At 43.1% G+C, this 144,179-nt stretch overlaps 1 protein-coding gene across 1 annotated transcript; it reads left to right on the top strand.

Moving 5' to 3' along the window:
- Nucleotides 1–34,102: 34,102 nt before the first annotated feature.
- On the top strand, nt 34,103–90,876 carry lepr (leptin receptor). Its single transcript, XM_039002003.1, has 20 exons — nt 34,103–34,344; nt 44,548–44,607; nt 45,335–45,387; nt 46,590–46,835; nt 48,112–48,241; nt 48,890–49,062; nt 53,639–53,796; nt 54,112–54,256; nt 63,676–63,954; nt 64,105–64,204; nt 68,161–68,381; nt 68,563–68,714; nt 70,862–71,015; nt 71,572–71,654; nt 71,947–72,160; nt 82,831–83,037; nt 86,177–86,260; nt 87,942–88,044; nt 88,781–88,856; nt 89,069–90,876. Exons 2-20 carry the CDS (start codon nt 44,597–44,599, stop codon nt 89,915–89,917), a joined length of 3,438 nt encoding a protein of 1,145 aa, XP_038857931.1. The 5' UTR covers nt 34,103–34,344; nt 44,548–44,596; the 3' UTR covers nt 89,918–90,876.
- The last annotated feature ends 53,303 nt before the right edge of the window (nt 90,877–144,179 follow it).

The raw sequence follows: 144,179 nt of genomic DNA, 5'->3' as shown, positions 1-144,179 counted from the left end.
GCTCCGCAGAACTGGCCAATCACAAATTACAGGAAGACTCATGGTCATTTATTCTAATGGTCAATTAGTTGAATAGTGAATCATGCAATATCCTCTGTCTGTCTTTCCCCCTTCAATCCCCCTATCCCTCCATCCATCCATCCATGTCTGTCTGTCTGTCTGTCTGTCTGTCTGTCTGTCTGTCTGTCTGTCTGTCTGTCTGTCTGTCTGTCTGTCTGTCTGTCTGTCTGTCTGTCTGTCTGTCTGTTTGTCTGTTTGTCTGTTTGTCTGTCTGTCTGTCTGTCTGTCTGTCTCTCTCTGTCTCTCTCTCTGTCTCTCTCTCTCTCTCTCTCTCTCTCTCTCTCTCTCTCTCTCTCTCTCTCTCTCTCTCTCTCTCTCTCTCTCTCTCTCTCTCTCTCCCTCCATCACACCCCTACTCTGTGAGAGGGCTTCAGCTTCAGTGTTAAGTCAGTACAGCTCGGGTTGTTGAGAGGGTTTGGTAGTCATGACATGAGGTTGCATTAATGATGCTCTACAGGGGGTAATGGCCACATTACTAAGTACACCATAACCGTTTCAAATCAAATGTTATTTGTCACATGCTTCTAAAACAATAGGTGTAGACCAACAGTGAAATGCTTACTTACGGGCCTTTCCCAACAATGCATAGAGAAAGAAAAGAAAAATAGTAGAAATAATAGAAAAATAATAACACAAGGAATAAATACACATGAGTACCGATAACTTGGCTATATACAGGGAGTACCAGTACCGAGTCCATGTCACCAAAAACACTCACAAACTTTTACAGATGCACAATCGAGAGCATCCTGTTGTGCTTTATCCCCGCCTGGTACGGCAACTGCTCCGCCCATAACCGTAAGGCTCTCCAGAGGGTAGTGGCGGTCTGCCCAACGCGTCACTGGGGGCACACTGCTTGCCCTCCAGGACACCTACACCACCCGATGTCACAGGAAGGCCATAAAGATCATCGAGGACATCGATGATCTTTTTGGCCTTCCTGTGGCATCGGGTGGTGTAGGTGTCTTGGAGGGCAAGCAGTGTGCCCCCAGTGAAGCGTTGGGCAGACCGCCACTCCTTCTGGAGTACCCTGCGGTTGCGGGCAGTGCAGTTGCGGTACCAGGCAGTGATACAGACCGACAGGATGCTCTCAATGGTGCATCTGTAAAAGTTATTTTGTTTAAAGGGTCCTCATACTCAATCTATCACCATCAGAGGGAGAGTCGTGATGTGTCAAGCCATTTCTGCTGATTCTCTCACAGCTTTACTCTTGAGAGACAGATGGAGAGGGTCATAAAACAACAATCAGATTATCATCTCTCACAGATACAATCTCTATTGATGCTTACTCATACAATCTCTCTCTAGGCTGTCAATTTAATGTCATTTCAAGTTAAGGGCTTTATTGGCATGGGAAACATGTTTAATGCTAAGGCTCATTGGCACTTTACAGTGATAATAAAAGTACTCTGGCACATGCTGTGCCTGCAGACATCTCTTCTCAATGATCTGAATGTCCATTCAGTAAACAATGATTTTCAAAATGCAAACTATTCATTATAATTATGACATGAATGTTAGGCTAGTACCAACAAGGTAATAACATGTAAACATAATAATAAATGTCAATGTTCTTCTGTGGCCTGAGGTGTTTCATTCATAAACCGCCACAGTTTAAATCAGAATATTTTTACTATCACCATCATTGATTCAAGATGATTAAATGACTCAATCTCCTTCATTCACAAAATCCCTAGACACATGAAACGTTTTGGTCCTACCACTAGCAGTTAACCCACTGTTCCCCGGGCGCCAAAGACGTGGATATCGATTAAGGTAGCCCCCCGCATCTCTCTGATTCAGAAGGGTTGGGTTCAATGCGAAAGACACATTTCAGTTGAAGGCATTCAGTTGTACAATTGACTGGGTATCCCCCTTTCCCCTTCTTACCTCTGTGCCTTTTCTCTATATTTTCCTATATGCCCCCACCCCCCCTCTCTTTCCTTATCAACCCCCCCTCTCCTTATCACTCTCTCTTTCCTTATCACTTCCGCCAGCTTCTCTCTCTCAATTCAATTTCAATTTATGGGGCTTTATTGGCATGGGAAACATATGTTTACATTGCCAAATCAAGTGAAATAGATAATATGCAAAAGTGAAATAAACTATACCAATTCAGCAGTAACATTACACTCACAGAAGTTCCATTATGTCCTATTATGTCTATATAGTGTTGTAATGATGTGCAAATAGTTAAAGAACAAAAGGGAAAAATAAATACACATAAATATACGTTGTATTTACAATGGTATTTGTTCTTCACTGGTTGACCTTTTCTTGTGGCAACAGGTGACAAATATTGCTGCTGTGATGGCACACTGTCGTATTTTACCCAATAGATATGGGAGTTTATCAAAATTGGATTTGTTTTTAGAATTTGTGGGTCTGTGTAATTGGAGGGAAAAATGTGTCTCTAATATGGTCATACAGGAGGTTAGGAAGTGCAGCTCAATTTCCACCTCATTTTGTGGGCAGTGTGCCCATAGCCTGTCTTCTCTTGAGAGCCAGGTCTGCCTACGGCGGCCTTTCTGTACATAGTCTGTACATAGTCAAAGATTTCCTTAATTTTGGGTCAGTCACAGTGGTCAGGTATTCTGCCACTGTGTACTCTCTGTTTAGGGCCAAATAGCATTCTAGTTTACTCTGTTTTTTTGTAAATTCTTTCCAATGTGTCTAGTAATTATCTTTCTGTTTCTCATGATTTGGTTGGGTCTAATTGTGTTGCTGTCGTGGGGCTCTGTGGTGTCTGTTTGTGTTTGTGAACAGAGCCCCAGGACCAGTTTGCTTAGGGGACTCTTCTCCAGTCCAAGAGAAGATCATTTGCGGGTATTGTTCTAATTCTGCTCTGCATGCATTATTTGGTGTTCATTATTTAGTTATCTTTCTCTTTTCACTCTCTTTCCTAATCCCGCCCACCCCTCTCTCTCTCACCATCGAGAGCATCCTGACCGTTTGCATCGCCGCCTGCTATGGCAAATGCTTGGCATCTGATCATAAGGCGCTACAGAGGGTAGTGCTCACAGCCCAGTACATCACAGGGGCCAAGCTTCCTGCCATCCAGGACCTATATAATAGGCGGTGTCAGAGGAAAGCCCCAAAAATTGTCAGAGACTCCAGTCACCCTAGTCATAGACTGTTCTCTCTGCTACCGCATGGCAAGCGGTACCGGAGCGCCAAGTCTAGGACCAAAAGGCTCCTCAACAGCTTCTACCCCCAAGCCATAAGACTGCTGAACAATTAATCAAATGGCCACCTGGACTATTTACATTGACCCCCCCTCCATTTGTTTTGTACACTGCTGCTACTCACTGTTTATTATCTATGCATAGTCACTCCACCCCTACCTACATGTACAAATTACCTCAACTAACCTGTACCCCCGCACACTGACTCGGTACCGGTACCCCCTGAATATAGCCTCGTTATTGTTATTTTATTGTGTTACTTTTTATTATTTTTTACTTTCGTTTATTTGGTAAATATTTTCTTAACTCTTCTTGAACTGCACTGTTGGTTAAGGGCTTGTAAGTAAGCATTTCACGGTAAGGTCTACACTTGTTGTATTGTGGCGCATGTGACAAATAAAATTTGATTTGATTTGATCTATCGCTTTCCCACAATGGACATTACGGAACGTGTCAACAAACATACTATTACCACTGGACTTTACTGTAACTGTATGTGGTAGCTTCTGTTTGAGTATTTCAGCTCTGAAAATGGCCGAACACTCAGAGAGGGCATGTTAGCTTTCCTGCCCAGGAGTGTTATTTTCCCCTCTGGGATGAATGGAAGACATGATACAGACTGCAGCAGTCAGTGGTCCTTATAATTCTCTACAAACCAAGCTATAATCTTATCCCCTCCCCTGCCTCTGTGGGTTTCAATGCCTTTCCTTTGTCTTTCACCGAGAAAGACAAAACAATCCAATGTCAATGACAAAGAAACAGTATTAGAGATCGTATTACTGTTTCCAAATGAGAGCAGTGTCATGGACACCAGTGATATTTTCTAAGTCCCCCAGTCATTACCTAAATGTGGTTTCTGGATGGTTACTCACTTGAGACAATGCCACAGAGTGACGCACCAACTGGCTACTTCATCTCTCTTTCATTCAATTATTTCCTATTTTTCTCTGCTGGAGATGAGGGCCTTTAGGCCCATTCAGGCCCAGGCAGTTAAGTCAATCTTTTTTGAAAATCTGTTACAGTTTTCAAAAACAAAATAACATACAAAACAATGAACATGACAGAGAAAGAAAGTGGATAGAAAGGAAGAACAACAGACAATGAGAGCAAAACCGATTGCATTCACAGTAAAGATTGGCAACGGCTAGGCAAAAAACACCAAACACATTACTGGCAAATGAGCCCTGATGCCCTGATGCCGTGTCTTGCAGTGCCTGTGCCATTGCCAACTTTTTGTGGCTTTCCACGTGAGGTGTAGGGCACTGCAAGCCCCGTGTGTGAGAACAAACCACGTCTTTGTGTCGTGGGTTTGACTTTATTACCCTTCTGTGCCAACTGACTCAACACAGCACTAACGAGCTCCATTAAATCTATTGGTAATGGCTGTCTCTGCTAATATGACTGAGACTTAATACACATTGGGGTTGGTTTACTATGTGTGTTAGTGTGTGTGTGTGTGTGTGTGTGTGTGTGTGTGTGTGTGTGTGTGTGTGTGTGTGTGTGTGTGTGTGTGTGTGTGTGTGTGTGTGTGTGTGTGTGTGTGTGTGTGTGTGTGTGTGTGTGTGTGTACTGAGTGCACAAAACATTAGGAACACCTGCTCTTTCCATTGCATAGACTGACCAGGTGAAAGCTATGATCCCTTATTGATGTCACTTGTTAAATACACTTCAATCAGTGTAGATGAAGGGGAGGAGACAGAATAAAGAAGGATTTTTAAGCATTGAAACAATTGAGACATGGATTGTGCAGTGGTGTAAAGTACTTCAGTAAAAATACTTTAAACTACTACTTAAGTAGTTTTTGGGGCTATCTGTACTTTACTTGACTATTTATATTTTTTACTACTTTTACTTTTACTTCACTACATTCCTAAAGAAACTTATGTAATTTTTTCTGCATTAATTTTCCCTGACACTCAAAAGTACTCATTAAATTTTGAATGCTTATCAGGACAGACACTTATCAAGAGAACATCCCTGGTCATCTCTACTGCCTCTGATCTGGCAGACTAAACACACATGCTTCATTTGGAAATGATGTCTGAGGGTTGGAGTGTGGCCCTGGCTATCTGTAAATTAAATATTTGCAAGGTGTTCCTAATGTTTTGTACACTCTGTGTGTGTGTGTGTGTGTGTGTGTGTGTGTGTGTGTGTGTGTGTGTGTGTGTGTGTGTGTGTGTGTGTGTGTGTGTGTGTGTGTGTGTGTGTGTGTGTGTGTGTGTGTGTGTGTGTGTGTGTGTGTGTGTGTGTTTGTGTTGTCTGAGGCTGTCTTTCAGTGGATTTATGTAGGAGAATGGCATTGTGACTAAGTTCAGGGCATGGTATGGGGTGGAGGCCAGCTGGTGATGGTTATTTAACAGTCTGATGGCCTTGAGATAGAATCTGTTTTTCAGTCTCTCGATCCCAGCTTTGATGCACCTGTACTGACCTCGCCCTCTGGATGATAGCGGGGTGAACAGGGTGTGGCTCGGGTGGTTGATGTCCTCGATGATCTTTTTGGCCTTCCTGTGACATCGGGTGGTGTAGGTGTCCTGGAGGGCAAGCAGTGTGCCCCCAGTGAAGCGTTGGGCAGACCGCCACTCCTTCTGGAGTACCCTGCGGTTGCGGGCGGTGCAGTTGCGGTACCAGGCGGTGATACAGACCGACAGGATACTCTCAATGGTGCATCTGTAAAAGTTATTTTTGTATGTCATCGCCAAGGACTAGGGAGTTTTTTAGGATGAAAAAAAAACGGAATAGAGCTAAGCACAGGCAAAATCCTAGAGGATAACTTGGTTCAGTCTGCTTGCCAACAGACACTGGGAGACAAATGCCCCTTTCAGCAGGACAATAACCTGAGACACAAGGCCAAATATACACCGGAGTTGCTTACCAAGACAACAATGCATGTTCCTGAGTGGCCTGGTTACAGTTTTGACTTAAATCGTCTTGAAAATCTATGACAAGACTTGAAAATGGCTGTCCAGCCAGTTTGATCAACAATCAACTTGACAGAGCTTGAATAATTTTTATTATAATAATGTGCAAATACTGTACAATCCAGGTGTGCAAAGAGACTTACGCAGAAAGACTCACAGCTGTAATCACTGCCAAAGGTGATTCTAACATGTATTGACTCAGGAGTGTGAATTCTTATGTAAATGAGATATTTCTGTATTTAATTATTGATACATTGGCAAAAATGTCTCCAAACATGTTTTCACATTGTCATTATGGGGAATTAGTGTATGCAGATGGGTGAGAGAAAAGAAATGTAATCCATGTTGAATTCAGGCTGTAATACAACAAAATGTAGAATAACTCAAGGTGCATGAATACTTTCTGAAGGCACTGTACATCTTTTACTGTTTTATTTCACGGATAGAGACTTCCCAGCAAACATGTTCACCATGGCACGATGCGGGCTAAAATATTGGTGCACTTTTTCTATTTATTTATGACAATTTAATTCAATGCATACATTGCATAATTTTCAAGCCTTAAAGGTATTTAGGGAATGTGATATATTATATCAGAAAGACAACGAAGATGTTACTATCATTAAAAACTCCCACATTTTTTTAAGTGAGAGGTAGCCATTGGTCTGAAGCCGACAAAGAAAGGAAATTCACATGAGCACCACAATGCCTACTCCACCCATGCTATACTAAGATTTGCCAGCATACAGCTTTGAACTACTACAGTAGTTACAGTTGAAGTCGGAAGTTTACAAACCCTTAGGTTGGAGTCATTAAAACTCGTTTTTCAACCACTCCACAAATTTCTTGTTAACAAACTATAGTTTTGGCAAGTCGGTTAGGACATCTACTTTGTGCATGACACAAATAATTTTTCCAACAAGGCATGAAGTGGCAGAAACTGCTCAGTGTTCTGCGCCAGCATCGGGCCTGTGCTACTTCTCCCCCTGACATCCTAGTCATCCACCTTGGTGGAAATCACTTGGGATACACCAAGGGGACAGCACTGGTGCGCAGATGCGTGAATTTAGAGGTGGTCATCCGAATGTTTCTGGAACAACGGTTGTCTTCTCTGATATCGCCCAGCAGAGGAGCTGGATGTTCGAGTGGGACCAGAAGATAAACAAACGCAAAGAGAGGGCCTGGCACGCTGTCAATTGGGCTCCTGAGTGGCGCAGCGGTCTAAGGCACTGCATCTCAGTGCCAGGCTGTATTACAACCGGCCGTGATTGGGAGTCCCATAGGGCAGCACACAATTGGCCCATTGTCATCTGGGTTAGGGTTTGGCCGGGGTAGGCCGTCATTGTAAATAAGAATTTGTTCTTAACTGACTTGCCTAGTTAAATAAAAAATAAAAAAATTAGCTGGTGTATGCATTTCAGGGAACACAATCCACCACCCTAAGCAGTGTGTCCCTGGGATGTACCGTAGGGGTGGAGTGCATCTGACGGATGAGGGCAATTAGTTGAGAGTTCAGTCTCCACCATACTCTTCTCTGTAGTAGCAAAACAGAAAAGGGATATTGTGGTCTGCAATTCGGGGCATTCCTGCATCTGCAAGATCCCCTCTTTATACTTATATTGGTCCATTTTTAAGCTAGGTGTTCGTTTGGTATTAGTGAAGGACACTGGGTGCTAGCTACCTAGTTAGCTACACAGCAGGCGGGATAGGTCAAAGGTTTGGACACACCTACATTGTAGAATAATAGTGAAGACATCAAAACAATGAAATAACACATATGGAATCATATAGTAAACAAACGTGTTAAACAAATCAAAACATTTTATATTTGAGATTCTTCAAAGTAGCCACCCTTTACCTTGAGGACAGCTTCGAATCAAATCAAATTGTAATTGTCACATACACATGGTTAGCAGATGTTAATGCAAGCGTAGTGAAATGCTTGTGCTTCTGGTTCCGACAGCTTTGCACACTCTTGGCATTCTCTCAACCAGCTTCATGAGGAAGTCACCTGGAATGCATTTCAATTAACAGATGTGCCTTGTTAAAGGTTAATTTGTGGAATTTATTTCCTTCTTAATGCGTTTGAGCCAATCACTTGTGTTGTGACAAGGTAGGGGTTGTATACAGAAGATATCCCTATTTGTTAAAAGACAAAGTCCATATTATTGCAAGAATAGCTCAAATAAGCAAAGAGAAATGACAGTCCATCATTACATTAAGACATGAAGGTCCGTCAATGCGGAAAATTACAAGAACTTTGAAAGTGTCTTCAAGTGCAGTCACAAAAACCATCAAGCGCTATTATGAAACTGGCTCTCATGAGGACCGCCACAGGAAAGGAAGACCCAGAGTTACCTAGAGTTCATTAGAGTTAACTGCACCTCAGATTGCAGCCCAAATAAATGCTTCATAGAGTTCAAGTAACATACACATCTCAACATTGTCACGCCCTGACCGTAGAGATGCTTTTTATGTCTCTATTTTGGTTGGTCAGGGCGTGAGTTTGGGTGGGCATTCTATGTCTGGTGTTCTATGTTGTCTATTTCTTTGTGTTTGGCCGTGTGTGGTTCTCAATCAGAGGCAGCTGTCTATCGTTGTCTCTGATTGAGAACCATATTTAGGTAGCCTGTTTTCCCACTTTGAGTTGTGGGTGATTATTTTCTGTTTAGTGTTTGTCGTCACCTTTCAGAACTGTTCATTTGTCGTGTTGTTGTTTTGTTAGTGTTCATATTTATTAAAGAAACGTATTTATGAATACTTACCACGCTGCACCTTGATCCTCTTCTCCTTCTCCCGACGAAAATCGTTACAAACATCAACTGTTCAGAGGTGACTGCATGAATCAGGCCTTCATGGTCGAATTGCTGCAAAGAAACCACTACTAAGAAACCAATAATAAGAAGAGACTTGCAGGGCCAAGAAACACAATCAATGGACATTAGACCGGTGTAAATCTGTCCTTTGGTCTGATGAGTCCAAATTTGAGATTTTTGGTTCCAACCGCCATTTCTTTGTGAGACGCAGAGTAGGTGAACGGGTGATTTCGGCAAGTGTGGTTCCCACCGTGAAGCATGGAAGAGGAGGTGTGATTTGTGGGGGTACCTTCTTGGTGACACTATCTGTGATTTATTTAGAATTCAAGGCACACATAACCAGCATGGCTACCACAGCATTCTGCGTCGATACGCCATCCCATCTGGTTTGCGCTTAGTGGGACTATCGTTTGTTTTTCAACAGGAAAATAACCCAACACACCTCTAGGCTGTGTAAGAAATATTTGACCAAGAAGGAGAGTGATGGAGTGCTGCATCAGATGACCTTGCTTCAACAATCACCCAACCTCAACCCAATTGAGATGGTTTGGGATGAGTTTGACCGCAGAGTGAAGGAAAAGCAGCCATATGTGGGAACTCCTTCAAGACTGTTGGAAAAGCATTCCAGGTGAAGCTGGTTGAGAGAATGTCAAGAGTGTGCAAAGCTGTCATCAAGGCAAAGGGTGGCTACTTTGAAGTATCTATAATTTTTTTTGTTTGTTTTTGGTTACTACATGATTCCGTATGTGTTATTTCATAGTTTTGATGTTTTCACTATCATTCTACAATGTAGAAAATAGTACAAATAAAGAAAAACCCTTGAATGAGTAGGTGTGTCCAATCTTTTGACTGGTATTGTAGATAGCTAGCTCACGATAGCTAGGACACCGGTAGACAGTGTTCTTCACCCCCGCCTGTCGGGCACTGTTTTCCCGCAGTTCTGTTAACGACGCGAGGGCAGGTGTTTGGTAGGCATTAGGGAAGGACACTGTGCGTTAGCTAGTTAGGAGGACTCCCGTGCACAGCCGTTGGGAGGCGGGAACGACACCAGTAGCTTCAGTAGCTAAGATACCGGTAGACAGTGTCCTTCGCCCCCGAAAACTCAGATAATACTTTTATTTCAAATGTATTTTGACCCACATTTTAATCAGCGAAATCCAGAATATCAGAAGTGTCAAACACGCATGAAGATGCTTGAGCAAACAACAATCCCTGTCCATTGCCCCTCAAAAATACTCTTTAAAGAGCCACCTAATAACTGAAAATAACTACACTGTGCGTGCGCGGGCCGGTGTGTGTCGGGACTGGGGGGGGGGTCAATTTCTCTACTTAATGGCTGCAGCCCGGCGTTGGTACACTTATGACAACAGCCACTTCAAGTGCAGGGCGCGAAATTCAAAATATATATTTTTTAAATATTTAACTTTCACACATTAACAAGTCCAATACAGCAAATGAAAGGTACACATCTTGTGAATCCAGCCAACATGTCCGATTTTTAAAATGTTTTACAGCGAAAACAGCACGTATATTTATGTTAGCTCACCACCAAATACAAAAAAGGACAGACATTTTTCACAGCACAGGTAGCATGCACAAAGCCAACCTAACTAACCAAGAACCAACCAAACTAACCAACAAACAACTTCATCAGATGACAGTCTTATAACATGTTATACAATAAATCTATGTTTTGTTCGAAAAATGTGCATATTTCAGGTATAAATCATAGTTTACATTGCAGCTACAATCAGAAATTGCACCGAAAGCAGCCATAATAATTACAGACACCAACGTCAAATACCTAATTACTCATCATAAAACATTTCTGAAAAATACATAGTGTACAGCAAATGAAAGACAGGCATCTTGTGATTCCAGCCAATATTTCCGATTTATTAAGTGTTTTACAGCAAAAACACAATATAGCGTTATATTAGCCTACCACAATAGCCAAAAATACAAGCCATTTCCCAGCAGTAAAAGTTAGCGATTGTGACAAACCAGTAAAAGATATATAATTTTTGACTAACCTTGATATTCTTCATCAGATGACAGTCCTATAACATCAGGTTATACATACACTTATGTTTTGTTCGAAAATGTGCATATTTAGAGCTGAAATCAGTGGTTATACAATGTGCTAACGTAGCTACTATTTCCCACAACGTCCGGATATTTTTCTGACACTTTTTCTGACACACATATTCTGACCAAATAGCTATTCATAAACATAACTAAAAAATACATGTTGTATAGGAAATGATAGATCCATTAGTTCTTAATGAAATCGCCGTGTTAGAATTCTAAAAAATAACTTCATTACGACATCCAGCTTCGGTATAGCTAGAGTACCCAAAACTTGGGCGCCGACGACTAGTTCACATCTACGACAGATATATGAAATAGCATCATAAAATGTTTCTTACTTTTGCTGATCTTCCATCAGAATGTTGGACAAGGGGTCCTTTGTCCAGAACAATCGTTGTTTGGATTTAGAACGTCCATTTTCCCTCTTGAATTAGCAAGCACACTAGCCAAGTGGCACGAATCTCTCCATCGTCAACAAAGTCAGAGAACGGAACACGGCAAAACTCCCGAAAAAATTTCAATAATCTGATTAAACTATATTGAAAAAACATACTTTACGATGATATGGTCACATGTATCAAATAAAATCAAAGCCGGAGATAGTAGTCGCCTATAACGGCAGCTAAACAGAAGGCAAATCCAGGTACCACCTCGCGCTCTCCAGAAAACCGGAAATGGGGGACACGTCATACAAAGAGCTTGTATTCCACTTCAGACCAAGATAAACACTAAATTTCTTCTCTCACCGCCTCTTGACATCCAGGGGAAGGTCTATGAAGTGCATGTATACTCATACGTATCATGCCCATTTATAGGCAGGAAGTAGAACAGAGCCTCGATTTCAGACTTTCCACTTCCTGGTCAGGAAGTTTGTGCCAAATGAGTTCTGTTTGACTCACAGATATAATTCAAACGGTTTTAGAAACTAGAGAGTGTTTTCTATCCAATAGTAATAATAATATGCATATTGTACGAGCAAGAATTGAGTACGAGGCCGTTTGAAATGGGCACCTTTTATCTGGTTACTCAATACTGCCCCTGCAGCCCAAACAGGTTAAAATAGGATTGTGAACCTAACCCTAACCTCAACCCTAATCTTTACCACACTGCTAAATTTATGCCTAACCCTAACCTTAAGTGAAGACCAAAAAGCAAAAAAAATTGTTCATACATTTTTACGATACAGACTATTTTTTATTTGCGGCTGTGGTAACTAGTGGAAACCCTTCAGGTCCCATGACGATATGTTAACGCTTACGTTACGAACCCTGTCATCAACGCATTATCTTGACACTTTATTTAAATGGGCAGTCTGGTGATGACAGGAAGCTTTTGTTATCGTTCATTCACTCAGTACTGATAGAAACATTTATTTATCTTAAACATCTAAAACAGTTGAGTTGAAAACAGTCACACAGCTAATCAAGATAGCAAGCATGGCGTTTTCTTTTTACAGCGCAAAGGTTGCCCAAGCAAGCATTGCCAATGATGTTGGTGTTGTTTGCCTCCCTGACTACTTTTTACTTAATGGCGTCTTCAGGTTTTCGCGAATACAATGAAAAGTAACTTTATATTGTATTAATCAGTCAGCGCAAATGTGGATTATAATGCATTATAAAAATTGCATTGACAGAGGAAGGAGTGTACTGAATCTATGCATAATGTTAGCTACATTGCTAAGCAAGCCAGATTGACTAGTGTATGGAGTAACGTTAGTTAACGTTAGTTGAGCAATGCCCATTGCATTTATTGTACATTTGCAGCATGGCAGTTTCCCAAAGTTTGGTGTTGACTGTTAACTTTACTAGCTTTGCTTGTTGTGCCGTGCGCGATCCGTCCATACAGCTAACATTACAATCTTGTTGGCTTGTAGCTAGCTAACGTTACTGTCTAATGTTAGTTGGCTAGCTAACTGGCAATAGTAGCCAAGGACGTTTGCTATCTTATGTGCTTATTACACGCACGTGTGAAGGTCAACAGTTTAAACAGATGATGAATGAAAAACCTTCCATTGTAAAATATAGCTAACTTCCTTTGCTTGTAGCTTGCCTCTCATCCGACTGGTGTTAGCTAGATACTAGCACTGTTGCTGCTCAACCCAAGTGCTTAAATCCAGTTTTAAAACTCTGAGATTCGGCTGAAAGATGTTAGAATATTCAGAATGTGTTAGCATTGTCATTCATGGGCGGAAATGTGCACGTGAGGGCTATAAATTATAAATGTAATTTATTCTTGCATATACTGTACAAACATATTCAGTCCAAATGGATTCAGGTCTGATTTTCACCTTATGGATGCTGTGGCCTTGTTTTAATCTGACATCCAGAATTTGAGCTAGGTTTGGGCAAAAAATTGTCTGACAACCCTAATGCTAACGACCCTGTCATAAATGTAACATTGAGCCACAATAATACATATATTTTTTACAAGAGAAACTGTTAAGCTTCCTATATGTTAAGTATTTTTAAAGACTTCATCATTGGTAGTGTACAAGCCAGTGCTGGGTCGTCACTAGTTACTACCACAAAGTCAGAAGGCCCGCCTACTTGACCAATCAGATGAAGGAGTGTGATTGTAACGTTCGTCTTCGGAATGAGACCAAAGCGCAGCGTGGAAAGTGTTCATGATTTAATGTTCACAAAAAACACTCAAACAAAATGACAAACGGAGAAAACGAAAGCACACAGTTCTGTCAGGGAAACAACCTAAACAGAAAACAACACCCCACAAAACCCAAACGGAAAATGACAACTTATATATGATCCCCAATCAGAGACAACGATAGACAGCTGCCTCTGATTGGGAACCACACATGGCAAAACAACAAAGAAATAGAAAACATAGATTTTCCCACCCGAGTCACACCCTGACCTAACCAAACATAGAGAATAAATAAGAATCTCTAAGGTCAGGGCGTGACAGTGATAACTCGTATGCCGGCTCAGAAGGCCCACCTACCCGACTGATCAGAAATGGCATGTTCAAGTTTGAGGACCAAATAACAAAATAAATTAGGGAACAAGATTTGGCAACGTCACTAAAATTTGTTACATTAACCCGGATGCCTAACACAGACCTTCCAATAACCATAACATCTCCACAGTTTTTATGCGATACTGGGAAAAAAGAATCACGACAGCTGTGTTGGAAACAGGAAGTTTCAGTACAATTTTACAAATACTAACAGATGATTTGTTCGTTTGACATGTGATCTTTTTGTGTCTGTAAAATTAATTATGTGAGAAAAGGTGTTGAAAGTGTCCTCTATTCACAAATATTGATATAACAACCATCATATCGAAATAAACTTGGAGACATGCAATGACATGTTGTGTGGTCCTCCCACTATGACCCAGGAAACCATGCAGTTTAAAAGGCTACAGATTAATATATTATGATTAACTTCACAGGGTTTTGAAAGTGCACTGTGATCTTGATGTTCCATTCCAAGAAATATTGAGGGTCTTATTCTGGTGACATGATGATTGTTGCTTGACTGCCGTTTGACAAATAAAAATATTCTGGCTCTTATCCATAATAATCTCATAATGTAGACAGCCTACCCGCACTTTATATGCAAACTGTTGGCCAGAGCACATGTGACAAGACCAGAGTAGGCACATTTGCTATTTAACACATTAAATCGGTAGAGTTGAAGATGAGATAGAAACCTATTGAATTTTAGATTTTTATATTCGGTACATGAAAACTTAATAAGAAAAAAAGTACATTTTGTGTGCACTACGCCATCACACAGTGATTTTTTTTTCTTTAACAAGTCAAAACACACCACCGGATTTTTGAATATTCGCATTAAATCTGTCGCGATTTGGACGGAAACCTAGCTACAGAGAAAATACCAAAGTTTTGGGCATAAGGGTGAGTTGTATTTTTTTTTCCAGATAACTAGTAGCAAACTTTTGCTACTCTCAACTAAAATGAGCTAGCTAGCATAAGGGATTGTATTGTAAATATTATAAAGCAGCAGCCAAAGCAGCAGCTACTCATCCAAGGGTCCGGCAAAGTGTTCCATAAGGTGTTTTTTTATCTGTTTTTTAAGTCAAATTTTACTGCTTGCATCAGTTACTTGATGTGGAATAGAGTTCCATGTAGTCATGGCTCTATGTAGTACTGTGTGCCTCCCATAGTCTGTTCTGGACTTGGGGACTGTGAAGAGACCTCTTGTGGCATGTCTTGTGGGGTATGCATGGGTGTCCAAGCTGTGTGCCAGAAGTTTAGACAGACAGCTCGGTGCATTCAACATGTCAATACCTCTCATAAATAAAAGTAGTGAGGAAGTCAATCTCTCCTCCACTTTGAGCCAGGAGAGATTGATATGCATATTATTAATATTAGCTCTCTGTGTACATCCAAGAGCCAGCCGTGCTGCCCTGTTCTGAGCCAATTGCAATTTTCCTAAGTCCTTTTTTTGTGGCACCTGACCACAACTGAACAGTAGTCAAGGTGCAACAAAACTAGGGCCTGTAGGACCTGCCTTGTTGATAGTGTTGTTAAGAAGGCAGAGCATCGCTTTATTATAGATAGACTTCTCCCCATCTTAGCAACTAGTGCATCAATATGTTTTGACCATGACAGTTTACAATCTAGGGTTACTTCAAGTAGTTTAGTCATCTCAACTTGCTCAATTTCCACATTATTTATTACAAGATTTAGTTGAGGTTTAGGGTTTAGTGAGTGTTTTGTTCCAAATACAATGCTTTTAGTTTAAGAAATATTTAGGGATAACTTATTCCTTGCCACCCACTCTGAAACTAACTGCAGCTCTTTGTTGAGTGTTGCAGTCATTTCAGTCGCTGTAGTAGCTGATGTGTATAGTGTTGAGTCATCCGCATACATAGACACTCTGGCTTTACTCAAAGTCAGTGGCATGTCGTTACTAAAAATTGAAAAGAGCAAGGGGCCTAAACAGCTACCTTGGGAAATTCCTGATTCTAACTGGATTATGTTTGAGAGGCTTCCATTAAAGAACACCCTCTGTGTTCTGTTAGACAGGTAACTCTTTATCCACATTATAGCAGGGGGTGTAAAGCCATAACACATACGTTTTTCCAGCAGCAGACTATGATCGATAATGTCAAAAGCTGCGCTGAAGTCTAACAAGACAGCCCGCACAATCATTTTATCATCAATTTCTCTCAGCAAATCATCAGTCATTTGTGCTTGTTGAGTGCTGTGCTTGTTGAGTGTCCTTCCCTATAAGTGTGCTGAAATTCTGTTGTCAATTTGTTTACTGTGAAATAGCATTGGGGGGAGGAATGACTTCACTATTCTTGGGTAGTGGGATGACTTTAGCTTCCCTCCAGGCCTGAGGGCACATGCTCTCTAGTAGGTTTAAATTGAAGATGGTACAAATAAGAGTGGCAATATCGTCTGCTATTATCCACAGTAATTTTCCATCCAGATTGTCAGACCCCGGTAGCTTGTCATTATTGATAGACAACAATATTTTTTTCACCTCTTCCACACTGACTTTACGGAATTCAAAAGTACAATTCTTGTCTTTCATAATTTGGTCCGGTATACTTGGATGTGTAGTGTCAGCGTTTGTTGCTGGCATGTCATCCCTAAATTTGCTTATCTTGCCAATGAAAAAGTCATTAAAGTAGTTGGCAATATCAGTGGGCTTTGTGATGAATGATTCAATGAATGAAGGAGCCGAGTTGGCTTTTTTTCCCCTAAATGTCATTTAAGGTGTCCCAAAGCTTTTTACTGTCATTCGTTATATAATTTATCTTTGTTTCATAGTATAGTATAGTTTATTTTTATTTAGTTTAGTCACATGATTTCTTAATTTGCAGTACGTTTGCCAATCAGTTGGGCTGCCAGACTTAATTGTCATACCTTTTGCCTCATCCCTCTAAACCATACCATTTTTCAATTCCTCGTCAATCCAAGGGGATTTAACCGTTTTTACAGTAATTTTCTTAATATGTGCATGCTTATTAGTAACTGGAATAAGTAATTTCATAAATGCGTCAAGTGCAGCGTCTGGTTGCTCCTCATTACACACCACAGAACAGCAAATATTATTTACATCATCAACATATGAATCACTACCAAACTTCTTGTATGACCTCTTATACACTATATTAGGCCCAGCCTTTGTAACTTTGGTTTTCCTAGATATGTCTGTTATATTGTGATCAATACATCCTATGGATTTGGATACTGCTTTAAAGCAAATTTCTGCAGCATTAGTAAAGATGTGATCAATACATGTTGATGATTTAATTCCTGTGCTGTTCGTAACTACCCTGCGAGGTTGACTGACAACCTGATCCAGGTTGCAGGCACTGGTTACAGTTTGAAGTTTTTTCTTGAGTGGGCAGCTTGATGATAGCCAGTCAATATTTAAATCACCCAGAAAATATACTTCTCTGTTGATATCACATACATTATCAAGCATTTCACACATGTTATCCAGATACTGACTGTTAGCACTTGGTGGTCTATAGCAGCTTCCCACAAGAATGGCCTTTAGGTGAGGCAGATGAACAGTATTTAACATTAGATCGTCTCTAAGCTTTACAGGAATGTGGTTCTGAATATAGACCGCAACACCGCCTCTGTTGGCATTTCTGTCTCTTCAGTTGATGTTATAGCCATGTATTGCTACCACTGTATCATCAAATGTATTATCTAAGTGAGTTTCAGAGATAGTCAGAATATGAATGTCATCTGTTACAAGCAAGTTATTGACTTCATGGACCTTGTTTATTAGGCTACACAGGTCAAGATGGGCTATTTTTAGCACTTTTCTGGGTGGTTTGATTGTTTTTAATGCTTTACTGGGAAGCTTATCAGAGGTAGACTTACTCATGTTATTTACATTGGAGCTGATAGTGCAGGGTGAGCTGCATAAAGTGGTCTTCCTACTAGGGCACACCGCCTCAGTGCTAACAGTGTAACTCTAGTTTATAGGCTCATGATTACGGCTTACAATAGCTGTAGGATAAACAGATGTATTCGGTGCAATTAGGGGTACATAAATTAAATTACTTACATTGTGTTTGCCAATCATGTACATTTGATGCAGCATTATGAAGACTCATTGTCACAATGGTAGGGATTTAACTGAGCTGGTCTTGGATCATTTACCAGTCATTGTTTCAACGCAGCCTTGAAATGCGGAGTCCAGGAGCCAAAATGATTTGGATGGACTCCGTCATTCCTGTAGAGTATCTTCTGTTCCAGAAGGTGTCAAAGTTATCAATAACAGTGACTCCAGCAGAGCTACAGTAGTCTTTTAGCCAGATGTGTAATTCCAGCAGTCTGCTGAATCTTTCACACCCGCGGCCCAACGATGGCCCTAGATCTGAAATTATTGGCCGTTTTTTGGAGTCTTTTAATGCTAAAATCAGTTCTTTTAAAATCCATTTTCAAATATTCTGAGCTAGCCCTCCTGATGTCGTTTGACCCCACACGGACTATGACAGTGTCAGCTCCCGGCATCTGTGGTAGAACAGTCGGAAGCAGCCTTATGTCCTGTACTCGTGCTCCTGGATAGTACAGGATTTTTGCCTTGGGGTTCGAGATGTTTCTCACCATAGAGCTGCCTATGATGACAGCTGGTGATGTTGAATGGGCCGGTCTCTCAGGCAGCCTCATGGTCTGGTGAGGCTGGGAGCTCCGAGGATCTAAACCCGAAGTAGAATCCACAGGAGAGGGAGACAGAACTGAGGACGAAGATGCAGGTACCTCCGGATCCGATCTTGATTGGCCAGGGCGGCAAAGCTGTTTCTGGTCTGTGTCAGTTCCGGGCTCAACATCTCCATGGAGACCCCTGTTGCCAGAGGACAACTTCTTCGACTTCCATGGCGAGTGACATACCTCCATGGCTGGTTGTTTGGGTCGAGCTCCATTCTCCAGGGAAGGGGGAGACCCCTTTGGGGATGGAACCCTGCCGAGCACCGGCCAGTCGGCTGTGGAGAGCCGACATGGCGGCGAAACTTCCACCAGACCAGAGCGGCGCCCGGCTACTGGAATGGAAGAAAAAGAAAAAGTAGGTGGGTGTGGGTTCCCCAGTAGCTTATGTAGGTTTGCTACTCGCTTGCTAAGAGTAGCTACTTCGCTCCTGTAGTCCTCCACAAACAAACAGTTGCTACATTGAAAGTCAGCGCGGTCTTCATTGTCCCGGAACAAAGCAGAGTCAACACAGCTCCTGCAATGCTGGAAACATTCAATAGCGCTCTCCATTTGAGACCCGCCCAGCCAGCTAAGCAAGCTGGGCTTTCGCGTCTCTCCCCCTATATGGAATCTGGCAGGATCCCGGTACAGATAGCCTGTCATTATAATAGTAATATATTGTATTCTTGAGCTTCAATATATGCACATCCTTTGGCAGGGAAAAAAACTCAGTTGGGAGAGTAAAAGTCTCCCAGTCAATGGTGTTCCGTTTCAAATTGGATGGTACAAAGACGTATGAATGCCACCAGGGGGAAAGACAGACAAACAAGAGCCAAAGAGAAACATGCTTCTGAAATGAACAAGAAAGCAGTAAGTTCAAAGACAGATCACAACTTCAATTTCATTTATAAATGTTCAATTAATAACTAACAATGGAATGTTCCTCATATTGAAAACGGGTCTTTAAAGGGGTGTCCTAACTCTTTGGTCACTAAAGATCCCATGGCACTTATTGCAAGAGTATGTAATGATGAGTACCATTTTATGTGTATGCTATCAGTGGCGGTCGGTGCCGTTTAAGATGTGAATCGAAATATTACACGATTACCCTATTGCTAACAAAAAACACACAAATAAAACTAAATTGCACAAATCCTATATCACACAAATACACAAATAGAATATCACACTTATAAATAAGAGAACCTGATTATTACACTATTGCACTTCAAACAAGAAACACACAAACTAAATTGCACAAATAATTGCCTTACTAATTGCATTAGTACTGTACAAAGTTAGAGGTGCGCTATTTGATAGATTTCAGTGGGGAGACCTGAGGTCAACCTACCCCCGCCCCATCTTGTACTTCTGAGTGGGAGACCTTCCCAGGCAGTAGCCTGCCTAGCTCACAAACTAGAATCAGGGTGCCCACTCTGACAAGGTTAATTGACCCACAGTCCCACAAGCTGACATGATATTGATGTGACATGCAAATGAGTGATAGAAAACCAATCGCGCAAATGTCACCATTCAGAATATATATATTTTTGTGCGGGCACCCCATGCCGCCCCCGGTAATACGCCGCCCTGGGCGGCTGCCCATGTCGCCTAAGCCTAAATCCGCCATTGCATATTCCATTCACCCAGTTCATTGTAACATCGTTAGGTTTAGGCTACTACGGAATACTGGAATTTTCCCTATACCCATCATGCGGTTGCTACAACCTAGCCTATGAATCAAAGTTTACAATGTAGGTGCACAGGTTGCGAGAAATTGGAGTAATCAAGGTGACAGACAGTGACACATTCAATACTGCCTTGCACACTGTTGCCTGCATCTAGCTGATCCATGGAGTCATGATTAATCCAGCAGTTGCGAAAGAGAGTTTCTATTGGACAAATTCAGGTATGTTTATCCCCGTTTCGTTCCGTTTGCTTACGTTTAATAACCTGTTTGGGATAGGGGGCAGCATTTTCACTTTGGATGAATCGCGTGCCCATAGTGAACTGCCTCCTACTCTGTCCCAGATGTTAATATATGCATATTATTATTACTATTGGATAGAAAACACTCTGAAGTTTCTAAAACTGTTTGAATTATGTCTGTGAGCATAACAGAACTCATATAGCAGGCAAACTTCCAAACAGGAAGTGGAAATTCTGGGGCTGGTTGATGTTAAACTCATCGTGTATTCACATCCCAGTAAGATATGGATCTGTTCGCACTTCCTACACCTTCCACTAGATGTCAACAGTCAGTAGAACGTGGAATGAAGCCTCTAGTGTGATGTGGGGCCGGATGGCAGCTATTTGAGTCAGTGGTCTGGCAGAATGCTAGTTCCTGGTCACACGCGTTAGTCATGATATGGCCATGTGTTCCATTACTCTGTAGACAAAAACGAATGCCCCGGTTGGAACGTTATTGGATATATATGATAACAACATCCTGAAGATTGATTCTCTACTTAATTTGACCAGTTTATTCGACCTGGAATATAACTTTTTGAAGTTTTCGTCCGAGTTCGCCTGGACCGGCGCCAGTGTTTGACATGTGAACTAAAAGTGCTAGCAAAAGTAGCTAATTGGACACTAGTAATGGACATTATCGAACAAAACAACGATTTATTGTGGAACTAGGATTCCTGGCACTGCATTCTGATGAAAGATCATCAAAGGTAAGGGAATATTTATGATGTAATTTCGTATTTCTGTTGACTCCAACATGGCGGAGAAATGTTGTGTATTTCTGAGCGCCGTCTCAGATTATTGCATGGTATGCTTTTTCCTAACGTTTTTAAAAAATCTGACACAGCGGTTGCATTAAGAACACGTGTATCTTTAATTATATGTAAAACATGTATCTTTCATCAAAGTTTATGATGAGTATTTCTGTTATTTGACGTGGCTCTCTGTAATTACTCCGGATATTTTGGAGGCATTTCTGAACATTGCGCCAATGTAAACCGAGATTTGTGGATATAAATATGCACATTATCGAACAAAACATAAATGTATTGTGTAACACGATGTCCTATGAGTGTCATCTGAGGAAGATTATCAAAGGTTAGTGATTAATTTTATCTCTATTTCTGCTTTTGTGTGACTATCTTTGTCTGGGAAAAATGGCTGTGTGTTTTTTGGATTTGGTGGTGATCTAACATAAATATATGTTGTGTTTTCGCTGTAAAACATTTTAAAAATCAGACACGATGGGTAGATTAACAAGATGTTTATCTTTCATTTGCTGTATTGGACTTGTTCATGTGTGAAAGTTACATATTTCCCAAAAATATTTTTGAACATTCCGCCTTTTCAGCGGAATGTTGTGGGTGTTCCGCTAGCGGAACCCCTGGGCTAGAAAGGTTTTAAGAACGTTTTTCAACAGAATTGGCAGAATGAATACACTCCTGATCACACGCAAACAGAGTTAACTTTCATAGCAGCCACATACAAACAGCATGATCACTTTGTTTGTTGCATAATTTATTCTCGCATCTACGCGATCTCCTCCTGTCACCTTTTCCCTTGTGCACAATAAGTGAAGGGAAAAGGTGCCCAACACATCAGCTGTCTGTGACCAGGTGAAAAGCTTTACTAGCCAAACCTTCATATCATAACCGTTAACCTCTACACACAGCCTACATCATTGTCACTATATTAGCTAACGCCATAATCAAAATAACTACTAGAACCAACACGTTAGTAAACTCGCTACAATCATGCAGTGCAGTGTACAGTCAGCAAGCAATTTAGCAGTTACTCCGACGGGCCCCGGTGACAATAAATTAATAAAACCAAAAGCTTACTTTGACTTGGAAGAGTTCAAGTGTTGGATAGCCAGCTAGCTAACATAGCCTCCCTCTGTTTGAGCTGGGTGTTTGAGTAGGCTAAACTAGCTAGCTGCATTCACGAGCTAAGTGAAAAAAATACAATGAAATATAGATAGCTCTCTCTCTCTCTCTCTTGCTTCTCCGTAATTTTTGAAGAAATGATTTTGTTAAAAACGTTTAAACTATTGTCTTTCTCTCTGTAGGTCAACTACTCAGCACATTTTATGCACTGCATTGCTAGATAGCTGTAGGTTATGATTTCAGTACTAGATTCATTCTCTGATCCTTTGACTGGGTGGACAACATGTCAGTTCATTCTGCATGAGCTCTAATAGGCTGGAGGATGTCCTTCGAAAGCTGTCATAATTACTGTGTAAGTCTATGGGAGTGAGAACCATGAGCCTCCTAGATTTTGTATTGAAGTCAATGTACCCAGAGGAGGACGGAAACTCTCAGTCCTCCGGCTACACCATGGTGCTAATCTACAGAGTGCTGTTGAGGCTACTGTAGACCTTCGTTACAAAACAGCGTGTTTTAATAAATTATTTGGTGACGTGAATATATTTGGTATCGTTTTTTCTAAAAAGGATAACTTTTTTAATGTTTCACTATTTACATTCTTTTTAAATTCACTGAGGATGGTCTTCCCCTTTCTTCCTCTAAGGAGCCTCCACTGATTCCTATCATGTAATACTGTGTATTAAAGTAACAGTACTGTATGTAAAGTGTATGAATAAGGTATATGGAACAAAATATGTAAAAAAAAATAATTAAAAAAAGTTGGAGTATGTACTGTAAGTGGGGTGGTGAAATTCTGCAAGGCTATGTTAAGTTAAATAAATGACTATTGTAAGTGCCTATGTGCAAAATAAAGTATGTCATTTTCATCTTTAAATCACAAAAAAATAAGCCAATTTAAAAAAATGTAAACGTCTGTGAAACTGTATGTTTACTTGTGGATAAAAAATAGATACATCTAAAATCAAGATGCGTCCATGTGTTTGTCTACATGCCCTTTTAAAAACAATGCCGATATTGGAGTAAACCTATTTTGGCTAGACAAGTAACTATGATAAGCTTGCAAGCTGAGTTTGAATAAGACATCCGATTAATACTTCGCATTTATAACGGTTGGTTTTACTATATCTAATAAATAACCAAGTCACTAGATAAGAGCACTAGATAAAAGAAATACATGTCTTTCATCTGCCCCTGCAAGCCAGTCAGCATACGAGTCATCACGCTCCTTCATCTGATTGGTTGTTTTCCACAAACCGTAAACCGGCATACGCATCATCACACTCTCTCATCTGATTGGTTGAGTACCCCTCTGTCCTGCATGGATGGATGGATGGATGATGACATGGAAGCACACACACACACACACACACACACACTAGCTGTCACGTTGGTATGAATGATTCGGGAGACAGGCGCAGGAATGAGTAATAGTTTTTTTTATTATACCCAAATTACAGCGTGCCATGTAAAGGCACGGGGACGAAGACCTAACACGTATACAAAACACAGGGTTGAAACCCAAACAAAAGAGCGAGGAGTACCTCGGATAAATAACACAAGCGCACAATGATTATCACACGGGACGAGACCTGTAATCATCTGCACAATACACGTGGCACGAAAACCAAAACGACATAGCATAGGTACTCACATGACCAACAGACATTGGAACAATAATCGACAGCCCAATGGAGAAACAAAGGGCACATTTCTACAAATACAACCAGTGGGAATGGGGACCAGGTGTGCGCAATGACACAGTTCCGGAGGGATCCATGACACACACGCGTATAATTTGGGGGAGCACTTCTATCAGTAAGCAGCATTTTACATTTCTATGGAGGTGTTACTTTATGCAAATTAGTGAATAAGTCATAAATGAAAAGCTAGATCTTTACTGTATGTCCTAGACTGAACTGAAGGAACAAATATCATCTGATCCCAATCTGCAAGGCCAACTCAGCTGCATTCCAATTCTCTACCCTTTTTCCAGAAGTGTGCCCTCATTCACTCTCCCTCTTGCATTTAAAACCACTGCATTGGTGTATGGCTGGTGGAAGTTTCCACCAAATTCCTTACACTACTCCTTTTTTCTTCATTTGAATCCATGAAGGGGAGTGTACTGTACTGTATGTGTGCAAACGTCTGGAAGATGTCCTGAGTTGTCCTTGCGGATGGCATGTCCATTTAGCCTGGGAAATGAAACTCTTGCAGCTATGGGACACAGGGTTATTCATAGCAGGGGCCCTGGGCAAGGGTCCAGTGGAAACACTGTAGACTAAGGAGGATGCCTAACACAGACCTTCCACAAACATGTAAATATACAGACACTACTAATACCAACCCTGTTATTTACAGGAAAAATATGAACAAATTATATTTCCTTTCGTTATACAGTTTTAAAGGAAAATAAGTTACAAAGCGCTAAGGTATAACCTAGCCTTTTGTTAATAGAGGTGGGAGATACTTAGCTTGGCCTTTAGTCTTCATGCTCCACTGGGCCTGAATTGCACTCTTGTACAGTACCATGCTTCAGTGCTAATACTCTGCAAGCTTCTGCTATCCTACCTCTGTAAAATCAGTTTTATAGTGAGCACTGCTCTTAGGGGGCATCAAAGGTGAAAAGGCTACCCCAGTCAGCGGCTGCTGGCCTGTTTGACACCTGCCATAACACGGTCTATTCTATTGCAACAAGATCTCACAAACTCGTGTCGACTCTTGACGTTTGTCCAAGTGGTGCAAATGGCAAGTTGTGACATTATGCAGCATGGCTTTGTCAGACATCAGAATTTTCTTCTGTCTGATTTTGGCCTGTGTCAGCAGGGGTTAATTGGCTGAGTGTCTTGGCAAGGCCAAGAGCTGTCAGAACCTTCAGAAGAGGCTCACTTTATTTACAAAATAAAAAAAGCCAAATCTAGGATATGACCTTTCCTCTGTGGACTTCAAGCGGCATTGTCGAGAGGAGGCATCGCAGGTGGCCAGAAACGAATCTCACATTTGACGGTTGTATAGCACCTTTGACTACAGCTTTGCGGTTTGACGATTGTGTCTTTTGGACAAACATTGGTGAAATATAGCAGTGAGATGTGAGATCATGTTGTTGGCAGACAATGGTAAGCGAAGCCATACTGACTGCCAGGACAGAATTCATAGTCTAATGAAAGGATGCTCGGCCAGCTTTTGTTGGCCACCATCGATCTCATCAGTAGGACAATCAATTTAGCCGACCGGCGAGATAGATCCATCACCAGGGAAAGAGTTACAGCCCGGTTTGTGGATTTAATGGTGGACAAACTTCAGAATGCCAGCTAGGCTTGCCTGTGACGTAGATAGTAAATCCTCTGTTGTTCCTCGCACCTTGTAAACTAAACATTTTCTCCCTCAGGAAAATGCTACTTCACTCCGTTGCTATGGCTATTCACTACTCAAGATAAGAGATGACACAGTCACTGCTATCTAGATAAATTGATTTGACATGAGCATATTAATTTGCTAAACAATAGCCAACAGTCGATTAATTAGATGGCGTTTCAAAGCGCAATAGTCTTCGTAGCCAGAGTCATATGAATGCGGCTCGTATCACATGCAACAACGTCATTAAATATTTCTACTGGTAGCAAGGATACCCTACCACCTAGTTTTCATATTATTTCATATTCTTTTCATATTACCCCCCTTGCGATCCTATTATGCCACTCTAGACTACAGGTACCTATCCACAATGTATGTGTCTCTCCGTGTATGTTCCTGTATATAGGTGGTGGCTCGGCTACTGTTCTTTCTGCTCAGCACGTCAAATGATGGAATCGGTTTATTAATTATTCATCAGTGTGCAGTGCACCATGTGACCACTTTCCTGGGAGCATGACATCATCGGAGGATGTCATTCTTACAAGAAGTGGGTTGATGCCTGGTGAGAGGAGAATGATGTCACCCCCCTGAATGCATGTGTAAGTCTGGTGTCCTTTCTAGTGTACTGTAATGTAGCCTACTGTACTGTCTCACACATGTTCTTTGTCAAAGCCAACTGTGATTTTACCCATTGTGATTGTGTGAAGCCCACTGAGTGAACTATACTATGAATATAACGATTCATTGTAACATGGGCTAAAAAGGATCTTAATGCTTTCTGGAAGACAATCCCCACATCAGTTAATATCTCTGTGATCTCAGTGTGGAGTTGTGGTGTGAATATAGGGTAGTATAGGTGTCACGCCCTGACCTTAGAGAGCCTTTTTATGTCTCTATCTGGTTTGGTCAGGGTGTGATTTGGGTGGGCATTCTATGTTCTTTATTTCTAGGTTTTGTGTTTCTATGTTTTGGCCGGGTATGGTTCTCAATCAGGGACAGCTGTCTATCGTTGTCTCTGATTGGGAATCATACTTAGGCAGCCTGTTTTGCCACCTTAGGTTGTGGGATGTTGTTTTTTGTTAGCTCTGTGTAGCCTTCAGAACGTGACGTTATTTTGTTTGGTGTTTGGATTTAATAAAGAAGCATGAACACGTATCACGCTGCACCTTGGTCTCATCCTTCCGACGAGCGTTATAATAGGATTTGGAACCTTTGTCTGCCTTTGGTATCTTCCTGCCCTTGATGGCCTACTTACACCCACACACTGCAGGCTGTGGAGATAGCTGCAGAAATGTATCACAGCTGCAATCCAGCACACCATGTGGAGGATAGGACTAGACAGGGGTCTGACAGGGAAGACCAATTAATGCAACCCACAAAATATAGCCTACATAAAACGATAATAGGGTGCCCCTACATATGACGCATCCTATACTCACAGGGCTTTCCATCTCATCACACAAGCATGCCTGCACACACCCCCACCCTCAAAAGCAATAAAATGGCCTTCTTTAGACTAGTTGAGTATATGGAGCATCAGCATTTGTGGGTTCGATTACAGGCTCAAAATGGCCAGAAACAAAAAAAATTCTTCTGAAACTCGTCAGTCTATTCTTGTTCTGAGAAATGAAGGCTATTCCATGCGAGACATTGCCAAGAAACTGAAGATCTCGTACTACTCTCTGTGTACTACTCCCTTCACAGAACAGCGTAAAATGGCTCTAACCAGAATAGAAAGAGGAGTGGGAGGCCCCGGTGCACATCTGAGCAAGAGTACAAGTTCATTAGAGTGTCTAGTTTGAGAAACGGACGCCTCACAAGCCCTCAACTGGCAGCTTCATTAAATAGTACCCGCAAAACACCACTCTCAACATCAACAGTGAAGCGGCGACTCCGGGATGCTGGACGGAGTTGCAAAGGAAGAAAATATTAAGATGGGCAAAAGAACACAGACACTGGACAGAGGAACTCTGCCTAGAAGGTCAGCATCCCAGAGTCGCCTCTTCACTGTTGACGTTGAGACTGATGTTTTGTGGGTACTATTTAATGAAGCTGCCAGTTGAGGACTTGTGAGGCATCTGTTTGTTTATTACTTTATTTTTTTTAAACTGCATTGTTGGTTAGGGCTTGTAAATCAGCATTTCACTGTAAGGTCTACCTGTTGCATTTGGCGCATGTGACATACAATTTGATTTGATTTGAAATGATCTTCCAAAGTCAAACTTTACAATATTAACACATCTGCTTACTATAATAGAATGAAAAAAGGAAGAAGACGGTTTTGGTGAAAAGAGGTTTTGTTTCCTTTACATGCAAAACATAGTTAGACAAGGACATGCTCCAGGTGTCAAACTGTGTTTCACTGAGGAATCAGACTGTCATCTCTGTCAGGGAACAAACAACCTGCTAAGAACAGTTACCCACCTCTGCTTTGGCTGTGTGCCTCTCATACAGAATCAAGTTTAAAGTTTTATTAGTCATATGTACGGGATACACATGGTATACACTGTCCAACAAAATGCTTACTTACAGGTTCCTTCTCCACAATGCAACAACAATAAGAAATAATAAAAGCTAAGAATACCAACATAAAGTAAATGGCTCAGTAGAATAAACATTTTAGCACAAGTATAGTCAGAAAGGCACAATTTATAGTCCAATATTTACATGTGTTTTGGGGGGATTGGGGTGTTTAAATGGTGCAGTATTTAGCAATCACCCAGGGAATCACCCAGGAAATTAGAGAGTATTTATCCCAGACCAATTAATATTAATGTACATGAAAGACCAGGTAGATGGGATACTTATTCATCATGATTAGCATATTACTCATTATGTACGTTTGTCACGTGACCTGATGTTATAATGTTTAGTTTAACATGTGTGTGTGTGTGTGTGTGTGTGTGTGTGTGTGTGTGTGTGTGTGTGTGTGTGTGTGTGTGTGTGTGTGTGTGTGTGTGTGTGTGTGTGTGTGTGTGTGTGTGTGTGTGTGCGTGTGTGTGTGTGTGTGTGTGTGTGTGTGTGTCTCTATTGTGTTCAAAATCAGTCTTACTCTCAGTAATGGACAGTTGTTCTCATTAGCAAGTATTATAAAGTAGCCTACTGAGATGGTCTGATAAAGTAGTCTACTGAGATGGTCTGATAAAGTAGCCTACAGAGATGGTCTGATAAAGTAGCCTACTGAGATGGTCTGATAAAGTAGCCTACTGAGATGGTCTGATAAAGTAGCCCACAGAGATGGTCTGATAAAGTAGCCTACTGAGATGGTCTGATAAAGTAGCCCACAGAGATGGTCTGATAAAGTAGCCTACAGAGATGGTCTGATAAAGTAGCCTACTGAGATGGTCTGATAAAGTAGCCTACAGAGATGGTCTGATAAAGTAGCCCACAGAGATGGTCTGATAAAGTAGCCTACTGAGATGGTCTGATAAAGTAGCCTACAGAGATGGTCTGATAAAGTAGCCCACAGAGATGGTCTGATAAAGTATCCTACTGAGATGGTCTGATAAAGTAGCCCACAGAGACGGTCTGATAACGTAGCCCACAGAGATGGTCTGATAAAGTAGCCTACTGAGATGGTCTGATAACGTAGCCCACTGAGATGGTCTGATAAAGTAGCCCACAGAGATGGTCTGATAAAGTAGCCTACAGAGATGGTCTGATAAAGTAGCCTACTGAGATGGTCTGATAAAGTAGCCTACTGAGATGGTCTGATAACGTAGCCCACTGAGATGGTCTGATAAAGTAGCCCACAGAGATGGTCTGATAAAGTAGCCTACAGAGATGGTCTGATAAAGTAGCCTACTGAGATGGTCTGATAAAGTAGCCTACAGAGATGGTCTGATAAAGTAGCCCACAGAGATGGTCTGATAAAGTAGCCTACAGAGATGGTCTGATAAAGTAGCCCACAGAGATGGTCTGATAAAGTAGCCCACAGAGATGGTCTGATAAATTAGCCTACTGAGATGGTCTGATAAAGTAGCCTACAGAGATGGTCTGATAAAGTAACCCACAGAGATGGTCTGATAAAGTAGCCTACAGAGATGGTCTGATAAAGTAACCCACAGAGATGGTCTGATAAAGTAGTCTACTGAGATGGTCTGATAAAGTAGCCTACTGAGATCATAAGAGATTGAGGAAATAAGGTTTACATTCTAGCGCTGTGGGAACTTTTTTCCCATCCTTTGATCTGCAGCCTACTCTGTGGTTGTGACCAGTTACTATAGTGAGATAAAGTCGTTTCAGGATTCCAATACAGGGGTATCTTTCATCATTAACAAAAAGGGACTTAGGAAAAAGGGACTTTTTTTCAGAACAGGGCAGAGAGTTAATTAATATTAATAATATGCATGTCAATCACTCCTGGCTCAAAGTGGAGGAGACATTGACTTCATCACTACTTGTATTTATGAGAGGTATTGACATGTTGTATGCACCGAGCTGTCTGTTTGAACTACTGGCGCACAGCTCGGACACCCATGCATATCCCACAGGACATGCCACAAGAGGTCTCTTCACAGTCCCCAAGTCCAGAACAGACTATGGGAGGCACACAGTACCACATAGAGCCATGACTACATGGAACTCTATTCCACATCAAGTAACTGATGCAAGCAGTAAAATTTGATTTAAAAAACAGATAAAAATACACCTTATGGAACAGCGGGGACTGTGAAGCAATCAAAATATAGGCATACACTCACACGATAACATACGCACTATACACACATGTACACATGGATTTGTTTGTGTAGATATGTTGTAGTGGTGGAGTAGGGGCCTGAAGGCACACAGTGTATTGTGAAATCTGTGAATGCATTGTAATGTTCTGAAAATGGTATAAGCTGCCTTAATTTGCTGGACCCCAGGAAGAGTAGCTGCTGTCTTGGCAGGAACTAACGGGGATCCATAATAAACCCCAGGAAGAGTAGCTGCTGCCTTGGCAGGAACTAACAGGGATCAATAATAAAACCCAGGAAGAGTAGCTGCTGTCTTGGCAGGAACTAACGGGGATCCATAATAAACCCCAGGAAGAGTAGCTGCTGCCTTGGCAGAAACTAACGGGGATCCATAATAAACCCCAGGAAGAGTAGCTGCTGTCTTGGCAGGAACTAACGGGGATCCATAATACACCCCAGGAAGAGTAGCTGCTGCCTTGGCAGGAACTAACAGGGACCCATAATAAACCCCAGGAAGAGTAGCTGCTGTCTTGGCAGGAACTAACGGGGACCCATAATAAACCCCAGGAAGAGTAGCTGCTGTCTTGGCAGGAACTAACGGAGATCCATAATAAACCCCAGGAAGAGTAGCTGCTGTCTTGGCAGGAACTAACGGAGATCTATATTAAACCCCAGGAAGAGTAGCTGCTGCCTTGGCAGGAACTAACGGGAATCCATAATACACCCCAGGAAGAGTAGCTGCTGCCTTGGCAGGAACTAACGGGGATCCATAATAAACCCCAGGAAGAGTAGCTGCTGCCTTGGCAGGAACTAACGGGGATCCATAATAAACCCCAGGAAGAGTAGCTGCTGCCTTGGCAGGAACTAACGGGGATCCATAATACACCCCAGGAAGAGTAGCTGCTGCCTTGGCAGGAACTAACGGGGAACCATAATAAACCCCAGGAAGAGTAGCTGCTGCCTTGGCAGGAACTAACAGGGATCCATAATAAACCCCAGGAAGAGTAGATGCTGCCTTGGCAGGAACTAACAGGGATCCATAATAGAAATACAAACATTATGAGAAAGGTATTTTTCCTACTCCAGTGGCTCTCAGAATGAGTTGTTGGGACTCTGTCCTCACTTTAAATCAGACAGGCTGTGACTGTCCATGACTGCCTGGTATTCAGACCCTGATATATGCCCGTCTGTGTGTTTACATTGGGATGCAGCAGGAACACTACTGCTTCTGGGATGGACGGATTAGAAATGTGTTGTTCAGGTTGCTCAGGACTGAAGTTGTACTTTGGTGAAAGCAAGGAATGTGGACTCAAATGTAATCAATCTGCCACACCTCCAGAGTATAGATGAAATTAATGTATTATTTTTAAATCCCAGCCAGGGTTGTCAAAGGACAACAGAGCCTGAAGCCAGATATCCTTATTTCTCCTTCACCCATCTTTTTTTCTGCTAATGCAACACCTCAATATCATGCTTCTATTTATGCTTAATCAGACACAATAATAGCTATAACACTCAGGTAGTTTCAAGGGAGGAAGATTTCATGTAAATTGTAAAGGAAACTGATAAATAGGATGAATATGATGTGATAAATAACCATCACCTCATGGTAACTATTAGTCCATATACAGTGCATTCGGAAAGTATTCAGACCACTTGACTTTTCCACATTTTGTTATGTTACAGCCTTATTCTAAAATGTATTAAATTGTTTTTGTCCCTCATCAATCTACAGACAATACCCCATAATGACAAAGTAAAAACAGGTGAAGACATTTTTTCAAATGTGTATATATATTTAAAAAAAAATGAAATATTGCATTTACATAAGTATTGAGACCCTTTACACAGCAACTTTGTTTAGTCACCGTTACAGCCTTGAGGCAGCAATTACAGCCTTGAGTCTTCTTGGGTATGACGCAACAAGCTTGGCACACCTGTATTTGGAGAGTTTCTCCCTTTCTTCTCTGCAGATCCTTTCAAGCTCGGTCAGGTTGGATGGGGATTGTCACTGCACAGCTATTTTCAGGTCTGTCCAGAGATGTTCGATCAAGTTCAAGTCTGGGCTCTGGCTGGGCCACTCAAGGACATTCAGAGACTTGTCCCAAAGCCTCTCCTGCGTTGTCTTGGCTGTGTGCTTAGGGTTGTTGTCCTGTTGGAAGGTGAACCTTTGCCCCAGTCTGAGGTCCTGAGCGCTCTGGAGCAGGTTTTCATCAAGGATCTCTCTGTATTTTGCTCAGTTCATCTTTCCCTCGATCCTGACTAGTCTCCCAGTCTCTGCCGCTGAAAAACATCCCCACAGCATGATGATGCCACCACCATGCTTCACCGTAGGGATGGTGCCAGGTTTCCTCCAGACATGATGCTTGACATTCAGGCCAAAGATTTCAATCTTGGTTTCATTAGACCAGGAAATCTTGTTTCTCATGGTCTGAGAGTCCTTTAGGTACCTTTTGGCAAACTCCAAGCGGGCTGTCATGTGCCTTTTACTGAAGAGTGGCTTCCGTCTGGCCACTCTACCATAAAGGCCTGATTGGTGGAGTGCTGCATAGATGGCTGTCCTTTTGGAAAGTTCTCCCATCTCCACAGAGGAACTCTGGAGCATCTTCAGAGTGACCATTGGGTTCTTGGTCACCTCCCTGACCAAGGCCCTTCTCCCCCGATTGCTCACTTTGGCTGGGTGGAGGCCACTGTGTTCTTACTCATGTATGGGCCTACTTTTCAGTTAAAATAACAGCTACCCTTTGACTATACAATATAAAAAATGTCCCTAGGGGCTACAAACTTGCCATGACTAAACTATCTCTGAAACTGTAATATGACATCTCATTAAGGATGATTTCACTCCTTTTTTCTACTTTAATAATTTCACATTGTCCTCCAAAGCAATGTTATGATCATTTTCCCATTATGAATGTGTTATTATTAATGCCTCTGGGACTAAATACAATTAATAATTATTTTTATTAGCCTAATTACTATATATAACTTTTTGGGTGATCAACCAAATGTACATAGAAATGTGAAATATAGATCTGGTAGATATGTACTATGTAGCTATTTCTATGCTTCCCGTTACATTTTTGTGTCTTTTACTTTTTGTACACCAGCTTCAAACAGCTGAAAATACAATATTTTGTGTTATGGAACATATATTTGACAGTGGTTTAGATGGTACAATGATTATCTACACTATACTTACTTGTTTTGTCACATAAACTGAAATTTAAGCAACTTTTTGCAACCAGGAAATGGCAGACCGATTTATGCATAGTGCATATTTAATTGTGCATTGTCAACCATGTTATATTGTGTTGGAGACATTTTTATTATAATTGTGTTTTTAATGGTTATTAGAACAGTGTTATTATTTGGTAGGCGATAGTTCCCGTGACGATATTGTCTCATGCATAACCTACGCCACTCCCTTCTCCAAACCTAGAGGACCGCTAGTGAAGAGCGCGGTTCAGTTAGCTACATGTCGGGGAGAAGAGACAGCGCTGGGAAACATACTGGACTTCAATGACAAGGAACTGTTTCAGCATTCTGACATTGCTTTAACAGTATGGTCTACAACAGTAGCTTATTATCCGCCCTTGAATTGGTGAAGGAATGAGGCGAACTATTGGCTAGCATACTGAGTCCCCTCTCAAAACTTCGGTATTTGTTGCATAGTAATTCACTGACTGGATAACTATCAGCTACTGGGAAATCGGCGACTTGGAGAGGAAGCAAAATATCAAGTAAGGCACAGTTAATTAATGTTCTCTTCTAAATGTTTGAATTGTAGCCTACAATTTAGAGCAGTACGCGCTTTCAAGATCAGTGCAACATTCAAGAATATTTGTAGTCCATGTGTAAGAACTCAAGGGGCTCTTTTTTGTGGTATTTTATGGGGATTCCTGGAGTCCACATAAAACATGACAAAACAGAACATGAATAAACAAGAACAGCTCAAGCACAAAACGACATACATTTTAAAACGGTACACATAGTCGACATACAGTATAAATACAAACAAAGCTGTCTCAGTGTGTCTGTGTGTCACCTGGCCAGATATGTTTGCTGCATGCTTTTCTTTCTAAGTGAAAAAACAACTAAAGTGTATATATATTTTTGCCTTCTTATTTGTTATTTTTTTCATCCAGGCTGTATAGCTTATATGCATATATTTGTTTTTGGTTAAAGATTGCAAGTAAAAAAAAAAGAGAAAACAAACTCTTATAGCCATATTTGAGCAATTCTGGCATGCATAAATAATGTATTGGAAGGCCCTCTAGAGTAACTTGTGCAACTGCGTTTCTAAAGAAATCAACCAGGATTTCCTCCCGGTGATGCAAGCCCCAGCGCGCCCAGTTTGGAACTGGTTGAATGCTGTGACTCACATTGCGTCGGTGGCTTCGTAGAGTAGGTTGTTAGGCAATACTCCCAGAGGCATGCAATCGAAGGACTGAGATTTGGGTGTCAAAAACAGACTTCACACCTTTTTATAGGATAATTAATCTACATTGATGTTCAGGCTATGGATGGAATTCAGCAGGTTAGCGTTTTTCCTCATGAATCTTGCTCTGGAGGCAGCTCTGCATTTCCACGTCATTTCACCAACAAAAATTAAATATCATGACGTTGAATCAACGTGGGAAACGGTTGGATTTGAAGAAGGCATCAACATAAGGGAATTTCGTAGGTTAAAAGGGGACTTTTAATCGAAATCCAATGACATGGTAAAATGTGTAGTTGATTTCACTTTTAATTCACTTTAGTTGACAACTCAACCAAATGTAAATCAAACCAAATGTAAATCAAACCTAGATGTTGAACTGACATGTGGGTGGTCACTAGCTGACAGCCACAAAGTTATACAATCTGATTAGAAACCTAACCCTAACCACACTGCTAAACCTAATAACTAACCCTAACCTTAAATGAAGACCGAAAAGCACCTTTTTGTATTCATACATTTTTACAATACAGTACATTTTTAATTTGCAGCTGGCCTATCTAAGGGGAAAATCGCTCAGTTCTGCTCGTGGCAATGTGTCAACCTGCTGAAATTCAATCGGTACTCAAAATGAGATGAGAGATTTGATTTGGCCACTGATCTATGTGAATACCCATGAGGTGCTTTATCAAATCTGGACCACATTTGTTTATCAAATCTTGATGGTTTTCCATTTGACTAGTGATTAACATTAATTTATTTTCTGGTCATTTGAAATTTGTGATACGCCTACCACCATATGTTGTTATTGTCATTGGCAGAGTACAACTTGTTTTGATATGTGATCTAATGAATATGAGGCATGTGTGTACCAGCACGGGCTGTGATGGAGAGGATTCACTTTCTCATTTAGGGCCCGATCATGCCCAATGCTTCCTTCTCATCATTATACTGGATATCATAAGGTGAATGCACCAATTTGTAAGTCGCTCTGGATAAGAGCGTCTGCTAAATGACTTAAATGTAAATGTAAATGTATACTGATAGCAGTTTGATAACACACACACACACAGGTTGTTATATCACATTGAATAACACCTAGTCCAGTTGTTATTGCTCAGTGGCCTAACTCATCCCTATGGATTGTCTAGGAATAGGTCTCTCAGCTGCAGGTGGCCACTTGGCTGAGTAGCTGTCCATCCATGGTACTTTATTGTAACCTGGGATGTTATTGTTTTGAACAAGAGAACCAATGAATTCATGGATGCAGTCATTGATCTGTATTTATGTTTGGAGTAATGCTTGCAAAGGGTAAGATATTGATGTTTGGTGTGGGAATCAAGTTCCCAGACTAGGTAAAAACACTTTCTCATTACTGAGTGAGTCAACTAGGGCAGCAGGTAGCCTAGCGGTTAGGGCATTGGGCCAGTAACCGAAAGGTTGCTAGTTAGAATCCCAGAGCCATGAACATATTCAGTCATGTCCACTGTAGCTCATTATAAACTCAGGGAAAAAAAGAAACGTCCCTTTTTCAGAACCATGTCTTTTAAAGATAATTCATAAAAAATCCAAATAAATCCACAGATCTTCATTGTAAAGGGTTTAAACACTGTTTCCCATGCTTGTTCAATGAAGAACCATAGACAATTAATGAACATGCACCTGTGGAATGGTCGTTAAGACACTAACAGCTTACAGACGGTAAGCACAGTTATGAAAACTTAGGACACTAAAGAGGCCTTTCTACTGACTCTGAAAAACACCAAAATAAAGATGCCCAGGGTCCCTGGTCATCTGCGTGAACACGCCTTAGGAATGCTGCAAGGAGGCATGAGGACTGCAGATGCGGCCAGGGCAATAAATTCCAATGTCCATACTGTGAGGCGCCTAAGACAGCACTACAGGGAGACAGGACCAACAGCTGATCGTCCTCGCAGTGGCAGACCATGTGTAACAACACCTGCACAGGATCGGTACATCCGAAAATCACACCTGCGGGACAGGTACAGGATGGCAACAACTGCCCGAGTTACACCAGGAACACACAATCCCTCCATCAGTGCTCAGACTGTCCGCAATAGGTTGAGAGAGGCTGGACTGAGGGCTTGTAGGCCTGTTGTAAGGCAGGTCCTCACCAGACATGGGCAGACATGGGCACAAACCCACCGTCGTTTCACCAGACAGGACTGGCAAAAGTGCTCTTCACTGACGAGTCACGGTTCTGTCTCACCAGGGATGATGGTCGGATTCACGTTTATCATCAAAGGAATGAGCATTACACCGAGGCCTGTACTCTGGAGCGAGATTGATTTGGAGGTGGAGGGTCCGTCATGGTTTGGGGTGGTGTGTCACAGCATCATCGGACTATGCTTGTTGTCATAGCAGGTAATCTCAACGCTGTGCGTTACAGGGAAGATATCCTCCTCCCTCATGTGGTACACTTCCCGCAGGCTCATCCTGACATGACCCTCCAGCATGACAATGCCACCAGCCATACTGCTTGTTCTGTGTGTGATTTCCTGCAAGACAGGAATGTCAGTGTTCTGCCATGGACAGCGAAGAGCCCAGATCTCAATCCCATTGAGCACGTCTGGATCGGAGGGTGAGGGCTAGGGCCATTCCCCCCCCAGAAATGTCTGGGAACTTGCAGGTGCCTTTGTGGAAGAGTGGGGTAACATCTCACATCAAGAGCTGGCAAATTTGTTGCAGTCCATGAGGAGGAGATGCACTGCAGTACTTAATGCAGCTGGTGGCCACACCAGATACTGACTGTTACTTTTGATTTTGACCCCCCCTTTGTTCAGGGACACATTATTCAATTTCTGATAGTCACATGTCTGTGGAACTTGTTCAGTTTATGTCTCAGTTGTTGAATCTTAAGTTGATACAAATATTTACACATGTTAAGTTTATTGAAAATAAACGCAGTTGACAGTGAGAGAACGCTTCTTTTTTTGCTGGGTTTAGTAACATTGTTGCCTGTATTTTCACTGCCTTTGAGGAATAATTTTAAAGTTATATTATTAGTTATCATTACACTATTTGAGAAAAGTGTTTCTTATCTGCCTATCCCTTGTTTTCCAGGGTTGTTAGGTGCACCTGCACACAGCTGACCTCTGGTTTTGTCTATGGACGGAAGGGACTTTTCGTAGCTGGTTAGGAGAACTTACACAGCATGTTAACATAATTTAATGTTGCAGGTTAGGAGAATTAGGTTAAGGTTAGGAAAAGGGTTAGGGTTAGCTAAAATGATCTCCCAAACTGCTACGAAAAGTAACTTCCGTCCATAGCTGTGTAACATATAGTCACAACCAGAAATGCTGGTAATGGTGGCTTTCCCCTGCTCAGATGTTGCATGGATCAACCAATGGTTGCGTGCCACTTCATCGACTGTGTCATCGACTGACACATTGCTTTAACATATGATGTGGTTAGCTGATAAAAGGGAGTTTTCAGCCGTTATCGTGACTGTTGTATACATTCCACCTCAGGACAAGAAAAATAATGAACTGGCACTTAACTGTACAAGGCAATAAACGAGCAAGAACCTACATCGAGGCTACTTTTTTCTTTTCTACTAACTAAGGCATGTGATGGCGAACATCATCAACACGTCTCCAACACCACTAGAGGCGATTTTAAAGTCCTAGACCACTGTTATTCTACCTGCAATTATACAAGGCCCTCCCTCGTCCGCCATTCGGCAAATCAGATCATGACTCCCTACTCCTGCTTGCTGTTTACAAGCATAAACTCAAACAGGAAGTACCCGTGACTTGCTCTGTTGAGAAATGAGAATCCGAGATTATGCCACAAGACTGCTTTGCTAATTGGAATATGTTAAGAGAGTCCGCTGATAACATTGGTGAGATAAACACCTCCGTCACCGGCTTCATTAGAAAATGCGTCAGCGATGTCCCCACTGTGAGGGTTCGCTGCTTCCCCAATCAAAAGCCCTGGATTAACACAGAGGTTGGCGCTAAACTAAAGGAAAGGGCTACCTCACCCAGAGCTATCGCATACAACCCTGAGACTACAGCTGCGGACAGGAATAAGTACAAGAATTCCTGCAACGACATCCGCAGAGTTATCAAACAAGCAAAAGGACACTATAGGAATAAGGTGGAATCATATTACACAGGCTCTGCCGCCTGCCGCATGTGGCAGGGGCTACAGACCATTACCGATTATGAAGAAGGACCCAGCCGCGATCTGCCCAATAATGCCACTCTACCAGATGCACTCAATGCATTTTATGCCCCTTTGATGACGACAACATCATCATCATGCCGAGTTTGAGGGCCGTCACCGACCAAGAGGATTGAGCGATCTCGCTCTCCGAGGCCGACGTGAGAAAGGTCTTTAATCAGGTAAAAACCCGCAAGGCCGGGCCACGACGGTATTCCAGGTCGCGTTCTCAGAGCATGCGCAGAATAGCTGGCATATTCACAGTCAATTTCAACCTCCTTATCCCAGTCTGTAGTCCCCACATGTTTTAAGATGACCACCATCATTCCTGTCCCCAAGAACTCTAAGGCTTCATGCCACAATGACTACTTATATGACCACTCACTTATCTAATCATGAAGTACTTTGAGAGACTTGTTATGGCACACATCAACTCCATCATCCCAGACACCTTAAACCCACTCCAATTTGCATACCACCCCAACAGATCCATAGAAGACACCATCTCAATTGCTTTCCACACTGCCCTCACCCACTTAGATAAGAAGAATACTTACAGTACCAGTCAAAAGTTTGGACACACCTACTCAGAGAATGCCAATATTGTGCAAAGCTATCATAAAGGCAAAGGGTGGCAACTTTGAGGAATCTCAAATCTGTTTTACACTTTTTTTGGTTACTACATGATTCCATATGTTATTTCATAGTTTTGATGTCTTCACTATTCTACAATGTAGAAAATAGTAAAAATATAGAAAAACCCTGGAATGAGTAGGTGTTAAATTTTGACTGGTACTGTGTGTGTACCAGACACAATTGTCCCCTCCAAGCTTGTCACTAGACTTAGGACTCTGGGTCTGAACACCTCCCTCCGCAAATGGATTCTGGAGTTCCTGACGGGCCGACCCCAGGTGGTGAGAGTATGCAACATCACCTATGCCACGCTGACCCTCAACATAAGGGCCCCACAGGGGTGTGTGCTTAGTCATCTCCTGTACTCCCTGATCACCCACGACTGTGTGGCCACGCACGACTCCAACACCAAGTTTTCTCCCCAATTTCGTGGTATCCAATTGGTAGTTACAGTCTTGTCTCATTGCTGCAACTCCTGTACGGACTCGGGAGAGGCGAAAGTCGAAAGCTGTGCGTCCTCCGAAACCCAACCAAGTCGCACTGCTTCTTGACACAATACCCACTTAATCCGGAAGCCAGCCGCACCAATGTGTCGTAGGAAACACCGTACATCTGGTGACCGTGTAAGCATGCACTGCGCCCGGCCCACCACAGGAGTCGCTAGTGCACGATGGGACAAGGATATCCCTGCCGGCCAAACCCACCCCTAACCCGGACGACGCTGGGCCAATTGTACGCCGCCCCATGGGCCTCCCAGTCGTGGCCGGCTGCGACAGAGCCTGGGCTCGAACCCAGAATTTCTAGTGGCACAACTAGCATTGCGATGCAGTGTCTTAGGCCTCACGAGTGGCGCAGTGATCTAGCACCATCATCAAGTTTGCTAACAACATGGCATGGTAGGCCTGATCACCGGTGACGATGAGTCAGCCTACAGGGAGGAGGTCAGTGACCTGGCAGTGTGGTGCCAGAGCAACAACCTTTCCCTTAACGTCAGTCAGACCAAGGAGCCGATCGTGGACTACAGGAAATGGGGGGGGGGGGGAGCACGCCCATATCCACATCGACGGGGCTGTAGTGGAGCATGTCGAGAGCTTTAAGTTCCTCAGTGTCCAAATCACTTAAGACTTAAAATGGTCTAAACACATGCGCACAGTTGTGAAGAAGGCTCAGGAGGTTGAAAAAGTTTGGCATGGGCCCTCAAATCCAGCCCAAGACAGCCCAGTACATACCTGGGGCTGAGCTCCCTGCCATCCAGGACATCTATATCTGTCACGCCCTGATCTGTTTCACCTGTTCCTGTGATTGTCTCCACCCCCTCCAGGTGTCGCTTATTTTCCCCAGTGTATTTATCCCTGTGTTTCCTGTGTCTCTGTGCCAGTTCATCTTGTATGTTAGTCAAGTCAACCAGCGTGTTTTCCCGTACTCCTTTTGCTATTCTCTTTTTGATAGTCTTCCTGGTTTTGACCCATGGCTGACCCTGGACTACTTTCCCGCCTGCCTGATCATCCTGCCTGCCCTGACCTTGATTCTGCCTGCCCTTCGGTACCTTTTGGACTCTGAACTGGTTTTGACCCTTTTGCCTGTCCACGATCATTCTCTTGCCTTACCCTATTGGATTAATAAATATTGTAAGACTCCAACCATCTGCCTCCTGTGTCTGCATCTGGGTCTCGCCTTATGTCATGATAATATCAGGCGGTGTGGAAGGAAGGCCCGGAAAATCGTTAGACTCCAACCACTCAAGCCATAGAATTTTCTCTCTGCATCCGCACGACAAGCGGTACCGGTGCATCAAGTCTTAGCCCAACAGGCTCTTGAACAGCTTCTATCCCGAAGCAATAGACTGATAAATAGCTAACAAAATAGCTACATGGACTGAGTTAACCTTGTATCTTTATTGACCTTTTTTAATTTGAGTTTTGTACTGTCTCTCACACACACACACACACACACACACACACACACACACACACACACTGCTCACACACACATATGCACATACATTTATACGGACTATACACACGCACACCCACTCACATGCAAGCTGCTGTTACTCTGTTTATCTTATATCCTGTTGCCTAGTCACCTTACCGCTATACATACAGTTGAAGTCGGAAGTTTACATACACCTTAGCCAAATACATTTAAACTCAGTTTTTCACAATTCCTGACATTTAATCCTAGTCAAAATTCCCTGTCGTAGGTCAGTTAGGATCACCACTTTATTTTAAGAATGTGAAATGTCAGAATAATAGCAGAGAGAATGATTTATTTCAGATTTTATTTCTTTCATCACGTTCCCAGTGGGTCAGAAGTTTACATACACTCAATTAGTATTTGGTAGCATTGCCTTTAAATTGTTTAACTTGGGTCAAATGTTTCGGGTAGCCTTCCACAAGCTTCCTACAATAAGTTGGGTGAATTTTGGCCCATTCCTCCTGACAGAGCTGGTGTAACTGAGTCAGGTTTGTAGGCCTCTTTGCTCAACGCATTTTCAGTTCTGCTCACAAATTTTCTATAGGATTGAGGTCAGGGCTTTGTGATGGCCACTCCAATACCTTGACTTTGTTGTCCTTAAGCCATTTTGCCACAACTTTGGAAGTTTGCTTGGTGTCATTGTCCATTTGGAAGACCCATTTGCGACCAACCTTTAACTTCCTGACTGATGTCTTGAGATGTTGCTTCAATATATCCACATAATTTTCCTCCCTCATGATGCCATCTATTTTGTGAAGTGCACCAGTTCCTCCTGCAGCAAAACCCTCCCACAACATGATGCTGCCACCCTCGTGCTTCACGGTTGGGATGCTGTTCTTCAGCTTGCAAGCCTCCCCCTTTTTCCTCCAAACATAACAATGGTCATTATGGCCAAACAGTTCTATTTTTGTTTCATCAGACCAGAGGACATTTCTCCAAAAAGTACAATCTTTGTCCCCATGTGCAGTTGCAAACCGTAGTCTAGCTTTTTTTATGGCGGTTTTAGAGCAGTGGCTTCTTCCTCGCTGAGCGGCCTTTCAGGATATGTCGATATAGGACTCGTTTTACTGTGGATATAGATACTTTTGTACCTGTTTCCTCCAGCATCTTCACAAGGTCCTTTGCTTTTGTTCTGGGATTGATTTGCACTTTTCGCAGCAAAGTACGTTCATCTCTAGGAGACAGAACGTGTCTCCTTCCTGAGCGGTATGATGGCTGCGTGGTCCCATGGTGCTTATACCTGTGTACTATTGTTTGTATAGATGGACGTGGTACCTTCAGGCATTTGGAAATTGCTTCCAAGGATGAACCAGACTTGTGGAGGTCTACAATTGTTATTCTGAGGTCTTGGCTGATTTCTTTTGATTTTCTCAGGATGTCAAGCAAAGAGGCACTGAGTTTGAAGGTAGGTCTTGAAATACATCCAAAGGTACACCTCCAATTGACTCCAATTATGTCAATTAGCCTATCAGAAGCTTCTAAAACCATGACATAATGTAACGTTCGTCTTTCGGGGAGAGAGTGGACCAAGACGCAGCGGGTGATAAATACATGATGATTTAATAGACAAGACGAACACTGACACGAAAGACACTTGATAATTTACAAAACAACAAACGACGTTAAACAGACCTGAATTTGTGAACTACATATAACGAAGAACGCACGAACAGGAAAAACCGAAACAGTACCGTGTGGTGCAACATACACAGACACAGAAGACAATCACCCACACCCAAACAGTGTGAACAGCCTACCTTTATATGGTTCTCAATCAGAGGAAACGTCAAACACCTGTCCCTGATTGAGAACCATATAAGGCTAATTACACCTGACCTAAACATACAAACACAAAACACAGAATGCCCACCCCAACTCACGCCCTGACCAACTAAACACATACAAACATAACAGAAAACAGGTCAGGAACGTGACAGTAGAGATGAAACATATCTATAACATCTCTATCTACACTCTTAGAAAAAACGGTTCCAAAACAGTTCTTCAGCTGTCCCCATAGGAAAACCGTTTTTGATTCCTGGTAGAACCCTTTTGGGTTTCATGTAGAACCCTCTGTGGAAAGGGTTCTATGGAACTGAAGAGTTCTACCTGGAACCAAAAATAGTTCTTCATAGGGTTCTCCTATGGGGACAGCCGAAGAATCGTTTTAGGTTCTTGATAGCACCCCCGCCCCCTTTTGCCCTCAATTCGTTGGAGCATGGACTCTACAAGGTGTTGGGATGTTGGCCCATGTTGACTCCAATGCTTCCAACAGTTGTCTCAAATTGGCCGTATGTCCTTTGAGTGGTGGGACCATTCTTGATGCACACGGGAAACTGTTGAGAGTGAAACTCAGCAGCATTGCCGTTCTTGACACAAACCAGTGAGTCTGGCACCTACTACCATACCCCGCTCTAAGGAAATTCAATATTTTGTCTTGCCTATTCACCCTGTGAATGGCACACATACACAATCCATGTATCAATTGTCTTAAAAATCCTTCTTTAACCTGTCTCCTCCACTTCGTCTACACTGATTTGAAGTGGATTTACCAAGTGACATCAATAAGGGGTCATAGCTTTCACCTGGTCAGTCTTTCATGGAAAGAGCAGGTGTTCATAATGTTTTGTACACATTGTATATCTGTGTGTTGTGTTGTCTTCCTAACTGGTCCCTAAGGTTCTCTCTATCTCTGTTCCCTCCCCAGTGAGAGTAATCTCACTCACAGTAGAGGCCATGCGCACCAACTCTCACTCATGAAGACAATGTAAGTATGATTGATGGTGGTGATCTTGAATATGAAATGGAATTAATGTGGAATGGGATTGAACTTTAGCATGTCTGATTTAAAACCCAGGCAGGCAGGCACCATGTTTATACAGCATGTAATGTAGGTTAGTGTTATTTATTGTGTGTTAATGTTATTTACTGTACTGCCTATGTCGTCACAGGAGGGTTGGGGTTGGACTATATAGTGGTTTATGATATGAATGCTATAGTCATAATGGAAATTTAAGTGTGAATGGGGAAGGGAATTTTACTTTTTGAAAAATGACTCAGCAATTGTACATTCAGAAGCTGACAAACCTTCGTATAGCTGCATGCTCGTAAAACAGTACAGTATCATCCATTCTAATCTTGCATGAGGAAGTTTATGCGGTGTAGAGATCAGTCAAGCCTGTGCCTGCATATGAGCAGACAACACCCAGGCCATTACAGCAGAATACTGTGGTCATGGTGTGGTGACTATTACTAAAGGCTCTGACGAAGTTCAGTAAAACCCTCTGTTCTCCTGTCAAATGAGTTTTCAGTGTTGGATTGAGTCAAGATTGCATAGACTGTCTATGTGTTTTACATATCTTTCTCTCTGTCTTTCTCTCTCTTTATCTATGTTTCTTGCTCTCTACGGGTTCTCTCTTCATCCACCCGTACCTCTCTCTCTCGCTCCCTCTCTCCCTCCTTCCCTCTCTTCCTCTCTTTCTCTATCTCTGCAGGATCCTGTCTGCAATGTTGACATTCCTGGTGTATATTCTCATCGTCTCCCACGGTGAGTTGAGTTCCTTTCCCGTTCATTCAGATTCTTCTATCTCACTGCATCCATCCACATTACCTCCCATGTGACTCTGCCTGTAGTCACACAACTTCACTATCCCCAGGAAAGCTTTCCTTTAGACTAAAATAATGAATAGCAAACATTTCAGCAGCAATGCCACATGTAGTTACATCCGGCAGCAATTCTCTGGAACCTTCATGTGCCAGAACATACAGAACAGTACACTCATACGCATATATGCAGAAACAAAGGTCATCTTTCCATACAATCACGCCCCTACTTACAATACAGTCCATTATTGCCAAAATAAAAAGGGCCGTTGAGTGTTGCATTTCATTGGTGTGACACTGAGTGATCTAAATAGATGTATGCCGGTCTCTGCGGTTAGCCGTCTTTGTAATGTTGGACATCATCCAATGTGTTTGGCAATAATCCTTCTACCACACAAGTGAAACACAGAATAGATCATTCAGCAGGGCATAATGTCTCCTGACCACAAAAATGGCCCATATAGAACCAAATAGACACACAAAAATATTTTCCCCCATGAAAAGTAGAAATGAAATTGGAACCGCACACATGATTGCTGCACTACATACCTTTTAATTTGGCTAGTTACACAACAAATTGATCCTAGAAGTGGATCTTTGTCAGGTAAAGTAGCAATCCTTTGTGTGTACATGTGGGCAAACGTGTTTGTGTTATTGAGAACACTCCGTCTTTGGGAATCAGTATACAACAGACATCCCTTTTGTAATATCTATCCCAAGTCAGCATGCTATGGGGAGACTGGGAGGGTGGATGGGCGACTAATGGGTGGAATGAACCATAGTCTTGTCAGTCACATTGTTTTACCTGGTTGACAAAGAAGCATGTACAGTATGTATCCTTGAGCTGGTAGAAATCCTCTGGTATAGGCTGAGGTTACCAGAGTTCATTCTAGTAAAGGTCTCTGAACAATAGTGTAGCCTTTTTATAATACTTTTACCAACTTCATGAACATCTCTTGATATCTTCACAATTCGGTCTGAAATGAATGTATTAGGAATTCATATCAATGTCGTCTTTGAATACCATGCTGAGAATCAAACCCACAACTCTGGTATTACCAGCATCATTATACCCCAGCCACAACTTCTGTCCAGTGTCTGATGTCATTTCCTGTCAACCATGTTTACTTCCTGTTTCTGCCTCAGGTGCTGTGTTGGTGGAGCCTGTGGACGTATCCCCCCATGGAGACCTTCTAGACCTCCCCTGGTTGACAGAGCTCTGCTGTTCCTCACGCCCAGCCCAACTTCACCACAGAGGAGAGGAAGAAGACAGGGGGTCTGCGGGGTCCAGGGTAGCACCATCTGATCCGGGACACCCACACACCCTTCAGTGCCTCTTCAGGAACTTCACAAGCACACTAGGACCTCACCCGGAGACTGAGCCCAGCAGAGGTAAGCGTCCTGCTCTGTTTTACAGACATGACATCACAGAAGGCTGCTGAGGGGAAAACGGCTCATAATAATGGCCGGAACGGAGCAAATGGAATGGCATCAAACACATGGAAACAATTTGTTTGATGTATTTGATACCACTCCACTGATTCTGCTCCAGTCATTACCACCAGCCCGTTCTCCCTAATTAAGGTGCCACCAACCTCCTGTGCATGATATTTACTGGGTGAGAGTTCTGTCTTATTACTGCCCTGGGACCATATTCACAAGATGCTGACCAATGATCAAATACCTTTTAAATCATAATGAATAAGAGCAAGGAATTGATCCTAGATCAGCACTCCTATGCTGAGACGATTTGTACATACTGGCCTTGGACAGCTGGATAAATGTGTTTTCATTTCTCTGAAGGGTGCGTAATAAAACAGCCTGTGACCACTTAACTGCACTGAGGAAGAGAACATTGAGGCGCATTCAATTGAATAGGGGCCAATTAACTGGAGTGATAAGATGGCCTCTGTAGACTTGAGTGTGGTGTTCCTCTCTGTTTGGAGGTGTTGGTGGAAGTGGGAGGTGGTAACACAAATGAAAGATCTGTGTGTTTGTGTGTGTACCTGTGTGTGCATCCGTGCATATGTGTGTTTTAACAACAGGAGGCAAAGGCTCAGGGCGAAGGATTTATTCATGAGATCGATAGCGTGGTGGTAGCCTCTGACGCATGCTAATACTAATCGATGGATATTAGATGAGGCTACCCACAGCCTGTGGCTCTGTGGCATTTAAAGAGGGGATGTTTTGAAAACGGTCTCATGAATCGTTGACAATAACTATGCAGAGGTAAAATGGTGTGAGTAGGTGTTACATTTTCTTCTCCAATGACATGGTGATTCAGCTCAGGTAGACCTGAGGTCCTAAGTGTGAGTAAGAGGGGGAATGGATGATAAACAATGACGTTGGCCAGATTCTAGGGCTTCTTTTTCAGAATATGTTCCAGGGCTTGCTATGACTGTCCTAATTGGGTGTGGGTTTATTCAGCTAGGTGTGTGTGTGTGTGTGTGTGTGTGTGTGTGTGTGTGTGTGTGTGTGTGTGTGTGTGTGTGTGTGTGTGTGTGTGTGTGTGTGTGTGTGTGTGTGTGTGTGTGTGTGTGTGTGTGTGTGTGTGTGTGTGTGTGCTTTGCGTGGGGTTGGTGAGTTCATATATTAGGGTTTACAGTGACCAAACAGACAGAGTATGTGCCTGTGTTGATGCTAATATGCTAACTGAACTTCTCTCCAGCCACCTGTTGGGACATCCTGTGCCGTGTTGATGAGACCTGGGATAATGTAATATGTGATCTAAAGCACCCAGCCACTTCCTCAGACACCTCCACTCCTGGGTCAGTGGCACTTAGCTTGCAGCACTTAGCGTGAGTATCAAGTTCAATTCAACCTGGTGCTATTGTCTAGAGTCTGTCCTCTCCTCTCCCGTCCTGTTTGTTATTCTTGTCTAGTGTTGGCTCAAAGATGTGCCTGAGGCAGTAAGAGCTCAGGTGGGGGTCTGAGATGTGTGTGTCCCCGTGCCTGTCTGTGCATGCAATGTGACTGGCAGAGCCTATTCATCTCCCACAGCAGGGTTATGCATGGAGCAGGCTGAGACTTTGTGATAAAAAACCAACACCAGTTGCCTATAATTGGCCTTTTGGCCCATCGGATTAAATATTTTGCAAATAATTAGGCAAAATATCACAATAGTGTTTTTACTTGTTTTTTTTCATTACTTTCATGTGGATTGCACCTAGCCTGGTCCTAGATGTTTGTGATCCTTTCAAACATGGCATGACAAGGAGTTGACATGATAGCACAAACAGATCTGGGACCAGGCTAGCTTGCACCCTGACCTGTGCTTAGTCTATGATTAGCACACTACACTAGCCTCGTATCTTTACTGAATGAAAGTATATTTATTTAGGCTGGGTTTTCGACTAGGACACATAGGGCTAAACGTAATACATATGGGGGGACGCAGTCCATGTCCTCATCTGGTGAAGTGCATAAATGTCTCTTGTCTATTTCAGAACACTGCCTGACAGTGAGGTTAACACCACACATGGGACTGACTGTGTGGGAGAGGATTCCATCACCTGTTCTATTGCTCTCCATGTGGTCAGCAGTATCGTCGTGGTGACAGCCAATGTGTCCAACACCACAGCAGGTCCCCTGGTGATGCTCAGCGTCCCTCCACGTCTCTGTAAGGAGTGTGAATGTACCTGATCCCTCTCTCAACCTCTCTTCTGAAGATGATAGAGGATGTTAATTGCTTTAATGGCCTATCTATCTGGTCCTCATATTCTGAGGTTAATGGATATCACTTAACATTTACCAAGTACGAGCGTGCTGCCTGGCGAGCTGGCACTGTTTATTATGTAGGCTAGCGGTATCTAGGGAGCCATTTGTACCATGAGGAAACTGGGGAGTTATTTGTTTAGGCTTAAAGACCACATACACACGTGTACAGTATAGTGAGTGTAACGCGCTTCAGTAGGTCTGATACCAGCTGCCCTTTGGGACTTCCAGGCAGGCCGAGATTAGTGTTTACTCTGGTCCCAGAAACCATGGTGATGAGCTGGAGATCTCTCCACTGATGGGAAACACATACGTTGTTTGCTCAATCTAAGCTCTTTGCGGCCTTGTTGGTCAATGGAACATTGGTTTGATACAAGTAGAAATTGTGCAAATATTGAGTTTTAAAAGCCTGTTAAATTAATTGAAGTGTCATTTAATTTAGATCACATGGAACATTTTATAAATCTGATTTTTTTATATGAATAAAGACTTGCTAAAGGGCCAAAATTCAGTATTTTGAGCATCCTCTGTGACTTGTAGGAAGATTCTAGCACACTTAACTCCAACATTTCACCATTGTAAAGCCCTAGTTATTTTGCTGCTTTGACAAAGTAATTTCTGAAGATTATTTATTTGTTGTTAGTGAAGGTAAAAAAAAACCTGTCACTGATTTTAAGGTTAAACCTCTTACGTGACCTGAACTCTCATTTGGTGAAACTATTCTTAATTTATTTTTTATTTTTATGAAGAGGCATTGAAGATCTAATATTCAAATCATAGTGTAAAAGCAGGTGAGCTGGTTCCATTTTCTGGTGTTTTGTGGTGTAAAACTGAGCGGGTCGAGCATAACATGTCAACCCTGTTACCCATAGATGGACAGGCTAGATATGTTTTAACAATAAATAAATAAATTGTGAAGCTTGTATTCAATTTCCTCTCCCTGTTGCACACAAGCTTCCATTCCCCCTGTCACAAGGAGATTTATGGCTGATTTAAGATGAAGTTGTCAATCCTGTTACAGTCAACCCTGTTACTTTATTTGGCACTTACTATAGATGGGAAAAGATGCCAAACTGTTTTTTTTATTAAGTTGAACATGTGATCTTTATGACAGTACATTAGAGGATGCATACATGTTGACTTATCAGCCATGTTCTGAATGATCAGCAACAACATTTTGATCGGAGGTTATTGTTTCCATTAGTGGGTCTGCTCTCTTACTACATCGCAAGAAGTAAAGCATACGTAGCTACATGCAAGTCCTATGCCACAGAAAGAGCACTTTTCAAGAGAGACAGGAATAAACCCCTGGAATATCAGTATGCCTAAATTATGTAGCAAGGCAGGAAGCAGGAAAATTGCCTTCTTATCAGCTATAAGTTTGCTCCCCTCTCCTTTATGGGAGGAATGAATGTGCGTGCAGTATGTCAGATATGCTGTTTATTCTCGAATGGGGTGGTATTCTGACTTAATAGTCTTGCACTTAACTTACATTTTCACACAAGTATTTTATCAAAGTCAATGCATGATTTAGCGACTTTAGTGTCCAACCAACATGAAGGGAACTACCATTCATTCCCTAAATGTAATTTCACATTCACAGCCTGTTTATTAAGACGTGAATGTCTGAGAGTGATAATACTTAATATCTTTAATAATGAAGCAGATGAATCCAGTCTCTTCCTGTCAGCTAGGAGGGGACATTTCCATTATGAGACTCAATTATCCCACCTGCCTCTCTTCTAATTATGTAGGGCTGACCCCAAGTAGTCGACTGGTCGATTGTTTTGCCGTTAGGCTGGTGGTCGACCAAGATTGTTTTAGTTTAGCAGTAACATATATATATCTTTGGCAGCGATTACACCCTTGAGTCTTCTTGGGTATGATGCTAGAAGCTTGGCACACCTTTATTTGGGGAGGTTCCCCCATTCTGTGCAGATCCTCTCAAGCTCTGTCAGGTTGGAGGGGGAGCATTGCTGCACAGCTATTTACAGGTCTCTCCAGAGATGTTCGATCGGGTTCAAGTCTGGGCTCTGGCTGGGCCACTCAAGGACGTTCAGAGACTTGTCCCGAAGCCATTCCTGCATTGTCTTGGCTGTGTGCTTAGAGTTGTTGTCCTGTTGGAAGGTGAACCTTCACCTTCCAACTACATGATCCTGCCACCACCATGATTCACCTTAGGGATGGTGCCAGGTTTCTTCCAGATGTGACACTTGGCATTCAGGCCAAAGAGTTACATTTTGGTTTCATCAGATCAGAGAATCTTGTTTCTCATGGTCTGAGAGTCTTCAGGTGCCTTTTGGCAAACTTTAGGTGCCTTTTGGCAAAATCGATTGGTCGAAAGAACGGATGACTTTCGGTTGACTAAGATAATTTTTTTTGTCGGGGACAGCCCTATAATTATCACAATTTTCTGTTTTATAAGATGGGTTACAAATAACGCCCCTGTCAAGTCAATCACTGGGAGTAAACACAAATACCTCAAAATGAACAAAGCAGTTTAAATACCAGGAAGATACATCTCACTGTCAAATACTGTAATACATGTTAAAATTCCAGGAAGAAATTGCGAAAGGGTGTCTTCTACTCTGCCTTGGTACTGGGTTGCATTTTCAGGTTTTTGAATTACATTTTGAGGTATTGATTTTCCTGACATGAGGAGCTTGGCCTTATTGATCGGTATTCAGTAAGAAGCCCATGGACCACTAAAGTAGAGATGCTGTCTTTTAGATAGACGTTATTATATCATGTTCATACACCACTGAGCCTGTCATGTCATCTCATATACGTTTCTGCTCATTTCATCATTTGGCTGCCCTGTATGAAGCCTATTTGAGTCTATAACCAATGCAGTTATTAGGGACAATCAATGTGTCTCCAATGGCTGTTACAGTACTGTATGTGCCTGAGACCATTGTTGTCTTTGCAGTGTAGAAATACAGATATCGCATCTTAATTTGATCACTTGTTTGTTACTGAGAATGTTCCTGCGCTGGAAATGCAGATGAGCTTCGTGATTTACATAAATTCACTGAAAACCTGCACAAACACACGGTTATATACTGAACAAAAATATAAACATAACATGCAACACTTTCTAGATTTTCCTGAGTTACAGTTCGTATAAGGAAATCAGTGAATTGAAATAAATTCATTAGCCTCTAATCTATTGATTTCACATGACAGATACCTTAAAAAAATGTTGGGGCATGTATCAGAAAACCAGTCAGTATCTGGTGTGTCCACCATTTTCCTCTTGCAGTGCAGCACATCGCTTTTGTATAGAGTTGATCAGGCTGTTTGTGGCCTGTAGAATGTTGTCCCACTCCTCTTTAATGGCTGAGCGAAGTTGCTGGATATTGGCAGGATCTGGAACATGCTGTCGTGCACGTCGATCCAGAGCATCCCAATGGGCGACATCTGGTGATTATGCAGGCCATGGAAGAACTGGGAAATTTTCTGTTTCCTGGAATTGTGTGCAGATCCTTGCTACAAGGAGCGGTGCATTATCATGCTGAAACATGAGGTGATGGCGGCGGATGAATGACACAGCAAAGGGCCTCAGGATCTCGTCACGGTATCTCTGCGCATTTAAATTGCCATCGATAAAATGCACTTGTGTTCATTGTCTGTAGTTTATGCCTGCCTGAAACCTAACCCCACCACCACCATGGGACACTCTGTCACACAGGCAGCATGCCAATTGCACGTTCCATCAACTTGAGACCTCTGTGGAATTGTGTTGTGTGACAAAACTGCACAGTTTAGGGTGGCCTTTTATTGTCCCCAGGTGCACCTGTTTAATGATCATGCTGTTTAATCCCACCTGTCAATTGGATGGATTATCTTGGCAAATGAGAAATGCTCACTAACAGGGATGTAAACAAATGTGTGCACGGAATTTGAGAGAAATAAGCTTTTTGTCCATATGGAACATTTCTGTGATCTTTTATTTCAGATCATGAAACATGGGACCAACACTTTACATGTTGCGTTTATATTTTAGTTCAGTGTATTAACAGTATTGCACTTTTCATGTAGCCTACTTTTGTCCAGCTAATAGCCTAACCACCGATCAAGCAACATTATGGACTAAACTTTCAAATCATGTTGCTGCAAAATACTGGTCAAATTACGATCCGACATTGGATGCCATTATGACGATTATTATAAAAAACTATTTTTTAACCTTTTATTTAACTAGGCAAGTCAGTTAAGAACAAATTCTTATTTACAATGATGGCCTAGGAACAGTGGGTTAACTGCCTTGTTCAGTGGCAGAACGACAGATTTTTATCTTGTCAGTTCGGGAATTCGATCTAGCAACCTTTCAGGTACTGGTCCAACGCTCTAACCACTAGGCTACCTGCCGCCCATAGTGACGATGATAATGGTGTTTCATAGTTTGGAGGATGGTGATGATGCTAACAACCATGGATGATGAAGATGATTATGTATTGCTTGTGGTGTGTGTTGTACAGGGAAACCAAGCCCACCACTGAACCTAACACACACCCAGACCACAGAGGGAGAGTTGATTCTGAGCTGGAGTGACCCACAGCCCCATGCCAGCCCTGTTCAACTGAGCTATGAAGTCCGATACAATACCTCCCAAAATACCTCTCACCCCAACTGGCTGGTAAGAACACACTGGCCTCCGAGCAAACACAACATCTAAGTACAGGTCTTACAGAAAATAAAGCTAAAGACAATAATAATTTAACAGAGAACAAGAGCAAACACCTAGAGGATAGAGGATGTTGAAGAGTCTTAATGCCACTCATGGTTTTCTTAGATGTAGATATCATTTTCAGTTATGTTCTCAGTCATCACAATGCCATTTTGTCAAATTGTCAAATTGTCAAATTGTCAATACATGTTGACACTGCATTTTGCAGATGGAGTAACCTCTGTATGACATCTTGTGTTTCTCGCCCCTATTCCCCTGTTCCAGCACGTGGAGGTGTCTGGAGGCCAGTGGGTGTCTCTGACTGGACTGAGGCCTGGTCTGCACTACACTGTCCAGATTCGGTCTCACCACCCTGCTCTGCCTCACCTGTGGAGTGACTGGAGCCAACAACATCGTATCCGTCTGGAAAGTGAGACCTCTCTCTCTGTTTGCACAGAAACATACACATCATAAACACACAGTTAACTTATCATACTCCCTTGACATCTACCTGCACAGTAAGACCTCTGCCTTGCCCTACTTACACACATTAAATATACAGTCAGATATAGTCCCCTCACATACTGTATACCTGCACAATAAAACCTCTGGTTACACAGGAATGTACACATATGCTTTAGTGATGTGCAGTTTGCCAACGATTCGTTCTTTTTGAACAACTCTTTTTATTGACTCGAGTCATGATTCGTTTTTCTGAGTGACTCGTTCATTTTAGTCGTTCGTTTGGCCTGCTGGCCGCAATGAATTCTACAGCAGGATTAATAAGTGCTCCTCCGGTGATTCCGGAGACGTACTCCGATCAACGACTGTCTGTCATGCGCGCAGGCAAAATAGATCATGCTGCAGGCAGCATAGAGAATAATTTTTTTTTTTTAATTAGAACTGATAGTTGAACAGTAGAACTGATAGTTGAACAGTAGAACTGATAGTTGTACATTTTGATTGAGTAATGCTTAATGGTTGTGTTTTTGTATTCTTATTATTGGGACCTACTGGCTTATTATAAGTTTATGGACTGCTTATCCTTTAACATCATGCTGTGTGTGACTGCTGTCTTTCCATTGGCCCTATGCAGTGGTGCTTTAACATCATGCTGTGTGTGACTGCTGTCTTTCCATTGGCACTATGCAGTGGTGTAGTGGTGCTTTAACATCATGCTGTGTGTGACTGCTGTCTTTCCATTGGCACTATGCAGTGGTGTAGTGGTGCTTTAACATCATGCTGTGTGTGACTGCTGTCTTTCCATTGGCACTATGCAGTGGTGTAGTGGTGCTTTAACCTGCTGTGTGTGACTGCTGTCTTTCCATTGGCCCTATGCAGGGGTGTAGTGGTGCCTGGAGAAGCGGGTATATTCTAATTTTGCCTAAAAGTTCCCAAACGGCCCGCCCAGCGAAGGAAAGGCACCCGGTGTGAAAAATACTATGTTTTCCTATGGAAAAACACTTTAGCTGGATGTAAAACTGCATGACTAAAACCTCTGCAAAAACGTACGGGAAAATTACAGCCTTCTTTTGAGTTATCTTAGATTAGTTCAGAAGTAATTCTGGCTTTGTTCCTATGGTGGCTCATGTGGAACAAATTTCAGTAACTGCCACATTGAACCACACCCCCAAGACTGAAATCTTTTTTTTTTTTCACAATGAGCAACAGAGAAAGGAGAAGCTATTTTCCTAGCACACTGTCATAAATCATCTGTGGTTGATAGATTTTGCCCACACAAACACACATATATGGGGAGACTGGGATGGGTCTGTACCTGCTGCATACTGTACTGTTAGAGACGCGATGATTCATAAATATGCATTACATACACTTGCAGCCGATACAGTATACATTGGGTAACTTGGCCAACATATTTGGTTTGGAAATTGTGAAGTTGTCTCAGGTTGTCAGATGTAATGTCAAATATGGGGACAGGATCAGGGTGGCAGTTAGGGAGCTGGATGGATTAAATAAAGACAATATTAGATTAGGAATATGAAGGTGGGGATTGTATTATTATTATCTTCATCAAAGGAACATTTTAGTCTAGTTGATCTCTCTCTCTCTCTCTCACATATTTAATTATTACATATTTAATTTAAGCGCTTTATACATTTTTATTGTTTATTATCTACTTCACTTGCTTTAACATTACCAAGATAATAAACAATACAAATGAACAGTAAACATTACACTCACAGAATTTCCAAAAGAATAAAGACATTTCAAATGTGATATTATGTCTATATACAGTGTTGTAACGATGTGCAAATAGTTAAAGTACAAAAGGGAAAATAAATAAATATGGGTTGTATTTACAATGGTGTTTGTTCTTCACTGGTTGCCCTTTTTTTGTGGCAACAGGCCACAAGTCTTGCTGCTGTGATGGCACACTGTGGTATTTCACCCAGTAGATATGAGAGTTTATTAGCTTATTCTCCCCTTTCTGTCTCTCTCGCCCTCTCTCTCTCCCTCCCTGCCACTCTTCTCATCTATCTCTCTCTCTGTCCCTCTCTCCCTCTCTCTGTGATGACTACATCATGCAGAGAGTTGGTTTTCGGAGGTTGTTTGTTTATGTCCACCCTCTCCTCCTATAGCTTTACTGCAGAGCTGTAGATTCATCTGTCAGCCCTGACAGCCCTCTCTCTGACTCACATGATGAAGGCTCTTCATAAAGGACAAAGACAGGGAATGAAAGATGGGGACCACTGAGGGATTCTGCCCCAGTGTAGAAGTGATTATTGAAAACACACACACAGAGGACCCAGGACCATGGAAATATACAGTTGAAGTCGGAAGTTTCCATACACTTAGCTTGGAGACATTACAACTTGTTTTTCAACCACTACACACATTTCTTGTTAACAAACTATTGTTTTGGCAAGTCGGTTAGGACATCTACTTTATGCATGACACAAGTAATTTTTCCAACAATTGTTTACAGAAAGATTATTTGACTTATAATTCACTGTATCACAATTCCAGTGGGTCAGAAGTTTACATACATTCACTTGACTGTGCCTTTTAAATAGCTTGGAAAATTCCAGATTATATCATGCTTTAGAAGCTTCTGATAGGCTAATTGACATCATTTGAGTCAATTGGAAGTGTACCTCTGGATGTATTTCAAGGCCTACCTTCAAACTCAGTGCCTCTTTGCTTGATGTCATGGAAAATCAAAAGAACTCAGCCAAGACCTCAGGAAAAAAATTGTAGACCTCCACAAATCTGGTTCATCCTTGGGAGCAATTTCCAAACGCCTGAAGGTACCACGTTCATCTGTACAAACAATAGTACACAAGTATAAACACCATTGTACCACACAGCCATCATACCGCTCAGGAAGGAGATGCATTCTGTCTCCTAGAGATGAACGTACTTTGGTGCGAAAAGTGCAAATCAATCCCAGAACAACAGCAAAGGACCTTGTGAAGATGCTGGAAGAAACAGGTACAAAAGTATCTATATCCAGAGTAAAACGAGTCCTATATCGACATATCCTGAAAGGCCGCTCAGCAAGGAAGAAGCCACTGCTCCAAAACCGCCATAAAAAATCCAGACTACAGTTTTCAACTGCACATGGTGTCACGTTCCTGACCGGTTTTCTGTTATTTTGTATGTGTTTGACGGTCAGGGCGTGAGTTTGGGTGGGTAGTCTATGTTATGTGTTTCTATGTTGGTTAAGGGTGACCTGATATGGCTCTCAATTAGAGGCAGGTGGTTTTCATTTCCTCTGATTGAGAGCCATATTAAGGTAGGTGTTTTCACATTGTTTGTTGTGGGTGGTTGTCTCCTGTGTCTGTGTCTATGTACGTTGCGCCACACGGGACTGTTTTCGGTTTGTTTGTTCGTTTGTTCGGTTTATGTAGTCTGTTCCTGTTTCATGCGTTCTTCGTGTCATGTAAGTTCTTATGTTCAGGTGCGTCTACGTCGTTTGTTGTTTTGTAGTTTGTTAAAGTGTTTTCGTGTTTTTTCGTCTTTAATTTAATAAATCATGTCATATCAAGAAGCTGCATTTTGGTTTAATCCCTGCTCTTCCTCTTCGGATGAAGAGGAAGAGGAAAGCCCTTACACATGGGGACAAAGATTGTACTTTTTGGAGAAATGTATTCTGGTCTGATGAAACAAAAATAGAACTGTTTGGCCATAATAACCATCGTTATGTTTGGAGGAAAACGGGGGAGGCTTGCAAGCCGAAGAACACCATCCCAACCGTGAAGCACGGGGGTGGCAGCATCATGTTGTGGGGGTGCTTTGCTGCAGGAGGGACTGGTGCACTTCACAAAATAGATGGCATCATGAGGGAGGAAAATTATGTGGATATATTGAAGCAACATCTCAAGACATCAGTCAGGAAGTTAAATCTTGGTCGCAAATGGGTCTTCCAAATGGACAATGACCCCAAGTATACTTCCAAAGTTGTGGCAAAATGGCTTAAGGACAACAAAGTCAAGGTATTGAAGTAGCCATCACAACGCCCTGACCTCAATCCCATCGGAAGTTTGTGAACAGAACTGAAAAAGCGTGTGCGAGCAAGGAGGCCTACAAACCTGACTCAGTTACAGCAGCTCTGTCAGGAGGAATGGGCCAAAATTCACCCAACTTATTGTGGGAAGCTTGTGGAAGGCTACCTGAAACGTTTGACCCAAGTTAAACAATTTAAAGGCAATGCTACCAAATACTAATTGAGTGTATGTAAACTTCTGACCCACTGGGAACGTGATGAAATAAATAAAAGCTGAAATAAATCATTCTCTCTACTATTATTCTGACATTTCACATTCTTAAAATAAAGTGGTGATCCTAACTGACCTACGACAGGGAATTTTGACTAGGATTAAATGTCAGGAATTGTGAAAAACTGAGTTTAAATGTATTTGGCTAAGGTGTATGTAAACTTCAGACTTCAGCTGTAATGATATTTATATTGGTCAAGACGAACACATACAGACACACACGTACACACACGCAGAGCCATTTGTAAAAATGTTGTCCTGGAGAGGCTCCAGGATGTTTTCCCTCACACACTCACTCTTTCTTTCTCATCCTCTTTTTATTACACTTGAGAGGTCTCATTGCTAAGAGGAAGATCATTACATGCAACTAATCACCTAGGCTATGGCCCTTTTAGCTTTCAGTCAATAGATTTGATTTTGTGTACCTCATAAACAAACAGAAAATAACTTAAACTGGAAGAGTGTGCAAAGCTGTCATTAAGGCAAAGGGTGGCTGTTTGAAGAATCTCAAATATAAAATATATTTTGATTGGTTTAACACTTTTGGTTACTACATGATGCCTTATGTGTTATTTCATAGTTTTGATGTCTTCACTATTATTCAATAGTTAAAATTATACAATGTAGAAAATAGTCAAAATAAAACCCCTTGAATGAATAGTTCTAAAAGTTTTGACAAGTAGTGAACATATGAGATGAGTAATGCAAAATATGTAAACATTATTGAATTGACTAGTGTTCCATTTATTAAAGTGGCCGGTGATTTCAAGTCTATGTATGTAGGCAGCAGCCTCTAATGTGCTAGTAATGGTTATTTAACAGTCTGATGGCCTTGAGATAAATGCTTTTCAGTCTCTCTGTCCCAGCTTTGATGCACCTCTACTGACCTCGCCTTCTGGATAATAGCGGGGTGAACAGGCTCGTGTGGTTGTTGTCTTTGTTGACGTTTTTGGCCTTCCTGTGACATCGGGTGCTGTAGGTGTCCTGGAGGGCAGGTAGTTTGCCCCCAGTGATGCGTTGGGCAGACCGCACCACCCTCTGGAGAGCCTTGCGGTTGTGGGCGGTGCAGTTGCCGTACCAGGCGGTGATACAGCCCGACAGGATGCTCTCAATTCTGCATCTGTAAGCGTTTGTGAGGGTTTTAGGTGCTAAGCTAAATTTCTTCAGCCTCCTGAGGTCGAAGAGGCACTGTTGTGCCTTCTTTACCACAATATCTGTGTGGTTGGACCATTTCAGTTTGTCAGTGATGTGTACGCTGAGAAATGTGAAGCTTTCCACCTTGTCCACTGCAGTCCCGTTGATGTGGATAGGGGGGGGTGCTCCCTCTGCTGTTTCCTGAAGTCCACGATCATCTCCTTTGTTTTGTTGACGTTGAGTGAGAGGTTATTTTCCTAGCACCGTACTCCCAGAGCCCTCACCTCCTTCCTGTAGGCTGTCTCGTCATTGTTGGTAATCAGGCCTACTTCTGTTGTGTCGTCTGCAAACTAGATGATTGAGTAGGAGGCGTGCTTGGCCACGCAGTCATGGGAGTACAGGCAGGGCCTCGAGCTAAATGATGAGCTTGGAGGGTACTATGGTGTTGAATGCTGAGATATAGTCAATGAACAGCATTCTTACGTAAGTATTCTTCTTGTGCAGATGGGATAGGGCAGTGTGATGGCGATTGCATCGTCTGTGGATCTATTGGGGCGGTAAACAAATTGAAGTGGGTCTAGGGCGACAGGTAAGGTAGAGGTGATGCTTTGAGAGCCTTGAATAGGCTTTCCTAGCACCGTACTCCCAGAGCCCTCACCTCCTTCCTGTAGGCTGTCTCGTCATTGTTGGTAATCAGGCCTACTTCTGTTGTGTCGTCTGCAAACTAGATGATTGAGTAGGAGGCGTGCTTGGCCACGCAGTCATGGGAGTACAGGCAGGGCCTCGAGCTAAATGATGAGCTTGGAGGGTACTATGGTGTTGAATGCTGAGATATAGTCAATGAACAGCATTCTTACGTAAGTATTCTTCTTGTGCAGATGGGATAGGGCAGTGTGATGGCGATTGCATCGTCTGTGGATCTATTGGGGCGGTAAACAAATTGAAGTGGGTCTAGGGCGACAGGTAAGGTAGAGGTGATGCTTTGAGAGCCTTGAATAGGCTCTCAAAGCACTTCATGATGACAGAAGTGAGTGCTACGGGGTGATAGTCATTTATTTCACATACCTTTGCTTTCTTGGGTACAGGAACAATGGTGGCCATCTTGAAGCATGTGGGGACAGCAGAGTGGGATAGGGAGAGATTGAATATGTCCGTAAACACACCAGCCAGCTGGTCTGCGCATGCTCTGAGGACGAGGCTAGGGATGCCGTCTGGGCCGGCAGCCTTGCGAGGGTTTACACGCTTAAATTATCTTGTCAATAGGGGGGCGCCATTTCGACTTTGTAAAAATTCGTTCCCAAATTAAACTGCCTCGTACTCAATTCTTGCTCGTACAATATGCATATTATTATTACTATTGGATAGAAAACACTCTCTAGTTTCTAAAACCGTTTGAATTATTTCTCTGAGTGAAACAGAACTCATTCTGCAGCACACTTCCTGTCAAGGAGTGAGATTTCTGAAATCGAGGTCTCTGTTCTAGGGTCAGTTTATAAATTCCCATGTAAGCTATGGGGCTACATGCACTGCATACGCCTTCCTCTAGATGTCAGTAAGCGGTGAGAATTTGAATGGAGTGGATTGCACCATCTGGGGCACTATAAAAGCCCGTGGAACGGAAGGTCCGTTCTTTTCAACGGGGCGCCTGGCGCAGGAGGGACATCACGATGGCGTCCTGAAAAGCTTTCGTTTTAGCAGTTCTATATCTCCGGTCATGTTTTTATTCGTTATAGGTGTTAAAGACATCATAAGGTAGTTAATTTAAACCGACTTATAGCAGTTTATATCAGTTTATTGCGATTTTCTGGAATTTCTTTGTCACGCGCTATCACGAGTTGGACACCTCTCCGGCACATAGCTAGCGTTAGCTGCTAATTCTACAGGAGAAGAGGACATCTTTCAACCAAAAGACGATTGTTCTGGAGAAAGGACACCTTGCCCAAGATTCTGATGGAAGCTCGTCAAATAGTAAGAAGTCTTTATGCTGTTAATTCGTATTTATGTTGACAAATGTTAAACAATAATTCCGCCATGAATTTCGGTGCGGTCTCGCTTTAGCGCACGCTGTATGCGCAGTAACGTTAATTTTAAAAATCTAACACAGCGGTTGCATTAAGAACTAATGTATCTTTCATTTGCTGTCCAACCTGTATTTTTTAGTCAAGTTTATGATTAGTTATCGATTAGAATAGGTGCCTCTTCAAGATGGCGCCGGACAGATTGCTTGAAGTTTGGCCACTACTCACATTGTATAACCACGATTTGTGCCGCTACATATGCACATTTTCGAACAAACCCTATATGCATTGTGTAATATGATGTTACAGGACTGTCATCTGAAGAAGTTTATTAAGTGTTCAGACCCTTTATGCGGCACTTTGTTGAAGCACCTTTGGCAGCGATTACACCCTTGAGTCTTCTTTGGTATGACGCTACAAGCTTGGCACACCTGTATTTGGGGAGTTTCTCCCATTCTTCTCTGCAGAACCTCTCAAGCTCTCAGGTTGGATGGGGAGTGTCACTGCACAGCTATTTTCAGGTCTCGCGAGAGATGTTCAATCAGGTTCAAGTCCGGGGTCTGGCTGGTCCACTCAAGAACATTCAGAGACTTGTCCTAAAGCCACTCCTGCGTTGTCTTGGCTGTGTGCTTAGGGTCGTTGTCCTGTTGGAAAGTTAACCTTCACCCCAGTCGGAGGTTCTGAGTGCTCTGGAGCAGGTTTTCATCAAGGATCTCCCTGTACTTTGCTCTGTTCATCTTTCCCTCGATCCTGATTAGTTTCCCAGTCCTTGCCACCGAAAAACATCCCCACAGCATGATGCTGCCACTACCATGCTTCACTTTAGGGATGGTGCCAGGTTTCCTCCAGACGTGATGCTTGGCATTCAGGCCAAAGAGTTCAATCTTGGTTTCATCAGACCAGCGAGTCTTGTTTGCCATGGTCTGAGAGTCCTTTAGATGCCTTTTGGCAAACTCCAAGCGGGCTGATATGTGTCTTTTACTGAGGAGTGGCTTCTGTCTGGCCACTCTACCGCAAAGGCCTGATTGGAGGAGTGCTGCATAGACGGTTGTCCTTTTGGAAGGTTCTCCCATCTCTAAGGAGGACCTCCGTAGAGCTCCTATCTCAGAGTTCTACAGACAATTCCTTCGACTTCATAGCTTGGTTTTTGCTTAGACATGCACTGTCAACTGTGGGACCTTATACAGACAGTTGTGTGCCTTTCCAAATCATGTCCAATCAATTTAATTTACCACAGGTGGATTCCAATCAAGTTGTAGAAACATCTCAAAGATTATCAATGGAAACAGGATGCACCTGACCTCAATTTCGAGTCTCATAGCAAAGGGTCTGAATACTTATGTAAATAAAGTATTTTGTTTTTGTTTTTAAATGTATACATTTGAAAAAAATTATAATAATTGAATCCATTTTAGAATAAGGCTGTAACGTAACAAAATGTGGAAAAAATCAACAAGTCTGAATTCTTTCTGAATGCACTGTATAGTGTACCACACAAATGGCCAAATTCAGGCTACTGTGCAACTTGCTATTCAGGTAGGATGCAACTTTTTATTTTATTTTCGTATTTATAATCATTTGTTTTATCATTATTATTATTGTATATCATTTTATTATTGTAGCCTATTTATTAATCTAAACCAGTTCTTTAAATATGCAAAAATCTGTCTTTTTGAATTGGGTGCTCCATATTTAGTTTAAGATTCTTGGTAATTGCTGCAATATAGCCTGTTCAAAACTTCTGTGAAGGTTTAAACTAGTTTGCAAGTGTTTTGTTTCATTCTGTTGAGTCATTTTCTTTGGCCAAATTAAGTTCCAACTGTAATGTTGTGTTTGCTGCGATAAAATTTCCACCTTAGATTTTCCCTATAAACAATGGCTTGACTTACTTTTGACATTACCCTAATAAAGTTTAGAAAAGTTTGAAGGTTTGATGAGTTCACTTTGCTTTGTTTCAGATGTGACATATCTCCCTGAGAGAGTGGTGGCCAGCTTTGGAGACAGCGTGACCGTCTATTGCGTGTTCAATGACCCCAGGGTGAACGCCAGCACCACGGTCTGGATTCTGAACTCCCGTGACCGCCTTCCTAAGAGCCAGTACGCTGCAGTCAACGACCGTGTCAGTAAGATAACGGTTCGACCATCGGAGCAGAGACTGTCTGACACCCTGCATTGCTGCCAGCCTTTAGGGGAGACGTATAGCTGTAACTACCGCTACTCAACGATATACATTAAAGGTGTGCTGGGATGGATGGTTGGATGCATGGATGGATGGATGTCAGGGTTTGGATGGATGTCAAGGTTTGGATTGATATAGGGTTGGGATTGGGTTAGGGTTAGACCTCAGGAAATGTATTTATTTGATGTAGATTATCTGCGTGTTTCAGATCCGGTCATTGATATCAGCTGTGTGACCAATGGGGATCTGGACAGCATGACCTGTAGGTGGAACAACCTACCTATAGGTGGAATCAACTTCATGTCCAGGTAAACACTATTTACAGCATTGTACAACCTACACAAAAACATGTACAACCTACACACCTGTAAAACCTACACATACACCTGTACACATATAGTTAAAGTGACTATTGGTTATCTTATATCTTATGATTAAGATCAGTCTATTAGAGCATTTGAAATACTGGAGGATCTTACATTTGGCTCTTTGTTAAAGATGTATTATACATAAATCGCTCTGCCATTTCCTGGTTGATACAATTTTAATGGTTTGAGCTGGCTAAACAATGTGTATATATAATGAACTAGCTAAACAATTAACCATAATCCCAACCCATACAATACTACTAGCGCTACAAACGGATTGTCATAGCTAGCCACCATGCAATAGTGCACATAGAACAGATCTACTGTTTCTATCACGGAACCCAAACCAGCTGCGCGCGTGCGCCATCGTGCATAAATGTATTTTGTCCCCCCACACCAAACGCGATCACGACACGCAGGTTAAAATATCTAAACAAACTCTGAACCATTTACATTAATTCGGGGACAGGTCGAAAAGCATTTAACCTTTATGGCAATTTAGCTAGTTAGCTTGCACTTGCTAGCTAATTTGTCCTATTTAGCTAGCTTGCTGTTGCTAGCTAATTTGTCCTGGGATATAAACATTGAGTTGTTATTTTACCTAAAATGCACAAGGTCCTCTACTCCGACAATTAATCCACACATAAAACGGTCAACCGAATCGTTTCTAGTTATCTCTCCTCCTAGGCTTTTTCTTCTCTTGACTTTATATTGCGATTGGCAACTTTCATAAATTAGGTGCATTACCGCCACCGACCTCGTTCGTCTTTCAGTCACCCACGTGGGTATAACCAATGAGGAGATGGCACGTGGGTACCTGCTTCTATAAACCAATGAGGAGATGGGAGAGGCAGGACTTGCAGCGCGATCTGCGTCATAAATAGACTTCTTTTTTAGCCCTTGGCAACGCAGAGGTTCGGGTGCAAAAATTTAATAATATAGATTTCTACATTTATTTTACAACGCTCGCGCACGCGATGCGAGCGGTGTAGTCAGCCTGTTAGACTGGCTTTCAATGAGAATGACAGATCTATAAGTCACATTTCTATGTGAATTTGGTCTGGTCGCTGAAAAAGTTACATATGACACCTTTTCACTGTCACTGCTTGGTGTCTCTGTGATATGTTCCTAAGAAATACGGAATGCGAGTTGGTTCAGGATCATAGAACAATACAGAACAGATTTAACCCCCTCAAGCACAGCCTGGTCTCCAAGACTAAGTGTAACATAGTAAATGTAAATCCGGGACATCTGCAGGTAGCTAAAGCTAACCAACTAGGTTCAATGTTAGCTAGCTATCTAACGTTAGGCTATAACTAGCAATGCAAAGGGCTTTCTAAGATACAAATAATATTACTACACCGATCATACATGTAACGTTAGCTAGCCAGCAAGCTAACGTTTGCTACCTAGCTAAGATTATGCTTTAACTTGCAATGAAAATGTCTTTCTAGCAAAATTAGAAACATATATCTGAAAATCTAGCTAGTTTCTTACCCATATACATAGATGAACACTTCCGTTTTGTTTGTACAGCTTGTTTGGCCCGCGTTGTCTCAAGTCACTCCGGTTTACACTGACCATGTCCAGAAAGTAGTCCCTCACAACTTTTTCCCACTGAACTTTGTTGATAGCGCCAGCTAAACTCAGGTTAGCAATATTGTTGAGAGCAGTAGCAACACTTTTGCAGTTCTCCATGGCTAATGTTATATATATTTTTTTAAATCTGCGGTTCCAAGGATTATCTACACAAACTGAGCAGCTCATATTATAGACCGAAGCATGCTACTTGGCAGACCAATCCAAACTCATCTCTCCACATGTTCAGCCCACCCATTATCTCAGCTAATCATGGCTAGTGGGAACGTTCCTGTCTTTTTCTATGGGTAAACCAACTAGGCTCGTCATTTTAACAATTTTATTCGTATTTTCAGATGGCATACAAGTTTGTTATTAAGGCACATGAAAGTTTGCATGTTCCAGAAGGCATTTCTGGCCAAAAAAGACGCATTTTGATAAATATCAAATGCCTCCTGTGAAGTATTGACGTGACCATATGCCTAGCGTCCTGAAACGGGTCACGTACAGTACCATTCAAAAGTTTGGACACACCTACTCATTCAAGGGTTTTTCTTTATTTTGTACTATTTTCTACATTGTCGAATACTAGTGAAAACATCAAAACTATGAAATAGCACATATGGAGTCATGTAGTAACCAAAAAAGTGTTAAACAAATCAAAATATATTTTATATTTGAGATTCTTCAAAGTAGCCACCCTTTGCCTTGATGACAGCTTTACATACTCTTGCCATTCTCTCAAACAGCTTCACCTAGAATGCTTTTCCAACAGTCTTGGAGTTCCCACATATGCTGAGCACTTGTTGGCTGATTTTCCTTCACTCTGCGCTCCAACTCATCCCAAACCATCTCAACTGGGTTGAGGTTGGTGATTGTGGAGGCCAGGTCATCTTATGCAGCACTCTATCAGTCTCCTTCTTGGTCAAATAGCCCTTACACAGCCTGGAGGTGTGTTGGGTCATCGTCCTGTTGAGAAACAAATGATAGTCCCACTAAGTGCAAACCAGATGGGATGGTATATCGCTGCAGAATGCTGTGGTAAGCATACTGGTTAAGTGTGCCTTAAATTCTAAATAAATCCGTGTCCCCAGTAAAGCACCATCACACCTTCCTCCTCCATGCTTCACGGTTGGAACCACACATGCGGAGATCATCCGTTCACCTACTCTGCGTCTCACAAAGACATGCCGGTTGGAACCAAAAATCTCAAATTTGGACTCCTCAGACCAAAGGACAGATTTCCACCGGTCTAGTATCCATTGCTCGTGTTTCTTGGGCCAAGCAAGTCTCTTCTTATTGGTGTCCTTTAGTAGTGGTTTCTTTGCATCAATTCGACCATGAAGGCCTGATTCATGCAGTGTGGTATGGTTCATGAGACAGTAGGTTACTTAAGGTCCTTGGTCAGGGTGGATGGGGGGTGTATAACGTGAACGTCTAGCAACCCAAAGTTTGCGTGTTTGAATCTCATCACGGTCAACTTTAGCAACTACTTACAGTACTACTTTTTAGCTATTTCTGACCCGTTTCAGGAAACTAGGTGTACCGTATGTCGCGGGTCACTACTTCACACGAGAGCCATTTCAACGTAATATTATTATTTTTTTTAATCAAATTGAGTTTTTGGGCAGAAATGCCTTCTGCAACATGTTAACTTTCATGTGCCTTAATAACAAACTTCTATGCCATCTGTAAATACGAATAAAATTGTTAAATTATGAGCAACCTTCCCGATGGCCATGATTGGCTGAGATAATGAGTGGGCTGGACATGCCGAGAGATGAGTTCGGATTGGTCTGCCATATAGCCACTTCTGTCTATTTGAGCTGGTTAGCATGTGTAGGTAATCCTGTCTAACGTGGCTTTAAAATATATATATTGCTTAGTAGAACTGCATAAGTGTTGCTCTCCATTTTCTGGAGGACTGCGTTTTAAAATCAGTGGGATGGATGGTTGGGTGGATGTATGGGGTATGATAGCTAAAGAGATGGACAAAACACCTGTCTCTGGATAAACATCTTTAAACTAAGGACAACCATGGTATCTGTGACAGGGCTAGGCCCACCTAAATGGAGGGAGACAGATTTACGTTTACCATGTTACATCTACCCCTGAGTCCAGGTTGTCAAGCAAAATGTAAATGACTGTGTGTGTGATAATTTGTGAATTATTGCTGTGATTTCAAAACTCAGGCGGTGTAGAAGTTTAGACTTGTTGCATACCATTGACTATGACATTGTTCATATATACCAAGAAATGGTAAAGGTGTTTTCACCCTGACGTTCTTTGTGTGTGTGTGTGTCCGTTAAATTCTCAAGGGTGGCCGACCTGTCCTGTGACGTCATGGAGGAGGCGGAGAGGGTGGGTGTGCCAGTGGGTGTGGCCAGGCAGGCGAAGTGTGAATCCAGTGGCTATAGGGGAGTGAAGAGCTGCAATCTGCAGCCAATAAGAGTGACTTCCTGCTACAAGCTGTGGATGGAGGCCAAGGCCGACAACAGCACAAGGTCACATCCTGTCTACATCACACCTATGGACCACGGTGAGTTTGGACCAGTATAGGAGTTCTGGTCTTGTTACATTTATTTTCTTACATGTTGTGGCTTTTTGAAACCTACTGCACCAGTATGTGTTAATAATATGTAGTATATATTTTTAAAACATGTATAGCTTTTAGTCTTCTTGACCAGGCTACATAATGACTGTCCTCTCCCTTCCTCTAGTGAAGCCCCATCCTCCCTCAGGCCTTGAGGCAGTGAGCATGCCCAGTGGGGTCCTAATGCTGACGTGGGTGGCCCCAGAACTGCCCATCTACGATATGCAGTACCAGGTCCGCTATGCCCTCTCAACTGGCAGGGCCCATCCATTCTGGCAGGTACGTAGGGCTCTTGCCATAGTGCTCTGGTCAAAGTGGTGCACTATGTAGGGATCATCAACTAGATTCAGCCGGGGGCCGATTTATTCTTGAACGGATGGTCACAGGGCCAGAACATACTTACAAATCATTTGTGGACTGCAAATTGACCGCAAGAAGCCCAAACAGATATAATATTTGACTAAAACATAATAATTTCAAACCTTGTTTACATTAGTATACGATTACATATATCTCTCTATTATGCGTGGGAATAATTTTGGAACAGATATTTCCAATATTAAAATCAATTGGAGCTGATTTGCTGGGGTTTTTACAGTATTTTATGTCCATTTTTTTTTTATATATCTAACTTTTTGTTTTGCTCAGAAAACCTGGGAGGTGAAATAAAAATAATCGGCGTGCCAAGTTCGGCCAGTGGGCTGCTAATTGGGGAACCCTGAATAGGGGGCCATATTGGATGTGGCCTTGAGCTCATCTAGCTCCAACCGCCTGGCCATGAGCATCAGCTGGTCTCTATTTTTGATCTATCTCTGATCTAGGAGTGGCATTATTTTCCCTAAAATACATGGCATTTACTGGTAGAGGAACACAGACTTGGTGGCATGAAGCAGAATACGTCATTGTAATAAAACCTTTGATTAACACTTTTGGTGGGCAGATGAGAATATTTTGGAAAATATTTTTAATTTTGAAAATGCCCACTATCTTTCGGCACATGGGTATTTTGGAAATCTTTCCTCCATTCAAAATGTTCCCTCGCTTGCTGGGTCACATAACATTCATATCTTTTAAGACATACAGTATACACTATATGTACAAAAGTGTATGGACAACCCTTAAAATTAGTGGATTCGACTATATCAGCCATACCCGTTGCTGACAGGTGTATAAAATTGAGCACACAGCCATGCAGTCTCTATAGACAAACATTGGCAGTAGAATGGCTTTACTGAAGGGCTCAGTGACTTTCAACGTAGCACCATCATAGGATGCCAACTTTCCAACAAGTCAGTTCGTCAACTTTCTGCCCTGCTAGAGCTGCCCCGGTCAACTGTTAGTGCTGTTATTGTGAAGTGAAAACGTCTAGGAGCAACAATGTCTCAGCCGCGAAGTAATAGGCCACACAAGCTCACAGAACAGAACCGCCGAGTGCTGAAGCACATAGCGTGTAAAAATCATCTATCCTAGGTTGCAACACCCACTACCGAGTTCCAAACTGCCTCTGTAAGCAATGTCAGCACAATAACTGTTCGTCGGGAGCTTCATGAAATGAGTTTCCATGGCCGAGCAGCCACACACAAGCATAAGATCACCAAGCGTAATGCCAAGCGTCAGCTGGAGTGGTGTAAAGCTCGCAGACATTGGACTCTGGAGCAGTGGAAACGTGTTCTCTGGAGTGATAAATCACGCTTCACCATCTTGCAGTCCGAACGGATGAATCTGGGTTTGGCGGATGCCAGGAGACTGCTACCTGCCCGAATGCATAGTGCCAACTGTAAAGTTTGGGGGAGGAGGAATAATGGTCTGGGACTGTCTTTCATGGTTCGGGCTAGGCCCCTTAGTAACAGTGAAGGGAAATCTTAATGCTACAGCATAGTGACATTCTAAACGATTCTGTGCTTCCAACTTTGTGGCAACAGTTTGGGGAAGGACCTTTCTGGTTTTCAGCGTGACAATGCCCCTTTGCACAAAGCGAGGTCCATACAGAAATGATTTGTCGAGATCGGTGTGGAAGAACTTGACTGGCCTGCACAGAGCCCTGACCTCAACCCAATCAAACACCTTTGGGATGAATTGGAAAGCTGACTGCGAGCCAGGCCTAATCGCCCAACATCAGTGCCCAACCTCACTAATGCTCGTGTGGCTGAATGGAAGCAAGTCCCAACATCTAGTGGAAAGCCTTCCCAGAAGAGTGGAGGCTGTTATGGCAGCAAAGGGGGGACCAACTCCATATTAATGCCCATGGTTTTGGAATGAGATGTTCGAAGAGCAGGTCTCCACATAACTTTGGTCATGTAGTGTATTTTCCCAAAATCCATTTTCTTTTGAGTTAATGGGATATTATTTATTTATTTTGAAGGTCTATCATTGAAAAATAAATTATTTGGTCTAAATATGTGATTTAATTGGGATATGTTCCACAGGTCCTAGCTCTGCAGACTGAGTCGTGGGCTGAGGTCCTTGAACCAGATGTGTGTGGGGTGTACAATGTGCAGGTCCGCTGTATGCACATCAACGGCTCCGGGACCTGGAGTGACTGGAGCCACTTGCTCTACACCACCACTCATAACAGCAGAGGTACAGTATTGTACTGGATGACTTCCTCATCACTTCATGCATGTCATTTCACTTTTATTTATACAGGTTAGTGTCATTGAAATAGAAAGGTCCAGAAACTTTTTTTTGTGATTTCACTTGTTTTTGAGAAACCTACCCCAACCAGCGATTCGCTTCCTCATCCTCGTTGTACAGTACGGGGGTCCGAATAAACATGAACAAATGCTCCAAAAACACCCAAATATGTCCTTTTAGAAACTAAAACTCTCTCAGTATAGCGATGTAGGTCTTTAGAACTTTATCCGCAACGTTATATTCCATTTTGTGCGACTCGAGCCGTATCCAGCTCCCCTATCCAGCTGTTCCAATTTTCATGTAGCCTGCTGCCAAATGGAAAATAACGTTCTGATAGAAAATTCAAGCCTCAGTCATACAGTAGGTACACGTGTGGGCACACACACACACACACACACACACACACACACACACACACACACACACACACACACACACACACACACACACACACACACACACACACACACACAGCTGTAACATCTATATTCTGTTCTCTCAGCTCCTGACCAGGGTCCTGATTTCTGGCGAGTGTTTCAGGAGGATCCAGCAAGTACGCAGACGAACGTCACTCTTCTCTTCGAGGTACAGTCCATAGCCTTCAGAGAACACATTACATGTTTCATAGTATGTGGTTTAAATGTCAACATCAGAGAGAGTTAGATTAATTGAACAGGTGTACGAAGGTGCCTCCTCTCCTTTCACTAAGTCGTTGTTCTTAGTTTATTCTGAAAATACTAGATGAGTCAGTGCAATACAGCAGTACTCAGTTACCTATCTCAGATCAGATTAGAGAATATAAGGAAGTAGCACATTGGATAACAAATCCTCATTACAGTCCTTGATAGTCTCAACTCTTCCCTCCTCTTCCCCATAGCATTCCCCCATAGTGGAGCCAACCTACTGTGTGGAGGAACTTGTAGTACAGCACCAGGACTCTGGGGGCACTGTTACTGAGGAGAGAATAGGCCTGGTGTCATCCTATAGCTTTGAGTGGAGAGGGGAGGTCCACTCTGTGACGGTCAAGGCTCAGAACAGCCAGGGCTCTTCCACTAGGAACACCCACATGACCCTGGATAGACACCCCAAACGTAAGTCGCTGCTGAGAAATACACTGAATGGGAATGTACTGTATTTGTATAGGGCTGAAGGATTGTTATACCCAGTACACAGATTACTAGCAGTTAAAAGAGTTTGCGTTCAGAACCAAATATTTGGAAAGAAAGAAAATGTTCTTTGAAAACGGCTTGTTTGTTTTCCCAATTTAAATAACATATACTTAGTTGGTGTTCTTGCATCATGTCATAGTCAGTTGAAATACTATGTTTCTGACTCCGTGGTCATCAGTGAGAGATAACAGGCATGTTGGTCCCAACTGGGCATGCTCACTGCCTCAAGGCCCGAGGGGGGTGCGGCTTCACTAGAGAGGGAGAGGAGAGGAGAGGAAGGGTGAGGACAGCAGCAGGTAGCCTGGTGGTTAAAAACTTTGGGCCAGTTTACCGAAAGGTCGCTGGCTTGAATCCCCGAGTCAACTAAGTGGCAAATCTGTTGATGTTCCCTTGAACAAGGCACTTAACCCTAATTGCTCCTGTAAGTCGCTCTGGGTACGAGTGTCTGCTAAATGACTAAAATATAAATGATTAGGCATGTTGATGTCAGTTAAAAGCCTGAGAGTGGATCAAAAACCATTATCTCTGGCTTGGTATGTTCTCTACCAAGGTCTAATAATTGTTATAATGGACTTGGAATTAATTGTAAAATGGAGCTCTTCTCGGCACACGTCTTTGTGACACACCGGGATGTTTTTTGTGTGTTTTCATCTGTTATTCATATTTTCATGAAAAACTAGTTGGCTGAGAGGAAACCATTAACTGTGATGCTGGTACTGTTATTATTAGTAAAATAGGTACTGGTCTCAACTTGGATGGGCCAAAAAAATGAAATATGATGTTCAGTTTATTTTGTAGTCAAGGACAGGAGGGGAACACTCTTTGTTGTGCTAATTCTCACGCAGCCGACCTTTTTAGTAATCCCTCACTCATCATAGGAAGAAAGAAGACGCACATTTTCTGAGGACAATTTTTATTGTGGACAGTAACAAGAATACCTGAATGTTGTGCGCGCATCCAAATGTAAGTTGCGGGGGGGGTTTATTGGGTTTCTTTTTACATGTTGTGTAGTAATGGGTAATAACCACAAATTACTCAGTAACTTCGATCAATTTGGAACCATATGTCCTATAGTACAGCTATTACTATTCTGTTTGGCATATCATTTATAGTATGTTATGCCCCGTTACCATAAGTGTCACTGTTGTATTTGTAAACATAGTTTTTCATATACACATGCTACCGCTGCGCTTTCCATAGTGGCCTTTGTTAGAGTGGTTGTTGTGAGCTTCTAGAACCTTCCCAGACAGGTCATGGAGCTCTCGCATGTGCAGAGTAATTCATGACCCTGTGGTGCTGGGGCAGATAGATAGGATAAGCATTGCAGATTCTCGCACCAGCCCGGAGCATAGCAGCGGGAAGTAGTTTGGGGATGGCGTTCAGCTAAACCTATGGCAAAGATTTTTATATCTAAACAAAAAGATAGACCACAGCCTGTCGTTTCCAATGGGAACAGATGAGTCATAGTGGGCAGAACAAGTAAGGAGGTGGGCAGAGCCAAGCATGAGCTAGCGAGATCCTATTGGGCCGTTCTAGCATACATCTGCATATTTCCGTCAGGGAACGCCTACTCTGTGAAATGCGCGCGTGCAATAACTCAATTCAACTTTGCACTCCTAAATAACGCGATTTCTTAAAACTTTTGCAAAGGCAAAAGTCTACAAAACTTTGTCCACTCTGTTCATAACAGATTCTAGTTTTGGGAACAGAAAACTGTATTGAGATTCATCTATGAGAACATTTGCAGAATGTCGGCCAAAATCCATCTCCTTCCATCTTCTCCCTCTGCCTGCCACTGGGCTTCCTCTCATTACCATATTTAGTAGTGAGTGGAAATGCCAAGCAGATGCTTCACATTTATACATCCAGTGAAATATCTGTCTAATTGTTCTATCAGTGCCTAGGGTATGGCAAAGTGGAGTGTGTAGAAATACATCCACCAGTTGAAGCTCATTTATACTTCGACACAATTTTAAAACTCTAGAATGCTATTTGGAGAACAGCAAAAACAAACGTGGCATGGCAAAAGGTCAATCAGACTTGTGAACATAATCCCTAGCTGTGTATTGCCGCTGTGCATTGCCGCTGTCCATGATATCTGTTGTCTGTAGCTTGTGAGATTTGGAAACACTTTGTTGCTTTTTGTGCTGCTGTTCTGTCTGCGTGCTACGTGTTGCTTGTCCTATGTTGCTCTGCATGTGCTCACAGCTCATTGTTTGTCTGTATTGTAACTGTTTTTAATAACCTGCCCAGGGACAGCGGTTGAAAATTAGCCGGCTGGCTAAAACTGTCACTTTTACTGAAACATTGATTAATGTTCACTTTCCCTGTAAAAAGAAACTCAAACAAAAATGTCCCATAGACATTATCACCTCAACATTAGGTTTATATTAGGTTTAAAGGTCTTTGGAATGGAGTCCACAATGTACTACTCAACCTCATCATACAGTGCATTCGGAAAGTATTCAGACCCCTTGACTTTTTCCACATTTTGTTACGTTACGGCCTTATTCACGAACCCTGGTTAACAAGTTGAATCAGCAATACAAAATTGGGTTTATTTATTTATTTACTAAATACCTAACTAATCACACAGAATTACATATACACAGAATGAATCATACCTTGATTACAAATTACATCATAAAGGAAAACGTCCCTAGCGGGCGGAACAGATATGACAGTTGGTTACACAGAAGAAAAGGGGGCTGGGTTTGAATGAAAGAGCGGGAAGACTTGAGGAACAAAGGTACCAGCCATGCTATCGTAAATACAGTATCTTATGCATTCTAAATTACCACCCATTTGGAAAAGGAAAATGCAATAAATATTTACTCTGAGCTGCGCTTCGGTAGGTTGGTGGTAAATGGAAGGCCGTGTTGCCCAACCAAGTCCTTTGTCCTTTGAAGAATATCTCTGGTGGTAAATTGGATACGTTGTAGTAATGTCGTTGGTAGACGGGATACTCTCTCTGTTCTTTCCTAGCCCACGTTTGCAGCTGCTGTTGCTAACTCAACGGCTAGGAGGTATCACTTCTGTAGTGAATAAGAGTTCAAAGTTCATACCATCCGCAACCAAAGCTCACGTTGAGGTTGGCTTAGTTCTGTAGTTGACATGTTAGTCCTTTTAACGTATGGACCGTCGTCCTCACATCCTTGGAACAGGAGGTTATATTGTCGTCAAGGCTTTATATAGGAAGGGAGAGGAGGGCGTGTTTGAAAACTTTTATAACCCATGTTTCTTTACAGGGGCGGGCCACTGATTGAGCAGAGCCCTAACCTTATGAATACCCAAATCTCTCATTTGGAAGCTAAAATTAAATTTCATCTCTTCACCAATAATGTTATATTCAAACATTTAAATTGAACAACAAATCCATGTGAATCCGATAACTACAATGTGCAGACTTTCCACTGTAGAGTTTATGTCATCCTATTATTGATGAGAATGTAAAAGATGACAACCGAACTGACATCATATTCATTAAGTACCACCGCATATGTTCAATTGGTCGGATTACCAGAATATAGTTAATTTCCCCCCCTTCTGATGTTCCCAGAATCTCTATGTTAACCAAAGGATTTTCAAATGTCACATCAGTAGGGTAGAGAGAGGAAAAAGGGGGGAAGAGGTATTTATGACTGTCATAAACCTACCCCCAGGCCAACGTCATGACACTAGGCTCCCAGTCCCTTCCGCTGATAAACATCCCCACAGCATGATGCTGCCACCACCATACTTCACCATAGGGATGGTGCCAAGTTTCTTCCAGACGTGATGCTTGGGCTTCAGGCCAAAGACTTCAATCTTGGTTTCATCAGACCAGAAAATCTAGTTTCTCATGGTCTGAAAGTCCTTCCATCTAGTGTCTTTCGTCTTGCCACTCTACCATAAAGGCCTGATTGGTGGAGGGCTGCAGAGATGGTTGTCCTTCTGAAAGGTTCTCCCATCTCCGCAGAATTAACTCTAGACCTCTGTCAGAATGACCATCGGGTTCTTGGTCACCTCCCTGACCAAGGCCCTTCTTCCCCAATTGCTCAGTTTGGCTGGACGGACAGCTCTAGGAAGAGTCTTGGTGTTTCCAAACTATTGTGTTCTTGGGGACCTTCAATGCTGCAGAAATGTTTTGGTACCCTTCCCCAGATCTGTGCCTCAACACAATCCTCTCTCTGAGCTCTACGTACAATTCCTTCGGCCTCATGGCTGCGTTTTTGCTCTGACATGCACTGTCAACTGTGGGACCTTATACAGACAGGTGTGTGCCTTTCCAAATCATGTGCAATCAATTGAATTTACCATAGGTGGATTCCAATCAAGTTGTAGAAACTTCTCAAGGATGATCAATGGAAACAGGATGCACGTGAGATAATTTTCGAGTCTCATAGCAAAGGGTCTGAATACTTAACTTCTTATGGCTGCATCCCGCTAACGGGATCGATATGACAACAGCCAGTGAAAGTGCAGGGCGCCAAATTCAAACAACAGAAATCTCATAATTAAAATTCCTCAAACATACCTGTGTTTTATATCATTTTAAATGTAATCTTGTTGTTAATCCCACCAAAGTGTCTGATTTCAAATATGCTTTTCAGCGAAAGCACTACAAACGATTATGTTAGGTCACCACCAAACCACAATAAGCACAGCCATTTTTCCAGTGAAATATAGCAGTCACAAAAAGCAGAAATAGAGATAAAATTAATCACTAACCTTTGATGATCTTCATCAGATGACACTCATAGGTCTTCATGTTACACAATACATGCATGTTTTGTTTGATAAAGTTCATATTTATATAAAAAAATCTGAGTTTACATTGGCGCGTTACATTCACTAGTTCCAAAAACATCAAGTGATTTTACATAGCCACATAGTTTCAACAGAAATAGTCATAATAAATGTTGATGATAATACAAGTTATACACATGGAATTATAGATAGACCTCTCCTTAATGCAACCGCTGTGTCAAATTTCTATTTTTTTTTACGGAAAAAGCAAATCATGCAATAATCTGAGACAGCGCTCAGAACAATAGCCAAATTAGCCGCCATGTTGGAGTCAACAGAAACCAGAAAATACATGATAAATGTTTCCTTACCTTTGATGAACTTCATCAGAATGCAGTCCTAGGAATCCCAGGTCCACAATAAATGCTTGATTTGTTCGATAATGTCCGTTATTTATGTCCAATTAGCTACTTTGGTTAGTGCGTTTGGTAAACAATTCCAAAGTCACAAAGCGCGTCCACTATAACGTGACGAAATGTCCAGAAGTTCCATAACAGTCAGTAGAAACATGTCAAACGATGTACTGAATCAATCTTTAGAATGTTGTTAACATACCACTTGAATAACGTTCCAACCGGAGAATTAGATTGACTTCAGTTGAGCGATGGAACGGAGCTGCCTATCACGTGAACGCGTGTGGTCAAAGCATGGTCAGCTCGTGGCAGTGGTGACTAATTCCTGTCTCCTTCGGCCCCCCTTCACATTAGAGTCATCAGACAAAGTTCTATTGACTGTTGACATCTAGTGGAAGGCGTAGGAAGTGAAAACTCATCAATATCTCGCTGTAATTTCAATGAGAGCTTGGTTGAAAATCTGCCACCTCAGAAAAAATCCAAACAGGAAGTGGAACTTCTCAGGTTTTTGCCTGCCATATGAGTTCTGTTATACTCACAGACATAATTCAAACAGTTTTAGAAACTTCAGAGTGTTTTCTATCCAATACTAATAATAATATGCAAATATTAGCAACTATGACTGAGGAGCAGGCCGTTTACTCTGGGCACCTCTGTGCACCTTTCATCCAAGCTACTCAATACTGCCCCTGCAGTCATAAGAAGTTAAGGTATTCAGGTTTTTCTGTTATTTATTTTTAATACATTTGCGCATAAAAATTATAATCTAAAAATCTGCTTTCGCTTTGCCGTTATGGGGTATTGTGTGTAGATTGAGGATTTGTTTTAGGTTGTAACATTACATTTTTGGGGGGGAAAATACTTTCCGAATGCACTGTACATAGGCTACATTGACTCATTTAGCCTACTTGTGGAACAGTGCATCCAACATGAAATAGATGCATAATACATGCTATCAAGGCATGTAAAAGGCCTAGTGCACTACTTTTATTCATATTTTTCAGGGGATGCTGCAGGACCCTCAGCACCCCTACTACCTGTGGCTATGGGCCAGAGAGAGAGGGTGACACAAATCTTTATCTTGTCAGTGTCAGTAATTGGTTTCTCTCTCTACGAAAAGATGTTTATCGTTTAGGTTATTGTTTATTCTGCTATGTTTATAGCCTTGTTTATATCGGTGTTATAGTACTGTAATATTATGCTTATTCATTCATGTTTATATAGCCTAATTATGACACTTTACTGATACTGTTATATTGTGCATGTTCTTGCGTTATAGAAACACAATTCATTCGGGAATTGTACTATTCCACCAAGATTCGTTCCCAGTCAAGATCCATGGTATATAACCGAAGTGTGTGTGTGTTTATACAACGGTGGGTCTAATCCTGAATGCTGATTGGATAAAACCACATTCCAGCCGGTGTCTATTTCACAAGTTACTACCTGCTAAATCTTGATCTCCACTGTGAAAAGCATCTAGACATTATCTCCCATTTCTTTTAGACTAGCATTTGGTTTTCAACAGCAGAGATTTGTATAAACCGTGCTGTCTGTCTCTCAGACCTTTTCGATATTGATTTGGGATCTCCACCGTCCCATGTAAAGCAGCAAATTGAGCTGGTTGTCATAGCAACACACCACTTTTTTTCAGTTGACTGGCTAAATGGATACTTTGTTGCGAAAACTAAAATGGATGAGTGGAACATTTCTTTTGATCTTTTCGGCGGCATGACAATGGATGAATGGGAAAAAGAGATGGCAATAATCCCCAGGCATGCAGATTTGGGGGATACTGCATTGTTAAGAATACAAACTGGGCTGTGCGTTGCTTCGAGGGCTGACTTGCAGAGAATTAAACAATTGTTGACTTAAACTGTCACTAAGGAAGAGTTTAACATCCTTCTCCAACAAATGTATGAAATGGGAAGGGGGAGCAGTACAGCATAAGTAGCTACCTGGCACTCCGTAGTGAGCTCAACCGGTTTCTAAATGATCCACCCACTGGTCACAGCTGGTGCCATATGAAGGACACCGAATTTACCACCTCTAATCATGTATTTCTGGGCAACATCAAACAGCTAAGGCGGCAAGGAAAATATGTCACAAACAGCCACCGATGAGGACAATGGCCCAAGCTCCAAAACTCCCAGGCTCTGAATCCTGGTACACCAAGGGGTCTGGTCCAGAAAGTGTAGTTCAACCTCCAGTTACATCTGGATCGAAGAGGAAAAGAGGGGAACAGACAAAAGCCCAACTCATTCCTCGTAAAAACAGACGAGAACGCTCTAAGGTATGTTGTTCATAGCCTGTTTGTGTTTTTTTTCTAAGTTGCACTCGTAATTGGGCTACTGGAAAACAATATTAAAACAATGCATTCTCTCTCACTCAGACACGCCACTCTCGCATATAACGAGGCCACAAAGAATCATCTGGACCCAAGGGAGAGTGGCAGGGAGTCCAAGAGGGGATTCATGTTTGAGCAGCCAGGGAACCCGCTATGCTGGTGGCATCACTGGAGAAATATCTATCGAAATGCCCGGAGAACGCCCTTGCATTTTATCTCCACCCAAGGAGAGGAGAGTGTATCGGGGACTCGATCTGGTACACGTCAGAGCCGATGGGCGTGAAGTATCTGGCAGCACTTTTACCCAAGATCTGTAGGGCAGCTGGAACAACTTCATACACTAATCACAGCATCAGGACAACGACAGTCCAGAAACTGGCCAATGCTGGTTTAGAAGCGAGGGAGATTGTCAGTGAGTGGACATGGGCGCGAAGGTTCGCTCCATAGCTACTGGCGTCCGTCACTAACCGACAGTAAACTCTGGACCAACATCCTGGCCGAAAACAAAGTGAACACTGCAGCACCATCAACACCTTAAAGGCTGAAGAAGCAAGGCAGCAGAAGTAGTAGCACAGACTGAGACAGATATTTCGACCAATGCACAATCCAGGGGAATGTACAGATACATGGGACATACAATAAGTAGCTGTCAGCTGTGGTGGGTAACAAAGAGAATGTATGGTTTCATTTATTTAAATCAGCTGAAATGAATGTCATAGATTGTCTTTCATTTTCTCTGCCAGGCAAAGTCGCGCATCATAAGCTCATTGTTATGGATGTATCCAAATAAATCAAACTAGAAAACAGCTTAAACAAATGCAAATGCAGCTACTTTGCTGTTAGTCTGGCTGCACTTTTTGACGTGACTGTAAAATAGCCGTAGTTGGCTAGCTAGCAAGCAAGGGATTAGAACGTTGCCAGTCAGTGGCAATGGAGCATTTAGAACGAACATCTGATTCGCGTCTATAGCTACAGAACAAAAAGACTGAACAACTGGGTTGCGTCCATAGATACAGAACAAAAAGAACGAACGACTGGGTCGCGTCTCTAGCAACCCTAGATTTGTGTCGGGACGATATCTTGTGGAATGATGAAATACTACGAATAAATTAATCAAAATAACGTTTTTAATGAAAATATGTAGATCATTATTTGAATATGTTGGTAACCCGTTGGATAAAAGTGATAATGCCCTCAAAGCCGGTGGTCGGAAGATATATTGGCACGGGAGTTGTTAGGCCCGAGACAAAGTCGAGGGCTGGCAAACTGTGCCAATATATCCTCCAACCACCGGCTTCGAGGGCATTATCCCTCTTCCTTAGTGACAGTTACACTTAAGTGTGTGTGTGTGTTGATGATGAAGAGAAAAAGGAAATTAAAACCCAGAAAGGAGAAGCATCGGTATTGTTCCTACTGTACATCCTGTAGAGGGTCAGAACTCAAATCACAGTCATCATAAGTGTACTAGCGGGTGAGGGCATTCACAGCTGACCGCTCAGACGCGTGAGGGCATGCCAGCCAACCGTTTTTACATGAAGAGAAAATATAAACTTCATTTTTATTTCTCTCTCTTTCTTTCCTTCCCCACTCTCTCTTTCTTTCCTTCCCCCACTCTCTCTTCCTTTCCTTCCCCCACTCTCTCTCTCTCTTCTGTCGTGTCTTTGGCTATGCCGGATTAAGTGATATGACATGCTATTCTATAAAATCCTTTCTCTGTAATTAATATTACCTGATTAAGCTAATCATGTAAATGTAATTAACTAGAAAGTCGGGGCACCACGAAAGAGTGTTTATAGAGCTGTTATATTCCGAATAAACTCAGAAAGACCTAGGAATATTTTACATCAATAGCAGTCAATATTAATCGTCACCTTATTTCAGTCTCATCTGAAAGTTGTAAATTTTTGGTTATTTTCACGAACCCTGGCTAACAAGTTAAATCAGCAATACAAAATTGGGTTTAATTATTTATTTACTAAATACCTAACTCATCACGCAGAATTACATATACACAGAATGAATCATACATTGATTACAAATTATGTCATAAAGGAAAACGTCCCTAGCGGACGAAACAGATATGACAGCTGGTTACACAAAGAAAAGGGGGTTGGGTTTGAGTGAAAGAGCGGGAATACTAAGGAACAAAGGGAGAAGCTATCGTAAATACAGTATCTTATGCATTCTAAATTACCGCCCATTTGGAAAAGGAAAATGCAATAAATATTTACTTTGAGCTGCGCTTCGGTAGGTTGGTCGTAGATGCTGGCCGTGTTGGCCAACAGAGATCTTCCTGTCCTCGGAAGATTGTCACTGGTGGTAAATTGGATACGTTGTAGTATCGTCGTTGCGTGTTAGACTGGATACGTCGTCCGTCCTTTCCTAGCCCACGTTTACAGCGGCCGCTGCTAACTCAACGGCTAGGAGGTATCACTTCTGTAGTGAATAAGAGTTCAAAGTTCATACCATTCGCAACCAAAGCTCACGCTAAGGTTGGCTTAGTTCTGTAGTTGACATGTTAGTCCTTTTCAACGTATGGACCGTCGTCCTATCGTCCTCAGAACAGCAGGTTACATTTTCGTCAAGGGCTTATATAGTGGAGGGAGAGAAGGGTCTGTTTCATAGTTTATAACCCATGTCTCTTCACAGGGGCGGGCCACTGATTGAGCAGAGCTCTAATCTTATGAAAACCCAATTCTCTCATTTGGAAGCTAAAATTACAATTAATCTTTTCACAAATAGTTTAATTTCAATTGCACAACAATTCCATGTGAATCTGATAACTATAATGTGTAAACTTTCCTAGATACAGTTTATGTCATCCTGTCATCAGTCATAATGTCTCAGATGACAACCGAACTGACATCATATTCATTAAGTACCAACGCATATTTTCAACTGGTTCTATTACCGAAATATGGTTCCTTTCCCCCCACTTGATGTTCCCAGACTCTCTATGTTTAACAAAGGCTATTCAAGAGTCCCTCAGTAGAGTCAGAGAGAGAGGGAAGGGAGAAAGGTATTTATCATAAACCAACGTCATGACACTTCCTTTCCTTCCCCCACTTTCTCTCGTCCTCCCTTTTCTGCCCCTCCCTCTCCAGGTCAGTGTGTGCGTTCGTTCAGTGCGTCCCGTGTGAACAGTAGTTGTGTGGTCCTGTTGTGGTCTCTGCAGCCCAACAGCAGTGTACCGTGGTCCCTGGTCGTAGAGTGGTCGGGTCAGAACCACCAGGACAGACCGGACCAGACCCCAGAGAGCAGGGAGAGGTGGACCAGGTTCCCCCCTACTGACAAGCTCCTCTACCTATATGGTATGTACATTTACTTCCTGTTGTACCTTGCCGTCTCATTTCCCCTCTCATTCTTTCTTTCTCTCTTTCATTCTCTTTCTTTAACAAATCAAAGGCCAAAAATGTATGGCTCCTCTCGGACCAGGCACAAATCCCCGTCATTCGCATGAAGAGGAGACGCCGATACAGGGGGCGCAGATCAGGGTGCTTTGTAAAAATTTGTCGGAGAGTGGATAATCCTCCTTTACCATCCGTCCTACTGGCGAACGTGCAATCACTGGAGAATAAACTGGAAGAGCTCTGTTCGAGACCATCTTACCAGCTGGACATTAGAACTGTAATATATTATGTTTCACCGAGTCGTGTTTGAACGAGGACATGGATAATATACAGTTGGCTGGGTTTTCCGTGCATCGGCAAGATAACAGCTACCTCCGGTAAGACGAGGGGTGGTGGTCTGTGTCCTGTTGTCAACAACAGCTGGTGCGCAATCTCTAATATTAAGGAAGTCTCGGTTTTGTACGTCTGAGGTAGAGTACCTCATGATAAACTGTAGAGCACATATTTACCAAGAGAGTTTCCATCAATATTTACCACCACAAACCGATGCAGGCACTAAGACCACACTCAACAAGCTATATACGGCCATAAGCAATATAGAGTAAGCTCACCCAGAAGCGGCGCTCCTAGTGGCCGGGGACTTTAATGCAGGGAAACTTATATCCGTTTTACCTCATTTTTACCAGCATGTCACATGTGCAACCAGAGGAAAAAAACCTCTGGCCCACCTTTACTTCACAAACAGAGAAGCATACAAAGCTCTCCTTCACCCTCCATTTGACAAATCTGACCATAATTCTATCCTCCTGATTCCTGCTTACAAGCAAAAACTAAAGCAGGAAGTACCAATGACTCTCTCAATACGGAAGTGGTCTGATGATGTGGATGCTAAGCTACAGGACTGTTTTGCTGCTACAGAATGTGTTCTGGGATTCATCCGATGGCATTAAGGAGTATACCACGTCAGTCTCTGGCTTCATCAATAAATGCATCGACAACGTCATCCCCAAAGTGACCGTACATATCCCAACCAGAAGCCGGGGATTACAGGCAACATCCACACTGACCTAAAGGCTAGAGGTGCCGCTTTCAAGGAGCGAGACAAGAAAATCCCTAATAAGAAATTGCCCTGTGCCCTCCGACGAACCATCAAACAGGCAAAGCGTCAATACATAACTAAGATCGAATCCTACTACGCCAGCTCTGACACTCATTGGATGTGGCAGGGCTTGCAAACTACTACGGATTAGAAAGGGAAACTCAGCCGTGAGCAGCCCAGTGATGCAAGCCTACCAGACGAGCTAAATGCCTTCTATGCTCGCTTCGAGGCAAGCCCCACTAAACCATGCATGAGAGCACCAGCTGTTCCGGACGACTGTGTGATCACACTCTCCATAGCCGATGTGAGCAAGACCTTTAAACAGGTCAACATTCAGGCGGATTACTAGGATGCATACTCCGAGCATGTGCTGACCAACTGGCAGGTGTCTTCACTGACATTTTCAATCTTTCCCTGACCGAGTTTGTAATACCTACATTTTCAAGCAGACCACCATAGTCCCTGTTCCCAAGAACCCCAAGGTAGCCTGTCTAAATGACTACTGACCCGTAGCACTCACGTCTGTAGTCATTAAGTGCTTTGAAAGGCTTGTCATGGCACACATCAACACCATCATCCCAGAAACCCTATACCCACTATAATATGCATACCGCACCAACAGATCCACAGATGATGCAAACTCTATTGTACTCCACACTGCCCTTTCCCACCTGGACAAAAGGAACACCTATGTGAGAATGCTGTTCGTTGACTACAGGTCAGTGTTCAACACCATAGTGCCCACAAAGCTCATCACTAAGCAAAGGACCCTGCAACTAAACACTTCCCTCTGCAACTGGATTCTGGACTTCCTGACGGGCCTCCCCCCGGTGGTAAGGGTAGGCAACAACACATCTGCCACTCTGATCCTCAACGCGGGAGCCCTCGGGTGCGTTCTTAGCTTGTTTATTCCATGTGTAACTCTGTGTTGTTGTTTGTGTCACACTGCTTTGCTTTATCTTGGCCAGGTCGCAGTTGTAAATGAAAACTTGTTCTCAACTAGCCTACCTGGTTAAATAAAGGTGAAATAAAAATTGTTAAATTAAAAATAGTCCCCTCCTGTACTCCCTGTTCACCCATGACTGCATGGCCACGCACGACTCCAACACCATCATTAAGTTTGCCGACAACACAACGGTGGTAGGCCTGATCACCAACAACAATGAGACAGCCTACAGGGAGGAGGTCAGAGACCTGGCAGTGTGGTGCCAAGACAACAACCTCTCCCTCAATGTAAGCAAGACAAAAGAGCTGATTGTGGACAACAGGAAAAGGGGGGCTGAGCATACCCCCATTCACATCGACTTCAAGTTCCTTTGCGTCCACATCACTAACAAACTATCATGGTCCAAACGCACCAATACAGTCGTGAAGAGGGCACGACAATGCCTATTCCCCCTCAGGAGAAAAGATTTGGCATGGGACCTCAGATCCTCAAAAAGTTATACTGCTGCACCATCGAGAGCATCCTGACTGGTTGCATCACTGCTTGGTATGGAAACTGCTTGACATCTGACCACAAGGCGCTACAGAGGGTAGTGCGTATGGTGCAGTATATCACTGCGGCCAAGATTTCTGCCATCCAGGACCTCTATACCAGGTGGTGTCAGAGGAAGGTCCTACAAATGTTAAGACTCCAGCCACCCTAGTCATAGACTGTTCTCTCTGCTACCGCACGGCAAGCGGTTCCAGAGTACCAAGTCTATGTCCAAGATGCTCCTTAACAGCTTATACCCCCTTAAAACAGCTTCTGGTCAAACTGTGGCACTTCAATCCGTTTGGGGTTCCAGTTTGAGAGGTTGTTGGCTGTGAGCTTCTGGCGCCCTCTAGTGAGAGTTTATAGACATGGTTGAATCTGTTCTAATCTGAGCCTCTCTTTACTCTGTTACTATATATGGTTCAATCTGTTCTAATCTGCACGTTTCTCTGTTCTCTGTGACTTTATATGGTTCAATCTGTTCTAATCTGAGCCTCTCTCTGTTCTCTGACTATATTTCCCAGGTCATTTCTATGACACTGATGAGTACGAGTTTATTTTGTATCCAGTGTTCGCGGATGGAGAAGGTGAGCCAGTGTATACTAAAGGTAAGCCCTCCCTCAAGATAGGAACAACATACAATACACCCGGCCAAAAAATATGTCTCAATGGCTGCATTTACACTGGCAGCCCAATTTGGATCTTTTGACCAATCAGATCTTTCTTCAATAATTGGACAAATGATCAGAATTGGGCTGGCTGTGTAAACACAGCCTATGTATTTGACATATGAGTATGGCTTGTGTTTATTTTGTATATTAAAGCACTGACATGCATGCATCTATAATGTAAGTCATATGTTCACATTTTTTGAGTGCCAATTCTATAAGAGTGTTTTAAAACATTTCCTCTAGGGTTATGTATTGGTATCAAATCAAATGTTATTAGTCACATGCACTGAATACAACAGGTGTAGACCTTACAGTGAAATGGTTACCTATGAACCTCTAAACAACAATGCAGTTTAAAAGAAATACGAGTAAGAATAAGAAATAAAAGTAACAAGTAATTAAAGAGCAGCAGTAAAATAACAATAGCGAGACTATACACAGGGGAGTACAGAGTCAATGTGCAGGGCCACCGGTTAGTTGAGGTAATATGTACATGTAGGTAGAGTTATTAAAGTGACTATGTATAGATGATAACAGAGAGTAGCAGCGGTATAAAAGAGGGGGGGTGCAATGCAAATAGTCTGGGTAGCCATTTGATTAGATGTTCAGGAGTTATGGCTTGAGGTGGAAGCTGTTTAGAAGCCACTTGGACCTAGACTCCGGTAGCAGAGAGAACAGTCTACGACTAGGGTGGCTGGAGTCTTTGACCATTTTTAGGGTCTTCCTTCATATGCCATCCAGAGGTCCTGGATGGAGGTCCTGCCTCTGGGTGAGCATTTTCCTGCTTATGGCGGAATACAGAGTGCGGTCTTAGTCCCAGCATCAGTCTGTGGTGGTATGTAGACAGCTACGAAAAATACAGATGAAAACTGTCTCGGTAGATAGTGTGGTCTACAGCTTATCATGAGATACTCTACCTCAGGCGAGTAAAACCTCGAGACTTCCTTAGATATCATGCACCGGTTGTTATTTACAAAAATACATAGTCTGCCACCCCTTGTCTTACCAGACGCCGCTGTTCTATCCTGCCGATACATCGTATAACCAGCCAGCTGTATGTTGATAATGTTGTCATTCAGCCACGACTCCGTGAAGCATAAGATATTACAGTTTTGAATGTCCCGTTGGTAGTTTAATCTTCCGCGTAGGTCATAGATTTCATTTTCCAAGGATTGCACGTTTGCTAGCAGAATGGAAGGAAGTGGGGGTTTATTAGATCGGCTACGAATTCTCAGAAGGCAGCCTGCCCTCTGGTCCCTTTTTCTCCGCCTTCTCTTCACACAAATGACGGGGATCTGGGCCTGTTCCCGGGAAGCAGTATATCATTCACGTCGGACTCGTTAAACGAAAAAAAGTATTCTGCCAGTCCGTGGTGAGTAATTGCAGTTCTGATGCCCAGAAGTTATTTTCGGTCATAAGAGATGGTAGCAGCAACATTATGTACAAAATAAGTTACAAAATAAGTTACAAACAACGCAAAGAAATGAACAAAAAAAAATTGGTTAGGCATACGTAAAACGTCAGCCTTGTTCTCTGGCGCCATCTTGTCAATAGGAATATGATCCAATGTGGATTGATTGATTGATAGACTTACACAGGGTGTTGTCCTGTCCTCCAGTCTTTAGGGGGGGTGATGCTGGGCCTGCTGCCTACATGCTTCTGATGATCATCGCCTTCCTCTCCATTGTCCTCTTCGTCACCCTGGTCATATCCCAAAACCAGTAAGATTATATTTCACATCATTATTGAATATAATTTAAAGTTTAATCATTTGACAATAAACTGTATATACTGCTAACAGATTTTTGCTCAGTCGTAGACACTCAATACCAGTGGTGTGTTCTGTTCTATACCAGTGGTGTGTTCTGTTCTATACCAGTGGTGTGTTCTGTTCTATACCAGTGGTGTGTTCTGTTCTATACCAGTGGTGTGTTCTGTTCTATACCAGTGGTGTGTTCTGTTCTATACCAGTGGTGTGTTCTGTTCTATACCAGTGGTGTGTTCTGTTCTATACCAGTGGTGTATTTACAGAAAGTACTTTTGGCCTGTGTTTGACATTAGAAAGAGAGGATCAATGTTTTTTGCCTCTGTGCAGGTGGTTAAGACTAAAATGGTGATTCCAGGTAGTTATTGATCTGAGGAACACAGTCAGACACATTGATTAGGAATGGAATTAAATTATACGTGACATTTCAACAATGTACAGAATGTCCTCAGGGCTCAATTACTATGGAGATTGGCTGAATGTGTTCTGAGAACGAGGGAGAAAGGGGGTGAGAGTGAGTGAGTGAGGCGCACACTTCACATACACATGCTGCCCTCAGTCCTAGTTACACCTAAGCACACATCCGTAAACAAACACACTACGCTTTGTAAATGTATATGAGTGAGAGTGTTGGATTGGAGACTGAAAGGCTCCATACCTTGTTGTTAAATTCTATTCTGTCTGAATCCCAGCATGAAGAAGTTTATGTGGAAAGATGTTCCCAACCCCAACAACTGTTCCTGGGCTCAGGGGATTGACTTTGGGAAGGTGAGGTGTACAGGAATACTACTCCACACACACTTAGCCATGAAAACACACTTAAAGATATAGCAGGCTACTAAAACAGTAAGAGACCATAGAGACCAAAACATGCATGTGTTGTGTAGGACAGCTTGCCACAGTATTAATAAAGTACTATCTAATCCATAGGCTTGTTCACCTTGCTGTGGTCCTAACTCTCCTCCTATCTTCTTGTCCAGGCTGACACTATGGAGCAGTTGTTCCGCCACCCAGAGGGCCTGCCAGCCTGGCCACTACTCCTCGTCTCAGAGACCATCTCCGAGGCCACCATCATGGAGAAGACTGGGCCCCCTACGTCAGGCCCAGACAAGGACCTGATCCCAGCCTCCTCCCCAGCTCTCTGTGTGGACTCAGAGGTGCCTGGGCTCCCAGAGGAGGAAGAGACCCTCCAACTCCCAGATCTCCCCAGGAGTTTGGAGAGCTCAGCCCAGCCGTCAGTGACCTACGCCACCGTGCTTCTCTCTGACAACCCCCACCACCTCTACAAGCAGGAGGGCAGCCTCAGCAGTTCCAGCGACGAGGGCAACTTCTCAGGCAACAACTCTGACATCTCGGGCTCCTTCCCCGGAGGTCTGTGGGAGCTGGAGATCTCCCATTCCGGAGCTGGAGAGTCGGACCTGGAACCACGGCGTTCCTGCTCTTACAACTCTGTCGGGGAGTTTTCCGAGACTTCAGAACAGGAGGATGAGGCCCTGGGAGGAGAGAGGGATGGGGGGATAGAGGTAATTGAGAAGAAGGACCTGTATTACCTGGGGATGGGCTGTCAGGAGGAGAGTGAGGAGGAGGAGGAGGAGGAGGAGGAGGAAGAAGACACAGGGGCTATGCTTCTCAAAGAGGTGATGGTTCTGGGGAGAGGGGGCTCGTCCGTTGAGTGCATCCCTTTGCTCTGGAGTCAGGACTCTATGTTTAGTGAGTACAGTGACGAGGGGTCGGTGGTAGGGATGAGGAGTGTCCCCCTCTACCTCCCCCAGTTCAGAACTGCTCCCTCCAGTCCACTCAAAGCACAGGACAGCGCCCACCAGCTGTAAGCGCTGATAGTGCTTCATGTACTGATTCAGTCTGATGCTGCTGTTTAGTCCCTCAGGAGGGAGAGAACTCAAGAGAGACACAGACAATGGCCTGTGGCCGGTGTTCAGTCAGTGTTAGGCTCTTCTATCTGTTGAGAGCATTTACAGAACCTTAGCTGTTTTTAGATGGCACACTATTCACAATATAGTGCACTAAGATCCCTTATGGGCCCTGGGCAAACGTTGTGCACTTATATTGGACATTTAGAATATGGGGAAAAGGCGTCCAAAGGTGCGAGGCATCCTAGATGCTAAGCCTCTGCCCACTTTATAAGGAATAGGATGCCATTTTATAAGCACATTCTCTCCGTCTACAGTGCTACTGTTCAGTCCACAGGAAGCCAGCTCTGTCACATCTCGGAGAGAGGAGAGCAGAGGGGTGGAGGCTCCTTCATTCAGTGCTGCACACTTTCAGGAACTATTATGCTGGGATGAATTTAATAAAAAAATAGAAAAAAGGAAAGAAAAATCTTCTGAAAAGGTCTACTTTCTTTCTGATGGCTGCTGTGAGCTCGATAGACTGTACAGCACATGATGTGATCGTGTCTCAAAGCAGGTGTGATTGAATGGTTGGACTCTGGTGGATGTTGGAGTTGGATGCTTTTGGAACACTTATTGTAACAGTTGTGGAGAATTGCCTTTTAGATCTGCATTTGCATTGACTGAGCCCTCAAAAAATATATATATATTTTCTTCGTTGTATATGTGCTGTATTTGAAACTTCTTTACGATATGTAAGAAATGTGCCATCTAGTTTCATTGCGTGTCTTTTTCTATTGAAAAAGCTGTTGCTACCGTAGGTATACATGATAAAAGAATGTACATTTTGAAACCAATGAAAAAACTGAAAATACCAGAGTGATATGTAATCCTTGTCAAGATCTTGTGTAGTTTTCGTGGTCACAATAAAGTATTTATTGCCACGACTGTTGACTTATTAGGAAATGGTTGAGTTGAAGGTGGTCCATGCTGAGAAAGATCAAACCTAAACGTGGTTTCTCTTCCACCATTACCGAGGCCATCAGTCACTCAGACAGGTTAGGGTTGCAGACAGACAATACTAGGAGACCCATGAGCTGCCACCCTGAACCATTATTTTGTGGTATATATCGACTTGGTTGTCTTGAGGGAGGGAGAATACACTGAGTTGCTGTCTGCGGTGACACAGATTACATACTGAGTTGCTGTCTGCTGTGACACAGGATTAGCCATGTCGAAGCATGGCTTCACAGCAGAACACAACCGTATTTATTATTGAGAACATAAAGATCACAGCTGCTCTCACCTCGCTGGAGGTAGGCTATAAGCCAAACAACACCTGGGCCATTAATGCATTTCCTGCTTGTCCCATTCAGAATGGTCAGAATTTTGATGAAAGTAGAACAAGAATAGCCTGGTCCCAGGCCTGTTTGTGCAATCATTCCAACTCCTTAGCATGATGCAACCAACAGACTGATACCCAAGACCGCTCATATATAGAATGTGCTGAAACATTATAGATTGGCATATGGGTCATTCTGCTTTATCAGACTTCATGTGAGAAACTGACATACTGTATCTATGATCTGAAAGGGTTTGGGAATGGAGGAAAATGTGGTCCAATGGGATAATATAAGAAATCAGAAGTGGGATATTTGTAATTGGTTAGAGCAGGGTTTCTTAAACTATGGTTTGGGACCCTAAGTGGGCCCTGAGCATGTGAGAGGTGGGTCGTGAGTTATGAGTAAACATTTATGTTTCTTAATTTGGGTTGTGTGAGGACGGTACATTTCACATTTGAGTCTCGAGCTGGAAAAGCTCAAGAACCTCTGGGTTAGAGTATTATTTCCAGTGTACTGTAGCATAACTACCAGGAGAGGGCGCTCTATCAACATCTTACTGTAACATCCCCTCTTAGTATTTGATTTGGCTGTAACCATGCTGGGGGGGAAAAGCATAGAGCAGCATAGGCTGGTGACCAGCCTTTGTTGTGCTTTCGCTGCTGACCAGCCTTTGTTGTGCTTTCGCTGGTGACCAGCCTTTGCTGTGCTTTCGCTGGTGACCAGCCTTTGTTGCGTTTTCACTGGTGACCAGCCGTTGTCGTGTTTTCGCTGTTGTGTTTTCGCTGGTGACCAGCCTTCATTGTGTTTTCGCAGGCCTTTGTTATGTTTTCACTGGTGACCAGCCTCTGTTGCGTTTTCGCTGGTGACCAGCCTCTGTTGCGTTTTCGCTGGTGACCAGATGTTGTGTTTTCACTGGTGACCAGCCTTTGTTGCGTTTTCACTGTTGTGTTTTCACTGGTTCACCAGCCTTTGTTGCGTTTTCGCTGGTGACCAGCCTTTGTTGTGTTTTCACTGGTGGCCAGCCTCTGTTGCGTTTTCGCTGGTGACCAGATGTTGTGTTTTCACTGGTGACCAGCCTTTGTTGCGTTTTCACTGTTGTGTTTTCGCTGGTGACCAGCCTTTGTTGCGTTTTCGCTGGTGACCAGCCTTTGTTGCGTTTTCGCTGGTGACCAGCCTTTGTTGCGTTTTCGCTGGTGACCAGCCTTTGTTGTGTTTTCACTGGTGGCCAGCCTTTGTTGTGTTTTCACTGGTGGCCAGCCTCTGTTGGGTTTTCGCTGGTGGCCAGCCTCTGTTGGGTTTTCGCTGGTGGCCAGCCTCTGTTTGGTTTTCGCTGGTGGCCAGCCTTTGTTGGGTTTTCGCTGGTGGGCAGCCTTTGTGCGTTTACACTGGTGGCCAGCCTTCGTTGTGTTTTCACTGGTGGCCAGCCTTTATTGTGTTTTCGCTGGTGGCCAGCCTTTGTTGCGTTTTCGCTAGTGGCCAGCCATTGTTGCGTTTACACTGGTGGCCAGCCGTTGATGCGTTTACACTGGTGGCCAGCCTTCGTTGTGTTTTCACTGGTGGCCAGCCTTTGTTGCGTTTACACTGGTGGCCAGCCTTCGTTGTGTTTACACTGGTGGCCAGCCTTTGTTGTGTTTACACTGGTGGCCAGCCTTCGTTGTGTTTTCGCTGGTGGCCAGCCTTTGTTGCGTTTTCGCTAGTGGCCAGCCGTTGTTGCGTTTACACTGGTGGCCAGCCTTTATTGCGTTTACACTGGTGGCCAGCCTTCATTGTGTTTTCGCTGGTGGCCAGCCTTCATTGTGTTTTCGCTGGTGGCCAGCCTTCATTGTGTTTTCGCTGGTGGCCAGCCTTTGTTGTGTTTTCGTGGTGGTTTTGCTGGTGGCCAGCCTTTGTTGTGTTTTCGCTGGTGGCCAGCCTGTTGTGTTTGCGTGGTGTTTTCGCTGGTGGCCAGCCTTCATTGTGTTTTCGCTGGTGGCCAGCCTTTGTTGTGTTTTCGCTGGTGGCCAGCCTTCATTGTGTTTTCGCTGGTGGCCAGCCTTTGTTGTGTTTTCGCTGGTGTTTTCGCTGGTGACCAGCCTTCATTGTGTTTTCGCTGGTGGCCAGCCTTTGTTGTGTTTTCGCTGGTGGCCAGCCTTCATTGTGTTTTCGCTGGTGGCCAGCCTTCATTGTGTTTTCGCTGGTGGCCAGCCTTTGTTGTGTTTTCGCTGGTGTTTTTGCTGGTGGCCAGCCGTTGTTGTGTTTTCGCTGGTGGCCAGCCTTTGTTGTGTTTTCGCTGGTGGCCAGCCGTTGTTGTGTTTTCACTGGTGGCCAGTCTTTATGTTTTTCCTGGTGGCCAGCCTTTGTTGTGTTTTCGCTGGTGGCCAGCCTTCATTGTGTTTTCGCTGGTGGCCAGCCTTTGTTGTGTTTTCGCTGGTGTTTTTGCTGGTGGCCAGCCGTTGTTGCGTTTACACTGGTGGCCAGTCTTTATGTTTTTCCTGGTGGCCAGCCTTTGTTGTGTTTTCGCTGATGGCCAGCCTTTGTTGTGTTTTCACTGGTGACCAGCCTTTGTTGTGTTTTCGCTGGTGACCTTCCTTGGTTGGGTTTTTGCAGGTGGCCAGCCTTCGCTGTGTTTTGGACACATAAGCTAATCACCAGCATACCAATATATGCTGGTTACCTGCAAAACCAGCATCAAGTCACATTATGCAGGCCTTCAAAGTGATGTCTGATTCCTATTGGAATCCACCCTAACGGGGGATATCTGAATATTATAACTTTTATTCACGCACAATCTGCATTCACAATGACTGCCAGGGTTAGAAAGATTAATACATTAGACTACATAAAACATCCAAATTGGAACTACCATTTCAGTAACGGACGCAATAAGTCCAACAAACAGATTTAATTAGTTCCTAAAAATGTATTCCATTTATCTTTGTGTAGCATGAAAGGTGAAATAAATACAATTGTGTAAATGTCTAGTAGTTGTCTTGATTTCTTTTAAAGCCTTGGATAGCCTACAGACACTATAAACAGGGTACCTGTGGGAACACAATTGCTTTGCAATATGTTCAAGATTTCTTTCAAAAAACAAGTCAGTATACCAATTGAATAAACTAGATATCCTAAATAGTGTTGTGTTTGCATTGGCTCCAATAGTTTATGCAGCACTAACATGGTCAGCCAGGAATACCTGGAGGTGAGGATGGGGGAAGAGTGCAGTGGTGTAAAGTACTTAAGTAGTACTTTCAAGTATTTATACTTAAGTAGTTTTGGGGGCGGTGGGTATCTGTACTTTACTATTTATATTTTTGACAACTTATTTTTACTTCACTACATTCCTAAATAAAATAATGTACTTTTTACTCCATACATTTTCCCTGACACCCAAAACTACTCGTTACATATTGAATGCTAAGCAGGACAGGAAAATGGTCCACACACACTTATCAAGAGAACATCCCTGGTCATCCCTACTGCCTCTGATCTGGTGGACTCAGTAAACACACATGCTTTGTTTGTAAATGATGTCTGCGTGTTGGAGTGTGCCCCTGGATATCCATACATTAAAAAAAAAAAATGTTTTAAATGGTGCCATCTGATATGCGTAATACAAAGAATTTGAAATGATTTATACTTTTACTTTTGATACTTAAGTGTATTTTAGTAATTACATGTAAATTTGATATTTAAGTATATTTAAAACCAAATGGTTTTTGACTTTTACTCAAATAGTATTTTACTGGGTGACTTTCATTTTTACTTGAGTCCTTTTCTATTAAGGCATCTTAACTTTTGACAATTGTGTACTTTTCCACCACTGGGAGAGTGACTGATCAGTTTCATCCAGGAGAGAGGTTTCATCCGAGCAGGGGTTCAACATCATTCCTGAAGTAAATTAGAAAAAAGGAATGATAAAAAAATGCCATGAATCCAGCACAGGTCTACACAATGCAGTGCATTTGGAAAGTATTCAGACCCCTTGACTTTCTCCACGTTTTGTTACGTTACAGCCTTGGTCTAAAATTGATTAAACTGTTTTTTCCCCTAATCAATCTACACACAATACCCCATAATGACGAAGCAAAAACAGGTTTAGAAAATTTTGCACATTTATATTACATATACATAAGTATTCAGATCATTCCAGGTGAAGCTGGTTAAGAGAATGCCAAAAGTGTGCAAAGCTGTCATCAAGGCAAAGAGTGGCTACTTTGAAGAATCAAAAATCAAAAATATATTTTGACTTGTTTAACACTTTTTTGGTTGCTACATGATTCCATATGTGTTTTCATAGTTTTGATGTCTTCACTATTATTCTACAATGTAGAAAATAGTAAAAATAAAGAAAAACCCTTGAATGAATTAGTGTGTCCCAACCTTACATCAGCTGATATCTCAAAGTGCTGTACAGAAACCCAGCCTAAAACCCTAAACAGCAAGCAATGCAGGTGTAGAAGCACGGTGGCTAGGAAAAACTCCCTAGAAACCTAGAGAGGAACTAGGCTATGAGGGGTGGCCAGTCCTCTTCTGGCTATGCTGGGTGGCGATTATAACAGAACATGGCCAAGATGTTCAAATGTTCATAAATGACCAGCATGGTCAAATAATAATAATCACAGTAGTTGTCGAGGGTGCAACAAGTCAGCACCTCAGGAGTAAATGTCAGTTGGCTTTTCATAGCCGATCATTAAGAGTATCTCTACCGCTCCTGCTGTCTAGAGAGTTGAAAACAGCAGGTCTGGGACAGGTAGCACGTCCGGTGAACAGGTCAGGGTTCCATAGCCGCAGGCAGAACAGTTGAAACTGGAGCAGCAGCACGGCCAGGTGGACTGGGGACAGCAAGGAGTCATCATGCCAGGTAGTCCTGAGGCATGGTCCTATGGCTTAGGTCCTCCGAGAGAGAGAAAGAAAGAGAGAAAGAGAGAGAGCATACTTAAATTCACACAGGACACCGGATAAGACAGGAGAAGTATTCCAGATATAACAGACTGACCCTAGCCCCCAGACACATAAACTACTGCAGCATAAATACAGGAGGCTGAGACAGGAGGGATCAAGGGGACACTGTGGCCCCATCCGATGATACCCCCGGACAGGGCCAAACAGGCAGGATATAACCCCACCCACTTTGCCAAAGCACAGCCCCCACACCACTAGAGGGATAACTTCAACCACCAACTTACCATCCTGAGACAAGGCCGAGTATAGCCCACAAAGATCTCCGCCACGGCACAATCCAAGGGGGGGCGCCAACCCAGACAGGAAGATCACGTCAGTGACTCAACCCACTCAAGTGACGCACATCCACAGCATGGAAGAGCACCAGTAAGGCACGGCATGGAAGAGCACCAGTAAGCCTGTGACTCAGCCCCTGTAATAGGGTTAGAGGCAGAGAATCCCAGTGGAGAGAGGGGAACCAGCCAGGCAGAGACAGCAAGGGCGGTTCGTTGCTCCAGAGCCTTTCCGTTCACCTTCACACTCCTGGGCCAGACTACACTCAATCATATGACCTACAGAAGAGATGAGTCTTCAGTAAAGACTTCAAGGTTGAGACCGAGTCTGCGTCTCTCACATGGGTAGGCAGACCATTCCATAAAAATGGAGCTCTATAGGAGAAAGCCCTGCCTCCAGCTGTTTGCTTAGAAATTCTAGGGACAATTAGGAGGCCTGCGTCTTGTGACCGTCGCGTACGTGTAGGTATGTACGGCAGGACCAAATCGGAAAGATAGGTAGGAGCAAGCCCATTTAATGCTTTGTAGGTTAGCAGTAAAACCTTGAAATCAGCCCTTGTCTTAACAGGAAGCCAGTGTAGGGAGGCTAGCACTGGAGTAATATGATCACATTTTTTGGTTCTAGTCAGGATTCTAGCAGCCGTATTTAGCACTAACTGAAGTTTATTTAGTGCTTTATCCGGGTAGCCGGAAAGTAGAGCATTGCAGTAGTCTAACCTAGAAGTAACAAAAGCATGGATACATTTTTCTGCATAATTTTTGGACAGAAAGTTTCTGATTTTTGCAATGTTACGTAGATGGAAAAAAGCTGTCCTTGAAACAGTCTTGATATGTTCGTCAAAAGAGAGATCAGGGTCCAGAGTAACGCCGAGGTCCTTCACAGCTTTATTTGAGACGACTGTACAACCATCAAGATTAATTGTCAGATTCAACAGAAGATCTCTTTGTTTCTTGGGACCTAGAACAAGCATCTCTGTTTTGTCCGAGTTTAAAAGTAGAAAGTTTGCAGCCATCCACTTCCTTATATCTGAAACACAGGCTTCTAGCATGGGCAATTTTGGGGCTTCACCATGTTTCATTGAAATGTACAGCTGTGTGTCATCTGAAATTTACAGTTGATTTGTCAGAGGACAAACCATTCACAGAGACAAACTGATATCTTTCCGACAGATAAGATCTAAACCAGGCCAGAACTTGTCCGTGTAGACCAATTTGGGTTTCCAATCTCTCCAAAAGAATGTGGTGATCGATGGTATCAAAAGCAGCACTAAGGTCTAGGAGCACGAGGACAGATGCAGAGCTTCGGTCTGACGCCATTAAAAGGTCATTTACCACCTTCACAAGTGCAGTCTCAGTGCTATGATTCTGGAAGGGCATCAAGGAATCTTTGGGTTGTCTGAGAATTTATAGCACGACTTTTGATGCTCCTTGGTTGGGGTCTGAGCAGATTATTTGTTGCGATTGCAAACGTAATAAAATGGTGGTCCGATAGTCCAGGATTATGAGGAAAAACATTAAGATCCACAACATTTATTCCATGGGACAAAACTAGGTCCAGAGTATGACTGTGACAGTGAGTAGGTCCAGAGACATGTTGGACAAAACCCACTGAGTCGATGATGGCTCCGAAAGCCTTTTGGAGTGGGTCTGTGGACTTTTCCATGTGAATATTAAAATCACAAAAAATTTGAATATTATCTGCTATGACTACAAGGTCCGATAGGAATTCAGGGAACTCAGTGAGGAACGCTGTATATGGCCCAGGAGGCCTGTAAACAGTAGCTATAAAAAGTGATTGAGTAGGCTGCATAGATTTCATGACTAGAAGCTCAAAAGACGAAAACGTCGTTTTTTTTGGTAAATTTAAATTTGCTATCGTAAATTTTAGCAACACCTCCGCCTTTGCGGGATGCAAGGGGGATATGGTCACTAGTGTAACCAGGAGGTGAGGCCTCATTTAACACAGTAAATTCATCAGGCTTAAGCCATGTTTCAGTCAGGCCAATCACATCAAGATTATGATCATGACTATAACTGCCTTTGAAGTGAGGGATCTAACATTAAGTAGCCCTATTTTGAGATGTGAGGTATCACGATCTCTTTCAATAATGGCAGGAATGGAGGAGGTCTTTATTCTAGTGAGATTGCTAAGGCGAACACCGCCATGTTTAGTTTTGCCCAACCTAGGTCTAGGCACAGACACGGTCTCAATGGGGATGGCAGACTCCACTAAGCTGGCAGGCTGGCTAACAGCCTGGCCTGCACCCTATTTCATTGTGGAGCTAGAGGAGTTAGAGCCCTGTCTATGTTGGTAGTTAAGATGAGAGCACCCCTCCAGCTAGGATGGAGTCCGTCACTCCTCAACAGGCCAGGCTTGGTCCTGTTTGTGGGTGAGTCCCAGAAAGAGGGCCAATTATCTACAAATTCTATCTTTTGGGAGAGGCAGAAAACAGTTTTCAACCAATGATTGAGTTGTGAGACTCTGCTGCAGAGCTCATCACTCCACCTAACTGGGAGGGGGCCAGAGATAATTCCTCGATGCCGACACATCTTTCTAGCTGATTTACAGGCTGAAGCTATGTTGCGCTTGGTGACCTCTGACTGTTTCAACCTAACATCGTTGGTGCCGACGTGGATAACAATATCTCTATACTCTCTACACTCACCAGTTTTAGCTTTAGCCAGCACCATCTTCAGATTAGCCTTAACGTCGGTAGCCCTGCCCCCTGGTAAACAGTGTATGATCGCTGGATGATTCGTTTGAAATCTAATACTGCGGGTAATGGAGTCGCCAATGACTAGGGTTTTCAATTTGTCAGAGCTAATGGTGGGAAGCTTCGGCGTCTCAGACCCCGTAACGGGAGGAGTAGAGACCAGAGAAGGCTCGGCCTCAGACTCCGACTCGCTGCTTAATGGGGAAAACCGGTTGAAAGTTTCTGTCGGCTGAATGAGCGACACCGGTTGAGCATTCCTACAGCATTTCCCTCCAGAAGCCATGAGAAAGTTGTCCGGCTGCGGGGACCGTGCGGGGGGATTTATACTAACGTTACTATCTGTACTTACTGGTGGCACTGACGCTGTTTCATCCTTTCCTACACTGAAATTACCCTTGCCTAACAATTGCATCTGAAGCTGAGCTTGCAGCACAGCTATCCCCGCCGTAAGGCAATCGTTCCCCTGTATATTATGAGTACAGCGACTGCAATTAGAAGGCATCATGTTAATGTTACTACTTAGCTTCGGCTGTTGGAAGTCCTGACGAACCATGTCCAGATAAAGCGTCCGGAGTGAAAAAGTTGAATGAAAAAAAGTTGAATGAGGGAAAAACTAAAAACATAAACGGTAATTAAAACTTCTTATGGTTGCAATCCCGTTAACGGGATGATATGACAACAGCCAGTGAAAGTGCAGGGCGCCAAATTCAAACAACAGAAATCTCATAATTAAAATTCCTCAAACATACATGTATCTTATTGCATTTTAAAGGTAATCTTGTTGTTAATCCCACCAAAGTGTCCGATTTCAAATAGGCTTTACAGCGAAAGCTCCACAAACGATTATGTTAGGTCACCGCAAAATCACAGATAAACCCAGCCATTTTTCCCGCCAAAGAGAGAAGTCACAAAAAGCACAAATAGAGATAAAATTAATCACTAACCTTTGATGATCTTCATCAGATGACACTCATAGGACTTCATGTTACACAATACATAAATGTTTTGTTCGATTAAGTTCATATTTATATCCAAAAACCTCAGTTTACATTGGCGCCATGTTCAGAAATGCCTCCAAAATATCCGGAGAAATTGCAGAGCCACGTCAAATAACATAAATACTCATCATAAACTTTGATGAAAGATACATGTTTACATTGAATTAAAGATAAACTTGTTCTTAATGCAACCGCTGTGTCAGATTTCAAAAAGCTGAACAGCGTTCAGCCACAAAAGGAAGCCATACAGTTACCCGCCAAATTGTGCCGTCAACAAAACTCGTAAAAAGCATTATAAATCTTCACTTACCTTTGCTGATCTTCGTCGGAATGCACTCCCAGGACTCCCAGTTCCACAAGAAATTTTCGTTTTGTTCGGTAATGTCCATCATTTATGTCCAAATAGCTATTTTTGTTAGCGTGTTTGGTAAACAAATCCAAAGTCAGGAAGCGCGTTCACTAAAAGCAGACGAAATGTCAAAAAGTTCCGTAACAGTCAGTAGAAACATGTCCAACGATGTATTGAATCAATCTTTAGAATGTTTTTAACATAAATCTTCAGTAACGTTCCAACCGGAGAATTACATTGACTTCAGATGTGCAATGGAACAGAGCTCCCTCTCATGTGAACGTGCATGGTCAGAGCATGGTCAGGTCATGATAGACCTGACTAATTCCTGTCTCCTTTGGCCCCACTTCACAGTAGAGGCATCAGACAAGGTTCTACAGACTGTTGACATCTAGTGGACGCCGTAGGAAGTGCAAACTCATCCATATCCCACTGTGTATTCAATAGGGTCTTGGTTGAAAATCGACCAACCTCAGAATTCCCACTTCCTGTTTGGATTTTTTCTCAGGTTTTTGCCTGCCATATGAGTTCTGTTATACTCACAGACATCATTCAAACAGTTTTAGAAACCCCAGAGTGTTTTCTATCCAATACGAATAATAATATGCATATATTATCAACTGGGACTGAGGAGCAGGCAGTTTACTATGGGCACCTCTGTGCACCTTTCATCCAAGCTACTCAATACTGCCCCTGCAGCCATAAGAAGTTAAAAAGTAACACCGTAAAGTTTTCAGGTAGCAAAGTAAGGTTGGCAACAAAACGCACATCAACACGTAAACAAGTCTGCAAGTTGCCTGAAGCAGCATATCTAAGTCAGCTGACACAGCAGGTTGGACCGTATTACCTGGTTAACATAATAAGTTGCATAGACTCACTCTGTGTGCAATAATAGTGTTTAAAACTTGTTTGGTATAGAGGGCAGCATTTTCACTTTTGGATGAATTGCGTGCCCAGAGTGAACTGCCTCCTACTCAGCCCCAGATGCTAATATATGCATATATGCATTATTAGTATTGGATAGAAAACACTCTGAAGTTTCTAAAACTGTTTGAATCATGTATGTGAGTATAACAGAACTCATATGGCAGGCAAAAACTTGAGAAAAAATCCAAACAGGAAGTGGAAAATCTGAGGTTTGTAGTTTTTAAACTCACCCCAATCGAATACACTTTGGGATATGGGTATTTTTTCACTTCCTAAGGCTTCCACTAGAAGTCAACCATTTTTAGAATGTGGTTTCAGGCTGCTCATGTGAAGGGGGGCCGGATGAGAGATGTTTTACTAAGGGGTCTGCCTACAGCCTCGTTCTCAGTCACGCGCTTTCACTTGAGAGGTTTCTCTCGTTCCAGTGCTTTTCTACAGACAATAGAATTCTCCGGTTGGAACAATATTGAACAGTTATGATAAAAACATCCTAAAGATTGATTCTATACTTAGTTTGACAAGTTTCTTTGACCTGTAATATAACTTTTTGAACGTTTCGTCCGAATGGACCAGATCGCTTTTTTGGATTGTTTACCAAACTCCCTAACAAAAGAAGCTATTGAACATAAATGGACATAAATGATGGACATTATCGAACAAAACAAGCATTTATTGTGGAACTGCGATTCCTGGGAGTGCATTCTGATGAAGATCATCAAAGGTAAGTGAATTTTTATAATTTTCTTTATGAATAATGTTGACTACCCAACATGGCAGATATTTCTCTGGCTGTTTTGGGCTCTGAGCGCCGTTCTCAGATTATGCTTTTTCCGTAAAGTTTTTTTGAAATCTGACACAGCGGTTGCATTAAGGAGAAGTGTATCTAAAGTTTCATGTATAATAGCTGTATTTTCATCAATATTTATTATGAGTATTTCTGTGAATTCATGTGGGTCTCTGCAATATCACTGCAAGTTTTGGAACTACTGAATTTAACACGCCAATGTAAAATAAGATTTTTGGATATAAATATGAACTTTACCGAACAAAACATCCATGTATTGTGTAACATGAAGTCCTATGAGTGTCATCTGATGAAGATCATCAAAGGTTAGTGATTCATTTTTTCTCTATTTGTGCTTTTTGTGACTCCTCTCTTTGGCGGGAAAAATGGCTGGGTTTATCTGTGACTTGGTGGTGACCTAACATAATCGTTTGTGGAGCTTTCGCTGTAAAGCATTTTTTAAATCAGACACTGTGGCTGGATTAACAATAATTGTATCTTTAAAATGGTGCCTAATACTTGTATGTTTGAGAAATTTGATTTATGAGATTTCTGTTGTTTTGTATTTGGCGCCCTGCAATTTTATTGGCAGTTGGCGAGGGGTTCCGCTAGCGGAACGGGGTTTGCTAGCGGAACCCCAGTCCTAGACAGGTTAACATTATTTTTTATGACTACATCTCTGTGCCCCACACATACAATTATCTGTAAGGTTCCTCAGTCGAGCAGTGAATTTCAAACACAGATTCAACCAAAAAGACCAGGGAGGTGTTCCAATGACTCACAAACAAGGGCACCTAATGTATTGGTAGATGGCCCAAAAAATAAAAAAGCAGACATTGAATATCCCTTTGAGCATGTTGAAGTTATTAATTACACTTTGGATGGTGTACCAATACACCCAGTCACTACAAAGATACAAGTGTCCTTCCTAACTCAGTTGCCGGAAAGGAAGGAAAGCGCTCAGGGATTTCACAGTGAGGCCAAAGGTGACTTTAAAACAGTTACAGAGTTTAATGGCTGTGATAGGAGAAAATTGAGGAGGGATCAACATTGTAGTTACTGCATAACACTAACCTAATTGACAGAGTGAAAAGGAAGCCCGTACAGAATAAAAAATATTCCAAAACATGCATCCTGTTTGCAAAAAGGCACTAAAGTAACACTGCAAAAAAGGTGGCAAAGCAATTAACTTTTGTTCTGAATACAAAGTGTTATGTTTGTGGCAAATCCAATCCAACACTATTACTGAGTACCACTCTCCATATTTTCAAGCACAGTGGTGGTTGCATCACTTAACAAAGACGGCGCCGATAGAGATGGCAGCTTCTCTTCTAGTCCTTAGGAAACTGTGCAGTATTTCGTTTTTTATGTATTATTTCTTACATTGTTAGCCCAGAAAACTTTAAGCGTTATTACATACAGCCGGGAATAACTATTTAATATCAAAGAGACGTCAACTTACCAGCACTAAGACCAGGAATACGACTTTCCCAAAGAGGATCCTTCATCTGCACATCCTAGAGCATTCGAACTGATGCCAGAGGCCGACCCAAAACAACACCGCCGGAGGAGAGGGTGCCGGAGCGGTCTTCTAATGAGGCTTCGGATGCGCACACACCACCCACCGCTTCCGAGTATATTACTCGCTAATGTCCAGTCCCTAGTTAACAAAGTCGACAAAATTAGGACAAGAGTTGCTTTCCAAAGAGATATCCGGGATTGTAACATACTCTGTTTCACAGAAACATGGCTAGCTTGGGACATGCTGTCGGAGTCAGTACAGTCAACGGGAATTTCAGTGCATCGCGCCGACAGGAATAAACATCTCTCCGGTAAGAAGAAGGGCAGGGGTGTATGTTTCATGATCAACGACTCATGGTGTTTAAAAAAAAAAAAGGTCACCTTTATTTAACTAGGTAGGTCAGTTGAGAACACGTTCTCATTTACAACTGCGACCTGGCCAAGATAAAGCAAAGCAGTGAGACACAAACAACAACACAGAGTTACACATGGAATAAAAAAACGTACAGTCAATAACACAATAGAAAAGTCTACATACAGTACATTGTGTGCAAATGAGGTAAGATTAGGGAGGTAAGGCAATAAATAGGCCGTAGTGGCGAAGTATTTACAATTTAGAAATTAAACACTGGAGTGATATATGTGCAGAAGATGAATGTGCAAGTAGAAATACTGGGGTGCAAAGGAGAAAAAAAATAACAACATGGGGATGAGGTAGTTGGATGGGTTATTTACAGGTGGGCTATGTACAAGTGCAATGGTCTGTAAGCTGCTCTGACAGCTGATGCTTAAAGTTAGTGAGGGAGATATGAGTCTCCAGCTTCAGTGATTTTTGCAATTCGTTCCAGTCATTGGCAGCAGAGAACTGGAAGGAAAGGCAGCCAAAGGAGGAATTGGATTTGGGGGTGACCAGTGAGATATACCTGCTGGAGCGCGTGCTACGGGTGCTGCTATGGTGACCAGTGAGCTGAGATAAGGCGGGGCTTTACCTAGCAAAGACTTATAGATGTACCTGGAGCCAGTAGGTTTGGTGACAAATATGAAGCGAGGGCCAGCCAAGGAGAGCATACAGGTGGCAGTGGTGGATAGTATATGGGACTTTGGTGACAAAACGGATGGCACTGTGATAGACTGCATCCAATTTGCTGAGTAGAGTGTTGGAGGCTATTTTGTAAATGACATCGCTGAAGTCAAGGATCGGTAGGATAGTCAGTTTTACAAGGGTATGTTTGACAGCATGAGTGAAGGATGCTTTGTTCCGAAATAGGAAGCCGATTCTAGATTTAATTTTGGATTGGAGATGCTTAATGTGAGTCTGGAAGGAGAGTTTACAGTCTAACCAGACACCTAGGTATTTGTAGTTGTCCACGTATTCTAAGTCAGAATCGTCCAGAGTAGTGATGCTAGAAGGGAGGGCAGGTGCGGGCAGCGATCGGTTGAAGAGCATGCATTTAGTTTTACTTGCATTTAAGAGCAGTTCGAGGCCACGGAAGGAGAGTTGTATGGCATTGAAGCTCGTCTGGAGGTTAGTTAACACAGTGTCCAAAGAAGGGACAGAAGTATACAGAATGGTGTCGTCTGCGTAGAGGTGGATCAGAGAATCACCAGCAGCAAGAGCGACATCAATGATGTATACAGAGAAAAGAGTCAGCCCGAGAATTTAACCCTATGGCACCCCCATAGAGACTGCCAGAGGTCCGGACAACAGGCCCTCCGATTTGACACACTGAACTCTGTCTGAGAAGTAGTTGGTGAACCAGGCGAGGCAGTCATTTGAGAAACCAAGCTGTTGAGTCTGCCAATAAGAATGTGGTGATTGACAGAGTCGAACGCCTTGGCCAGGTTGATGAATACGGCTGCACAGTATTGGAGCTCGGAAACCAGATTGCATAGTGGAGAAGGTACGGTGGGATTCGAAATGGTCGGTGATCTGTTTGTTAACTTGGTTTTCGAAGACCTTAGAAAGGCAGGGTCGGATAGATATAGGTCTGTAACAGTTTGGGTCTAGAGTGTCTCCCCCTTTGAAGAGGGGGATGACCGCGGCAGCTTTCCAATCTTTGGGGATCTCAGACTATACGAAAGACAGTTTGAACAGTAATAGGGGTTGCAAAATTGCGGCATATAATTTTAGAAAGAGAGGGTCCATATTCTCTAACCTAGCTGATTTGTAAGGGGCCAGATTTTGCAGCTCTTTCAGAACATCAGCTATCTGGATTTGGGTGAAGGAGAAATGGGGGAGGCTTGGGCAAGTTGCTGCAGGGGATGCAGAGCTGTTGACCGGGGTAGGGGTAGCCAGGTGGAAAGCATGGCCAGCCGTAGAAAAATGCTTATTGAAATGATCAATTAGATCTTTTTGGAGTTTGTGCTACAGGATGCAAATTTCTGTTTTAAAAAGCTAGCCTTTGGCTTTTATAACTGCCTTTTGAATACTGGTTTCTAACTTCCCTGAAAAGTTGTATATTGCGGTGCTAATGCATTCGATGCTAATGCAGTATGCCACAGGATGTTTTTGTGCTGGTGTCACGCTCTGACCTTAGATATCTATGTTTTCTTTATATTTTGGTTAGGTCAGGGTGTGAAGAGGGTGGGTATGCTAGTTTTGTATTGTCTAGGGTTTTTGTAGTTCTAGGGGTTTTGTAGGTCTAGGTATTTGTATGTCTATGGTGGCCTGATATGGTTCCCAATCAGAGGCAGCTGTTTATCGTTGTCTCTGATTGGGGATCATATTTAGGTAGCCATTTTCCCTTTTGTGTTCGTGGGTTCTTGTCTATGTGTAGTTGCCTGTCAGCGCTTCACGTTTCGTTCGTTTGGTTAGTTTGTTCAGTGTTCATTCTTTTAACTTCTCTAGGATAGGGGGCAGCATTTTCACATTTGGATGAAAAGCATACCCAAATTCAACTGCCAGCTACTCATCCCCAGAAGATAAGATATGCATATTGTTAAATTCCAAATTGTGGATTTGGATAGAAAACACTCTGAAGTTTCTAAAACTGTTTGAATCATGTCTGTGAGTATAACAGAACTTATTTAGCAGGCGAAACCCCGAGGACAAACCATTCAGATTCTTTTTTTTCACTCTCTTTTCAATGGATTTTCACTGGGAATACAGCTTTCTAATTGACCTTCTTGCAGTTCCTACCGCTTCCACTGGATGTCAACAGTCTTTAGAAATTGGTTGAGGGTTTGTCTTTTGTGTAATGAAGAAGTACGGCCATTTTGAATCAGAGTCACTTGTTGTGTCCTGTTTGTTAGAGGCGCATGACCAGAAGGCTAGCTACAGTTTGTTTTAATCCTGTATTGAACACAGATCATCCCGTATTCAATTTATTGTAGCTGGGGATTTTAACAAAGCTAATTTGTGAACAAGGCTACCTAAATTCTATCAGCTTATCGATTGCAGTACATGAGCGAGTAACACGCTCGACCATTGCTACTCTAACTTCCGCGATGCATACAAGGCCCTCTCCCGCCCTCCTTTTGGCAAATCTGACCATGACTCCGTCTTGTTGCTCCCCTCCTAAAGGCAGAAACTAAAACAGGAAACGTCGGTGCTTAGGTCTATCCAACGCTGGTCTTACCAATTGGATTCCACGCTTCAAAATTGCTTCGATCACGTGGACTGGGATATGTTCCGGGTAGCCTCAGATAACAACATAAACTGACTCGGTGAGCGAGTTTATAAGGAAGTGTATAGGAGATGTTGTACCCACTGTGACTATTAAAACCTTCCCTAACCAGTAACCGTGGATTGATGGCAGCATTTGCACACAACTGAAAGCACTTACCACCGCATTTAATCATGACAAGGCAACTGGGAATATGGCCAAATACAAACAGTGTAGAATTCCATCCATAAGGCAATCAAACATCAAAGTGTCAGTATCCAACGGCGATGAGATGTATGTGGCAGGGTCTACAGACAATCACAGATTACAAAAAGAAAACCAGCCCCGTTGCGGGCATCGACGTCTTGCTTCCAGACAAAGTAAACTTTGCGCGCTTTGAGGACAATACAGTGCCACTGACGCAGACCCCTACCAAAGACTGTGGGCTCTCCTTCTCCGTGGCCAATGTGAGTAAAACATTTAAACGTGTTAACCCTCGCAAGGCTGCCAGCCCAGACGGCATCCCTAGCCGCATCCTCAGAGCATGCGGAGATCAGCTGGCTGCTGTGTTTTTACGGACATATTCAATCAATCCCTATCCGAGTCTGCTGTCCCCGCATGCTTCAAGATGGCCACCATTGTTCCTGTTCCCAAGAAAGCTAAGGTAACTGAACTAAATGGCCATCGCCCCCGTAGCACTCACTTCCGTCATCATGAAGTGCTTTTAGAGACTAGTCAAGGATAATATCACCTCCACCCTACCTGTCACCTTAGACCCACTTCAATTTGCTTACCGCCCCAATAGGTCCACAGACAATGCAATCGCCATCACACTGCACACTGCCCTATCCCATCTGGACAAGAGGAATATCTATGTACATGTAAGAATGCTGTTCATTTACAGCTCAGTGTTAAACACCATAGTACCCTCCAAGCGTATCATTAAGCTTGAGTCCCCGGGTCTTGACCCTGCCCTGTGCAACTTGGTCCTGGACTTCCTGATGGGCCTGATTGGTGAATTTAGGAAACATCTCCACTCCGCTGATACTCAACACTGGGGCCCCACAAGGGTGCGTTCTCAGCCCCCTCCTGTACTCCCTGTTCAGAGACAGAAGAGACAGAGAGAAATTAGGGTCTGGAAGAAAGAGAGAGAGAAATTAGGGTCTGGAAGAGACAGAGAGAAATTAGGGTCTGGAAGAGACAGTGAGAAAGAAATTAGGGGTTGGAAGAGACAGAGAGAGAGAAATTAGGGTCTGGAAGAGACAGAGAGAGAAATTAGGGGTTGGAAGAGACAGAGAGAGAGAAATTAGGAGCTGAAAGAGAGAGCGAGGCAGAGAGAGAGAGAGGCAGAGAAAGAGAGAGGAAGGACACAGCCGTGCACACACGCACACACACACACACACACACTACTCTTTGTAAATGCTCCTCTTAGGTCTTAATGACATAGCTGATTAGAATGGTCAACCAGGAAACAGAAGAAAAGCAGAGGAGTGGTGTGTGTGTGTGTGTGTGTGTGTGTGTGACAGAGAGAGAGAGAGACAACGTAAAACACCAAAAAATGCATGTAGAACAGAATTAGGCCGTTATAGACATAATATGACATTTGAAATGTCTTTATTCTTATGGAACTTTTGTGAGTGTAATGTTTACTGTTAATTTGTATTGCTTATTTCACTTATTTTTATTATCTACTTCACTTGTAGATATTATACAAAAGTAAAATTAACAATACAAATGTTTCCCATGCAGAGAGAGAGAGAGTGTGTTTATGATTCAATATTCAGCTGTAGAATGAGATAACACCATGTGATTGCTGGAGCCTGTCGGCTACTGACAGACCCGGCTCTGCCTCGAACCTGTGGTAATGACATTACAGTGAACAGCGGAGGTGGGTGAGGTGACTGCGCTGTCACTTTGTGTTTAAAGAGTTCAAGCTGAAGTGAAGGCCCTAGCTCCTGTAATAGAATAACCCTGCCGGCAGTGATGTCATAGCTTTCTGATTGAGTTTGGTGGGTTTGCAAAGATTAAACAGATTGCATTGGAGGATTTGTCCCTAAATCGCACCATATTGCCTACATTGTGCATTAGTTTTGCAATAGTAGTGTAGGAAATAGGGTGCCATTTGGGATGCAGATTGTGCTCCCTTTCCCGGAGTCTGCCTGGCCCAGAGGGTTGTGAGGACACTAAAGTTCTGTTGACACCTTACAGGAAAAAAATGATATTTCTTAGGACCAGTTATGTCATCTTTACCTCTTAATTTCTCCCATTCGCTCACCACCTTTTATTACCAGGGGAAGCAACCATATTGATGTTGGGTTTTACTAGTTAGGGCTCTGTTTGAGGGAAGACATTTCAGATTAAGATCTCAATAACACGTGTCTGGTTAGATAAAGGAAAAATATGACAAGCTTCATAGGCATTTACATTTGAGTAATTTAGTAGAAGCTCGTATCCAAAATTACTTACAATTAGTGAATGAATCTTAATATAGCTAGGTGAGACAACACATATCACAGTCGTAAGTATATTTTCCCTCAATAAAGTAGTTATCAGCAAAGTCAGTGTTTTTTCCGTTGAAGATATTCTTTGAAGAGTATGAAGTCCAACCTTTGTGTGTGTGTGTGAGGGGGGGTGGCATATGGAATTGTTTAAAGATAGTCATACCATCTCAGCTATTTGATTTGGAATTTTAGGACTCCTAAAAAATGATTTACAAATGATTTAATAAAAATTTACTGCAATTTACTGCAATAGCCTTTACTGCTATTGTAACGATCTTCGTCTGGAGAAAGAGAGGAGGACCAAAGCGCAGCGTGGTAAGTGTTCATGATGAATCTTTAATAGAACAAACTGAACACTGAGATACAAAACAATAAAGTGAACTACTGAAAACCGAAACAGTTCCGTGTGGAACACACAGACACGGAAGACAACCACCCACATAACACAACAGAAAACAGGCTACCTAAATATGGTTCCCAATCAGAGACAATGACTAACACCTGCCTCTGATTGAGAACCATATCAGGCCAAACGAAAAACCCAACATAGAAACACAAAACATAGATAACCCACCCAACTCACGCCCTGACCATACTAAAACAAAGAAAATACAAAAGAACTAAGGTCAGAACGTGACAGCTATAGCCCATAGAAACGCATTGAATAACACATTCATAAATGGCAAAACAGATTTTTTATTTATGGTTTTGAAGTGTCTGCCCTATATCTATGAGATATTTCGCCCCAAAACTACTTCCATTCATTTTTTTAACCAGTGCCAGGTTACCTTCAGACGAGTCCCGTGACACTTTGTGAGAGTCTCATCTTACCATAGAGGGGTCATACTGTTCGGACACTACATATGTTTTTGTGAGAAGATACGGAAGGCCCGACATTGGGGGATGCAGTAGATTGAGACACAGTCCATTAAAAAAAACATATCTCTGGCTTAAACTGACAGATTGACGCACGGGTGCCTCATTCGACTCTAGGGGTGCGCTGGTGCGCGTAATGATGGTGACAGGTGTGCGTCATAACGAGCAGCCTGGTGACCTAGAGGCCGGAGAGGGAGCACAGGACACACACAAACCCCTCAAATGCAGTGGAGTTGATTCACACAGGCAGGTTTAGCAGTGTAAAGTGCTTCTGTATCTTCCTGATGCTAAGAATTATGGGAAGAGAATAGAACAGGGGTGGGCAACTCCAGTCCTCAGGGGCCTGATTGGTGTCACACTTTTTCTCCATCCCTAGCAAACACAGCTGATTAATCAAATTGCATTCTAAACTGAAGATCATGATTAGGTGATTATTGGAGTCAAGTGTGTTAGCTGGGACTCAGGCAAAACTGTGACACCAATCAAGTCCTCGAGGACTGGAATTGCCCACCCCTGGAATACAGGATAAAAGCTTGGAGGAATGGGTCTTCTGGATAGTGTTGAGCTCAATGCGCACACCGTGCGACGTAGTAGGAAGTTCTACACAGTTCTATAATATTCTACATAGTTTAGCAGAGAAAATGTGGTAATTCACTACAATTACCATAATCCATTGTGCGCCTACTTGGCTGCTACATAAAAGAAACAGAAGAATGTGCGATCGAGAGGGATAGAGCAGTTGCTTTGCAAGTTAACTATACCTGAACATACATGATTGATAGTTGGTATTCAGCAGTCATAGAGATGAGATGCTGACTTGAATGAAATAATACAGTCATCAAATAAAACAAATGTAATATACACAACAACTGAAATATTTCATTAAAGTAATGTGAATAAATTATGGTTAATAAGTGATAAGCAGTCATGAGAAGTCACTACCATCATGGACTTTTATTAATAGTTTTATTCTGTGTTGTTACAGCATTCAACCCACATAATGCATAGTGCATTTAATGTTTAGAAAAATTATCAAACCGAAACCAACCATCCTCAAAAAGCACTTATCGCTCAGCACTACTTATGTAGAGTGGGTTAGTTGGGGAGACTGGGCTGGGCCATAGTCTCTCTCTGGGTGAGCTAGGGTGACACTGGGCTGGGGTGGTTTCTCTCTGGGTGAGCTAGGGTGGACTGGACTGGGTTAGTCTCTGGGTTAGGTAGGGCCAAATAGTCTGGTGTAGTCTCTCTCTGTGGGTAAGGTATACTGGGTATAGGGTAGAAAGGGCTAAGCTTCCCTCTCTCAAATTCAGATTGCTTTATTGGCATGAAATACAATTTGTAGATTTTGCCAAAGCAGTGTAGTGGTTCAGCATTTCAGTCAATAAAGTACAATGCAATTATCTCTCTCTCTCTCGCGGAGGCAACACTGTTACATTGATGCTGTTGACCTGGATTACTGCGGAGAAGGAGGAGGTCAAAGGGGGTAAGTGTAACCGGTGTGAAATGGCTAGCTAGTTAGCAGTGCATCACATACTCTGAGACCTTGAAGTAGTAGGGCTGCGGCTTTTGTGGAGCGAATGAATATCCCATAGGCCTCTATATTATGGACAAGGTATGTGTATGAAAACCATTATCAAAACAGTTTTTTTTCATTCACATTTAACACAAAAACAAGGTATGAATACTGTTGTGTGCATGTTTTGTTAATCATCTGTATAATTACTATTTTTGGGATTCACAGACTTCACCCTCCCTACAGCTCTGATGAATATAACAGGAAACCTGTTTGAACACCTTGCACTGCAAAATCATTCTGGCTATGGATACGGAGAACATCAAGACATTAACATCAACACGCCAGAGGATGTACCCATTGGACCTGGAGCTCTGCTTTTACCTCATATTTAAAAAAAAAAATATTCTACTTTGCCACTAAAATCATAATAAACACTGACAATTAAAATATAGTGTTATTGTTTTTCGTATTATTATTATTAATAATTATTAATTATTAATAATAATAATAATAGGGGCGTAGTTCAGAAATTAACCCCAAAAGTTTATTCCAAAGGTTCTTTGAGGATCCATTAAAAGGGGTTATTTGATTAACTTATAGGGGTTCCCCCACAGTTTCAATTTGAAGAACCCCTAAAGGATACTCCAGGAACCTTTTCTTTTTAGAGTGTATAGGCCTAAGACTGAGACAATAAGAAGACAGTGGCGGAGAGCAACCTCACAAAGGATATTGAATGTAACAAACAGTTACATGACCTACAGCATGGTCAAGAAAATTCATATTTCCAACATTTTAGGACAACTAAACAACTATTGATTTAGAACCACAGAGAGTTACTGCAAGTCGAAAAAAAGAAAAAAAAATCCTCCACTATTCCAGCACCATTTCAACTTTAACATTTCAACATCATCTAAATCACCTATGCTTAGTCTAATACAGTGACAACTAAAAGGTACTAAAAACGATTTAGTCCAATCAATGTAAGCTAAATATGATGTGGCTGTCCATGGTTCTGATTTGTGTGTGTGTACAGTATACGTTTGTGCAAGTATAAAAACATGTTGACTCACCCTACTTGTAGAGAAACGCCAATGCCATCCTCCTCTCTTTCATGTTGACGAAACAGTCTATGACTGTCATATAGTACATGCTTTTAGTTTTTATTGTTCTAGGCTACCTGGCTAAAATGCTTGCTCGCTAGCCTAACTTCCTTTCATGGGCAACGTTAGCTAGTTAACATTAGCCTTCTACATCTAACTACATATTGAACTTCCATCCTCTCAGTCCAGGGGCTCAATGTATTTTATGGTTGGATCCAAATCGCCGTTAAAATCATTGGCCAGTGCAGATAATTAATTAAAACCACAAGTCCAAATCTCTATCTCCAGCCATGGCTAATTTAGTTAAGGGACAATTTGAGCTAGCTAGCTAGCCACCGGATGTAACGATCGTCTAAGGGAGGAGACCAAAACACAGCGTGGTAAGTGTTCATATTATAATTTAATTGAAAACTGAACACTAAACAAAATAACAATGATGAAGAACGAAAACGAAACAGTTCTGTTAGGTGAAGACACACAAAACAGAAAACAACTACCCACCAACACAGGTGGGAACAGGCTACCTAAGTATGGTTCTCAATCAGAGACAACGATAGACAGCTGCCTCTGATTGAGAACCACACGCGGCCAAACACATAGAAAAGGACAACATAGAACAAAACATAGAATGCCCACCCCAACTCACGCCCTGACCAAACCAAAATAGAGACATAAAAAAGGAACTAAGGTCAGGGCGTGACACAGGAGGACAACAACACAACGAGATTCAACAATTCAAGTTGTTTCTATCGATGACATGTTATTCTGTGATAGGAGTGAAGCCAAATCCAAACTGGCTTCCCTTGACACTTGTTTTTGGTGCACCAGGACCATTCACAGTTGAGCTCACTCAGTTTAGCTCAACGCTGATTGGCTATTTATTTATACTTCTTTTATCAAGGGAGGCCAAATGCTCGCTGGCTTCCCTTGCAGTCAATGCTAAGGCGGCAACAACGTCATACTCTTTTTTGACCAGACAGCATCAGATAGATGGCCTACACATACACAGAGAGAGGGGCGCTGTTTCGCTCGCTTGGATGCTTTTCTGGGGTGAGATACATTCAGCCTCTTGCGAATTGAAGGAAAATCATGAAAACACAGAGACGAAAGATAAGTTATTTAATCCATTTTTTTATTTTTGGGGGGGGATCCTGGCTTCCCTTGGCATCCATAAATATATACGCCACTGGTGTGTATATGTGGCATGTGTGTGTGTATGCAGCATTTGTGTGTGTGTGTATGCAGTGTGTGTGTGTTGTGCCCATCTTCACTCTGTGACCAGAAACAGATGGACGTCTTAATCTTTCCCATCATCCTCTCCATCCAACTGCTATCAAAGTATTAAGTGTCCTTGATGTTTGAGCCAGTGAGTTTTAAAGCCACGTTGATTGAGCCTGGAAGATTGCCAGAGCTACTTCTACACTGCTCTTGAAGCTCAATGTGACAGAGTGTGTGTGTGTGTGCGTGCGTGTGTGTGTGTGTGTGTGTGTGTGTGTGTGTGTGTGTGTGTGTGTGTGTGTGTGTGTGTGTGTGTGTGTGTGTGTGTGTGTGTGTGTGTGTGTGTGTGTGTGTGTGTGTGTGTGTATCCGTGCTTGTGTGCATGCTTATGCGTATGTCTGTATGTGTGTACTTCCAAGTGTGTGTGCATAATTACACATAAAAGAGGGATGAGCGAATGAAAGGCAGGTTGTGCTTCACTGACAGTTAGCCTCATTAAAGCAGATCCCCTATTCTTTAACTGGCCTTGTCGAGGTGAATACAGTTCATCTATATTCAACAGACAGCATGTAAGAGTGAATGGATAGTCAGAGACAGCTCAACGACCCAGTAATGACTCCCGCAGAGATGGTGATTACCTGACTGGAGTTTTGGACTGACATTGGGGCAGAGGGGAGAGAGGGAGAGAGGGATGAGAGGGAGATATGGAGAAGAGAGGGGGAAGAGAGTGAATGTGAGATGGCGAGGGGGAGGGGAAAGAGAGTGAAAGGGTGATGGCGAGGGGGAGGGAGAGGAGGGATAGGGAGATGACAAGAATAGGTGAGAGGAGAGAGATGGGGAGGAGAGAGAGAAGTATGGAGAGATGGGAGAAGGTGAGCGAGAAGTATAGAGAGATGGGGAGGAGAAGGAGAAGGATGGAGAGATGGGAGAAGGTGAGAGAGAAGGATGGAGAGATGGGAAAAGGTGAGAGAGAAGGATGGAGAGATGGGAAGGAGAGAGAGAGAAGGATGGAGAGATGGGAGAAGGTGAGAGAGAAGGATAGAGAGAAGGATGGAGAGATGGGAAAAGGTGAGAGAGAAGGATGGAGAGATGGGAGAAGGTGAGAGAGAAGGATGCCACGCTCCATGGAGGACAAAGCTAACTCCTTCACGACGTTCACTGGCAAGCACATCCAGGCCCACGATCTGCCCCACACAGACATAGAGTAGCTGGACGAGCTGTACGTCTTTGAAGACTTTGAGGCGCTTGCAGATCCAGCCAAAGTAGACAAAAGAAGGGGGCACTCCAGCTGGTGGAAACCAGGGACCACTGGCCGATGGCACCATACTACGCACCCTGGTCCTAATCAAGGGGCAGCTCCCCGAGATGAAGGGCACAGGCCTGCCCAACTATGTACTGCTAGATGCCAAGGTAGAGGGATTCACCAGGGACGAGGATGTGTCGCTGTGGTAGCCTCTGGTGTGGCTCCAACACATGTTGGACCGGAGTAGGAGCACCAAAGGCATGCTGATCCTGGATGGCCACCGCGGACACGTGTCTAAGGACTTCCTGACCCCCCTTGGTGCAGCTGTCACCCTGCCGGCCGTGGTCCCCGCCGGCTGCACCTTTTGCCTCCAGCCCCTGGAGATGTGCCTGTGGCCCATACTGCAGAGCTTCTTGCTGGCCCGCTGGGCGCGGCTGGCTGCTGACATCGGGGCATCAGGGGCCACACAAAAAATCATCTAGTACAGCTGCTAGTGGCCTGGTTAGTGTAGGCCCTAGCCTCCCTGGTGGAACAGCCCAATCTGCTGCAACAGTCCTTCAACCTTACTGACTTGGTCCCTGGGCAGCAGGACCAGGAAATAACCAAGATTCTTTCAGAGACCCAGTCAGAGCTGATGGGTACTCTCAGAGAGGTACTGCTAGGTCCTGAGCTGGAGCAGGAAGACAGCAGGGACACAGAGGAAATGGAGGCTGAAAAAGAGACAGTAGATGAAGAGCAAGAGGCTGAAGAAGAGAGGTAGATGAGGAGCAAGAGGCTGAAGAAGAGAGGTTAGATGAAAAGCAAGAGGCTGAAGAAGAGAGGTAGATGAGGAGCAAGAGGCTGAAGAAGAGAGGTTAGATGAAGAGCAAGAGGCTGAAGAAGAGAGATAGATGAAGAGCAAGAGGCTGAAGAAGAGAGGTAGATGAGGAGCAAGAGGTTGATGAAGAGCAGGAAAGTGGAGAAGGAAAGGCAGATGAGAATCACAAGGCAGCTATAGAAATGGACGCAGACACAACAGAGGATAACATCTCGGAAAAGGGAGAGGAAGATATCAAAGTTGATTTGTCACGTGCGCTGAATACAACAGGTTTAGACCTTACAGTGAAATGCTTACTTACAGGCTCTAACCAATAGTGCAAAAAAGGTATTAGGTGAACAATAGGTAGGTAAAGAAATAAAACAACAGTAAAAAGACAGGCTATATACAGTAGCGAGGCTTTAAAAGTAGCGAGGCTACATACAGACACCGGTTAGTCAGGCTGATTGAGATAATATGTACATGTAGATATGGTTAAAGTGGCTATGCATATATGATGAACAGAGAGTAGCAGTAGCGTAAAAGAGGGGTTGGCGGGTGGTGGGTGGGACACAATGCAGATAGCCCGGTTAGACACTGTGCGGGAGCTCTGGTTGGTCGGCCCAATTGAGGTAGTATGTACATGAATGTATAGTTAAAGTGACTATGCATATATGATAAACAGAGAGTAGCAGCAGCGTAATAGGAGCGGTTGGGGTGGGGGGGGGGCACACAATGCAAATAGTCCGGGTAGCCATTTGATTACCTGTTTAGGAGTCTAATGGCTTGGAGGTAAAAACTGTTGAGAAGCCTTTTTGTCCTAGACTTGGCACACTGGTACCGCTTGCCATGCGGTAGTAGAGAGAACAGTCTATGACTGGGGTGGCTGGGGTCTGACACCGCCTGGTGTAGAGGTCCTGGATGGCAGGCAGCTTAGCCCCAGTGATGTACTGGGCCGTACGCACTACCCTCTGTAGTGCCTTGCGGTCAGAGGCCGAGCAATTGCCGTACCAGGCAGTGATGCAACCAGTCAGGATGCTCTCGATGTTGCAGCTGTAGAACCTTTTGAGGATCTCAGGACCCATGCCAAATCTTTTTAGTTTCCTGAGGGGGAATAGGCTTTGTCGTGCCCTCTTCACGACTGTCTTGGTGTCTTTGGACCATTCTAGTTTGTTGTTGATGTGGACACCAAGGAATTTGAAGCTCTCAACCTGCTCCACTACAGCCAATTCAATGAGAATGCTCGGTCCTCCTTTTCCTGTAGTCCACAATTATCTCCTTAGTCTTGGTTACGTTGAGGGATAGGTTGTTATTCTGGCACCACCAGGCCAGGTCTCTGACTTCCTCCCTATAGGCTGTCTCGTCGTTGTCGGTGATCAGGCCTACCACTGTTGTGTCGTCTGCAAACTTAATGATGGTGTTGGAGTCGTGCCTGGCCATGCAGTCGTGGGTGAACAGGGAGTACAGGAGGGGACTGAGCACGCACCCCTGGGGAGCTACCGTTTTGAGGATCAGCGTGGTAGATGTGTTGCTGCCTACCCTCACCACCTGGGGGCGGCCCGTTAGGAAATCCAGAATCCAGTTGCAGAGGGAGGTGTTTAGTCCCAGGATCCTTAGCTTAGTGATGAGCTTTGAGTGTACTATGGTGTTGAACGCTGAGCTGTAGTCAATGAATAGCATTCTCACGTAAGTGTTCCTTTTGTCCAGGTGGGAAAGGGCAGTGTGGAGTGCAATGGAGATTGCATCATCTGCGGATCTGTTTGGGCGGAATGCAAATTGGAGTGGGTCTAGGGTTTCTGGGATAATGGTGTTGATGTAAGCCATTACCAACCTTTACCAACCACTTCATGGCTACAGACGTGAGTGCTACGGGTCTGTAGTCATTTAGGCAGGTTTCCTTTGCGTTCTTGGGCACAGGGACTACAGTGGTCTGCTTGAAACATGTTGGTATTACAGACTTAATCAGGTACATGTTGACAATGTCAGTGAAGACACCTGCCAGTTGGTCAGCACATGCCCGGAGCACACGTCCTGGTAATCCGTCTGGCCCCGCAGCCTTGTGTATGTTGACCTGTTTAAAAGTCTTACTCACGCCGGCTACGGAGAGCGTGATCACACAGTCGCCTGGAACAGCTGATGCTCTCATGCATGCCTCAGTGTTGCTTGTCTCAAAGCGAGCATAGAAGTGATTTAGCTCATCTGGTAGGCTTGTGTCACTGGGCAGCTTGCGGCTGTGCTTCCCTTTGTAGTCTGTAATAGTTTGCAAGCCCTGCCACATAAGACGAGCGTTGGAGCCGGTGTAGTATGATTCAATCTTAGCCCTGTATTGATGCTTTGCCTGTTTGATGGTTCGTCGCAGGGCATAGCAGGATTTCTTGTCAGCTTCCGGGTTAGAGTCTGGCACCTTGAAAGCGGCAGCTCTACTCTTTAGCTCAGTGCGAATGTTGCCTGACTGATGTGGCCAGTGACTGATTGAGGACAATGCCATCGGAAGAATCCCGGAACATGTTCCAGTCTGTGCTAGCAAAACAGTCCTGTAGTTTAGCATCTGCTTCATCTGACCACTTTTTTATAGACCACTGATGTCACTGGTGCTAGAGTCACTGGTGCTTCCTGCTTTAATTTTTGCTTGTAAGCAGGAATCAGGAGAATAGAGTTGTGGTTTCTGTGTGTGGAGTACAGGTGATCTAGAATTGTTTTCCCTCTGGTTGCACATTTAATATGTTGATGGAAATTTGGTAGAACTGATTTAAGTTTCCCTGCATTAAAGTCTCCGGCCACTAGGAGCGCCGCCTCTGGGTGAGTGGTTTCCTGTTTGCTTATTTCCTTATACAGCTGACTGAGTGCTGTCTTAGTGCCAGCATGTGTCTGTGGTGGTAAATCAACAGCCACGAAAAGTATAGCTCAAAACTCTCTAGGCAAGTAATGGCCTGCAATTTATCACAATATACTCTACTTCAGGCGAGCAAAATCTAGAGACTTCCTTAGATTTCGTGCACCAGCTGTTGTTTACAAATATGCACAGACCGCCCCCCCTCGTCTTACCAGAGTGTGCTGTTCTATCTTGCCGGTGCAGCGTGTATCCCGCTAGCTGAATATCCATGTCGTCATTCAGCCACGATTCCGTGAAACAGGATATTACAGTTTTTGATGTCCCGTTGGTAGGATATTCGTGATCGTACCTCGTCTAGTTTATTGTCCAATGATTGCACGTTGGCGAGTAGTATTGACAGTAACGGCAGCTTTCCCACTCGCCTTCTCCGGGTCCTGACCAGGCATCCGGCTCTTTGTCCTCTGTACCTGCGTCGCTTCCTCTTGCAAATAACGTGGATGTTGGCCCTGCCGGGTGTTTGGAGGATGTCTTGTGCGTCTTGTTGGTTGAGGAAAAAACGGTTGCAGAAACATGTACAAAATAAGTTACAAATTACACGAAAAAGAACACATAATAGCACAATTGGTTGGGCGCCGTAAAACTGCTGCCATTTCTTCCGGCGCCATTTTGTCTGTTTGCAAATGCAACTTATTTCTATGCAAAAACAGAAACAGTTTATTAATTCCTTGTAAATTTTAGTAGACACTCTTATGCAGAGCAACTTACAGTAGTGAGGGTGTACATTTTCATACTGGTCCCCATGGGAATTAAACCCACAACCCTAGCATTGCAAGTGCCATGCTCTACCAGCTGAGCCACATCATCACATCACATCATCACAAACCACTTGCTGTCTCAATGTACTCAATTACTGTATTGTGCGTTGTTTTTCTTCATGGTGATGAAAAGTCAACAGGTACAAACCTAGATGACCAGCCTATGTACAATACAATAATGTAGATTTACTTGAAGTGGTTTGTAAGGATGGTAAATTAATACTGCACAAAAAGTGGTTGTTTTCCATGTTATTTGATCAAGAAAAATATTTCATTTGATGTGGATGTTTTGTGTCTTTCCCCATAACTTTGCATATTTTGATGTAAATGTTTGAGGACAGGGTTTTGTTTTTTCTGGATTCCATTAGAATGACAATCACAGAGAAAGAGACAGGGCAACAACTCTTACAATTCTAATACAAAACTATTGAATCCTGCAAAATACTGTTCTTAATTATACAACTACCTATTGTGCCAAAGTGTAGATGCAGATTTTTTTTGTTGCTTGCTCCACAGATGTCTATATCAGTCTGCTAATACTAGTAAAGGCCCAGTGCACTACTTTTATTTAAAAAAAAACATTTTTCCTTCACAAATAAATGTGTATAAATATTTGTTGAAAATTCTTATTTTTCAGGGGGTAGCACCCCTACTTCCCACGGCTATGGGATGTAGGTAGGGGTAAAAGTGACTAAACGATCAGGATAGATAATAAACAGAGTTGCAGCAGCGTATGTGAAGAGTGTGAAAGTGTGACTGTGTGAATGTGTGTGTGTTTGGCATCTATATGCGTGTGAGCGTATGTTGTGTTTGTGTGTGTGTGTGTGTGTGTGTGTATATGTGTGTGTTGGAGTGTCAGTGTAGTATGTGTGAGTGTGTGAGTAGAATCCAGTGAGTGTGTATAGAGCTGTCGCAGGAGAGTCCGTGCTTAAAAGGGGGTCAATGCAAATAGTCAGGGTGACCATTTGATTAAATGTTCAGCACTCTTATGGCTTGGGGGTAGAAGTTGTTCAGGAGCCTTTTTGTACCAGAGTTGGCGCTCTGGTACTGATTGCCACACGGTAGCAGAGAGAACACTATATGACATAGGTGGCTGCAGTCTTTGAAATTTTTAGGGCCTTCCTTTGACACCACCTGGTATAGAGGTCCTGGATGGCAGGAAGTTTGGCTCCAGTGATGTACTGGGCCTTACGCACTAAACTCTGTAGTGCCTTATGGTCAGATGCCAAGCAGTTGCCATACCAGGCGGTGATGCTCTCAGCCTTCTGAGGGAGAAGAGGCATTGTCATGCCCTCTTCACGACTGTGTGGGTGTGTTTGAACCATGATAGGTCCTTAGTGATGTGGACACTGAGGAACTTGAGGCTCTCGGCCCGCTCCACTAAAGCCCCGTTGATGTTGAATGGGGGAGGTTGTTGTCCTGGCACCACACTGCCAAGTCCTGAGCTCCTCCCTATAGCCTGTCTCATCGTCGTCGGTGACCATAAATACCACCGTCATGTCATTGGCAACCTTAACACTTATTTTTCTAAAAACTTCTTAAAGCATTGTTGGTTAAAAACTTGTAAGTAAGCATTTTTATTTATTTATTTATTTCACCTTTATTTAACCAGGTAGGCTAGTTGAGAACAAGTTCTCATTTACAACTGTGACCTGGCCAAGAATAAAGCAAAGCAGTTTGACACATACAACAACACAGAGTTACACATGGAATAAACAAACATACAGTCAATAATACAGTAGAAAAAAAGCCTATATACAGTGTGTGCAAATGAGGTAAGATAAGGTAGGTAAAGCAATAAATAGGCCAAGGTGGCGAAGTAATTACAATATACCAATTAAACACTGGAGTGATTGATGTGCAGAAGATGAATGTGCAAGTAGAGATACTGGGGTGCAAAGGAGCAAGATAAGTAAAAAAAAAATACAGTATGGGGATGAGGTAGTTGGATGGGCTATTTACAGATAGGCTATGTACAGGTGCAGTGATCTGTGAGCTGCTCTGACAGCTGGTGCTTAAAGCTACTGAGGGAGATATGAGTCTCCAGCTTCAGTGATTTTTGCAGTTCGTTCCAGTCATTGGCAACAGAGAACTGTAAGGGAAGGCGGCCAAAGGAGGAATTGGCTTTGGGGGGGACCAGTGAGATATACCTGCTGGAGCGCGTGCTACGGGTGGGTGCTGCTATGGTGACCAGTGAGCTGAGATAAGGCGGGGCTTTACCTAGCAGAGACTTGTAAATGACCTGGAGCCAGTGGGTTTGGCGACGAGTATGAAGCGAGGGCCAGCCAACGAGAGCATACAGGTTGCAATGGTGGGTGGTGTATGGGGCTTTGGTGACAAAACGAATGGCACTGTGATAGACTGCATCCAATTTGTTGAGTAGAGTGTTAGAGGCTATTTTGTAAATGACATCGCCGAAGTCGAGGATTGGTGGGATGGTCAGTTTTACGAGGGTGTGTTTGGCAGCATGAGTGAAGGATGCTTTGTTGCGAAATAGGAAGCCGATTCTAGATTTAATTTTGGATTGGAGATGCTTAATGTGAGTCTGGAAGGAGAGTTTACAGTCTAACCTGACACCTAGGTATTTGTAGTTGTCCACATATTCTAAGGCAGAACCTTAGAAAGAGAGGGTGATGCTGGACGGGCGGGCAGGTGCGGGCAGCGATCGGTTGAAGAGCATGCATTTAGTTTTACTTGCATTTAAAGCTCGTCTGGAGGTTAGTTAACACAGTGTCCAAAGAAGGGACAGAAGAATACAGAATGGTGTCGTCTGCGTAGAGGTGGATTAGAGAATCACCAGCAGCAAGAGCGACATCATTGATGTATACAGAGAAGAGAGTCAGCCCGAGAATTGAACCCTGTGGCACAGGGTTCCTGTGATAGAGACTGCCAGAGGTCCAGACAACAGGCCCTCCGATTTGACACACTGAGCTCTATCAGAGAAGTAGTTGGTGAACCAGGCGAGGCAGTCATTGAGAAGCCAAGGCTGTTTAGTCTGCCGATAAGAATGTGGTGATTGATAGAGTCGATAGCCTTGGCCAGGTCGATGAATACGGCTGCACAGTAATGTCTCTTATCGATGGCAGTTGATGATCGATGATATCAATGATATTGTTTAGGACCTTGAGCGTGGCTGAGGTGCACCCATGACCAGCTCGGAAACCAGATTGCATAGCGGAGAAGGTACGGTGGGATTCGAAATGGTCGGTGATCTGTTTGTTAACTTGGCTTTCGAAGACCTTAGAAAGGCAGGGTAGGATAGATATAGGTCTGTAACAGTTTGGGTCTATAGTGTCTCCCCCTTTGAAGAGGGGGATGATTGCGGCAGCTTTCCAATCCTTGGGAATCTCAGACGATACAAAAGAGAGGTTGAACAGTCTAATAATAGGGGTTGCAACAATTTCGGCAGATCATTTTAGAAAGAGAGGGTCCAGATTGTCTAGCCCGGCTGATTTGTAACGGTCCAGATTTTGCAGCTCTTTCAGAACATCAGCTATCTGAATTTGGGTGAAGGAGAAATGGGGGAGGCTTGGGCGAGTTGCTGTGGGGGGTGCCGGGCAGTTGACCGGGGTAGGGGTAGCCAGGTGGAAAGCATGGCCAGCTGTTGAAAAATGCTTATTGAAATTCTCAATGACAGTGGATTTATCGGTGGTGACAGTGTTTCCTAGCCTCAGTGCAGTGGGCAGCTGGGAGGAGGTGCTCTTATTCTCCATGGACTTTACAGTGTCCCAGAACTTTATGGAGTTTGTGCTACAGGATGCAAATTTCTGTTTGAAAAAGCTAGCCTTAGCTTTCCTAACTGCCTGTGTATATTGGTTCCTAACTTCCCTGAAAAGTTGCATATCACGGGGGCTTTTCGATGCTAATGCAGAACGCCACAGGATATTTTTGTGCTGGTCAAGGGTCAGGTCTGGAGTGAACCAAGGGCTATATCTGTTCCTGGTTAAAAAAAAATTGAATGGATCATGCTTATTGAAGATGGTGAGGAAGGCACTTTTAAAGAATAACCAGGCATCCTCTACTGACGGGATGAGGTCAATATCATTCCAGGATACCCCGGCCAGGTCGTTTTGGAAAGGCCTGCTCGCTGAAGTGTTTTAGGGAGCGTTTTACTGTGATGAGGGGTGGTCGTTTGACCTCAGACCCATTACGGATGCAGGCAATGAGGCAGTGATTGCTGAGATCTTGATTGAAAACAGCAGAGGTGTATTTGGATGGCAAGTTGGTAAGGATGATATCTATGAGGGTGCCCGTGTTTACGGATTTGGGGTTGCACCTGGTAGGTTCATTGATCATTTGTGTGAGATTGAGGGCATCAAGCTTAGATTGTAGGATGGCCAGGGTGTTAAGCATGTCCCAGTTTAGGTCACGTAGCAGCACGAGCTCTGAAGATAGATGAGGGGCAATCAATTCACATATGGTGTCCAGGGCACAGCTGGGGGCAGAGGGTGGTCTATAGCAAGCGGCAACGGTGAGAGACTTGTTTCTGGAAAGGTGGATTTTTAGAAGTAGAAGCTCAAATTGTTTGGGTACAGACCTGGATAGTAAGACAGAGCTCTGCAGGCTATCTTCATTGTAAGGTCTACACCTGTTGTATTCGACGCATGTGACAAATACAATTTGATTTGATTTGTTGGAATCATGCAAGGCCACTCAGTTGTGGGTGAACAGTGAGTGCAGAAGGGAACTAAGCACGCACCCATGAGGGGCCTTGTGTTGAGGGTCCCGTCTGGAAGTCCAGGATCCAGTTGCAGAAGGAGTTTCCAGGATCCTTAGCTTAGTGATGAGCTTGGAGGGCACTATGGTGATTGCGTCATCTGTGGATCTGTTGCGGCAGTATGCAAATTGGAGTGGTTCCAGGGTGTCTGGGATGATGGTGTTGATGTGAGCCATGTCCAGCCTTTCAAAGCATTTCATGGCTACAGATCCGAGTGCTACGGGGTGATAGGGATTTAAACAAGTTACCTTGGTGTTTTTGGGCACAGGGTCTATGGTGGACTGCTTAAAACGTGAAGGTATTACAGACTGGGTCAGGGTGAGGTTGAAAATATCAGTGAATGCGCTTGCCATCAGGTCAGCGCATGCTTTGAGTATGCATCCTGGTAATCTGCAGCCTTGTGAACGTTAACCTGTTTAAACGTCTTACATCGTCGCTACATAGAGTGTGATCACACAGTCGTCCAGAACAGCTGGTGTTCTCATGTATGGTTCAGTGTTGCTATCCTCGATGTGAGAATAGAAGGCACTTAGCTTGTCTGGTAGGCTCGCGCCACTGGGCAGCTCGCGGCTGGGTCTCCCTTTGTAATCTGTGATAGTTTGCACTCCCTGCCACATCCAACGAGCATCAGAACCAGTGTAGTAGTATTCGATCTTAGTCCTGTATTGATGCTTTGCCTGTTTGATGTTTCGACAGAGGGCATAGCGAGATTTCTTATAAGTGTCTGGATTAGGGTACCGCTCCTTGAACGTGGCAGCTCTAGCATTTAATTCAGTGTGGATGTTGCCTGTAATCCTCAGCTTCTGGTTGGGATATGTAAGTACGGTCACTGTCGGTACGACGTCGTCGATGCACTTATTGTTAATGAAGCCGGTGACTGATGTTGTAAACTCCTCAATACCATCGGATGAATCCCAGAACATATTCCAGTCTGTGATAGCGAAACAGTCCTGTAGCTTAGCATTCGCTTCATCGGACCACCTGAATATTGAGCGCGTCACTGGTACGTCCCGTTTGTGTTTTTGCTTGTAAGCAGGAATCAATTATAGGATGGAATTATGGTCAGATTTGCCAAATGGAGGGCGAGGGAGAGCTTTGTACGCGTCTCTGTGTGTGGAGTAAAGGTGATCTAGAGGTTTTTGCCTCAAGTTGCACAGGGCACATGCTGGTAGACGGATTTCAGTTTTCCTGCAGTTTGGGGCGTTCTTGGTTCTAGGTTTCTTTTATGCCTGCTACGTTACAATGCATTTCCACATAACACATTGGGTGCGATGAAACAACAGAGCCCCAATCATTTTCAATGGAGGGAAGTGAAGTGCCCGTGGGGACCGTTGGGTGATCCATGCATGGGCAAGGTAGGGTGAACAGGGCGGGCCAAAGTTGGGGAAAGCTGAACTTTCTGCAAATGTCAGCGACATCGCGGCGCTGTTGACCAATGGAAGCTCACTATATCGTCCAGCCCCTACTGAATAGGCTGTTAATACCTATACTACCTAGCCTGCTTGCTAGCTTGCGCGGAGAGGAGAGAAGGCAGAGCACACGGTTAGCTTGCCTGAATAACTGGGCAAATGTGAGCATATTGCTGGCCACATTAATTATAAGATGACTTGGGAGAATGATGATCCACGACAAACAGCGCATATCCGTGTATTTTCTGATGGTATCTGTTAACGCAGAGTCGCAGATACAATACCAGTCAAAAGTTTGGACACACCTACAAATGTTTTTCTTTATTTTTACTATTTTCTACATTGTAGAATAATAGCGAGGACATCAAAACTATGAAATAACACATATGGAATCATGTAGTAACCAAAAAAGTGTTTAACAAATAAAAATATATTTTAGATTTTAGATTCTTCAAAGTAGCCACCCTTTGCCTCGATGACAGCTTTGCACACTCTTGGCATTCTCTCAACCAGCTTCACTTGGAAAGCTTTTCCAACAGTCTTGAAGGAGTTCCAACATATGCTAAACACTTGTTGGCTGCTTTTCCTTCACTCTGCGGTCCAACTCCTCCAAAACCATCTGAATTGGGTTGAAGTCGGGTGACTGTGGAGGCCAATTCTTCTGATGCAGCACTCCATCCCTCTCCTTCTTGTTCAAATAGCCCTTACACAGCCTGGAGGTGTGTTAGGTCATTATCCTGTTTAAAAACAAATGATAGTCCAACTAAGCGCAAACCAGATGGGATGACGTATTGCTGCAGAACGCTGTGGTAGCCATGCTTTTTAAGTGTTCCTTAAATTCTAAATAAATCACTGACAGTGTCACCAGCAAAGCACCCCCACAGCGTCACACCTCCTCCATGCTTCACGGTGGGAACCACACATGCAGAGATCATCCGTTCACCTACTCCGTGTCTCATAAAGACACGGCGGTTGGAACCAAAAATCATCAGACCAAATGACAGATTTCCACCGGTCTAATGTCCATTGCTCATGTTTCTTGACTCAAGCCAGTATCTTCTTACAGGTGCCCTTTAGTAGTGGTTTCTTTGCAGCAATTCGACCACGAAGGCCTGATTCACGCAGTCTCCTCTGAACAGTTGATGTTGAGATGTGTCTGTTACTTGAACTCTGTGAAGCATTTATTTGGACTGCAATTTCTGAGGCTGGTAACTCTAATGAATTCATCCTCTGCAGCTGAGGTAACTCTGGGTCTTCCTTTCCTGTGGCGGTCCTCATGAGAGCCAGTTGCATCATAGTGCTTGATTATTTTTGCGACTGCACTTGAAGAAACTTTCAAAGTTCTTGAAATGTTCCGCATTGACTGACCTTCATGTCTTAAAGTAATGATGGACTGTCGTTTCTCTTTGCTTATTTGAGCTGTTCTTGCCATAATATGGACTTTTTACCAAATAGGGCTCTCTTCTGTATACCCCCCCTACCTTGTCGCAACACAACTGATTGGCTCAAACGCATGAAGAAGGAAAGAAATTCCATAAATGTACTTTTAGCAAGACACACGTTAATTTAAATTCATTCCAGGTGACTACCTCATGGAGCTGGTTGAGAGAATGCCAAGAGTGTGCATAGCTGTCATCAAGGTAAAGGGTGGCTACTTTGAAGAATCTCAAATCTCAAATATATTTTGATTTGTTTAACACTTGATTCTTGATTCTACATGATTCTATGTGTAATTTCATAGTTTTGATGTCTTCACTATTATTCTACAATGTAGAAAACAGTAAAAAAAAATAAAGAAAAACCCTTGAATGAGTAGGTGTGTCCAAACTTTTGTCTGGTACTGTACATCCTGACAAAATACACACTATGACTGGCCTGCTAACGTGCCTTTCTGGACCTTATAAACTATAGAGAGAAGACCCATTACTGATCCAAATGGTTGTCTAACGCCTAGGCTAGATTACAATTTTTTGGGAATGAAACCCATGCATTCAAAATGCAGAACATTTGAGTGGTTATTGAAATGACACATTCACTGCATTTTACAGCCTGTAGTAACTGCAGATTGCCCCTTTAAGCATGTCTGCAAGATATATATGTATCTTTTAAGTGCTATTGTTTTCAATTGATAAGACTATGGATTCTGTGGAGAGAGACTTGAGGAATTGAAAGCAAGCTCCTCTTAATATTTATTCTGTAAATGTGCGTATTTCCATGCATATGTTAGCGAGTGAATACTTTCATTATTTTGTTTCTTATGGTGGATCTGCTATGGTGCGTTTGGCAGCCTTGCAGGGATACAGGGATACTGTAAAGTCACGATTTCCATCCCTATATTTAGACCCAGGGAGACGGAGAAGGAGATGTGGAATCTTTCCAAAAGCTCAACAAGACGAAGGTTGGTAGAATTGGAGAGTTGCACACCAGAGCTATGTGTTAGAACACAGCACTGCATGCTACTGTACTTGGATGCAATGTGGAACAGAGAGATATAGTTAGACTAAAAACTCCAGATTCCTGAAAGACTGAGGGGAAATCTCCCATTGAGAGCTGAAGTGTCAACAACATAAAGTTGTTATTGTGTAATGCATGTGTTATATATGTGAGATATAATCATATGCACCACATACAGAGATTCTACACACGCACTAGCACTATGTCACGCACTATGTCACATACATGTCTGTGCATAAACAGTATGTGCACCACGTCATTGCTCTCTCTCTTGCTCTGCTCTGTGTGCATCTTGCTAGCTGTCATTCAAATGGCGAGGGGCTGAATCTCATTCGCTAGAACATGAATTGCTAGGGGGATGGTCCACGTGAGGGAAAATGTAGGGGAAATGGTTTAGCACAGCTTCCAGAAAAAGAGTTGCCTTCAAACTAGGGATTTCATGGCTAATTGAGTTAAGACAGTAATTCTGCTCATAGATTATGCATGTATGAACTACACATTGACACATCCAGCCCAAAGCGGAAGGTTTAAAAAATACTTGTATTTTACTACGCAAAGTTCCAGAGCATGTCTTTAATCCTTACCTTTACCATTTGGAAGAATGAACTTAACCATCGAGTTGTTTCTGTTGTAACCCTATCCCAGCCCTTAACCCTTACCTTGAGGATTCACAATTTATGCCCACCCTGGACAAACGTTGAATACTGAAGTCAAACCGTGTCAAACCGTGATATCTTGTTGGAATGATAGCGGCTGGATCATGTAGGCAGAGCCTCTCAGCACGCCTCGCTAGCACAAAGATGAGTAACATCAGATCTGACTCTGTGAATGTGTGTGTGTGTGTGTATGCCGGGGTGCTAACGAGTGTGTGTTAAATACACAGCAACTGAAGACGAGTCTGAGTCTGAGTGTGTCTATGTGTGTATGTGTGTTTATGTGCATGCATGTGTGCGTGCGTGTGTGCTTGTGTGCGTGTGTGTGTGTGTGTGCGTGTGTGTATGTGTATGCAGGTGTGTGTGTTTGTGCCTGTGATAGTATGAGTATGCATTTAGTGTTTGGGGTGCTAAGAACCACACGCAGAGTGACTCTATGTGTATCCCATTCCCTGTGCCTAGAAGTGTGTGCTTTAGGACTGTGAATATGTATCGAGACTTATTAACATAGGAGAGCGGGAAAGAAGAGCATCTCAGGCCACCATACTAAGGGAGCCAGCCAGAGAGAGAGACAAGCCTAATGGCTGCAGCGTTCTGATTAGATCTCTACTGCTGCATGGCACTGCATGGTGCTATTTAATTATGAACTAATCCTTGGCTAGGGATGCTATGCATTTAACCTGACAGTTGGCTAGTTTGATATAACACCACTCTCGCTCTCGCTCTCGCTCTCGCTCTCGCTCTCGCTCTCGCTCTCGCTCTCGCTCTCGCTCTCTCTTCAATGTGCTTTATTGGCATGGGAAACATATGTTTACATTGACAAAGCAAGTGAAATAGATAATAAACAAAAATGAAATAAAGCTCTCCCTCTCCTGACTCTCCTTCTCTCTTTCTCTGATAACATGACTCTGATAGGCTGTGCGGTTGTGTTTAGCCTAGTTGTGTGTGTGATAAAGTTGTGTGTAACCTGGGGGTTGGGGGGAAGACAGACAAACAAGTACTACATCTAACATGCCACTACAGTACACATCTTGAAGGAGTGAAGACTGCAAAAACAAACTTGTATGTCGACAGGAAGGTTGTTGGTTTACCCTAGCTGTATAAATCTGTACATGGACTCTCCCTCTCTCTCTCTCCCTCTCGCCCTTCTCTCTCTCTCTCTCCCTCTATTTTTGACAGGTATGTTGATGTTCAAATATAACCTAGCTGTGGAGCTAACAGATGCTGAGTGTGTACAGCCGGCAGAGGGAGGGAAGCTATGAAGAAATGATTACATGCAGGAGGAGGCATGAGAACTTCAGCAACCCTCCTGATTAGGTGGACCTCATTGTCACTCTCTTGGTTAGGACGTATTGATGTGATTATAATGAATATACTCCCCCAGGTGTTACATTATCTCCTTTGCACATGATCCCAAATCATATCCCTGGGAAGTTTTTCCAAATCAATTCACAGAGCAATGTCCATATTTATTTGGAACAACAAGCGACCTAAAATGTAATTAGAAAAACTCCAACTGAAATGTGTCTGTAGCTAACTTTCAGTACTATCACTGGTCCACACAATTTAAGATAATTTCTGAGTGGATTGATCAACACCCAAACTCAACATGGTTGGATCTGGAATCCAAGGGTTGTTGGATTTGTCACAAACCCCATTAACTCATGGAATACTAGAAAAGCAGATTTTCATATGACATTCTGTGTGTCAGTCGTTATCAACCCCTTCTTTCCTTCATGTATAGACAGTGGCTTTAGGAATTGGTACAAAGCTGTATTTACAACATTGAATGATTTGTTTTAATGATGGCTTCTGTAAGTCTTTCCTGAAATTGGAACAAGAATATGGTTTACCGCACTCACAATTTCACTGTTTCCTCCAGCTTTGAAGCTTTATCAATTCAATTTCTTTTTACAAGGAGGAATCTAGACTTAATAAGATGGAAAAATGTGTAGTCCATGCTAGCTCCTTAAAAAATAAGAAAATAAACTACATATACAGCGGTCTTTTTACAATAGGCAAGGTCAACAATGATAGTAGCAAACATGCATGGCAGCAAGACCTTCGGGTGACCATCGATAATTGTGAATGGGATTCTTACCAAAGGAAATAAAATGTGTTGTTCCTATAAAACTATAAAATGATACAGAAGTACAAACTACACCTGTTGTCAGAAGTAACTATGACCCTGCATGTTCTGGGGAATGTCACAAATGTAAGCAGCACAAAAGTACTTAATATGTACATCTTATGACATACTTGTGACATACTGTTCCAAGATTTCTGGAAAGAGGTGGAAAGAGACATCTCAAATATTTTGGGCTCTCCAGTTGGTAACAGCCTCTCAAATGTGTTATGGGTCTACACTCGGCTAACCCTTCACTGTAATGTCCTAAACAAATCTTAGCTCTTATGTGGTGCACTGCTAGAATAACAATTATTCAACCATGGATAGATGACACGAATCCAAACAATTCCTTGTGGCTCAGAAACCTGGCGTGGTTGTTTCTTCTGTAAACACTGACTAATGTCCTCCAGGGTAAACTTGACAAGCTTTTGCATATCTGGAGCCCTGTAGTTTGGTTTATAGGAGATGAGTATGCGAATATACTGTTGAAGGGGATTGCCAACCCATAACCCACCAAGCATCTGGGTGTTGCTGTTTGTACCATTGAAATGTAATACTTATAATATTTTTTGGGGTGAGAAGGAGATTAGGGAGAGGGGTGGGAAATGGATATAAATATTTATCATGGAAGAACAATTGTCAATAAAGTAGAATGACATTATTTTCTAATTCACATATTCAACTTGTTTTATTCTTGGAAGACATGGACATCGCTGTTTTGTTTTTTGTTTTTTGTCCCTCACAATGAAATCGGAGAGGGGACTGTGTATCTGTCTCCGTCTTCTTGTTTTTTCATATGTATGTATTTTCGGGATTGCTCCGTGTTATTGTTGATTTTGTCCGTGTGGAAAATTTCAAATAAAATATTTAGACTTCAGAGAACCTCCCTCATTAGCATGTGGTATTGTGGTGGATGGGGTTGAACAGGAGAGAGCCACTCAGGTGATGCTCTGTGTGTTTGTGTGGGGGGGTCTTTCTCTGTGTTTGTGTGTGTGTGTCTGTGTGTATGTGTCACAGACTACCAGATGGCTCTGCTTCTTAATCACAAGCATGTTTCTTAAGCAGTAAATCCCCTGAACCCCCCCTCCCCTCCCTCTGTGTGTCTTAGCCCCCCCCCATCCCTCGCCCCGAAATACACATAATATTAAACACACACCACAGGGCATCATGTGAAGAAGGATCAACAGCAGGTTGGCATTTATTTGGATGACTACTGGAGGCAGTTCTGCAGGGTAGTCACTAGCTGGCATAGCCACAAAGTCATAACATTTTAAACCTAACCCTAATCTTAACCCTAATCTTAACCCCACTGCTAACCTTATGCCTAACCTTAAATTAATATCTCACTCCAATACATTTTAATAGAAAGTTAGTAAAAATAGATAAGATCTTGCTACCATGTCTATTTGTGTAAAAATCACTATTTGGTTATGGTCTTGCCTACACCTAGCGACTGTTTTTTCAATTACATGAGCAAAAAATATTCAATTTTATGGAATGGCAAGCCGGACAAAATTAAAAGGGCGTATTTTTATAATGAATCTGAATTTGGAAGGCACAAATGATTAAATATGAAAGTATTAGACCTCTCCGAACTGGTTCTCTAGCAATGTAGCAAGAATGTCTCACCCCATGTTCAAGAATGGCCTTTTTCCCTTTATTCAGATTACAACCTCTCACTTTTGGTTATTTGAAAACAAAATAATCTCCATAATATCGCTATTGTTAAAACAAGCCAAGAGTGTGCAATGCTGTTGTGAAGGTAAAGGGTGGCAACTTTGAAGAGGGGCGGGGGGGTATGCCTTATGATTAACGAGACGTGGTGTGATCATAACAACATCCCGCGCTCAGGTCTGTTCAACGCTGGTCCGACCAATCTGATTCCACGCTTCAAGACTGCTTCGATCACGTGGATTGGGATATGTTCCGCATTGCGTCCAACAACAACATTGACGAATACGCAGATTCGGTGAGCGAGTTCATTAGAAAGTGCATCAGCGATGTCGTACCCACAACAACTATTACAACATTCCCAAACCAGAAACCGTGGATTGATGGCAGCATTCGCGCGAAACTGAAACGGCGAACCATTGCTTTTAACCAGGGCAAGTTGACCGGAAACATGACCGAATACAAACAGTGTAGCTATTCCCCCCGCAAGGCAATCAAACAAGCTAAGCGTCAGTATAGAGACAAAGTAGAGTTGCAATTCAACGGCTCAGACACAAGAGGTATGTGGCAAGGTCTACAGTCAATCACGGATTACAAAAAGAAAACCAGCCCCGTCGCGGACCAGGATGTCTTGCTCCCAGACAGACTAAATAACTTCTTTGCTCGGTTTGAGGACAATACAGTGCCACTGACACGGCCCGCTACCAAAACCTGCGGACTCTCCTTCACTGCAGCCGACGTGAGTAAAACATTTAAACGTGTTAACCCTCGCAAGGCTGCAGGCCCAGACGGCATCCCCAGCCGCGTCCTCAGAGCATGCGCAGACCAGCTGGCTGGTGTGTTTACGGACATATTCAATCAATCCTTATCCCAGTCTGCTTTTCCCACATGCTTCAAGAGGGCCAGCATTGTTCCTGTTCCCAAGAAAGCTAAGGTAACTGAGCTAAACGACTACCGCCCCGTAGCACTCACTTTTGTCATCATGAAGTGCTTTGAGAGACTAGTCAAGGACCATATCACCTCCACCCTACCTGACACCCTAGACCCACTCCAATTTGCTTACCGCCCCAATAGGTCCACAGACGATGCAATCGCAACTACACTGCACACTGCCCTAACCCATCTGGACAAGAGGAATACCTATGTGAGAATGCTGTTCATCGACTACAGCTCAGCATTTAACACCATAGTACCCTCCAAACTCGTCATCAAGCTCGAGACCCTGGGTCTCAACCCCGCCCTGTGCAACTGGGTCCTGGACTTCCTGACGGGCCGCCCCCAGGTGGTGAGGGTAGGTAACAACATCTCCACCCCGCTGATCCTCAACACTGGGGCCCCACAAGGGTGCGTTCTGAGCCCTCTCCTGTACTCCCTGTTCACCCACGACTGCGTGGCCATGCACGCCTCCAACTCAATCATCAAGTTTGCGGACGACACTACAGTGGTAGGCTTGATTACCAACAACGACGAGACGGCCTACAGGGAGGAGGTGAGGGCCCTCGGAGTGTGGTGTCAGGAAAATAACCTCACACTCAACGTCAACAAAACAAAGGAGATTATTGTGGACTTCAGGAAACAGCAGAGGGAGCACCCCCGTATCCACATCGACGGGACAGTAGTGGAGAGAGTAGTAAGTTTTAAGTTCCTCGGCGTACACATCACGGACAAACTGAATTGGTCCACCCACACAGACAGCGTGGTGAAGAAGGCGCAACAGCGCCTCTTCAACCTCAGGAGGCTGAAGAAATTCGGGTTGTCACCAAAAGCACTCACAAACTTCTACAGATGCACAATCGAGAGCATCCTGTCAGGCTGTATCACCGCCTGGTACGGCAACTGCTCCGCCCACAACCGTAAGGCTCTCCAGAGGGTAGTGAGGTCTGCACAACGCATTACTGGGGGCAAACTACCTGCCCTCCAGGACACCTACACCACCCGATATCACAGGAAGGCCATAAAGATCATCAAGGACAACAACCACCCGAGCCACTGCCTGTTCACCCCGCTATCATCCAGAAGGCGAGGTCAGTACAGGTGCATCAAAGCAGGGACCGAGAGACTGAAAAACAGCTTCTATCTCAAGGCCATCAGACTGTTAAACAGCCACCACTAACATCGAGTGGCTGCTGCCAACATACTGACTCAACTCCAGCTCACTTTAATAATGGAAATTGATGGAAATTGATCAAAAATGTATCACTAGCCACTTTAAACAATGCCACTTAATATAATGTATATGTATATACTGTACTCTATATCATCTACTGCATCTTGCCATCTTTATGTAATACATGTATCACTAGACACTTTAAACTATGCACTTTTATGTTTACATACCCTACATTACTCATCTCATATGTATATACTGTACTCGATACCATCTACTGCATCTTGCCTATGCTGTTCTGTACCATCACTCATTCATATATCTTTATGTACATATTCTTTATCCCTTTACACTTGTGTGTATAAGGTAGTAGTTGTGGAATTGTTAGGTTAGATTACTCGTTGGTTATTACTGCATTGTCGGAACTAGAAGCACAAGCATTTCGCTACACTCGCATTAACATCTGCTAACCAATCAATCAATCAAGTTTATTTTATATAGCCCTTCGTACATCAGCTAATATCTCGAAGTGCTGTACAGAAACCCAGCCTAAACCCCCAAACAGCTAGCAATGCAGGTGTAGAAGCACGGTGGCTAGGAAAAACTCCCTAGAAAGGCCAAAACCTAGGAAGAAACCTAGAGAGGAACCAGGCTATGAGGGGTGGCCAGTCCTCTTCTGGCTGTGCCGGGTGGAGATTATAACAGAACTATGCCAAGATGTTCAAAAATGTTCATAAGTGACAAGCATGGTCAAATAATAATCATGAATAATTTTCAGTTGGCTTTTCATAGCCGATCATTAAGAGTTGAAAAACAACAGGTCTGGGACAGGTGGCGGTTCCATAACCGCAGGCAGAACAGTTGAAACTGGAATAGCAGCAAGGCCAGGCGGACTGGGGACAGCAAGGAGGCATCATGCCCGGTAGTCCTGACGTATGGTCCTAGGGCTCAGGTTCTCAGAGAGAGAGAAAGAAAGAGAGAACGAGAGAATTAGAGAGAGCATACTTAAATTCACACAGGACACTGGATAAGACAGGAGAAGTACTCCAGGTATAACCAACTGACCCTAGCCCCCCGACACAAACTACTGCAGCATAAATACTGGAGGCTGAGACAGGAGCGGTCAGGAGACACTGTGGCCCCATCCGAAGATACCCCCGGACAGGGCCAAACAGGAAGGATATAACCCCACCCACTTTGCCAAAGCACAGCCCCCGCACCATTAGAGGGATATCTTCAACCACCAACTTACAATCCTGAGACAAGGCCGAGTATAGCCCACAAAGATCTCCACCACAGCACAAACCAAGGGGGGGCGCCAACCCAGACAGGAAGATCACGTCAGTAACTCAACCCACTCAAGTGACGCACCCCTCCTAGGGACGGCATGAAAGAGCACCAGTAAGCCAGTGACTCAGCCCCTGTAATAGGGTTAGAGGCAGAGAATCCCAGTGGAGAGAGGGGAACCGGCCAGGCAGAGACAGCAAGGGCGGTTCGTTGCTCCAGAGCCTTTCCGTTCACCTTCACACTCCTGGGCCAGACTACACTCAATCATATGACCTACTGAAGAGATAAGTCTTCAGTAAAGACTTAAAGGTTGAGACCGAGTCTGCGTCTCTCACATGGGTAGGCAGACTGTTCCATAAAAATGGAGATCTATAGGAGAAAGCCCTGCCTCCCGCTGTTTGCTTAGAAATTCTAGGGACAATTAGGAGGCCTGCGTCTTGTGACCGTAGCGTACGTATTGGTATGTACGGCAGGACCAACTCGGAAAGATAGGTAGGAGCAAGCCCATGTAACGCTTTATAGGTTAACAGTAAAACCTTGAAATCAGCCCTTGCCTTAACAGGAAGCCAGTGTAGGGAAGCTAGCACTGGAGTAATATGATCAAATTTCTTGGTTCTAGTCAGGATTCTAGCAGCCGTATTTAGCACTAACTGAAGTTTATTTAGTGCTTTATCCGGGTAGCCGGAAAGTAGAGCATTGCAGTAGTCTAACCTAGAAGTAACAAATGCATGGATTAATTTTTCTGCATCATTTTTGGACAGAAAATTTCTGATTTTTGCAATGTTACGTAGATGGAAAAAAGCTGTCCTTGAAACAGTCTTGATATGTTCGTCAAAAGAGAGATCAGGGTCAAGAGTAACGCCGAGGTCCTTCACAGTTTTATTTGAGACGACTTTACAACCATCAAGATGAATTGTCAGATTTAACAGAAGATCTCTTTGTTTCTTGGGACCTAGAACAAGCATCTCTGTTTTGTCCGAGTTTAAAAGTAGAAAGTTTTCAGCCATCCACTTCCTTATGTCTGAAACACAGGCTTCTAGCGAGGGCAATTTTGGGGCTTCACCATGTTTCATTGAAATGTACAGCTGTGTGTCATCCGCATAGCAGTGAAAGTTAACATTATGTTTTCGAATAACATCCCCAAGAGGTAAAATATATAGTGAAAACAATAGTGGTCCTAAAACGGAACCTTGAGGAACACAGAAATGTACAGTTGATTTGTCAGAGGACAAACCATTCACAGAGACAAACTGATATCTTTCCGATCTAAACCAGGCCAGAACTTGTCCGTGTAGACCAATTTGGGTTTCCAGTCTCTCCAAAAGAATGTGGTGATCGATGGTGTCAAAGGCAGCACTAAGGTCTAGTAGCACGAGGACAGATGCAGAGCCTCGGTCTGACGCCATTAAAAGGTCATTTAACACCTTCACAAGTGCAGTCTCAGTGCTATGATGGGGTCTAAAACCAGACTGAAGCATTTCGTATACATTGTTTGTCTTCAGAAAGGCAGTGAGTTGCTGCGCAACAGCTTTTTCTAAAATTTTTGAGAGGAATGGAAGATTCGATATAGGCCGATAGTTTTTTTATATTTTCCGGGTCAAGGTTTGGCTTTTTCAAGAGAGGCTTTATCACTGCCACTTTTAGTGAGTTTGGTACACATCCGGTGGATAGAGAGCTGTTTATTATGTTCAACATAGGAGGGCCAAGCACAGGAAGCAGCTCTTTCAGTAGTTTAGTAGGAATAGGATCCAGTATGCAGCTTGAAGGTTTAGAGGCCATGATCATTTTCATCATTGTGTCAAGAGATATAGTACTAAAACACTTAAGTGTCTCTCCCGATCCCAGGCCCTGGCAGAGCTGTGCAGATCCAGGACAGCTAAGCCCTGGAGGAATACGCAGATTCAAAGAGGAGTCCGTAATTTGCTTTCTAATGGTCATGATCTTTTCCTCAAAGAAGTTCATGAATTTATTACTGCTGAAGTGAAAGCCATCCTCTCTTGGGGAATGCTGCTTTTTAGTTAGCTTTGCAACAGTATCAAAAAGAAATTTTGGATTGTTCTTATTTTCCTCGATTAAGTTGGAAAAGTAGGATGATCGAGCAGCAGTGAGGGCTCTTCGGTACTGCACAGTACTGTCTTTCCAAGCTAGTCGGAAGACTTCCAGTTTGGTGTGGCGCCATTTCCGTTCCAATTTCCTGGAAGCTTGCTTCAAAGCTCGGGTATTTTCTGTATACCAGGGAGCTAGTTTCTTATGACAAATGTTTTTCGTTTTTAGGGGTGCAACTGCATCTAGGGTATTGCGCAAGGTTAAATTGAGTTCCTCAGTTAAGTGGTTAACTGATTTTTGTCCTCTGACGTCCTTGGGTAGGCAGAAGGAGTCTGGAAGGGCATCAAGGAATTTTTGTGTTGTCTGAGAATTTATAGCACGACTTTTGATGCTCCTTGGTTGGGGTCTGAGCAGATTATTTGTTGCGATTGCAAACGTAATAAAATGGTGGTCCGATAGTCCAGGATTATGTGGAAAAACATTAAGATCTACAACATTTATTCCATGGGACAAAACTAGGTCCAGAGTATGACTGTGGCAGTGAGTAGGTCCAGAGACATGTTGGACAAAACCCACTGAGTCGATGATGGCTCCGAAAGACTTTTGGAGTGGGTCTGTGGACTTCTCCATATGAATATTAAAATCACCAAAAATTAGAATATGATCTGCTATGACTACAAGGTCTGATAGGAATTCAGGGAACTCAGAGAGGAACGCTGTATATGGCCCAGGAGGCCTGTAAACAGTAGCTATAAAAAGTGATTGAATAGGCTGCATAGATTTCATGACTAGAAGCTCAAAAGACGAAAACGTCATTTTTTTTTTTGTAAATTGAAATTTGCTATCGTAAATGTTAGCAACACCTCCGCCTTTGCGGGATGCACGGGGGATATGGTCACTAGTGTAACCAGGAGGTGAGGCCTCATTTAACACAGTAAATTCATCAGGCTTAAGCCATGTTTCAGTCAGGCCAATCACATCAAGATTATGATCAGTGATTAGTTCATTGACTATGACTGCCTTTGAAGTGAGGGATCTAACATTAAGTAACCCTATTTTGAGATGTGAGGTATCACGATCTCTTTCAATAATGGCAGGAATGGAGGAGGTCTTTATCCTAATAAGATTGCTAAGGCGAACACCGCCATGTTTAGTTTTGCCCAACCTAGGTCGAGGCACAGACACAGTCTCAATGGGTATGGCTGAGCTGACTACACTGACTGTGCTATTGGCAGACTCCACTAAGCTGGCAGGTTGGCTAACAGCCTGCTGCCTGGCCTGCACCCTATTTCATTGTGGGGCTAGAGGAGTTAGAGCCCTATCTATGTTGGTAGATAAGATGAGAGCACCCCTCCAGCTAGGATGGAGTCCGTCACTCCTCAGCAGGTCAGGCTTGGTCCTGTTTGTGGGTGAGTCCCAGAAAGAGGGCCAATTATCTACAAATTCTATCTTTTGGGAGGGGCAGAAAACAGTTTTCAACCAGCGATTGAGTGCTGAGACTCTGCTGTAGAGCTCGTCACTCCCCCTAACTGGGAGGGGGCCAGAGACAATTACTCGACGCCGACACATCTTTCTAGCTGATTTACACGCTGAAGCTATGTTGCACTTGGTGACCTCTGACTGTTTCATCCTAACATCGTTGGTGCCGACGTGGATAACAATATCTCTATACTCTCTACACTCGCCAGATTTAGCTTTAGCCAGCACCATCTTGAGATTAGCCTTAACGTGGGTAGCCCTGCCCCCTGGTAAACAGTGTATGATCGCTGGGTGATTCGTTTTAAGTCTAATACTGCGGGTAATGGAGTCGCCAATGACTAGGGTTTTCAATTTGTCAGAGCTAATGGTTGGAGCCTTCGGCGTCTCAGACCCCGTAGCGGGAGGAGTAGAGACAAGAGAAGACTCAGCCTCAGACTCCGACTCGCTACATAATGGGGAGAACCGGTTGAAAGTTTCTGTCGGCTGAATGAGCGACACCAGTTGAGCATTCCTACAGCATTTCCCTCCAGAAGCCATGAGAAAGTTGTCCGGCTGCGGGGACTGTGCGGGGGGATTTATACTAACGTTACTATCTGTACTTACTGGTGGCACAGACGCTGTTTCTTCCTTTCCTACACTGAAATTACCCTTGCCTAACGATTGCGTCTGAAGCTGGGCTTGAAGCACAGCTATCCTCGCCGTAAGGCGATCGTTCTCCTGTATATTATGAGTACAGCGACTGCAATTAGAAGACATGAAAAAGTTGAATGAGGAAAAAAGTTGCGAGGGAAAAACTAAAAATATAAACGGTAATTAAAAAGAAAAAAACAAAACGTAAAGTTGTCAGCTAGCAAAGTAAAGTTGGCAGCAAAACGCACAGCAACAAAACGCACAGCAACACGTCTGCAAATTCAACAATAACTGCAGATGGTCTATCGACGGTAAATCTACCGTGGATTTAGATCCGTTTCTTGGTCTGATTTGGTCTGAACCATGTGTATGTGACAAATCAAATTTGATTTGATTTGATTTTGAAGAATCTCAAATATAAAATATATTTTGATTTGCTGACTACATGATTCCATATGTGTTATTTCATAGTTATTTCATAGCTTATTCTACAATGTAGAAAATAGAAAAAATGTAGAAAAACCCTTGAATGAGTAGGTGTGTCCAAACTTTTGACTAGTACTGTATATACTGAACAAAAATATAAATGCAACATGCAACAATTTCAAAGGTTTTACAGATATACAGTTCATAAAATGAAATCAGTCAATTGAAATCAATTCATTAGGACTAATCTATGGATTTCTCATGACTGGGAATACAGATATGCATATGTTGGTCACAGATACTTAAAAGAAAGTTAGCGATGTGGATCTGAAGTCAGTATCTGGTGTGACCATCATTTGCCTCATGCCCTTCACATAGTTGATAGGCTGTTGATTGTGGCCTGTGGAATGTTGTCCCACTCCTCTTCAAGGGCTGAGCGAAGTTGCTGAATATTGGCGGGAACTCTGTTGTACACGTCGATCCAGAGCATGCCAAATATGCTCAATAGGTGACATGAGGAGATAGGTGACGGAGGAATGGCACGACAATGGGCCTCAGGATCTCGTCACGGTATCTCTGTGCATTCAAATTTCCATCTATGAAATGCAATTGTGTTCGTTGTCTATTCCATAACCTCACCACCACCATGGGGCACTCTGTTCACAACGTTGATATCAGCAAACCCCTAGCCCACACATTGTCTGAAATTCTCTAAAACAACGTTGGAGGTGGCTTATGGTAGAGAAATAAACATTAAATTCTCTGGCAACAGCTCTGGTGGACATTCATGCAGTCAGCATGTCAATTACATGCTTCCTCAAAATCTGTAACATTGTGTTGTGTGACAAAACTGCACATTTTAGAGTGGCCTTTTATTTTCCCCAGCACAAGGTGCACCTGTGTGCACAGTTTAATGAGCTTCTTGATATGCCACACCTGTCAGGTGGATGGTGTCACACCCTGGCCTTAGTTATCTTTGTTTTCATTATTATTTTAGTTAGGTCAGGGTGTGACATGGTGAAGTATGTGTGTTTGTATTGTCTAGGGTGTTGTATGGTTTAGGGGGTTAAGTAGAGTAGATGGTTTAGTGTTCAGTGTCGGTGTCTAGGAAAGTCTATGGTTGCCTGAATTGGTTCTCAATTAGAGACAGCTGGTTATTGTTGTCTCTGATTGGGAGCCATATTTAAGGCAGCCATAGGCTTTTAGCTGTTGTGGGTAATTGTCTATGTCAGTGTGTAATGGTCAGTGTCAGCACCATTTTGTTTATATAGCTTCACGGTCGTCAGTTTGTTATTTTGTTAGTTTGTGTATAGTTGTTCGTTTCGTGTTTCTTTTCTCTCTTCTAATAAAAGAAGATGTATTTTGCACACGCTGCGCCTTGGTCCAATCTCTCACAGCAAGACGATCGTGACAGATGGATTATCTTGGCAAAGGAGAAATGCTCACTAACAACTCATTTGAGAGAAATAAGCTTTTTGTGCTCATGGAACATTTCTGGGTTATTTTATTTCAGCTCATGAAACATGGTACCAACACTTTACATGTTGTGTTTTTTTTTTGTTCAGTGTAGATGGAAGCGACCCAGTCATTTGTTATTTTTATTCCGTTGCCATTCTTTTCCCTTGCTTACTCGCTAGCCAACAACTGCTAACACAGTCACGTCAACCTTTGCAGCCAGAATAACAACGAAGTAGTTGCATTTGCGTTTGTTTAAGCTTTTTTTCTAGTGACATTCATTTGGATACATCCATAACAATGAGCTGATGATGCACGATTTTGCCCTGCATATAATTATTTTTACCTTCTCGTCAGGACATTGTTCATTACCAATCAGAAACGAGTATTCAACAATGCTGTAGTATAATTAAGCAATAAGGCCCGAGGGGGTGTGGTATATGGCCAATATACCATGGCTAAGGGCTGTACCACCTGTGCAATTAGAGGCGAAAAAACACCACACACAGAAATGCATACAAAGCTCTCCCCTCGCCCTCCATTTGGCAAATCTGACCATAATCTGACCATAACCATAAGCAAAAACTCAAACAGTCAGTACCAGTGACGCGCTCAATACGGAAGTGGTCCGATGGAGTGGATGCAAAGCTACAGGACTGTTTCATTAGTACAGACTGGAATATGTTCCAGGATTAATTTGATGGCATTAAGGATATTACCATATCAGTCACCGGCTTCCTTAATAAGTGCATCGACGATGTCATGCCCACAGTGTCCGTACGTACATATCCCAACCAAGCAAGCAACACTGAACCATGCATGAGAGCACCAGCTGTTCCGCAAAATGCTATGATCACGCTCTCCATAGCCGATATAAGCCCTTTAAACAAGTTAACATTCACAAGGCTGCAGTGCCGGACAGATTACCAGAAAGAATACTCAGAGAAAGTGTCTTCACTGATATTTTCAACCTCTCCCTGACCCAGTCTGTAATACCTACAATTTTCGAGCAGACCACCATAGTCCCTGTGCACAAGAATGCCAAGGTAACCTGTCTGAATGACTATCGCCCCATAGGACTCACATCAGTAGCCATGAAATGCTTTGAAAGCCTGGTTATGGCACACATCAACACCATCATCGCAGACACCCTGGCCCCACTCCAATTCGCATACCACCCCAACAGATCCACAGAGGATGCAATCTCTATTGCACTCCACACTGCCCTATCCCACCTGGGCAAGAGGAACACCTATGTGAGAATGCTGTTCATTGACTACAGCTCAGCTTTCAACACCATAGTTCCCTCTGAGCACATCACTAAGCTAAGGACCCTGGGACTGAACACCTCCCTCTTCAACTGGATCCTGTACTTTCTGACGGGCCGCCCCCAGGTGGTGAGGGAAGGCAAAAACACATCCGCCAAACGG

This window comes from Salvelinus namaycush, chromosome 10 (assembly GCF_016432855.1).
Source record: "Salvelinus namaycush isolate Seneca chromosome 10, SaNama_1.0, whole genome shotgun sequence".
NCBI classification, from domain to species: Eukaryota; Metazoa; Chordata; class Actinopteri; order Salmoniformes; family Salmonidae; genus Salvelinus; species Salvelinus namaycush.
This window is presented reverse-complemented; position numbering and strand designations above follow the sequence as displayed.

What these genes read in the sequence shown, in the direction of transcription:
- lepr (XM_039002003.1), top strand. An exon ending in CAGCGTCCCTCCACGTCTCT is followed by an intron (nt 49,063 to 53,638) that starts GTAAGGAGTGTG and finishes TGTGTTGTACAG; the next exon opens with GGAAACCAAGCCCACCACTG. An exon ending in ACATCGTATCCGTCTGGAAA is followed by an intron (nt 54,257 to 63,675) that starts GTGAGACCTCTC and finishes GCTTTGTTTCAG; the next exon opens with ATGTGACATATCTCCCTGAG.